We start from the raw sequence: 137,500 nt of genomic DNA on the forward strand, positions 1-137,500 counted from the left end.
GGTAGAGGTAGAAGAGGAGAGGTAGAAGAGGAGAGGTAGAGGAGGAGAGGTAGAGGTAGAGGTAGAAGAGGAGAGGTAGAGGTAGAGGAGGAGATATAGAGGTAGAGGTAGAGGGGGAGATATAGAGGTAGAGGATGAGATATAGAGGTAGAGGATGAGATATAGAGGTAGAGGAGGAGATGTAGAGGTAGAGGAGGGGATGTAGAGGTAGATGAGGAGATGTAGAGGTAGATGAGGATATATAGAGGTAGAGGAGGAGAGGTAGAGGTAGATGAGGAGAGGTAGAGGTAGATGAGGAGATATAGAGGTAGAGGAGGAGAGGTAGAGGTAGATGAGGAGAGGTAGATGAGGAGATATAGAGGTAGAGGAGGAGAGGTAGAGGAGGAGAGGTAGAGGAGGAGAGGTAGAGGTAGATTAGGAGAGGTAGAGGTAGATGAGGAGAGGTAGAGGAGGAGAGGTAGAGGTAGATGAGGAGAGGTAGAGGTAGATGAGGAGATATAGAGGTAGAGGGGGAGATGTAGAGGTAGATGAGGAGATGTAGAGGTAGATGAGGAGATATAGAGGTAGAGGAGGAGATATAGAGGTAGAGGAGGAGATGTAGAGGTAGAGGAGGAGATGTAGAGGTAGAGGAGGAGATGTAGAGGAGAAGATATAGAGGAGAAGATATAGAGGAGGAGATGTAGAGGAGAAGATATAGAGGGAGAGCAGGTGATATAGAGGGAGAGGAGGGGATATAGAGGAGGAGATGTAGAGGTAAAGGATGAGATATAGAGGTAGAGGAGGAGATATAGAGGAGGAGGAGATGTAGAGGTAGATGAGGAGAGGTAGAGGTAGAGGAGGAGATATAGAGGTAGAGGAGGAGATATAGAGGTAGAGGAGGAGATATAGAGGTAGAGGAGGAGATGTAAAGGAGGAGAGGTAGAGGTAGAGGAGTAGAGGTAGAGGAGGAGAGGTAGAGGAGGAGAGGTAGAGGTAGAGGAGGAGATATAGAGGAGGATGAGATGTAGAGGAGGAGAGGTAGAGGAGGAGAGGTAGAGGTAGAGGTAGAAGAGGAGAGGTAGAGGTAGAGGAGGAGATATAGAGGTAGAGGTAGAAGAGGAGAGGTAGAGGAGGAGAGGTAGAGGTAGAGGTAGAAGAGGAGAGGTAGAGGTAGAGGAGGAGATATAGAGGTAGAGGTAGAGGGGGAGATATAGAGGTAGATGAGGAGGTGTAGAGGAGTAGAGGAGGAGAGGTAGAGGTAGATGAGGAGATATAGAGGTAGAGGAGGAGATATAGAGGTAGAGGAGGAGATGTAGAGGTAGAGGAGGAGATGTAGAGGTAGAGGAGGAGATGTAGAGGAGGATGAGATGTAGAGTAGGAGATATATAGGTAGAGGAGGAGATATAGAGGTAGAGGAGGAGAGGTAGAGGTAGAGGAGGAGATGTAGAGGAGGAGATGTAGAGGAGAAGATATAGAGGAGAAGATATAGAGGAGAAGATATAGAGGAGGAGATGTAGAGGAGGAGATATAGAGGGAGAGCAGGTGATATAGAGGGAGAGGAGGGGATATAGAGGAGGAGATGTAGAGGAGGAGAGGTAGAGGTAGAGGAGGAGATAAAGAGGTAGAGGAGGAGATATAGAGGTAGAGGATGAGATATAGAGGTAGAGGAGGAGATGTAGAGGTAGAGGAGGGGATGTAGAGGTAGATGAGGAGATGTAGAGGTAGATGAGGATATATAGAGGTAGAGGAGGAGAGGTAGAGGTAGATGAGGAGAGGTAGAGGTAGATGAGGAGATATAGAGGTAGAGGAGGAGAGGTAGAGGTAGATGAGGAGAGGTAGAGGAGGAGAGGTAGAGGTAGATTAGGAGAGGTAGAGGTAGATGAGGAGAGGTAGAGGAGGAGAGGTAGAGGTAGATGAGGAGAGGTAGAGGTAGATGAGGAGATATAGAGGTAGAGGGGGAGATGTAGAGGTAGATGAGGAGATGTAGAGGTAGATGAGGAGATATAGAGGTAGAGGAGGAGATATAGAGGTAGAGGAGGAGATGTAGAGGTAGAGGAGGAGATGTAGAGGAGAAGATATAGAGGAGAAGATATAGAGGAGGAGATGTAGAGGAGAAGATATAGAGGGAGAGCAGGTGATATAGAGGGAGAGGAGGGGATATAGAGGAGGAGATGTAGAGGTAAAGGATGAGATATAGAGGTAGAGGAGGAGATATAGAGGTAGAGGAGGCGATATAGAGGTAGCGGAGGAGATATAGAGGTAGAGGAGGAGATATAGAGGTAGAGGAGGGGATGTAGAGGGGGAGATGTAGAGGTAGAGGAGGAGATATAGAGGTAGAGGAGGAGATATAGAGCTAGAGGAGGAGATATAGAGGTAGAGGAGGGGATGTAGAGGTAGAGGAGGAGATATAGAGGTAGAGGAGGAGATATAGAGGTAGAGGAGGGGATGTAGAGGTAGAGGAGGAGATGTAGAGGTAGAGGAGGAGATGTAGAGGTAGAGGAGGAGATGTAGAGGTAGAGGAGGAGATGTAGAGGTAGAGGAGGAGATGTAGAGGTAGAGGAGGAGATGTAGAGGTAGAGGAGGAGATATAGAGGTAGAGGAGGAGATATATAGGTAGAGGAGGAGATGTAGAGGTAGAGGAGGAGAGGTAGAGGAGGAGATGTAGAGGTAGAAGAGGAGAGGTAGAGGTAGATGAGGAGAGGTAGAGGTAGAGGAGGAGGTGTAGAGGAGGAGAGGTAGAGGAGGAGAGGTAGAGGAGTAGAGGTAGAGGAGGAGAGGTAGAGGTAGAGGAGGAGGAGGAGATATAGAGGTAGAGGAGGAGAGGTAGAGGTAGAGGAGGAGATATAGAGGTAGAGGAGGAGAGGTAGAGGTAGAGGAGGAGATATATAGGTAGAGGAGGAGAGGTAGAGGTAGAGGAGGAGATATAGAGGTAGAGGAGGAGAGGTAGAGGAAGAGATGTAGAGGTCGATATGGAGGTAGAGGAGGAGATGTAGAGGAGGAGATGTAGAGGTAGAGGAGGAGAGGTAGACGAGGAGATGTAGAGGTAGAAGAGTAGAGGTAGAGGTAGATGAGGAGAGGTAGAGGTAGAGGAGGAGGTGTAGAGGAGGAGAGGTAGAGGAGGAGAGGTAGAGGAGTAGAGGTAGAGGAGGAGATGTAAAGGAGGAGAGGTAGAGGTAGAGGAGTAGAGGTAGAGGAGGAGAGGTAGAGGTAGAGGAGGAGAGGTAGAGGTAGAGGAGGAGATATAGAGGAGGATGAGATGTAGAGGAGGAGAGGTAGAGGAGGAGAGGTAGAGGTAGAGGTAGAAGAGGAGAGGTAGAGGTAGAGGAGGTGATATAGAGGTAGAGGTAGAAGAGGAGAGGTAGAAGAGGAGAGGTAGAGGAGGAGAGGTAGAGGTAGAGGTAGAAGAGGAGAGGTAGAGGTAGAAGAGGAGAGGTAGAGGTAGAGGAGGAGATATAGAGGTAGAGGTAGATGGGGAGATATAGAGGTAGAGGATGAGATATAGAGGTAGAGGAGGAGATGTAGAGGTAGAGGAGGGGATGTAGAGGTAGATGAGGAGATGTAGAGGTAGATGAGGATATATAGAGGTAGAGGAGGAGAGGTAGAGGTAGATGAGGAGAGGTAGAGGTAGATGAGGAGATATAGAGGTAGAGGAGGAGAGGTAGAGGTAGATGAGGAGAGGTAGATGAGGAGATATAGAGGTAGAGGAGGAGAGGTAGAGGAGGAGAGGTAGAGGAGGAGAGGTAGAGGTAGATTAGGAGAGGTAGAGGTAGATGAGGAGAGGTAGAGGAGGAGAGGTAGAGGTAGATGAGGAGAGGTAGAGGTAGATGAGGAGATATAGAGGTAGAGGGGGAGATGTAGAGGTAGATGAGGAGATATAGAGGTAGAGGAGGAGATATAGAGGTAGAGGAGGAGATGTAGAGGTAGAGGAGGAGATGTAGAGGAGAAGATATAGAGGAGAAGATATAGAGGAGGAGATGTAGAGGAGAAGATATAGAGGGAGAGCAGGTGATATAGAGGGAGAGGAGGGGATATAGAGGAGGAGATGTAGAGGTAAAGGATGAGATATAGAGGTAGAGGAGGAGATATAGAGGAGGAGGAGATGTAGAGGTAGATGAGGAGAGGTAGAGGTAGAGGAGGAGATATAGAGGTAGAGGAGGAGATATAGAGGTAGAGGAGGAGATATAGAGGTAGAGGAGGAGATGTAAAGGAGGAGAGGTAGAGGTAGAGGAGTAGAGGTAGAGGAGGAGAGGTAGAGGAGGAGAGGTAGAGGTAGAGGAGGAGATATAGAGGAGGATGAGATGTAGAGGAGGAGAGGTAGAGGAGGAGAGGTAGAGGTAGAGGTAGAAGAGGAGAGGTAGAGGTAGAGGAGGAGATATAGAGGTAGAGGTAGAAGAGGAGAGGTAGAGGAGGAGAGGTAGAGGTAGAGGTAGAAGAGGAGAGGTAGAGGTAGAGGAGGAGATATAGAGGTAGAGGTAGAGGGGGAGATATAGAGGTAGATGAGGAGGTGTAGAGGAGTAGAGGAGGAGAGGTAGAGGTAGATGAGGAGATATAGAGGTAGAGGAGGAGATATAGAGGTAGAGGAGGAGATGTAGAGGTAGAGGAGGAGATGTAGAGGAGGATGAGATGTAGAGTAGGAGATATATAGGTAGAGGAGGAGATATAGAGGTAGAGGAGGAGAGGTAGAGGTAGAGGAGGAGATGTAGAGGAGGAGATGTAGAGGAGAAGATATAGAGGAGAAGATATAGAGGAGAAGATATAGAGGAGGAGATGTAGAGGAGGAGATATAGAGGGAGAGCAGGTGATATAGAGGGAGAGGAGGGGATATAGAGGAGGAGATGTAGAGGAGGAGAGGTAGAGGTAGAGGAGGAGATATAGAGGTAGAGGAGGAGATATAGAGGTAGAGGATGAGATATAGAGGTAGAGGAGGAGATGTAGAGGTAGAGGAGGGGATGTAGAGGTAGATGAGGAGATGTAGAGGTAGATGAGGATATATAGAGGTAGAGGAGGAGAGGTAGAGGTAGATGAGGAGAGGTAGAGGTAGATGAGGAGATATAGAGGTAGAGGAGGAGAGGTAGAGGTAGATGAGGAGAGGTAGAGGAGGAGAGGTAGAGGTAGATTAGGAGAGGTAGAGGTAGATGAGGAGAGGTAGAGGAGGAGAGGTAGAGGTAGATGAGGAGAGGTAGAGGTAGATGAGGAGATATAGAGGTAGAGGGGGAGATGTAGAGGTAGATGAGGAGATGTAGAGGTAGATGAGGAGATATAGAGGTAGAGGAGGAGATATAGAGGTAGAGGAGGAGATGTAGAGGTAGAGGAGGAGATGTAGAGGAGAAGATATAGAGGAGAAGATATAGAGGAGGAGATGTAGAGGAGAAGATATAGAGGGAGAGCAGGTGATATAGAGGGAGAGGAGGGGATATAGAGGAGGAGATGTAGAGGTAAAGGATGAGATATAGAGGTAGAGGAGGAGATATAGAGGTAGAGGAGGCGATATAGAGGTAGCGGAGGAGATATAGAGGTAGAGGAGGAGATATAGAGGTAGAGGAGGGGATGTAGAGGGGGAGATGTAGAGGTAGAGGAGGAGATATAGAGGTAGAGGAGGAGATATAGAGCTAGAGGAGGAGATATAGAGCTAGAGGAGGGGATGTAGAGGTAGAGGAGGAGATATAGAGGTAGAGGAGGAGATATAGAGGTAGAGGAGGGGATGTAGAGGTAGAGGAGGAGATGTAGAGGTAGAGGAGGAGATGTAGAGGTAGAGAAGGAGATATAGAGGTAGAGGAGGAGATATAGAGGTAGAGGAGGAGATATAGAGGTAGAGGAGGAGATATAGAGGTAGAGGAGGAGATATAGAGGTAGAGGAGGGGATGTAGAGGTAGAGGAGGAGATATAGAGGTAGAGGAGGAGATATAGAGGTAGAGGAGGAGATATAGAGGTAGAGGAGGAGATGTAGAGATAGAGGAGGAGATATAGAGGTAGAGGAAGAGATATAGAGGTAGAGGAGGAGATATAGAGGCAGAGGAGGAGATGTAGAGGTAGATGAGGAGATATAGAGGTAGAGGAGGGGATGTAGAGGAGGAGATATAGAGGTAGAGGAGGAGATATAGAGGTAGAGGAGGGGATGTAGAGGTAGCTGAGGAGAGGTAGAGGTAGAGGAGGAGATATAGAGGTAGAGGAGGGGATGTAGAGGTAGAGGAGGGGATGTAGAGGTAGAGGAGGAGATATAGAGGTAGAGGAGGGGATGTAGAGGAGGAGATATAGAGGTAGAGGAGGAGATATAGAGGTAGAGGAGGAGATATAGAGGTAGAGGAGGAGAGATAGAGGTAGATGAGGAGATGTAGAGGAGGATGAGATGTAGAGGTAGAGGAGGAGATGTAGAGGAGGAGGAGGAGAAGATATAGAGGCAGAGGCGGAGATATAGAGGAGGAGGAGATATAGAGGAGGAGATATAGAAGAGGATGAGATGTAGAGGAGGAGATATAGAGGTAGAGGAGGAGAGGTAGATGAGGAGGAGGAGAAGATATAGAGGTAGAGGAGGAGATATAGAGGAGGATGAGATGTAGAGGAGGAGATATAGAGGTGGAGGAGGAGATGTAGAGGAGGGGATATAGAGTTAGAGGAGGGGATATAGAGTTAGAGGAGGGGATGCAGAGGAGGAGATGTAGAGGAGGAGATGTAGAGGAGGAGATGTAGAGGTAGAGGAGGAGAGGTAGATTTAGAGGAGGAGATGTAGAGGAGGAGAGGTAGAGGAGGAGGAGGAGATGTAGAGGAGGAGATGTAGAGGAGGAGGAGGAGATGTAGAGGAGGAGATGTAGAGGTAGAGGAGGAGATGTAGAGGTATATGTAGAGGTAGAGGAGGGGGTGGGGAGGTTAGGAGGAGGAGTGTAGGGGGGTGGAACTGGGACATTTTCAGCTTCCAGGAATTGTGTCCAGATCATTGCGACATGGGGCCGTGCATTATCATACTGAAACACGAGGGGATGGCGGGGGATGAATGGCACGACAACGGGCCTCAGGATCTCAGCACCGTATCTCTGTGAATTCAAATTGCCATCGATCAAATGCAATTGCGTTTGTTGTCTGTAGCTTATGCCTGCCATTAACATAACCCCACCGCCACCATGGGCCACTCTGTTCACAACGTTGACATCAGCAAACCGCTCGCCCACACTACATCATACACGCTGTCTGCCATCTGCCCGGTACAGTTGAAACCGGGATTCATCCGTGAAGTGTACACTTCTCCAGCGTGCCAGTGGCCATCGAAGGTGAACATTTGACCACTGAAATCTGTTACGACCCTGAACTGCAGCCAGGTCATTACCGTGGTGAGAACGACGAGCACGCAGATGATCTTACCTGAGACTGTTTCTGGGAGTTTTGTGCAGAAATGATTCGGTTGTACAAACCCACAGTTTCATCAGCTGTCCAGGTGGCTGGTCCCAAGGGAGACTTACTGCTGTGTCATCTCAGAGCTTCCAGGGGAGACTTACTGCTGTGTCATCTCAGAGTTCCAGGGGAGACTTACTGCTGTGTCTTCTCAGAGCTTCCAGGGGAGACTTACTGCTGTGTCTTCTCAGAGCTTCCAGGGGAGACTTACTGCTGTGTCTTCTCAGAGCTTCCAGGGGAGACTTACTGCTGTGTCATCTCAGAGTTCCAGGGGAGACTTACTGCTGTGTCTTCTCAGAGTTTCAGGGGAGACTTACTGCTGTGTCTTCTCAGAGTTTCCAGGGGAGACTTACTGCTGTGTCTTCTCAGAGTTTCAGGGGAGACTTACTGCTGTGTCATCTCAGAGCTTCCAGGGGAGACTTACTGCTGTGTCATCTCAGAGCTTCAGGGGAGATTTACTGCTGTGTCATCTCAGAGCTTCCAGGGGAGACTTACTGCTGTGTCATCTCAGAGCTTCCAGGGGAGACTTACTGCTGTGTCATCTCAGAGCTTCAGGGGAGATTTACTGCTGTGTCATCTCAGAGCTTCCAGGGGAGACTTACTGCTGTGTCATCTCAGAGCTTCCAGGGGAGACTTACTGCTGTGTCATCTCAGAGTTCCAGGGGAGACTTACTGCTGTGTCTTCTCAGAGTTTCAGGGGAGACTTACTGCTGTGTCTTCTCAGAGTTTCCAGGGGAGACTTACTGCTGTGTCTTCTCAGAGTTTCAGGGGAGACTTACTGCTGTGTCATCTCAGAGCTTCCAGGGGAGACTTACTGCTGTGTCATCTCAGAGCTTCAGGGGAGATTTACTGCTGTGTCATCTCAGAGCTTCCAGGGGAGACTTACTGCTGTGTCATCTCAGAGCTTCCAGGGGAGACTTACTGCTGTGTCATCTCAGAGCTTCAGGGGAGATTTACTGCTGTGTCATCGCAGAGCTTCCAGGGGAGACTTACTGCTGTGTCATCTCAGAGCTTCAGGGGAGACTTACTGCTGTGTCATCTCAGAGCTTCAGGGGAGACTTACTGCTGTGTCATCTCAGAGCTTCCAGGGGAGACTTACTGCTGTGTCATCTCAGAGTTTCCAGGGGAGACTTACTGCTGTGTCATCTCAGAGCTTCAGGGGAGACTTACTGCTGTGTCATCTCAGAGCTTCTTAGTCTATTACAAAGTCCTAAAAATAACCAACATGTCTCTCTCTCATCCTCTCTATCTGTCTCTTCTCTCTCTGTATCTCTCTTTCCTCTCTCTCTCTCTCTCTCTCTGTTTCTCCTCTCTTTCTGTCTCTCTCTTTCTCCCTCTTAGTCACTGTCCGCTGCTCGTGGCGTGGGGGGGCGTGGTCTGGACGCCACAGGAGGCGGGGTCAGGCATTTCCGCCGAGATCTCCGTGATTCACTGCCGTACGAGGCCGGGATGATGTCCTATCCTGGCGAGTCGGCTGACGTCCTGACCCGGCGGGGGGGCAACGAGCTGCTCTATCAACCAGAGGAGTGGAGGGGGCAGGGCTTAAGCCATGCTGTGCAGCAATTGGTGGAGAACGACGAGAGGCATGAACAGGAAACGGCGTACCTGGCCGGGTTGCTCCGCCTCCTCAGTGAAGCTGAAGGAGCTGCCGGAGAGGAGGGAGGTGAGGAGGACCAGGGGCCAGGGGACTTCCAAGGGCCCTATACCCGTGACTACGACGAGACAGAGCAGGGCATGAGAATGGGAAAGCCCCAGGCTGCAGCTCCATGGCAGGGCCTACTGGACCCCCAGCTCACCCAGGCTCTGCTCAACAGATACAGGCAGGAGAGGTTGCAGCAGCAGCCCGGGTTACCAGGTCTACCAGCCACCATCAACAGGCTTACAGATGACAGGCTGGAAACAGGCAGCCAGGACCGAGACCAGGAGGCTCTGAGGTATGGAGAGGGAGGGAGAGAGGGAGGGGAGAGAGAGAAAGAGAGGAGTGGGGATGGAGAGAGAAAGAGAGACAGAGACAGAGGGAAGAGAGCACAGAGAGATATGAATCTATACAGAGTGTACAAAACATTAGGAACACCTTCTCATTCCATGACAGAAACTGACCAGGTGAATCCATTTTCTACACTCAGTTATGTAGCTATTGAATGTACAGTAGCTAGCCGTGTATACTGTTTTGTTTGTAAAATGTAAACATAATTCATGTTATTATCCCTGTGTCTCTAGATACCTCGTGACCAAGATCCTGTCCAACATTAGTCCCAACAACCCCCAGGGTTCGTCAAGCCGCCGGGCGAGGAGGGACCTGGTGTCTGTATCTGGTGGTGGGGGTGGAGGGGTCAGAGCAGCCTCAGAACCAGTCTTCCACAGGTCCCGTCGCTCCCTGGTCTCCCCTCCTACTCCTTCCCCCAGCCGGGAGCCCTCTCCGGGGCTTCTGAGGGTCAAGAGGCTGGGGTACATGGAAGAGGGCCCTGTATGGCTTGGGGGAGAGAGGGAGGGCCACAAGACCCCAAACCATGCTGTGGGGTTACAGAGGATGAAGAGGATCGACGCCGAACTACAGGCCCAGCCTGGTGGGAGGCCCAGCCGCAGGAGAAGAGCCCTGAACTACGACCCCCAAGCCCTAACCCACGACCCCGAGCTGCTGGTCCAACACATCCTACACTACCTGCCACAGTAGAGAGGGAGAGATAGAGAGACAGTGAGAGAGACGGAGAGAGAGAAACAGAGAGATGGAGAGAGAGACGGAGAGAGAGATCGAGATAGAGAAGCAGAGAGATGGAGATAGAGAAACAGAGAGATGGAGAGAAACAGAGAGAGATATGGAGAGAGAGAAACAGAGAGAGATAGAGAGATGGAGATAGAGAGAGAAACAGAGAGAGATAGAGAGAGATATGGAGAGACAGAGGGAGAGAGAGCGAGATAGAGAGATGGAGATATGGAGAGAGATATAGAGGGAGAAAGAGAGAGATAGAGAGATAGAGAGAGATAGATGGAGATATGTAGAGGGAGAAAGAGAGAGAGAGAGAGAGAGATAGAGAGAGATAGCCTCATGCTTATTACCAGTATAGTAACACCTTCTAACACTCTATATATTATAATATTCATAAACGTCTTTGAAATAAAGCTTCAATCAAAATATTCTGATAGATTTATTTGTTTATTTGTTTGACTTCAGACCTTATTCATTTTATTTCTTTGGGAAGTTAAGAATAAGGGGAGACAGGTAGCCTAGTGGTTAGAGTGTAGGGGGGGGCAGGTAACCTAGTGGTTAGAGTGTAGGGGGGGGGGGGGGGGGCAGGTAACCTAGTGGTTAGAGTGTTGGACTAGTAACCGAAAGGTTGCAAGATCAAATCCCCTGAGCTGACAAGGTAACAATCTGTCCTTTTGCCCCTGAACAAGGCAGTTAACCCACCGTTCCTAGGCCGTCATTGAAAATAAGAATTTGTTCTGAAAGGACTTGCCTAGTTAAATAAATAAAATAAAAATTTAAATAGGGAAGACAGAAACACAAGTAGTCTTCATCCTTCCCCCCCATGTTTTAATAGTCTTCATCCTTCCCCCCCATGTTTTAATAGTCTTCATCCTTCCCCCCATGTTTTAATAGTCTTCATCATTCTCCCCCATGTTTTAATAGTCTTCATCCTTCCCCATGTTTTAATAGTCTTCATCTTTCTCCCCCATGTTTTAATAGTCTTCATCTTTCTCCCCCATGTTTTAATAGTCTTCATCTTTCTCCCCCATGTTTTAATAGTCTTCATCCTTCCCCCCCATGTTTTAATAGTCTTCATCTTTCTCCCCCATGTTTTAATAGTCTTCATCTTTCTCCCCATGTTTTAATAGTCTTCATCCTTCCCCATGTTTTAATAGTCTTCATCCTTCCCCCCCATGTTTTAATAGTCTTCATCTTTCTCCCCCATGTTTTAATAGTCTTCATCTTTCTCCCCATGTTTTAATAGTCTTCATCCTTCCCCCCATGTTTTAATAGTCTTCATCATTCTCCCCCATGTTTTAATAGTCTTCATCTTTCTCCCCCATGTTTTAATAGTCTTCATCCTTCCCCCCCATGTTTTAATAGTCTTCATCTTTCTCCCCCATGTTTTAATAGTCTTCATCTTTCTCCCCCATGTTTTAATAGTCTTCATCCTTCCCCCCCATGTTTTAATAGTCTTCATCTTTCTCCCCCATGTTTTAATAGTCTTCATCCTTCCCCCCCATGTTTTAATAGTCTTCATCTTTCTCCCCCATGTTTTAATAGTCTTCATCCTTCCCCCCCATGTTTTAATAGTCTTCATCTTTCTCCCCCATGTTTTAATAGTCTTCATCCTTCCCCCCCATGTTTTAATAGTCTTCATCTTTCCCCCCCATGTTTTAATAGTCTTCATCTTTCCCCCCATGTTTTAATAGTCTTCATCCTTCTTCCAATGTATTCAAATGAACATGACTATTCTTCAACGACAACAAGAGTGGCTCAGAGTAAATACCACAATCCGTGTATTTAAATGGTTAATTATTATAGTTGTTACAGCTCAGTAACAGGTCCTGTAATATAGCAGTATAGTTCAGTATCATTACAAGTAATATCTCAGTATAGTTTACATTTAAGTCATTTCTCTTATCCGCTCTTATCCAGAGCGACTAACAAATTGGAAAGTTCATACATATTCATCCTGGTCCCCCTGTGGGAATTGAACCCTGGTCCCCCCGTGGGAATTGAACCCACAACCCTGGCGTTGCAAGCGCCATGCTCTACCAACTGAGCCACACGGGACCACATAGTTCAGTATCAGTAATATCCCAGTATAGTTGTTACGTGCCTCCTTGAAGGAGGGAGGTGCAGAAATCAGGAGCAGGAGAGCAAGGAAGTCCCAGTGGCACAATCGTTTATTCAGAAGTCCCAACTCAACAACAACATGGGGGGTGAACACGCCCCAACGAGGTCGCCACACACAGGGAAATAAACCCATCACACAGAGGAGAAACCTCTACTCCAAAACGGTACAACTACCGTGAGAAAGAAAACCCCATGTTGCAGACACGCACCCCTAACAAAGTAACCACAGCAAACAATCCCCCACAAAGACTAGCAGGCAGCAGAGGTTAATAAACCCACCCAAATCAACTAATAGGACACAGGTGTAAACAAAACAGACAGACACAAACGAAAAGGAAAAAATGGATCGGTGGCAGCTAGTAGGCCGGCGACGACGACCGCCGAGCGCCACCCGAACAGGAAGAGGAACCACCTTCGATGGAAGTCGTGACAACAGATCAGTATCACTAACAGTAATATCTCAGTACAGATCAGTATCACTAACAGTAATATCCCAGTACAGATCAGTATCACTAACAGTAATATCTCAGTACAGATCAGTATCACTAACAGTAATATCTCAGTACAGATCAGTATCACTAACAGTAATATCCCAGTACAGATCAGTATCACTAACAGTAATATCTCAGTACAGATCAGTATCACTAACAGTAATATCTCAGTACAGATCAGTATCACTAACAGTAATATCTCAGTACAGATCAGTATCACTAACAGTAATATCTCAGTACAGATCAGTATCACTAACAGTAATATCTCAGTACAGATCAGTATCACTAACAGTAATATCTCAGTACAGATCAGTATCACTAACAGTAATATCTCAGTACAGATCAGTATCACTAACAGTAATATCTCAGTACAGATCAGTATCACTAACAGTAATATCTCAGTACAGATCAGTATCACTAACAGTAATATCTCAGTACAGATCAGTATCACTAACAGTAATATCTCAGTACAGATCAGTATCACTAACAGTAATATCTCAGTACAGATCAGTATCACTAACAGTAATATCCCAGTACAGATCAGTATCATTAACAGTAATATCCCAGTACAGATCAGTATCACTAACAGTAATATCTCAGTACAGATCAGTATCACTAACAGTAATATCTCAGTACAGATCAGTATCACTAACAGTAATATCTCAGTACAGATCAGTATCACTAACAGTAATATCCCAGTACAGATCAGTATCACTAACAGTAATATCCCAGTACAGATCAGTATCACTAACAGTAATATCTCAGTACAGATCAGTATCATTAACAGTAATATCCCAGTACAGATCAGTATCACTAACAGTAATATCCCAGTACAGATCAGTATCACTAACAGTAATATCTCAGTACAGATCAGTATCACTAACAGTAATATCCCAGTACAGATCAGTATCACTAACAGTAATATCCCAGTACAGATCAGTATCACTAACAGTAATATCCCAGTACAGATCAGTATCACTAACAGTAATATCTCAGTACAGATCAGTATCACTAACAGTAATATCTCAGTACAGATCAGTATCACTAACAGTAATATCTCAGTACAGATCAGTATCACTAACAGTAATATCTCAGTACAGATCAGTATCACTAACAGTAATATCTCAGTACAGATCAGTATCACTAACAGTAATATCTCAGTACAGATCAGTATCACTAACAGTAATATCTCAGTACAGATCAGTATCACTAACAGTAATATCTCAGTACAGATCAGTATCACTAACAGTAATATCTCAGTACAGATCAGTATCACTAACAGTAATATCTCAGTACAGATCAGTATCACTAACAGTAATATCTCAGTACAGATCAGTATCACTAACAGTAATATCTCAGTACAGATCAGTATCACTAACAGTAATATCTCAGTACAGATCAGTATCACTAACAGTAATATCTCAGTACAGATCAGTATCACTAACAGTAATATCTCAGTACAGATCAGTATCACTAACAGTAATATCCCAGTACAGATCAGTATCACTAACAGTAATATCTCAGTACAGATCAGTATCACTAACAGTAATATCTCAGTACAGATCAGTAATATCCCAGTACAGATCAGTATCATTAACAGTAATATCTCAGTACAGATCAGTATCACTAACAGTAATATCCCAGTACAGATCAGTATCACTAACAGTAATATCTCAGTACAGATCAGTATCACTAACAGTAATATCTCAGTACAGATCAGTATCACTAACAGTAATATCTCAGTACAGATCAGTATCACTAACAGTAATATCTCAGTACAGATCAGTATCACTAACAGTAATATCCCAGTACAGATCAGTATCATTAACAGTAATATCTCAGTACAGATCAGTATCATTAACAGTAATATCTCAGTACAGATCAGTATCATTAACAGTAATATCTCAGTACAGATCAGTATCACTAACAGTAATATCTCAGTACAGATCAGTATCATTAACAGTAATATCTCAGTACAGATCAGTATCATTAACAGTAATATCTCAGTACAGATCAGTATCATTAACAGTAATATCTCAGTACAGATCAGTATCATTAACAGTAATATCTCAGTACAGATCAGTATCACTAACAGTAATATCTCAGTACAGATCAGTATCACTAACAGTAATATCTCAGTACAGATCAGTATCACTAACAGTAATATCTCAGTACAGATCAGTAACACTAACAGTAATATCTCAGTACAGATCAGTATCACTAACAGTAATATCCCAGTACAGATCAGTATCACTAACAGTAATATCTCAGTACAGATCAGTATCACTAACAGTAATATCTCAGTACAGATCAGTATCACTAACAGTAATATCCCAGTACAGATCAGTATCATTAACAGTAATATCCCAGTACAGATCAGTATCACTAACAGTAATATCCCAGTACAGATCAGTATCACTAACAGTAATATCTCAGTACAGATCAGTATCACTAACAGTAATATCTCAGTACAGATCAGTATCACTAACAGTAATATCCCAGTACAGATCAGTATCACTAACAGTAATATCCCAGGATAGATAAGTAATATCCCAGTACAGATCAGTAATATCCCAGGATAGATAAGTAATATCCCAGTACAGATCAGTAATATCTCAGTACAGATCAGTATCATTAACAGTAATATCTCAGTACAGATCAGTATCACTAACAGTAATATCTCAGTACAGATCAGTATCACTAACAGTAATATCTCAGTACAGTTCAGTATCACTAACAGTAATATCTCAGTACAGATCAGTATCACTAACAGTAATATCTCAGTACAGATCAGTATCACTAACAGTAATATCTCAGTACAGTTCAGTAATATCTCAGTACAGATCAGTATCACTAACAGTAATATCTCAGTACAGATCAGTATCACTAACAGTAATATCTCAGTACAGTTCAGTATCACTAACAGTAATATCCCAGGATAGATAAGTAATATCCCAGTACAGATCAGTAATATCTCAGTACAGATCAGTATCATTAACAGTAATATCTCAGTACAGATCAGTATCACTAACAGTAATATCCCAGGATAGATCAGTAATATCTCAGTATAGATCAGTAATATCTCAGTACAGATCAGTAATATCTCAGTACAGATCAGTATCACTAACAGTAATATCTCAGTACAGATCAGTATCACTAACAGGAATATCTCAGTACAGATCAGTAACATTAACAGTAATATCCCAGTACAGATCAGTAATATCTCAGTACAGATCAGTATCATTAACAGTAATATCTCAGTACAGATCAGTAATATCTCAGTACAGATCAGTATCATTAACAGTAATATCTCAGTACAGATCAGTAACACTAACAGTAATATCTCAGTACAGATCAGTATCACTAACAGTAATATCTCAGTACAGTTCAGTATCACTAACAGTAATATCCCAGGATAGATAAGTAATATCTCAGTACAGATCAGTAATATCCCAGGATAGATAAGTAATATCCCAGTACAGATCAGTAATATCTCAGTACAGATCAGTATCACTAACAGTAATATCCCAGTACAGATCAGTATCATTAACAGTAATATCTCAGTACAGATCAGTATCACTAACAGTAATATCCCAGTACAGATCAGTATCACTAACAGTAATATCTCAGTACAGATCAGTATCACTAACAGTAATATCTCAGTACAGTTCAGTATCACTAACAGTAATATCCCAGGATAGATCAGTAATATCTCAGTATAGATCAGTAATATCTCAGTACAGATCAGTATCACTAACAGTAATATCTCAGTACAGATCAGTATCATTAACAGTAATATCTCAGTACAGATCAGTATCATTAACAGTAATATCTCAGTACAGATCAGTAATATCTCAGTACAGATCAGTATCATTAACAGTAATATCTCAGTACAGATCAGTAACACTAACAGTAATATCTCAGTACAGATCAGTATCACTAACAGTAATATCTCAGTACAGATCAGTATCACTAACAGTAATATCTCAGTACAGTTCAGTAATATCTCAGTACAGATCAGTATCATTAACAGTAATATCTCAGTACAGATCAGTATCACTAACAGTAATATCTCACTACACTACCAACCATTTGCAGAGGATATCTGGTGTTAAATGCTATAGTAACAAGCTACAAATCACTGTTCACACACACACACACACACACACACACACACACACACACACACACACACACACACACACACACACACACACACACACACACACACACACACACACACACACACACACACACACACACACACACACACACACACTATAAATAAACAGTGTGTTGATCAGTCCACAGCACTCAGCTAACAGATTCATTATTGATCTCCTTCCAGACCCATCAGAATACACTGAACAGACAGATCCCTGTATTATGATATATCTCTATGGTAACATCACAGACAGATCCCTGTATTATAATATATCTCTATGGTAACATCACAGACAGATCCCTGTATTATAATATATCTCTATGGTAACATCACAGACAGATCCCTGTATTATAATATATCTCTATGGTAACATCACAGACAGATCCCTGTATTATAATATATCTCCATGGTAACATCCCAGACAGATCCCTGCATTATAATATATCTCTATGGTAACATCCCAGACAGATCCCTGCATTATAATATATCTCTATGGTAACATCAAAGACAGATCCCTGCATTATAATATATCTCTATGGTAACATCCCAAACAGATCCCTGCATTATAATATATCTCTATGGTAACATCCCAGACAGATCCCTGCATTATAATATATCTCTATGGTAACATCCCAAACAGATCCCTGCATTATAATATATCTCTATGGTAACATCCCAGACAGATCCCTGCATTATAATATATCTCTATGGTAACATCCCAGACAGATCCCTGCATTATAATATATCTCTATGGTAACATCCCAGACAGATCCCTGTATTATAATATATCTCTATGGTAACATCCCAGACAGATCCCTGTATTATAATATATCTCTATGGTAACATCACAGACAGATCCCTGTATTATAATATATCTCTATGGTAACATCACAGACAGATCCCTGCATTATAATATATCTCTATGGTAACATCCCAGACAGATCCCTGCATTATAATATATCTCTATGGTAACATCAAAGACAGATCCCTGCATTATAATATATCTCTATGGTAACATCCCAAACAGATCCCTGCATTATAATATATCTCTATGGTAACATCCCAGACAGATCCCTGTATTATAATATATCTCTATGGTAACATCCCAGACAGATCCCTGCATTATAATATATCTCTATGGTAACATCCCAGACAGATCCCTGCATTATAATATATCTCTATGGTAACATCCCAAACAGATCCCTGCATTATAATATATCTCTATGGTAACATCCCAGACAGATCCCTGCATTATAATATATCTCTATGGTAACATCCCAGACAGATCCCTGCATTATAATATATCTCTATGGTAACATCACAGACAGATCCCTGTATTATAATATATCTCCATGGTAACATCCCAGACAGATCCCTGCATTATAATATATCTCTATGGTAACATCCCAGACAGATCCCTGTATTATAATATATCTCTATGGTAACATCCCAGACAGATCCCTGTATTATAATATATCTCTATGGTAACATCACAGACAGATCCCTGCATTATAATATATCTCTATGGTAACATCCCAGACAGATCCCTGCATTATAATATATCTCTATGGTAACATCAAAGACAGATCCCTGCATTATAATATATCTCTATGGTAACATCCCAAACAGATCCCTGCATTATAATATATCTCTATGGTAACATCCCAGACAGATCCCTGTATTATAATATATCTCTATGGTAACATCCCAGACAGATCCCTGTATTATAATATATCTCTATGGTAACATCACAGACAGATCCCTGTATTATAATATATCTCTATGGTAACATCCCAGACAGATCCCTGTATTATAATATATCTCTATGGTAACATCACAGACAGATCCCTGCATTATAATATATCTCTATGGTAACATCCCAAACAGATCCCTGCATTATAATATATCTCTATGGTAACATCCCAGACAGATCCCTGTATTATAATATATCTCTATGGTAACATCCCAAACAGATCCCTGTATTATAATATATCTCTATGGTAACATCCCAAACAGATCCCTGTATTATAATATATCTCTATGGTAACATCCCAGACAGATCCCTGTATTATAATATATCTCTATGGTAACATCACAGACAACTCCCTGTATTATAATATATCTCTATGGTAACATCCCAGACAGATCCCTGTATTATAATATATCTCTATGGTAACATCACAGACAGATCCCTGTATTATAATATATCTCTATGGTAACATCCCAGACGGATCCCTGTATTATAATATATCTCTATGGTAACATCACAGACAGATCCCTGTATTATAATATATCTCTATGGTAACATCACAGACAGATCCCTGTATTATAATATATCTCCATGGTAACATCCCAGACAGATCCCTGTATTATAATATATCTCCATGGTAACATCACAGACAGATCCCTGCATTATAATATATCTCTATGGTAACATCACAGACAGATCCCTGCATTATAATATATCTCTATGGTAACATCAAAGACAGATCCCTGCATTATAATATATCTCTATTAGTATTCTATTATTATAGTATACTAGTATACTAGTATATCTAGTATTCTATCAACCCCTAGTCCATTAGTATATGGTCAAATCAACCCCTAGTCCATTAGTATATGGTCAAATCAACCCCAAGCCCATTAGTATATGGTCAAATCAACCCCTAGCCCATTAGTATATGGTCAAATCAACCCCTAGCCCCATTAGTATATGGTCAAATCAACCCCTAACCCATTAGTATATGGTCAAATCAACCCCTAGCCCATTAGTATATGGTCAAATCAACCCCTAGCCCATTAGTATATGGTCAAATCAACCCCTAGTCCATTAGTATATGGTCAAATCAACCCCTAGCCCATTAGTATATGGTCAAATCAACCCCTAACCCATTAGTATATGGTCAAATCAACCCCTAGCCCATTAGTATATGGTCAAATCAACCCCTAGCCCATTAGTATATGGTCAAATCAACCCCTAGCCCATTAGTATATGGTCAAATCAACCCCTAGCCCATTAGTATATGGTCAAATCAACCCCTAGCCCCTAGCCCATTAGTATATGGTCAAATCAACCCCTAGCCCATTAGTATATGGTCAAATCAACCCCTAGCCCCTAGCCCATTAGTATAAGGTCAAATCAACCCCTAGTCCATTAGTATATGGTCAAATCAACCCCTAGTCCATTAGTATATGGTCAAATCAACCCCTAGCCCATTAGTATATGGTCAAATCAACCCCTAGTCCATTAGTATATGGTCAAATCAACCCCTAGTCCATTAGTATATGGTCAAATCAACCCCTAGTCCATTAGTATATGGTCAAATCATCCCCTAGTCCATTAGTATATGTTCAAATCAACCCCTAGCCCATTAGTATATGGTCAAATCAACCCCTAGCCCATTAGTATATGGTCAAATCAACCCCTAGCCCATTAGTATATGGTCAAATCAACCCCTAGCCCATTAGTATATGGTCAAATCAACCCCTAGCCCCTAGCCCATTAGTATATGGTCAAATCAACCCCTAGCCCCTAGCCCATTAGTATATGGTCAAATCAACCCCTAGCCCATTAGTATATGGTCAAATCAACCCCTAGTCCATTAGTATATGGTCAAATCAACCCCTAGTCCATTAGTATATGGTCAAATCAACCCCTAGTCCATTAGTATATGGTCAAATCATCCCCTAGTCCATTAGTATATGGTCAAATCAACCCCTAGCCCATTAGTATATGGTCAAATCAGCCCCTAGTCCATTAGTATATGGTCAAATCAACCCCTAGTCCATTAGTATATGGTCAAATCAACCCCTAGCCCATTAGTATATGGTAAAATCAACCCCTAGTCCATTAGTATATGGTCAAATCAGCCCCTAGTCCATTAGTATATGGTCAAATCAACCCCTAGCCCATTAGTATATGGTCAAATCAACCCCTAGTCCATTAGTATATGGTCAAATCAACCCCTAGTCCATTAGTATATGGTCAAATCAACCCATAGCCCATTAGTGTATGGTCAAATCAACCCCTAGTCCATTAGTATATGGTCAAATCAGCCCCTAGTCCATTAGTATATGGTCAAATCAACCCCTAACCCCATTAGTATATGGTCAAATCAACCACTAGCCCATTAGTATATGGTCAAATCAGCCCCTTGTCCATTAGTATATGGTCAAATCAACCCCTAACCCCATTAGTATATGGTCAAATCAACCCCTAGTCCATTAGTATATGGTCAAATCAGCCCCTTGTCCATTAGTATATGGTCAAATCAACCCCTAACCCATTAGTATATGGTCAAATCAACCCCTAGCCCATTAGTATATGGTCAAATCAACCCCTAGCCCATTAGTATATGGTCAAATCAACCCCTAGTCCATTAGTATATGGTCAAATCAACCCCTAGTCCATTAGTATATGGTCAAATCAACCCCTAGCCCATTAGTATATGGTCAAATCAATCCCTACCCCATTAGTATATGGTCAAATCAACCCCTAGCCCATTAGTATATGGTCAAATCAACCCCTAGTCCATTAGTATATGGTCAAATCAACCCCTAGCCCATTAGTATATGGTCAAATCAACCCCTAGCCCATTAGTATATGGTCAAATCAATCCCTAGCCCATTAGTATATGGTCAAATCAGCCCCTAGTCCATTAGTATATGGTCAAATCAACCCCTAGCCCATTAGTATATGGTAAAATCAACCCCTAGCCCATTAGTATATGGTCAAATCAACCCCTAGCCCCTAGCCCATTAGTATATGGTCAAATCAACCCCTAGTCCATTAGTATATGGTAAAATCAACCCCTAGTCCATTAGTATATGGTAAAATCAACCCCTAGTCCATTAGTATATGGTCAAATCAACCCCTAGCCCATTAGTATATGGTCAAATCAACCCCTAGCCCATTAGTATATGGTCAAATCAACCCCTAGTCCATTAGTATATGGTCAAATCAACCCCTAGTCCATTAGTATATGGTCAAATCAGCCCCTAGTCCATTAGTATATGGTCAAATCAACCCCTAGTCCATTAGTATATGGTCAAATCAGCCCCCTTGTCCATTAGTATATGGTCAAATCAGCCCCTAGTCCATTAGTATATGGTCAAATCAACCCCTAGTCCATTAGTATATGGTCAAATCAGCCCCTAGTCCATTAGTATATGGTCAAATCAACCCCTAGCCCATTAGTATATGGTCAAATCAACCCCTAGCCCATTAGTATATAGTCAAATCAACCCCTAGCCCATTAGTATATGGTCAAATCAACCCCTAGTCCATTAGTATATGGTCAAATCAGCCACTAGTCCATTAGTATATGGTCAAATCAACCCCTAGCCCCTAGCCCATTAGTATGTGGTCAAATCAACCCCTAGCCCATTAGTATATGGTCAAATCAACCTCTAGTCCATTAGTATATGGTCAAATCAACCCCTAGCCCATTAGTATATGGTCAAATCAACCTCTAGTCCATTAGTATATGGTCAAATCAACCCCTAGTCCATTAGTATATGGTCAAATCAACCCCTAGCCCATTAGTATATGGTCAAATCAACCCCTAGCCCATTAGTATATGGTCAAATCAACCCCTAGCCCATTAGTATATGGTCAAATCAACCCCTAGCCCATTAGTATATGGTCAAATCAACCCCTAGCCCATTAGTATATGGTCAAATCAACCCCTAGCCCATTAGTATATGGTCAAATCAACCCCTAGCCCCATTAGTATATGGTCAAATCAACCCCTAACCCATTAGTATATGGTCAAATCAACCCCTAGCCCATTAGTATATGGTCATATCAACCCCTAGTCCATTAGTATATGGTCAAATCAACCCCTAGCCCATCAGTATATGGTCAAATCAACCCCTAGTCCATTAGTATATGGTCAAATCAACCCCTAGTCCATTAGTATATGGTCAAATCAACCCCTAGTCCATTAGTATATGGTCAAATCAGCCCCTAGTCCATTAGTATATGGTCAAATCAACCCCTAGCCCATTAGTATATGGTCAAATCAACCCCTAGCCCATTAGTATATGGTCAAATCAACCCCTAGCCCATTAGTATATGGTCAAATCAACCCCTAGTCCATTAGTATATGGTCAAGTCAGCCCCTAGTCCATTAGTATATGGTCAAATCAACCCCTAGCCCCTAGTCCATTAGTATATGGTCAAATCAACCCCTAGCCCATTAGTATATGGTCAAATCAACCTCTAGTCCATTAGTATATGGTCAAATCAACCCCTAGCCCATTAGTATATGGTCAAATCAACCTCTAGTCCATTAGTATATGGTCAAATCAACCCCTAGCCCATTAGTATATGGTCAAATCAACCCCTAGCCTATTAGTATATGGTGAAAAATCAACCCCTAGCCCATTAGTATATGGTCAAATCAACCCCTAGCCCATTAGTATATGGTCAAATCAACCCCTAGCCCATTAGTATATGGTCAAATCAACCCCTAGCCCATTAGTATATGGTCAAATCAACCCCTAGCCCATTAGTATATGGTCAAATCAACCCCTAGCCCATTAGTATATGGTCAAATCAACCCCTAGCCCCATTAGTATATGGTCAAATCAACCCCTAACCCATTAGTATATGGTCAAATCAACCCCTAGCCCATTAGTATATGGTCAAATCAACCCCTAGCCCATTAGTATATGGTCAAATCAACCCCTAGCCCATTAGTATATGGTCAAATCAACCCTTAACCCATTAGTATATGGTCAAATCAACCCTTAACCCATTAGTATATGGTCAAATCAACCCCTAGCCCATTAGTATATGGTCAAATCAACCCCTAGCCCATTAGTATATGGTCAAATCAACCCCTAGTCCATTAGTATATGGTCAAATCAACCCCTAGCCCATTAGTATATGGTCAAATCAACCTCTAGTCCATTAGTATATGGTCAAATCAACCCCTAGTCCATTAGTATATGGTCAAATCAACCCCTAGTCCATTAGTATATGGTCAAATCAACCCCTAGTCCATTAGTATATGGTCAAATCAACCCCTAGCCCATTAGTATATGGTAAAATCAACCCCTAGTCCATTAGTATATGGTCAAATCAGCCCCTAGTCCATTAGTATATGGTCAAATTTAACCCCTAGCCCATTAGTATATGGTCAAATCAGCCCCTAGTCCATTAGTATATGGTCAAATCAACCCCTAGCCCATTAGTATATGGTCAAATCAACCCCTAGCCCATTAGTATATGGTCAAATCAACCCCTAGCCCATTAGTATATGGTCAAATCAACCCCTAGTCCATTAGTATATGGTCAAGTCAGCCCCTAGTCCATTAGTATATGGTCAAATCAACCCCTAGCCCCTAGTCCATTAGTATATGGTCAAATCAACCCCTAGCCCATTAGTATATGGTCAAATCAACCCCTAGCCCATTAGTATATGGTCAAATCAACCCTTAACCCATTAGTATATGGTCAAATCAACCCTTAACCCATTAGTATATGGTCAAATCAACCCCTAGCCCATTAGTATATGGTCAAATCAACCCCTAGCCCATTAGTATATGGTCAAATCAACCCCTAGTCCATTAGTATATGGTCAAATCAACCCCTAGCCCATTAGTATATGGTCAAATCAACCTCTAGTCCATTAGTATATGGTCAAATCAACCCCTAGTCCATTAGTATATGGTCAAATCAACCCCTAGTCCATTAGTATATGGTCAAATCAACCCCTAGTCCATTAGTATATGGTCAAATCAACCCCTAGCCCATTAGTATATGGTAAAATCAACCCCTAGTCCATTAGTATATGGTCAAATCAGCCCCTAGTCCATTAGTATATGGTCAAATTTAACCCCTAGCCCATTAGTATATGGTCAAATCAGCCCCTAGTCCATTAGTATATGGTCAAATCAACCCCTAGCCCATTAGTATATGGTCAAATCAACCCCTAGCCCATTAGTATATGGTCAAATCAACCCCTAGCCCATTAGTATATGGTCAAATCAACCCCTAGTCCATTAGTATATGGTCAAGTCAGCCCCTAGTCCATTAGTATATGGTCAAATCAACCCCTAGCCCCTAGTCCATTAGTATATGGTCAAATCAACCCCTAGCCCATTAGTATATGGTCAAATCAACCTCTAGTCCATTAGTATATGGTCAAATCAACCCCTAGCCCATTAGTATATGGTCAAATCAACCTCTAGTCCATTAGTATATGGTCAAATCAACCCCTAGCCCATTAGTATATGGTCAAATCAACCCCTAGCCTATTAGTATATGGTGAAAAATCAACCCCTAGCCCATTAGTATATGGTCAAATCAACCCCTAGCCCATTAGTATATGGTCAAATCAACCCCTAGCCCATTAGTATATGGTCAAATCAACCCCTAGCCCATTAGTATATGGTCAAATCAACCCCTAGCCCATTAGTATATGGTCAAATCAACCCCTAGCCCATTAGTATATGGTCAAATCAACCCCTAGCCCCATTAGTATATGGTCAAATCAACCCCTAACCCATTAGTATATGGTCAAATCAACCCCTAGCCCATTAGTATATGGTCAAATCAACCCCTAGCCCATTAGTATATGGTCAAATCAACCCCTAGCCCATTAGTATATGGTCAAATCAACCCTTAACCCATTAGTATATGGTCAAATCAACCCTTAACCCATTAGTATATGGTCAAATCAACCCCTAGCCCATTAGTATATGGTCAAATCAACCCCTAGCCCATTAGTATATGGTCAAATCAACCCCTAGCCCATTAGTATATGGTCAAATCAACCCCTAGCCCATTAGTATATGGTCAAATCAACCCCTAGCCCATTAGTATATGGTCAAATCAACCCCTAGCCCATTAGTATATGGTCAAATCAACCCCTAGCCCATTAGTATATGGTCAAATCAACCCCTAGCCCCATTAGTATATGGTCAAATCAACCCCTAACCCATTAGTATATGGTCAAATCAACCCCTAGCCCATTAGTATATGGTCAAATCAACCCCTAGCCCATTAGTATATGGTCAAATCAACCCCTAGCCCATTAGTATATGGTCAAATCAACCCTTAACCCATTAGTATATGGTCAAATCAACCCTTAACCCATTAGTATATGGTCAAATCAACCCCTAGCCCATTAGTATATGGTCAAATCAACCCCTAGCCCATTAGTATATGGTCAAATCAACCCCTAGTCCATTAGTATATGGTCAAATCAACCCCTAGCCCATTAGTATATGGTCAAATCAACCTCTAGTCCATTAGTATATGGTCAAATCAACCCCTAGTCCATTAGTATATGGTCAAATCAACCCCTAGTCCATTAGTATATGGTCAAATCAACCCCTAGTCCATTAGTATATGGTCAAATCAACCCCTAGCCCATTAGTATATGGTAAAATCAACCCCTAGTCCATTAGTATATGGTCAAATCAGCCCCTAGTCCATTAGTATATGGTCAAATTTAACCCCTAGCCCATTAGTATATGGTCAAATCAGCCCCTAGTCCATTAGTATATGGTCAAATCAACCCCTAGCCCATTAGTATATGGTCAAATCAACCCCTAGCCCATTAGTATATGGTCAAATCAACCCCTAGCCCATTAGTATATGGTCAAATCAACCCCTAGTCCATTAGTATATGGTCAAGTCAGCCCCTAGTCCATTAGTATATGGTCAAATCAACCCCTAGCCCCTAGTCCATTAGTATATGGTCAAATCAACCCCTAGCCCATTAGTATATGGTCAAATCAACCTCTAGTCCATTAGTATATGGTCAAATCAACCCCTAGCCCATTAGTATATGGTCAAATCAACCTCTAGTCCATTAGTATATGGTCAAATCAACCCCTAGCCCATTAGTATATGGTCAAATCAACCCCTAGCCTATTAGTATATGGTGAAAAATCAACCCCTAGCCCATTAGTATATGGTCAAATCAACCCCTAGCCCATTAGTATATGGTCAAATCAACCCCTAGCCCATTAGTATATGGTCAAATCAACCCCTAGCCCATTAGTATATGGTCAAATCAACCCCTAGCCCATTAGTATATGGTCAAATCAACCCCTAGCCCATTAGTATATGGTCAAATCAACCCCTAGCCCCATTAGTATATGGTCAAATCAACCCCTAACCCATTAGTATATGGTCAAATCAACCCCTAGCCCATTAGTATATGGTCAAATCAACCCCTAGCCCATTAGTATATGGTCAAATCAACCCCTAGCCCATTAGTATATGGTCAAATCAACCCTTAACCCATTAGTATATGGTCAAATCAACCCTTAACCCATTAGTATATGGTCAAATCAACCCCTAGCCCATTAGTATATGGTCAAATCAACCCCTAGCCCATTAGTATATGGTCAAATCAACCCCTAGCCCATTAGTATATGGTCAAATCAACCCCTAGCCCATTAGTATATGGTCAAATCAACCCCTAGCCCATTAGTATATGGTCAAATCAACCCCTAGTCCATTAGTATATGGTCAAATCAACCCCTAGTCCATTAGTATATGGTCAAATCAACCCCTAGTCCATTAGTATATGGTCAAATCAACCCCTAGCCCATTAGTATATGGTAAAATCAACCCCTAGTCCATTAGTATATGGTCAAATCAGCCCCTAGTCCATTAGTATATGGTCAAATCAACCCCTAGCCCATTAGTATATGGTCAAATCAACCCCTAGTCCATTAGTATATGGTCAAATCAACCCCTAGTCCATTAGTATATGGTCAAATCAACCCATAGCCCATTAGTGTATGGTCAAATCAACCCCTAGTCCATTAGTATATGGTCAAATCAGCCCCTAGTCCATTAGTATATGGTCAAATCAACCCCTAACCCCATTAGTATATGGTCAAATCAACCCCTAGCCCATTAGTATATGGTCAAATCAACCCCTAGTCCATTAGTATATGGTCAAATCAGCCCCTATTCCATTAGTATATGGTCAAATCAACCCCTAGCCCATTAGTATATGGTCAAATCAACCCCTAGCCCATTAGTATATGGTCAAATCAACCCCTAGCCCATTAGTATATGGTCAAATCAACCCCTAGTCCATTAGTATATGGTCAAATCAACCCCCAGTCCATTAGTATATGGTCAAATCAACCCCTAGCCCATTAGTATATGGTCAAATCAATCCCTACCCCATTAGTATATGGTCAAATCAACCCCTAGCCCATTAGTATATGGTCAAATCAACCCCTAGCCCATTAGTATATGGTCAAATCAACCCCTAGCCCATTAGTATATGGTCAAATCAATCCCTAGCCCATTAGTATATGGTCAAATCAGCCCCTAGTCCATTAGTATATGGTCAAATCAACCCCTAGCCCATTAGTATATGGTAAAATCAACCCCTAGCCCATTAGTATATGGTCAAATCAACCCCTAGCCCCTAGCCCATTAGTATATGGTCAAATCAACCCCTAGTCCATTAGTATATGGTAAAATCAACCCCTAGTCCATTAGTATATGGTCAAATCAACCCCTAGTCCATTAGTATATGGTCAAATCAACCCCTAGCCCATTAGTATATGGTCAAATCAACCCCTAGCCCATTAGTATATGGTCAAATCAACCCCTAGTCCATTAGTATATGGTCAAATCAACCCCTAGTCCATTAGTATATGGTCAAATCAGCCCCTAGTCCATTAGTATATGGTCAAATCAACCCCTAGTCCATTAGTATATGGTCAAATCAGCCCCCTTGTCCATTAGTATATGGTCAAATCAGCCCCTAGTCCATTAGTATATGGTCAAATCAACCCCTAGTCCATTAGTATATGGTCAAATCAGCCCCTAGTCCATTAGTATATGGTCAAATCAACCCCTAGCCCATTAGTATATGGTCAAATCAACCCCTAGCCCATTAGTATATGGTCAAATCAACCCCTAGCCCATTAGTATATGGTCAAATCAACCCCTAGTCCATTAGTATATGGTCAAATCAGCCCCTAGTCCATTAGTATATGGTCAAATCAACCCCTAGCCCCTAGTCCATTAGTATATGGTCAAATCAACCCCTAGTCCATTAGTATATGGTCACATCAACCCCTAGTCCATTAGTATATGGTCAAATCAACCCCTAGCCTATTAGTATATGGTCAAATCAACCCCTAGCCCATTAGTATATGGTTAAATCAACCCCTAGCCCATTAGTATATGGTCAAATCAACCCCTAGCCCATTAGTATATGGTCAAATCAACCCCTAGCCCATTAGTATATGGTCAAATCAACCCCTAGCCCATTAGTATATGGTCAAATCAACCCCTAGCCCATTAGTATATGGTCAAATCAACCCCTAGCCCATTAGTATATGGTCAAATCAACCCCTAGCCCATTAGTATATGGTCAAATCAACCCCTAGCCCATTAGTATATGGTCAAATCAACCCCTAGCCCCTAGCCCATTAGTATATGGTCAAATCAACCCCTAGCCCCTAGCCCATTAGTATATGGTCAAATCAACCCCTAACCCCATTAGTATATGGTCAAATCAACCCCTAGCCCCTAGCCCATTAGTATATGGTCAAATCAACCCCTAGCCCATTAGTATATGGTCAAATCAACCCCTAGCCCATTAGTATATGGTCAAATCAACCCCTAGCCCCATTAGTATATGGTCAAATCAACCCCTAGCCCATTAGTATATGGTCAAATCAACCCCTAGCCCCTAGCCCATTAGTATATGGTCAAATCAACCCCTAGTCCATTAGTATATGGTCAAATCAACCCCTAGCCCATTAGTATATGGTCAAATCAACCCCTAGCCCATTAGTATATGGACAAATCAACCCCTAGCCCATTAGTATATGGTCAAATCAACCCCTATCCCATTAGTATATGGTCAAATCAACCCCTAGCCCATTAGTATATGGTCAAATCAACCCCTAGCCCATTAGTATATGGTCAAATCAACCCCTAGCCCATTAGTATATGGTCAAATCAACCCCTAGCCCCTAGCCCATTAGTATATGGTCAAATCAACCCCTAGCCCATTAGTATATGGTCAAATCAACCCCTAGCCCCATTAGTATATGGTCAAATCAACACCTAGCCCCATTAGTATATGGTCAAATCAACACCTAGCCCCTAGCCCATTAGTATATGGTCAAATCAACCCCTAGCCCATTAGTGTATGGTCAAATCAACCCCTAGCCCCATTAGTATATGGTCAAATCAACCCCTAGTCCATTAGTATATGGTCAAATCAACCCCTAGCCCCATTAGTATATGGTCAAATCAACCCTTAGCCCATTAGTATATAGTCAGATCAACCCCTAGCCCCTAGCCCATTAGCATATGGTCAAATCAACCCCTAGCCCATTAGTATATGGTCAGATCAACCCCTAGCCCCTAGCCCATTAGTATATGGTCAGATCAACCCCTAGCCCCTAGCCCATTAGTATATGGTCAAATCAACCCCTAGCCCATTAGTATATGGTCAAATCAACCCCTAGCCCATTAGTATATGGTCAAATCAACACCTAGCTCAATACTATATGGTTGCAATGAGATGGCTGTTTTCTGTGATGTCCTCTGCTATCTATATTAAGAGTCCACTCCAGGTTTGAACAGTTCAAGGCTCTAGTGTTTCCAAACACCAACCTGGTCATGGATATATTGTTACCGCATCCTCAATCTGCTGCCATGGCAACTTGTCCTGGCTTGCTACCATGGCTACAGCAGAAACATATCCTGACTTTGCCATCTTGCTTTGGAGAGTCATTCTCTGCATAGGAATATAATAATCATTCTAATTCCATGGTTCTCTTCCCCTTCTGCTTTTCCAGTGGCTTTACACACACAGTACTGTGCTGCCCATGCAAAACACACTGTACACTGATAACACAGTACTGTACTGCCCATGAAAAACACACTGTATTCTAGATAACACTGTACTGCCCATGAAAAACACACTGTATACTGGATAACACAGTACTGTACTGCCCATGCAAAACACACTGTATACTGGATAACACAGTACTGTACTGCCCATGCAAAACACACTGTATACTGGATAACACAGTACTGTACTGCCCATGCAAAACACACTATATTCTAGATAACACTCTACTGCCCATGAAAAACACACTGTATACTGGATAACACAGTACTGTACTGCCCATGCAAAACACACTGTATTCTAGATAACACTGTACTGCCCATGAAAAACACACTGTATACTGGATAACACAGTACTGTACTGCCCATGAAAAACACACTGTATTCTAGATAACACTGTACTGCCCATGAAAAACACACTGTATACTGGATAACACAGTACTGTACTGCCCATGCAAAACACACTGTATTCTAGATAACACTGTACTGCCCATGAAAAACACACTGTGTACTGGATAACACAGTACTGTACTGCCCATGAAAAACACACTGTATTCTAGATAACACTGTACTGCCCATGAAGAACACACTGTATACTGGATAACACAGTACTGCCCATGCAAAACACACTGTATACTGGATAACACAGTACTGCCCATGAAGAACACACTGTATACTGGATAACACAGTACTGTGCTGCCTATGCAAAACACACTGTATACTGGATAACACAGTACTGTACTGCCCATGCAAAACACACTGTATACTGGATAACACAGTACTGTACTGCCCATGCAAAACACACTGTATACTGGATAACACAGTACTGTACTGCCCATGCAAAACACACTGTATACTGGATAACACTGTACTGCCCATGAAGAACACACTGTATACTGGATAACACAGTACTGCCCATGCAAAACACACTGTATACTGGATAACACAGTACTGTACTGCCCATGCAAAACACACTGTATTCTAGATAACACTGTACTGCCCACGAAGGACACACTGTATACTGGATAACACAGTACAGTACTGCCCATGAAAAACACACTGTATACTAGATGTGCAACTTACAGCTCCACACCCCGCCTACCCCCAGCCGTTCACTCCTTTGTATATTTGTTTTTCTCATGATTTAGTATCTTTGTGGAGACAAACTGTGATTACCGTGTGTTGTTGTCACATAGTCAGTTAAAAATATTGTACAAAAATACATACCTGGTGCACTATATTTTCACAAAAGTGGATCACAGTAATAAAATCTGATGTGAAAACGTGATTTCTCTGTCTGTTGCGTTTTCGAGAGATGGGATAAGTTTGAATGTTGTGTTGTAGAGGAAGTGTTGCCTTCTTATCCCAGGCAGTACAGGCGAAACACAATACACAAACAAAGAAATACAGTATCTCACATATTTACTGGAAATGGCACTACATTAGAACATGCACACAATAACAGAATTTGACAAATTACTCAATATCAGGCTCAGTATAAACAAAAAGGCATTTAATACAAAAAAATATATATTTACACCGATTAAAAAAAAAAAGGATATACTATTCTATAAATAAAGTAAATGGAATTTTTCTAGGACAAAAAAAAACTCTACAAGAAACCTTTTCTCAAGCATCCTCGTCCTGTCTAGCCTCCCTCAGGCGGGGATATGGAAATAAGGCAAAAATATTCTCTCATATTCAAGGGGACAAACAACATTAAAAACATGATTCCTACATGCCTACAAGACACTGTCCCTCAAACACTGAACATTGAGAAATATATCTGTATATAAATCAGTCCTAAATGAACTGTAACATCACTAATGTCCTATATGTCGACGTGTCACCATCTTCCCTCCTCCGTAGTCAAGCACCAGTAGCCTCTCAAGGGTTTAAAACATCCGGGGACATCGTTGTCCCCAGTCTCACGGAGTAGAACACTGCTGCAGGTCTACTGTTGCCAGGTGACCGTTTCCATGCAGGGACATTATGTAACCAGGATATGCATGGTGATGTAATACCAAGGGGGAGGAGTCAGGGGGTTCTTCCTCTAGCAGTGTTTATTGGCCCAATGAAGATGGAGAGAGGAGGACATCATGGGAGGAAAGAGAGAAAATGAAGACAGGAGGAAACAAGGGGAAGGTTCCAGAAGAGAACAGGAAAAATCACACAGGGTAGTAAGGACCCAAAGAGTGAGGGACATGGAAATAATGAGAGAGAGGAAAGAGTGAGGGGCATGGAAATAATGAGAGAGAGAGAGAGAGTGAGGGGCATGAAAATAATGAGAGAGAGAGAGAGAGTGAGGGGCATGAAAATAATGAGAGAGAGAGAAAAGAGTGAGGGGCATGAAAATAATGAGAGAGAGAGGAAAGAGTGAGGGGCATGGAAATAATGAGAGAGAGAGTGAGGGGCATGAAAATAATGAGAGAGAGAGAAAAGAGTGAGGGGCATGAAAATAACGAGAGAGAGAGGAAAGAGTGAGGGGCATGAAAATAATGAGAGAGAGAGGAAAGAGTGAGGGGCATGAAAATAATGAGAGAGAGAGGAAAGAGTGAGGGACATGAAAATAATGAGAGAGATAGAGGAAAGAGTGAGGGACATGAAAATAATGAGAGAGAGAGGAAAGAGTGAGGGACATGAAAATAATGAGAGAGAGAGGAAAGAGTGAGGGACATGAAAATAATGAGAGAGATAGAGGAAAGAGTGAGGGACATGAAAATAATGAGAGAGAGAGGAAAGAGTGAGGGACATGAAAATAATGAGAGAGATAGAGGAAAGAGTGAGGGACATGAAAATAATGAGAGAGAGAGGAAAGAGTGAGGGACATGAAAATAATGAGAGAGAGAGGAAAGAGTGAGGGACATGAAAATAATGAGAGAGATAGAGGAAAGAGTGAGGGACATGAAAATAATGAGAGAGAGAGGAAAGAGTGAGGGACATGAAAATAATGAGAGAGAGAGGAAAGAGTGAGGGACATGAAAATAATGAGAGAGAGAGAGGAAAGAGTGAGGGACATGAAAATAATGAGGGGATAGATAGAAAAATGGGGGGAGAGAGAGGAAAGAGTGAGTCAAGTAATTACATTTTCATTAATGTCCCCCAAATTCAATATCCAAACAACTTCAAATGTAGAAAGCCAAATAAAAATCTGAACAGACTGGAGGGCTATCATATAGGTGACAGATAGTAAGTGACTGAGAAGCCTCACCTATATATATATATAACACAGAATGGGGACCAGCCAGTCTATGCAGACAGCAGAAACCCAGTCACTGTAGAGGGAAGACAAGAAACACAAGGCTTGTTACAGTCTGAAATGACAGATGTTCATTATCATTAGTAACCAACTGTAACGATTCTCCTCTTCCGCTTCATCCGAAGAGGAGGAGCATGGATTGAACCAAGACGCAGCGTGATACTTAGACATGATGTTTAATAACCAAAACAGAAAACACGAACGAACACTTGAAGTTACAAAACAAATAAACGATGTAGACAGACCTGAACGACGAACTCACATGAAACACGAAGAACGCATGAACACGAAAACTGCCTACATAAAACGAACGAACAAACAAAACCGAAACAGTCCCATGTGGCGCAGACATACACAGACACAGGAGACAACCACCCACAACAAACAATGTGAAACAACCTACCTTAATATGACTCTCAATCAGAGGAAATGAAATCCACCTGCCTCTAATTGAGAGCCATATTAGGTCACCCCTTAAACAAACATAGAAACAGAAAACATAGACTGCCCACCCAAACTCACGTCCTGACCAACTAACACATACAAAAACTAACAGAAACAGGTCAGGAACGTGACACCAACATTAGATACGAGGCTTATTACAGTCTGAAATGACAGATGTTCATTATCATTAGTAACCAACATTAGATACGAGGCTTGTTACAGTCTGAAGGGCCAGATGTTCATTATCATTAGTAACCAACATTAGATACGAGGCTTATTACAGTCTGAAATGACAGATGTTCATTATCATTAGTAACCAACATTAGATACGAGGCTTGTTACAGTCTGAAGGGACAGATGTTCATTATCATTAGTAACCAACATTAGATACGAGGCTTGTTACAGTCTGAAATGACAGATGTTCATTATCATTAGTAACCAACATTAGATACGAGGCTTGTTACAGTCTGAAGGGACAGATGTTCATTATCATTAGTAACCAACATTAGATACGAGGCTTGTTACAGTCTGAAGGGACAGATGTCTGTTCATTATCATTAGTAACCAACATTAGATAAGAGGCTTGTTACAGTCTGAAGGGACAGGTGTTCATTATCATTAGTAACCAACATTAGATACGAGGCTTGTTACAGTCTGAAGGGACAGATGTTCATTATCATTAGTAACCAACATTAGATACGAGGCTTGTTACAGTCTGAAGGGACAGATGTTCATTATCATTAGTAACCAACATTAGATACGAGGCTTGTTACAGTCTGAAGGGACAGATGTTCATTATCATTAGTAACCAACATTAGATACGAGGCTTGTTACAGTCTGAAGGGAGCAACATTCGGAGTAGCCTAGGCTACTACGCGAGTGAAGAGCAAAATAATTAGTTATTAGTCTACATAACACGCTAGAATGTTCTGATCAGTTTGGTGGACGAAGCTCCACGGTGAAGGAAGTTTCTGATGAACGTCATTGACGTCGTTGAACCGAGGCATTGTGGAATCTCGCTCCGACTACATCGATTCGCCAAAGGTCAATACGCCAAAAAAATGTCATTTATGAAACGCCCACCTTGTACCTGTTTTGGCCTCTGTCGTTGGGTGCCTTTCTTTGTTGGCTGAAATCCATACTTTTGCAATAAACGTTAATCAAATACAACCTCGCTATGGAAAGGGGAGACTTTCACGAACATCCCGGTGTTCTCTAATTTGCTCTACGTCCCCCACAAGTGTTACGGGACTCATCTGAAGGTAACCCATACAAATGAATGGAAGTATGGAGATATATATAGATATTAACCCTTCATCTGAAGGTAACCCATTCAAATGAATGAACGTATGGAACCATATATAGATATTAAACCATCTGAAGGTAACCCATACAAATGAATGGACGTATGGAGATATATATAGATATTAACTCATCTGAAGGTAACCCATACAAATGAATGGTAGTATGGAGATATATATAGATATTAAACCATCTGGAGGTAACCCATACAAATGAATGGTAGTATGGAGATATATATAGATATTAAACCATCTGGAGGTAACCCATACAAATGAATGGTAGTATGGAGGTAGTTTAGTGTCAACAAAAATAAGCGATTAAATATGTAAAAAAATATATATATATATTTCCTGAGCTTTCTTTATATCTCCTAGATATATGTCAGACGCTTCAACCCCCCCCCCCCCCCCCCCAAAGCTGTCCACTCGAGAAAAAGCGGTAAACATCAACAAAGGATCATAGCTTTCTCATGGATTCACCTGGTCAGTCTATGTCATGGGAATAGTAGGTATCCTTAATGTTTTCTACACTCGGTGTATATTGTTTGTATAAATGGCCTCAACGGGAATCGAACCCACGATCCAGGCATTGCAAGCAGAATGCTGAACCAACTGAGCCACAATAAGATTCTATTTGTTTCTTTCCAAGGTACCCAACAATACTTACAGATTACTTTTCTGTCCCTTTGCAGTTAAAAAAAAAGGTACGTGTTTGAGAATTTACAATAATTTTCTGGCCTAGCACCCCATGAAAATGGATGTCTATTTTGGTTACATACAATATGTTAATTCCATTTTAATTATTCCACGTTTTGTTGTCTTACAGCTTGAATTCAAAATGGATTAAATCGTTTTTTTTATCTCAACCATCTACACACAATACCCCATAATAACAAAGTGAAAACATGTTTTAAGAAATGTTTGCAAATGTATTGAAAATGAAATACAGAACTACCAAATTTACAAAAGTATTCAAACCCCTGAAGTCAATAAATGTTAGTCACCTTCGGCAGCAATTACAGCTGTGAGTCTGTCTGGGAAAGTCTCAAAGAGCTTTGTACACCTGGATGGTAAAATATTTACCCATAGGTCTTTCAAAAATTCTTCAAGCTTTGTCAAATTGCTTGTTGATCCTTGCTATACAGCCATTTTCAAGTCTTACCGTAGATTTTCAAGCCGATTTAAGTCAAAACTGTAACTAGGCCACTCAGGAACATTTAGCGTAGTCTTGGGTAGAAACTCCAGTGTGTATTCAGTGGTGTAAAATACTTAAGTAAAAATACTTTAAAGTACTACTTCAGTCATTATTGGGGGGTATCTATACTTTACTGTTAATATTTTTGACAACTTTTACTTTTAACTTCCATATCTTCCTAAATAAAATTATGTACTCCATACATTTTCCCTGACACCCAAAAGTACTTATAATACTTTGAATGCTTAGCAGGACAGGAAAATAGTCAAATTCACGCACTTATCAAGAGAATATCTCTGTTCATCTCTGCTGACTCTGATCTGGTGGACTCACTAAACACATATGCTTTGTTTGTAAATGATGTCTAAGTGTTGGAGTGTTCCCCTGGCTAGCCGTAAATTATGTCTGAGTGTTGGAGTGTTCCCCTGGCTATCTGTAAATGATGTCTGAGTGTTGGAGTGTTCCCCTGGCTATCTGTAAATGATGTCTGGGTGTTGGAGTGTTCCCCTGGCTATCTGTAAATGATGTCTGAGTGTTGGAGTGTTCCCCTGGCTATCTGTAATGATGTCTGAGTGTTGGAGTGTTCCCCTGTCTATCTGTAAATGATGTCTGAGTGTTGGAGTGTGACCCTGTCTATCTGTAAATTATGTCTGAGTGTTGGAGTGTTCCCCTGGCTATCTGTAAATGATGTCTGAGTGTTGGAGTGTTCCCCTGGCTATCTGTAAATGATGTCTGAGTGTTGGAGTGTACCCCTGGCTATCTGTAAATTATGTCTGAGTGTTGGAGTGTTCCCCTGGCTATCTGTAAATGGTGTTGGAGTGTTCCCCTGGCTATCTGTAAATGATGTCAGAGTGTTGGAGTGTTCCCCTGGCTATCTGTAAATTATGTCTGAGTGTTGGAGTGTTCCCCTGGCTATCTGTAAATGATGTCTGAGTTTTGGAGTGTTCCACTGGCTATCTGTAAATGATGTCGGAGTGTTGGAGTGTTCCCCTGGCTATCTGTAAATGATGTCTGAGTGTTGGAGTGTTCCCCTGGCTATCTGTAAATGATGTCTGAGTGTTGGAGTGTTCCCCTGGCTATCTGTAATGGATGTCGGAGTGTTGGAGTGTGCCCCTGGCTATCTGTAAATGATGTCTGAGTTTTGGAGTGTGCCCCTGGCTATCTGTAATGATGTCTGAGTGTTGGAGTGTTCCCCTGGCTATCTGTAATGGATGTCGGAGTGTTGGAGTGTGCCCCTGGCTATCTGTAAATGATGTCTGAGTTTTGGAGTGTGCCCCTGGCTATCTGTAATGATGTCTGAGTTTTGGAGTGTGCCGTTGGCTATCTGTAAATGATGTCGGAGTGTTGGAGTGTTCCCCTGGCTATCTGTAAATTATGTCTGAGTGTTGGAGTGTTCCCCTGGCTATCTGTAAATGATGTCTGAGTGTTGGAGTGTTCCCCTGGCAATCTGTAAATGATGTCTGAGTTTTGGAGTGTGCCCCTGGCTATCTGTAAATGATGTCTGAGTGTTGGAGTGTTCCCCTGGCTATCTGTAAATTATGTCTGAGTGTTGGAGTGTTCCCCTGGCTATCTGTAAATTATGTCTGAGTGTTGGAGTGTTCCCCTGGCAATCTGTAAATGATGTCTGAGTTTTGGAGTGTGCCCCTGGCTATCTGTAAATGATGTCTGAGTGTTGGAGTGTTCCCCTGGCTATCTGTAAATGATGTCTGAGTTTTGGAGTGTGCCCCTGGCTATCTGTAAATGATGTCTGAGTGTTGGAGTGTTCCCCTGGCTATCTGTAAATGATGTCTGAGTGTTGGAGTGTTCCCCTGGCTATCTGTAAATGATGTCTGAGTGTTGGAGTGTGCCCCTGGCTATCTGTAAATGATGTCTGAGTTTTGGAGTGTGCCCCTGGCTATCTGTAAATGATGTCTGAGTTTTGGAGTGTTCCCCTGACTATCTGTAAATGATGTCTGAGTGTTGGAGTGTTCCCCTGGCTATCTGTAAATGATGTCTGAGTGTTGGAGTGTTCCCCTGGCCATCTGTTAATGATGTCTGAGTGTTGGAATGTTCCCCTGGCTATCTGTAAATGATGTCTGAGTGTTGGAGTGATGCTGTCTGGTTTGCTTAATATAAGGAATTAGAAATTATTTGTACTTTTACTTTTGATACTTAAGTATTTTTAAAAACAAATACTTTTAGACTTTTACTCAAGTAGTATTTTACTGGGTGACTTTTACTTTTTCTTGAGTCATTTTCTATTAAGGAATCTTTACTTTTACTACAGTATGATATTTGAGTACTTTTCCACCACTGTGTGTATTTGGCCTTGTGTTTTAGGTTATTGTCCTGCTGAAATGTGTATTTGTCTCCCTGTGTCTGTTGTTAAGCCAACTGAACCAGGTTTTCCTCTAGGACTCCCCCAGTCCTTAATACAAGCATACCCATAACATGATGCAGCCACCACTATGAAAATATGGAGAGTGGTACTCAGTAATGTGTTGTATGGAATTTGCCCCAAACATAGCAATTTCTATTCTGGACAAAAAGTTAATTGCTTTGCCACATTTTTTTGAAGTATTACTTTAGTGTCTTGTTGCAAACAGGATGCATGTTTTGGAATATTTTTATTCTGTACAGGCTTCCTTCTTTTCACTCTGTCAATTAGGTTAGTATTGTGGAGTAACTACAATGTTGTTGATCCATCCTCAGTTTTCTCCTTTCACAGCCATTAAACTCTTTTCAAGTCAACATTGGCCTCATGGTGAAATCCCAGAGCGGTTTCCTTCCTCTCCGGCAACTGAGTTAGGAAGGTCGCCTGTATCTTTGTAGTCACTGGGTGTATTGATACACCACCCAAATTGTAAATAATAACTTCACCATGCTCAAAGGGATATTCAATGTGTGCTTTTTTTATTTGTACCCATCTACCAAGAGGTGCCTTTCTTTGTGAGGCATTGGAAAACCTCCCTGGTCTTTGTGGTTGAATCTGTGTTTGAAATTCACTGCTCGACTGAGAGACCTTACAGATAAAAAAATTTGTGTTAAACACTATTATTACCCACAGAGTTCATGCAACATATTGGTAAACACATTTTTACTCCTGAACTTATTTATGCTCGGCAAAACTTATTGACTCAAGACATTTCAGCTTTTCATTTCAATAAATTTGTAAAAATGTCTTAAAACATAATTCCACTTTTACATTATGTGGTATTGTGTTGAGACCAGTGACACAACATCTCAATGTAATCCATTTTAAATTCAGGCTGTAACACAACAACATGTGGAGAAAGTCAAAGGGTGTGAAAACTTACTGAAGGCACAGTATACTATTATCACCATCTCTGAAATGTGATGTGTTTGACTACTAATGCTATGCTCACCGTCCTTGCTATCGGGACATGTGAGTAGGACCTTTATTTAACCAGGTCGGCCAGTTGAGAACAAGTTCTCATTTACAACTGCGACCTGGCCAAGAATAAAGCAAAGCAGTGCGACACATACAACAACACAGAGTTACACATGGAGTAAACAAACATACAGTCAATAACAGAATAACAGGATATGTTACACAAGGCATTGTGGGTGCTGTAGTATATGGTGCTATTCTCACCGTCCTTGGTGTCCTCTGGCAGCAGAGCGTCCTGTCGGTTGCCCAGTACAAAGGCCAGAGTGGCCAGGATGGCAGCATCCAGGACGCCCAACAAGGCCAGGACAAAGGCCCAGTGCACAGAGCAGTTTCCGGAGGAGAAACTGGTCACCCCGTCACCACACAGGTCCCGCATGTCCGCACAATCCCACGAGTCAGGGAACAGCACGCAGGCGAGAGCCAGGCAGAACCCTTAGAGAGGACGAAAAACACAGTGTAGTCAGGATCCAGGCTATAGCCAGGCAGAACCCTTAGAGGACGAAAACACAGTGTAGTCAGGATCCAGGCTATAGCCAGGCAGAACCCTTAGAGGACGAAAACACAGTGTAGTCAGGATCCAGGCTAGAGCCAGGCAGAACCCTTAGAGAGGACGAAAACACAGTGTAGTCAGGATCCAGGCTATAGCCAGGCAGAACCCTTAGAGGACAAAAACACAGTGTAGTCAGGATCCAGGCTATAGCCAGACAGAACCCTTAGAGAGGACGAAAACACAGTGTAGTCAGGATCCAGGCTATAGCCAGACAGAACCCTTAGAGAGGACGAAAACACAGTGTAGTCAGGATCCAGGCTAGAGCCAGGCAGAACCCTTAGAGAGGACGAAAACACAGTGTAGTCAGGATCCAGGCTATAGCCAGACAGAACCCTTAGAGAGGACGAAAACACATTGTAGTCAGGATCCAGGCTAGAGCCAGGCAGAACCCTTAGAGAGGACGAAAACACAGTGTAGTCAGGATCCAGGCTATAGCCAGGCAGAACCCTTAGAGGACGAAAACACAGTGTAGTCAGGATCCAGGCTATAGCCAGGCAGAACCCTTAGAGGACGAAAACACAGTGTAGTCAGGATCCAGGCTATAGCCAGGCAGAACCCTTAGAGAGGATGAAAAACACAGTGTAGTCAGGATCCAGGCTATAGCCAGGCAGAACCCTTAGAGGACGAAAAACACAGTGTAGTCAGGATCCAGGGTAGAGCCAGACAGAACCCTTAGAGAGGACGAAAACACAGTGTAGTCAGGATCCAGGCTAGAGCCAGGCAGAACCCTTAGAGGACGAAAACACAGTGTAGTCAGGATCCAGGCTATAGCCAGTCAGAACCCTTAGAGGACGAAAAACACAGTGTAGTCAGGATCCAGGCTATAGCCAGGCAGAACCCTTAGAGAGGACGAAAAACACAGTGTAGTCAGGATCCAGGCTAGAGCCAGGCAGAAGCCTTAGAGAGGACGAAAAACACAGTGTAGTCAGGATCCAGGCTATAGCCAGGCAGAACCCTTAGAGGACGAAAACACAGTGTAGTCAGGATCCAGGCTATAGCCAGGCAAAACCCTTAGAGGACGAAAACACAGTGTAGTCAGGATCCAGGCTATAGCCAGGCAGAACCCTTAGAGGACGAAAAACACAGTGTAGTCATTATCCAGGCTATAGCCAGGCAGAACCCTTAGAGAGGACGAAAACACAGTGTAGTCAGGATCCAGGCTATAGCCAGGCAGAACCCTTAGAGAGGACGAAAACACAGTGTAGTCAGGATCCAGGCTATAGCCAGGCAGAACCCTTAGAGGACGAAAAACACAGTGTAGTCAGGATCCAGGCTAGAGCCAGGCAGAACCCTTAGAGAGGACGAAAACACAGTGTAGCCAGGATCCAGGCTATAGCCAGGCAGAACCCTTAGAGGACGAAAACACAGTGTAGTCAGGATCCAGGCTAGAGCCAGGCAGAACCCTTAGAGGACGAAAACACAGTGTAGTCAGGATCCAGGCTAGAGCCAGGCAGAACCCTTAGAGGACGAAAACACAGTGTAGTCAGGATCCAGGCTATAGCCAGGCAGAACCCTTAGAGAGGACGAAAAACACAGTGTAGTCAGGATCCAGGCTATAGCCAGGCAGAACCCTTAGAGAGGACGAAAACACAGTGTAGTCAGGATCCAGGCTATAGCCAGGCAGAACCCTTAGAGAGGACGAAAACACAGTGTAGTCAGGATCCAGGCTAGAGCCGGGCAGAACCCTTAGAGAGGACGAAAACACAGTGTAGTCAGGATCCAGGCTATAGCCAGGCAGAACCCTTAGAGGACGAAAACACAGTGTAGTCAGGATCCAGGCTATAGCCAGGCAGAACCCTTAGAGGACGAAAAACACAGTGTAGTCAGGATCCAGGCTATAGCCAGGCAGAACCCTTAGAGAGGACGAAAAACACAGTGTAGTCAGGATCCAGGCTATAGCCAGGCAGAACCCTTAGAGAGGACGAAAAACACAGTGTAGTCAGGATCCAGGCTATAGCCAGGCAGAACCCTTAGAGGACGAAAACACAGTGTAGTCAGGATCCAGGCTATAGCCAGGCAAAACCCTTAGAGGACGAAAACACAGTGTAGTCAGGATCCAGGCTATAGCCAGGCAGAACCCTTAGAGGACGAAAAACACAGTGTAGTCAGGATCCAGGCTATAGCCAGGCAGAACCCTTAGAGAGGACGAAAACACAGTGTAGTCAGGATCCAGGCTATAGCCAGGCAGAACCCTTAGAGAGGACGAAAACACAGTGTAGTCAGGATCCAGGCTATAGCCAGGCAGAACCCTTAGAGGACGAAAAACACAGTGTAGTCAGGATCCAGGCTATAGCCAGGCAGAACCCTTAGAGAGGACGAAAACACAGTGTAGTCAGGATCCAGGCTATAGCCAGGCAGAACCCTTAGAGAGGACGAAAAACACAGTGTAGTCAGGATCCAGGCTATAGCCAGGCAGAACCCTTAGAGAGGACGAAAAACACAGTGTAGTCAGGATCCAGGCTATAGCCAGGCAGAACCCTTAGAGAGGACGAAAAACACAGTGTAGTCAGGATCCAGGCTATAGCCAGGCAGAACCCTTAGAGAGGACGAAAACACAGTGTAGTCAGGATCCAGGCTATAGCCAGGCAGAACCCTTAGAGAGGACGAAAACACAGTGTAGTCAGGATCCAGGCTATAGCCAGGCAGAACCCTTAGAGAGGACGAAAAACACAGTGTAGTCAGGATCCAGGCTATAGCCAGGCAGAACCCTTAGAGAGGACGAAAAACACAGTGTAGTCAGGATCCAGGCTATAGCCAGGCAGAACCCTTAGAGAGGACGAAAACACAGTGTAGTCAGGATCCAGGCTATAGCCAGGCAGAACCCTTAGAGAGGACGAAAACACAGTGTAGTCAGGATCCAGGCTATAGCCAGGCAGAACCCTTAGAGAGGACGAAAACACAGTGTAGTCAGGATCCAGGCTATAGCCAGGCAGAAACATGCACAGAAATATAATATAATAGTATTATTTAGTTGCAGTCAAAACACCTTTTATAAAAGTCTGTCAGTGGTATGAATACCTGGTAGAACTGTAATACAGAAACCAGCTATTCTCTGAATGTACAATCAGAGAATAGCTGGTTTCTGTATTACAGTTCTACCAGGTATTCATACCACTGACAGACTTTTATAAAAGGTGTTTTGACTGCAACTAAATCAACTGTAATTTGGATTTTGTATACGCTATAGTATTATCCATTTCCAGAAAGGAAATATGTATTCAAAATGGCCATTTAATAATTACACACCATAATACAACACATGGTAGTCAAAATCAGGATTTGTTCAGCTGTTTAAAGGTCGAATCTCAAGGTCGAATCTCAAGGTCAATGTCTTTACAGAGATATAATGTTGTGTACCTGCAGTAAGCTGCAGCCAAGCGCAGATCTTGTAGACGGTGGCGGCGTTGCAGAACCTGAAGAGGGAGAGGCAGCCGACGCTGCTCCAGACCATGGTCAGGGACATGCAAACCAGCACGGCGGGAGACTGGAAGGCTGGGAGAGGGGTCAGAGTGCTCAGGGAGCCACGACACTCTGGGACCGGCCAGTCAGACTCCACACACACCTACAAAACACAGTGGCAAACATCAGGGTTGGGTGGGGAGGAGGGGGGGGGGGGGGTCATCAGGGTTGGGTGGGGAGGAGGTGGGGGGGGGGGTCATCAGGGTTGGGTGGGGAGGAGGGGGGGGGGGGGTCATCAGGGTTGGGTGGGGAGGGGGGGGGGGTCATCAGGGTTGGGTGGGGACGGGGGACGGGGGGGGGGGTCATCAGGGTTGGGTGGGGACGGGGGGGTGGGGACGGGGGTCATCAGGGTTGGGTGGGGACGGGACGGGGACGGGACGGGACGGGGGGGTTGATGCCGTTTTCAGTTTAATAAACATGTGCTACTGTAAGTATGCTTTATTACCTGTTAAACGCAGACATAAGTGTCTTAAAGGGATAGCGCGACATTTACAGTTAAAAGCAGACGTAAGAGTCTTAAAGGGATAGCGCGACATTTACAGTTAAAAGCAGATGTAAGTGTCTTAAAGGGATAGCGCAACATTTACAGTTAAAAGCAGACGTAAGTGTCTTAAAGGGATAGCGCGACATTTACAGTTAAAAGCAGACGTAAGTGTCTTAAAGGGATAGCGCAACATTTACAGTTAAAAGCAGACGTAAGAGTCTTAAAGGGATAGCGCGGCATTTACAGTTAAAAGCAGACGTAAGAGTCTTAAAGGGATAGCGCGGCATTTACAGTTAAAAGCAGACGTAAGAGTCTTAAAGGGATAGCGCGGCATTTACAGTTAAAGGCAGACATAAGAGTCTTAAAGGGATAGCGCGACATTTACAGTTAAAAGCAGACGTAAGAGTCTTAAAGGGATAGCGCGGCATTTACAGTTAAAGGCAGACATAAGAGTCTTAAAGGGATAGCTCGACATTTACAGTTAAAAGCAGACGTATTAGTCTTAAAGGGATAGCGCAACATTTACAGTTAAAAGCAGACATATGAGTCTTAAAGGGATAGCGCAACATTTACAGTTAAAAGCAGACATATGAGTCTTAAAGGGATAGCGCAACATTTACAGTTAAAAGCAGACATATGAGTCTTAAAGGGATAGCGCAACATTTACAGTTAAAAGCAGACATATGAGTCTTAAAGGGATAGCTCGACATTTACAGTTAAAAGCAGACGTAAGAGTCTTAAAGGGATAGCGCGACATTTACAGTTAAAGGCAGACGTAAGAGTCTTAAAGGGATAGCTCGACATTTACAGTTAAAAGCAGACGTAAGAGTCTTAAAGGGATAGCGCGGCATTTACAGTTAAATGCAGACATAAGAGTCTTAAAGGGATAGCTCGACATTTACAGTTAAAAGCAGACGTATTAGTCTTAAAGGGATAGCGCAACATTTACAGTTAAAAGCAGACATATGAGTCTTAAAGGGATAGCGCAACATTTACAGTTAAAAGCAGACGTATTAGTCTTAAAGGGATAGCGCGACATTTACAGTTAAAAGCAGACGTAAGAGTCTTAAAGGGATAGCGCGGCATTTACAGTTAAAGGCAGACATAAGAGTCTTAAAGGGATAGCTCGACATTTACAGTTAAAAGCAGACGTATTAGTCTTAAAGGGATAGCGCAACATTTACAGTTAAAAGCAGACATATGAGTCTTAAAGGGATAGCGCAACATTTACAGTTAAAAGCAGACATATGAGTCTTAAAGGGATAGCGCAACATTTACAGTTAAAAGCAGACATATGAGTCTTAAAGGGATAGCGCAACATTTACAGTTAAAAGCAGACATATGAGTCTTAAAGGGATAGCTCGACATTTACAGTTAAAAGCAGACGTAAGAGTCTTAAAGGGATAGCGCAACATTTACAGTTAAAGGCAGACGTAAGAGTCTTAAAGGGATAGCTCGACATTTACAGTTAAAAGCAGACGTAAGAGTCTTAAAGGGATAGCGCGGCATTTACAGTTAAATGCAGACATAAGAGTCTTAAAGGGATAGCTCGACATTTACAGTTAAAAGCAGACGTATTAGTCTTAAAGGGATAGCGCAACATTTACAGTTAAAAGCAGACATATGAGTCTTAAAGGGATAGCGCAACATTTACAGTTAAAAGCAGACGTATTAGTCTTAAAGGGATAGCGCGACATTTACACCAATGGCACGCATTCACATCACGGACGAATCACTGACCGCGGATGTATCTCAATTGCCATGGGGCTCTTGTCGAAAGTAGTACCTATACAGGAATACGGTGCCATTTTGGTACACTATCTGACTTCTGCTCCTGAGGTCTGTGTGTCAGTACAACCTTCCACCGGATCATTTTGTAAACAATTAACGTTGTCTTTCTTAGCTGTGATGTCTTACTGTAGTCTAATGGATGAGCAACCTCCTAGAGACACTATCCTATCAGCATCACCTATCAGCATCACCTATCAGCATCACCTATCAGCATCACCTATCAGCATCACCCCTCAGCATAACCTATCAGCATAACCTATCAGCATCACCTATCAGCATCACCTATCAGCATCACCTATCAGCATCACCTATCAGCATCACCTATCAGCCTCACCTATCAGCATCACCTATCAGCATCACCTATCAGCATCGCCGATCAGCAACACCTATCAGCATCACCTATCAGCATCACCTATCAGCATCACCTATCAGCATCACCTATCAGCATCACCTATCAGCATCACCTATCAGCATCAATAGGTTTACAGCCTGTAAAAAAACAGAGGCTTCCTCAGAAAATGACACTCTACGCTCTTAAATAAAATAAAAAAAATGAAAAGTGCTTTCTTGATCCTAAAAGGGTTCTTCGGCTGTCCCGATAGGACAGGGATCATCGACTAGATTCAGCCGCGGGAAGATTTTTTCTTGAGCGGATGGTCAGGGGGCCGGAACATAATTACAAATCATTTGTAGACAGTAAAATTGATCGATGCCCAATCCAGATATAACATTTGACTAAAACATAACCATTACAATTGTATACAATCACATACGTTGAGTGTACAAAACATTGAGTTGCACCTCCCCCTTTTGCCCTCAGAACAGACTCAATTATTCAAGGCATGGACTCTACAAGGTGTCGAAAGAGTTCCACAGGGATGCTGACCCATGTTGACTCCAATGCTTCCCCCAGTTGTGTCAAGTTGGCTGGATGTCCTTTGGGTGGTGGACCATTCTTGATAGACAAGGGAAACTGTTGAGTGTGAAAAACTCAGCAGCATTGCAGTTCTTGACACAAACCGGTGCCTCTGACACCAACTACCATACCCCGCTCAAATGCACTTACATATTTTGTCTTGCCCATTCACCCTCTGAATGGCACACATACACAATCCATTTCTCAATTGTCTCAAGGATTAAAAATCCTTATTTAACCTGTCTCCTCCCCTTCATCTACACTGATTGAAGTGAATTTAACAAGTGACATCAATAAGGGATCATGGCTTCTCCTGGTTTCACCTGGTCAGTCTATGTCATGGAAAGAGAGTGTTTTGTACACTCAGTTTCACCTGGTCAGTCTATGTTATAGAAAGAGAGTGTTCGTACACTCAGTTTCACCTGGTCAGTCTATGTTATAGAAAGAGAGTGTTTTGTAGACTCAGTTTCTATCTCTCTATTATGTGTGGGAGTACATTGAACAGGTCTCCTAAATTGAAATCACTTGCTGGTGTTTTTACAATCTTTTATGTCCAACACATACACACCCACACCCACACACACACGCACGCACACACACACACACACAACCTACCTCGAACAGTCCCAAGGTGCCAGACTTTGGCACGGGGCCTCCTCCCTGGTAGTGAACCTCTCTGGTGCCCACCCAGGAGGGCTGTATTAGGATGACAACCTCGATGATGGCGAAGCAGAGGGTACACACAGCCCAGAGGACGCCCACCGCCCGGGCGCTACGGATAAACTCTGTCTGGTAGAGACGAGCTACCTCAGCGGTGTGGGGGGTCATCGCCATAAGTACTGAGGGGGAGAACGGGATAAGGGGGAGGTGGTCAGGTAGGAGATAACAATATCAACAACAGTAATAACAACAACAACAACAACAACAATATCAACAACAATAACAACAACAACAATAGCAACAACAACAATAACAACAACAGTAATAATAACAACAATAACAACAATAGCAACAAAAACAACAACAATAACAACAACAACAATATCAACAACAGTAATAACAACAACAATAGCAACAACAACAATATCAACAACAGTAATAACAACAACAATAGCAACAACAACAATATCAACAACAGTAATAACAACAACAATAGCAACAACAACAATATCAACAACAGTAATAACAACAACAATAACAACAACAATATCAACAACAGTGATAACAACAACAACAATAGCAACAACAACAATATCAAGAACAGTGATAACAACAACAATAACAACAACAACAATATCAACAACAGTAATAACAACAACAATAGCAACAACAACAATATCAACAACAGTAATAACAACAACAATAGCAACAACAACAATATCAACAACAGTAATAACAACAACAATAACAACAATAGCAACAAAAACAACAACAATAACAACAACAACAATATCAACAACAGTAATAACAACAACAATAGCAACAACAACAATAACAACAACAACAATAGCAACAACAACAACATCAACAATATCAACAACAGTAATAGCAACAACAACAACAACAACAATATCAAGAACAGTAATAACAACAACAACAACAACAATAGCAACAACAACAACAACAATAGCAACAACAGTAATAACAACAACAACAACAACAACAATATCAAGAACAGTAATAACAACAACAATAACAACAATAGCAACAACAACATCAACAATATGGCAGGGAAATTTAAATTAGTTCATTCCATAGTGTCTTCAGATAGTTTTCACACCCCTTGACTTATTCCAGATCTTGTTGTGTTACAGCCTGAATTCTAAATGGATTAAATATATATCCATATTTTTTTAGCCATCTACACACCTCCTAATGACAATGTGAAAACATGTCTTTGTAGAACTTTGTAGAATCCCTTCGGCAGTGATTACAGCTGTCTTTATGGGTAAGTCTCTAATAGTTTTTCACACCTGGATTGCGTAACATTTGCCCATTATTCTTTTCTAAATTCTTAAATCTCTGTCAAATTGGTTGTTGATCATTGCTAGACAACCATTTTCACGTCTTGCTATGGATTTAAGTCAATAAAAGTCAAAACATTCACTGTCTTCTTGGTAAGCAACTCCAGTGTAGATTTGGCCTTGTGTTTTAGGTTATTGTCCTGCTGAAAGGTGAATTCATCTCCCACAGTCTGGTGGAAAGCAGACTGAACCAGGTTTTACTCTAGGATTTTGCCTGTGTTTAGCTCCATTCCATTTCACTTTTATCCTGAAAAACTCCCCAGTCCTTAACGTTTACAAGAATACCCATAACATGATGCAGCCACCACAATGCTCGAAAATAAAGAGAGTGGTATTCAGTAATGTGTTGTAATGGATTTGCCCCAAACATAACTCTGTATTCTGGACAAAAAGTGAATTGCTTTGCCACATTATTTTGCAGTATTACTTTAGAGTCTTGTTGCAAACAGGATGCATGTTTTGGAATATTTTTATTTTGTACAGGCTTCCTTCTTTTGTCAATTAGGTTAGTATTGTGGATTAACTATGATGTTGTTGATCCATCCTCAGTTTTCTCATATAACAGCCATTCAACAAAACATCTCTGAAGCTAGAGACTCTTACCTCCCTCACTAGCTTTAAGCACCAGCTGTCAGAGCAGCTCACAAAATAAATAGCCCATCCAACTACCTCATCCCCATATTGTATTTATTTATTTATTTATCGTGCTCCTTTGCACCCCAGTATCTCAACTTGCACATCATCTTCTGCACATCCTACCATTCCAGTGTTTAATTGCTATATTGTAATTACTTCGCCACCATGGCCTATTTATTGCCTTACCTCTCTCTTATCCTATCTCATTTGCACATGCTGTATATAGATTTTTCTACTGTATTATTGATTGTATGTTTGTTTATTCCATGTGTAACTCTGTGTTGTTGTATGTGTCGAACTGCTTTGCTTTATCTTGGCCAGGTCGCAGTTGTAAATGAGAATTTGTTCTCAACTGGCCGACCTGGTTAAATAAAGGTGAAAAAAAAACCACAAAAAAACAGCCATTCAACTCCATAACTGTTTTAAAGTCACCATTGGCCTCATGGTGAAATCTCTGAGGGGTTTCCTTCCTCTCCGGCAACTGAGTTAGGAAGGACGCCTGTATCTTTGTAGTGACTGTGTGTAGTGATACACCATCCAAAGTGTAATGAATATCTTCACCGTGCTCAAAGTGATATTCAATGTCTGCTTCTTCTTTATTTTCATCTACCAATAGGTGCCCTTTGAGAGGCATTGGAAAATCTCCTTTTGTGGTTGAATCTGTGTTTGAAATTCACTGCTCGACTGAGGGACCTGACAGATAATTGTACGTGTGGCGTACAGAGATGAGGTAGACATAACAAAATTATATCAAACCACTGTTTTTGAACACAGAGTGAGTCCATGACACTTATTATGTGACTTGTTAAGCACATTTTTACTTATTTAGACTTATTTACTTTAAGTATGTTCCCCTAACCCTACCACCCCTCCCCTAATTAGAGTAGACTAACAGACAGGCTTCTACTTCCTGGTTATACAGTGCATTCTGAAAGTATTCAGACCCCTTGCCTTTTCCCATATTTTATTACAGCCTTATTCTAAAATGTATTACAAAAACAGTTTCTAAATCAATCTACACACAATACCCCATAATGACAAAGCAAAAACTGTTTTTTTGAAATGTTTGCAAAAATGAATTAAATATAAATATTTTTGCTGCAATTATTATTATATTATTGATTGACTATGACTTTTCAAGTCACCAAGCAGTGTTATTTGCAGAGTTAGCTCTGTAAATGTTGCATTAACAAAGCAGCAGAATACTTATTGACAAGACATTTCAGTTTTTAATTCATTTGTAAACATTTCGAAAAAACCCAATTCCAATTTCACATTATGGGGTATTGTTAGAGAGACAGACAGACAGTAATGAATCAGTTAGAGAGACAGACCGACAGTAATGAATCAGTTAGAGAGACAGACAGACAGTAATGAATCAGTTAGAGAGACAGACAGACAGTAATGAATCAGTTAGAGAGACAGACAGACAGTAATGAATCAGTTAGAGAGACAGACAGACAGTAATGAATCATTTAGAGAGACAGACAGACAGACAGTAATGAATCAGTTAGAGAGACAGACAGACAGTAATGAAACATTTAGAGAGACAGACAGACAGTAATGAATCAGTTAGAGAGACAGACAGACAGTAATGAATCATTTAGAGAGACAGACAGACAGTAATGAATCAGTTAGAGAGACAGACCGACAGTAATGAATCAGTTAGAGAGACAGACAGACAGTAATGAATCAGTTAGAGAGACAGACAGACAGTAATGAATCAGTTAGAGAGACAGACAGACAGTAATGAATCAGTTAGAGAGACAGACAGACAGTAATGAATCAGTTAGAGAGACAGACAGACAGTAATGAATCAGTTAGAGAGACAGACAGACAGTCATGAATCAGTTAGAGAGACAGACAGACAGTAATGAATCATTTAGAGAGACAGACAGACAGTAATGAATCAGTTAGAGAGACAGACAGACAGTAATGAATCAGTTAGAGAGACAGACAGATGAACCACAGTGGTGTATGAAGGGTTTCTACACAAAGATACACTGAGGATTATGACCGCATAATCTCATGCTCAAACAATTACTTCTATCTAACGAAAAATAAAATATTAAAAGCATCTATCAATGGATTGAAAAGGCTATGCAACGCAACCATGTTACAGCATGAATGCAATGCAAACAAAATGTAAGAATATATAGACGGTTCACCTTCCCACTGCTAGCAGCCGACTGCTGTGGTTCTGTCCCCTTAATGTAGATCGACACACCAGAAATCAGAACAGATTTAGATTAGAAATGCCGAGAGGATCCGGTTCCGAATGAACGAGGGAGTGATGGAGAAATAGACCATTTCAAAAAGAGAGACTCTCTGTTTCTCTCCGTGGCCTGGATGAACAACAACACGTACAGGCCCAAACCATCAGCATCAGGGGGAGATTCTCTCCGTCACAAACGGAAAGAGGAGAGCAGGGAGGGAGGGGGGAGGGGGGGAGGGTTAGATACAGACTGGAAAGGAGGGAGAGCAAGAGAGGCTGAGAGAGGGCAGGACAGGATGGAGGGAGGGGGGAGGGGGAGGGTTAGATACAGACTGGAAAGGAGGGAGAGCAAGAGAGGCTGAGAGAGGGCAGGACAGGATGGAGGGAGGGGGGAGGGGGAGGGTTAGATACAGACTGGAAAGGAGGGAGAGCAAGAGAGGCTGAGAGAGGGCAGGACAGGATGGAGGGAGGGGGGAGGGGGAGGGTTAGATACAGACTGGAAAGGAGGGAGAGCAAGAGAGGCTGAGAGAGGGCAGGACAGGATGGAGGGAGGGGGGAGGGGGAGGGTTAGATACAGACTGGAAAGGAGGGAGAGCAAGAGAGGCTGAGAGAGGGCAGGACAGGATGGAGGGAGGGGGGAGGGGGAGGGTTAGATACAGACTGGAAAGGAGGGAGAGCAAGAGAGGCTGAGAGAGGGCAGGACAGGATGGAGGGAGGGGGGAGGGGGAGGGTTAGATACAGACTGGAAAGGAGGGAGAGCAAGAGAGGCTGAGAGAGGGCAGGACAGGATGGAGGGTTGGGGGGGAGGGGGAGGGTTAGATACAGACTGGAAAGGAGGGAGAGCAAGAGAGGCTGAGAGAGGGCAGGACAGGATGGAGGGAGGGGGGAGGGGGAGGGTTAGATACAGACTGGAAAGGAGGGAGAGCAAGAGAGGCTGAGAGAGGGCAGGACAGGATGGAGGGTTGGGGGGGAGGGGGAGGGTTAGATACAGACTGGAAAGGAGGGAGAGCAAGAGAGGCTGAGAGAGGGCAGGACAGGATGGAGGGTTGGGGGGGAGGGGGAGGGTTAGATACAGACTGGAAAGGAGGGAGAGCAAGAGAGGCTGAGAGAGGGCAGGACAGGATGGAGGGAGGGGGGAGGGGGAGGGTTAGATACAGACTGGAAAGGAGGGAGAGCAAGAGAGGCTGAGAGAGGGCAGGACAGGATGGAGGGTTGGGGGGGAGGGGGAGGGTTAGATACAGACTGGAAAGGAGGGAGAGCAAGAGAGGCTGAGAGAGGGCAGGACAGGATGGAGGGTTGGGGGGGAGTTGGAGGGTTAGATACAGACTGGAAAGGAGGGAGAGCAAGAGAGGCTGAGAGAGGGCAGGACAGGATGGAGGGTTGAGAAGGGAGGGGGAGGGTTAGATACAGACTGGAAAGGAGGGAGAGCAAGAGAGGCTGAGAGAGGGCAGGACAGGATGGAGGGTTGAGAAGGGAGGGGGAGTGGGTAAAAGTGAGTGGGAAGGAGAGGCATTGAGAGTGTGTCATAGTGGATCTGTTGGGGGATGGGTTTCCTCTATTACAGAATGCTGCAGCAATAAGCACTGAAGCAGAATGACCACAGAGAGACAGAGGAGAGAGACAGAGGAGAGACAGAGGAGAGAGACAGAGGAGAGAGACAGAGGAGAGAGACAGAGGAGAGACAGAGGAGAGAGACAGAGGAGAGACAGAGGAGAGACAGAGGAGAGAGACAGAGGAGAGAGACAGAGGAGAGACAGAGGAGAGAGACAGAGGAGAGAGACAGAGGAGAGACAGAGGAGAGACAGAGGAGAGAGACAGAGGAGAGGCAGAGACAGAGGAGAGACAGAGGAGAGACAGAGGAGAGAGACAGAGGAGAGGCAGAGAGAGAGATAGACAGAGGAGAGAGTCGGAGGAGAGGCAGAGGAGAGGCAGAGAGAGAGATAGACAGAGGAGAGAGACAGAGGAGAGGCAGAGGAGAGGCAGAGAGAGAGATAGACAGAGGAGAGAGACAGAGAGACAGATAGACAGAGGAGAGAGACAGAGGAGAGGCAGAGAGACAGATAGACAGAGGAGAGAGACAGAGGAGAGACAGAGGAGAGAGACAGAGAGACAGAGGAGAGACAGAGGAGAGACAGAGGAGAGACAGAGGAGAGACAGAGGAGAGACAGAGGAGAGGCAGAGAGACAGATAGACAGAGGAGAGAGACAGAGGAGAGAGACAGAGGAGAGAGACAGAGGAGATACAGAGGAGAGAGACAGAGAGACAGAGGAGAGACAGAGGAGAGACAGAGGAGAGACAGAGGAGAGACAGAGGAGAGGCAGAGAGACAGATAGACAGAGGAGAGAGACAGAGGAGAGAGACAGAGGAGATACAGAGGAGAGAGACAGAGGAGAGAGACAGAGGAGAGACAGAGGAGAGAGACAGAGGAGAGACAGAGGAGAGACAGAGGAGAGACAGAGGAGAGACAGAGAGACAGAGGAGAGACAGAGGAGAGACAGAGGAGAGACAGAGGAGAGGCAGAGAGACAGATAGACAGAGGAGAGAGACAGAGGAGATACAGAGGAGAGAGACAGAGGAGAGAGACAGAGGAGAGACAGAGGAGAGAGACAGAGGAGAGACAGAGGGAGCTAGAAGTAGAACATTTTATTTTTTTCTAGAACATTTTATTGGATTTGAAAATAAAGATGAGCGATTTATGTGTGTAAATCACTGTGTTGAGAGGATAAAACACTCCTTAATTTCTTCATTATTCTGTCCATCTTTTGGCTGCAGAGCGAGAGTGGTTAACTGTCCTGTGATGGGATCATCGATCACACATTGTGATGACACACACGCACTGCTGTGACCTCGGATGAGCCGGCCCTGAGGACAGAATTCTGATTAGGATTCAGGTCTGTCCCTGATTACCACACAAGGAGAAGGAGCACAGACTGTGCTGTCTCCTCTTTATCTCGATATATGTTGTCAACCTTGAACCAGCACAGTGAGTGGGGGTATGTGAGACAAGAGGGGGGGGGGGGGGAATGAGAGAGAGGGAGTGTGTGTGTGTGTGACGAGCGATGAGGAGTGTGTGTATGTTAGAGACTTCTACACAACCAGAGCTGGTCTCCAGTAGAACCTCAGTTTTGTTACCTGATGAGATGGAGGAAGGAGAGATGAGATGGAGGGAGGAGGGGAGAGATGAGATGGAGGAAGGAGAGGAGATGGAGGGAGGAGGAAGCAGAGATCAGATGGAGGAAGCAGAGATGAGGTGGAGGAAGGAGGAAGCAGAGATGAGATGGAGGGAGGAGAGATGAGATGGAGGATGGAGGAAGGAGAGATGAGATGGAGGAAGGAGAGATGAGATGGAGGGAGAAGGAAGCAGAGATGAGATGGAGGGAGGAGAGATGAGATGGAGGGAGGAGAGATGAGATGGAGGGAGAAGAGATGAGATGGAGGATGGAGGAAGGAGAGATGAGATGGAGGAAGGAGAGATGAGATGGAGGGAGAAGGAAGCAGAGATGAGATGGAGGGAGGAGAGATGAGATGGAGGGAGGAGAGATGAGATGGAGGGAGAAGGAAGCAGAGATGAGATGGAGGGAGGAGAGATGAGATGGAGGGAGAAGGAAGCAGAGATGAGATGGAGGGAGGAGAGGAGATGGAGGGAGGAGAGAGGAGATGGAGGGAGAAGGAAGCAAAGATGAGATGGAGGGAGGAGAGATGAGATGGAGGGAGGAGGTAGGAGAGATGAGATGGAGGGAGGAGAGATGAGATGGAGGGAGGAGGTAGGAGAGATGAGATGGAGGGAGGAGAGATGAGATGGAGGGAGGAGAGATGAGATGGAGGGAGAAGGAAGCAGAGATGAGATGGAGGGAGGAGGTAGGAGAGATGAGATGGAGGGAGGAGAGATGAGATGGAGGGATGAGAGATGAGATGGAGGGAGGAGGAAGGAGAGATGAGATGGAGGAAGGAGAGATGAGATGGAGGAAGGAGAGATGAGATGGAGGGAAGAGGAAGCAGAGATGAGATGGAGGGAGGAGGAAGCAGAGATCAGATGGAGGGAGGAGAGATGAGATGGAGGAAGGAGGAAGGAGAGATGAGATGGAGGAAGGAGAGATGAGATGGAGGGAGAAGGAAGCAGAGATGAGATGGAGGGAGGAGAGATGAGATGGAGGATGGAGGAAGGAGAGATGAGATGGAGGGAGGAGAGATGAGATGGAGGATGGAGGAAGGAGAGATGAGATGGAGGGAGGAGAGAGGAGATGGAGGGAGGAGGAAGCAGAGATCAGATGGAGGAAGGAGAGATGAGATGGAGGAAGGAGAGATGAGATGGAGGAAGGAGAGATGAGATGGAGGAAGGAGAGATGAGATGGAGGAAGGAGAGATGAGATGGAGGAAGGAGAGATGAGATGAGGAAGGAGAGATGAGATGAAGGGAGGAGAGATGAGATGAGATGGAGGGAGGAGAGATGAGATGGAGGGAGGAGAGATGAGATGGAGGGAGGAGGAAGCAGAGATGAGATGGAGGGAGGAGAGATGAGATGGAGGAAGAGGAAGCAGAGATGAGATGATTGGAGGAGGAAGGAGAGATGAGATGGAGGGAGGAGAGATGAGATGGAGGGAGGAGAGATGAGATGGAGGATGGAGGAAGCAAAGATGAGATGATAGGAGGAGGAAGGAGAGATGAGATGGAGGAAGGAGGAAGGAAAGGGGGATACCTAGTCAGTTGTACAGCTGAATGTATTCAACCAAAATGTGTACTCCACATTTAACCCAACCCTCTGAATCAGAGAGGTGGATGCAGGATTAGCCTGATTGCTGGAGGGCACAGAGTTACATAACCACATTGAGATCTAAGGAGGGAGATGCATCAATGGTCAGTTTGTGTCACGAGGGAGGCGAGTAATTAGAATGTTCCCACCTTTCCTCTAATAATACTCTCCACATCCTCTAATAATACTCTCCTTCTCCTCGAATAATACTCTCCGCCTCCTCTAATACTATCCACCTCCTCTAACAATGCTCTCCTTCTCCTCCAATGATACTCTCCACCTCCTCTAATAATACTCTCCACCTCTAATACTCTACACCTCCTGTAATAATACTCTCCACCTCCTCTAATAATACTCTCCACCTCTAATACTCTACACCTCCTGTAATAATACTCTCCACATCCTCTAATAATGCTCTCCTTCTCCTCCAATAATACTCTCCATCTCCTCTAATACTCCCCACCTCCTCTAATAATACTCCCCACCTCCTCTAATACTCTCCATCTCCTCTAATACTCCCCACCTCCTCTAATACTCTCCATCTCCTCTAATACTCCCCACCTTCACTAATACTCTCCACCTCCTCTAATACTCCCCACCTTCACTAATACTCTCCACCTCCTCTAATACTCCCCACCTTCACTAATACTCTCCACCTCCTCTAATACTCTCCACCTTCACTAATACGCTCCACCTCCTCTAATACTCTCCACCTTCACTAATACTCTCCACCTCCTCTAATACTCCCCACCTTCACTAATCCTCTCAGCCTCCCCTAATACTCTCCACCTCCACTAATACTCTCCACCTCCACTATTAATACTCTCCATCTCCTCTAACAAAACTCTCCATCTCCTTTAAAGAAGCAATACAACTGTCTTTCTTTAGACTAGTTGAGTATCTGGAGTATCAGCATTTGTGGGTTCAATTACAGGCTCAAAATGGCCAGAAACAAAGAACTTTCTTCTGAAACTCGTCAGTCTATTCTTGTTCTGAGAAATGAAGGCTATTCCATGCGAGAAATTGCCAAGAAACTGAAGATCTCGTACAACGCTGTGCACTAATCCCTTCACAGAACAGCGCAAACTGGCTCTAACCAGAATAGAAAGAGGCCAAGTACCTTAAAGTGTCTAGTTTGAGAAACAGATGCCTCACAAGTCCTCAACTGTCAGCATCCCGGAGTCGCCTCTTCGCTGTTGATGTTGAGACTGGTGTTTTGTGGGTACTATTTAATGAAGCTGACAGTTGAGGACTTGTGAGGCATCTGTTTCTCAAACTATACACTCTAATGTACTTGTCCTCTTGCTCAGTAGTGCACCAGGGGCCTCCCACTCCTCTTAATTCTGGTTAGGGCCAGTTTGCGCTGTTCTGTGAATCCGGCCGGCCAAACCCTCCCCTAACCCGGACTACGCTGGAACATTTGTGCACCGCCTCATGGGTCTTCTGGTCACGGCCGGCTGTGACATAGCCTTGGATTGAACCCGAGTCTGTAGTGACACCTCAAGCACTGCGATGCAGTGTCTTCGACCGCTGCCCCACTCGGGAGGCCCCCACCATGTTTCACTTTAATATCCGTTGTTGTAAATTGGAGATGTAATCAATTATATACTTCTGTGTTGCACGCCCACCATAAAAATATGAAATAGAACATTGTTCAGGCTTGACTTAGATTCAGGTGAATACTTTCGGAAAGCTGAGCCATTGGACTGCCTGGCTGAACCAGATGGGTTTCTTTTGACGATGAAGCAGCGGACTACAGCCACGTCGTCCCAGATTGTCGTTGATATCGTTTTGAACCTAGAAGAAGACCCTATAGACGGGAATAGGCAAGAAGGAGTCGTCCGAGATTGGCTAAAGTAATGTCTAGTTGGTCAGAAAAGTATGGCAAGTTACCGAGGGAGTGTCTTTTCAAAACTGCCTAGTTGGTTAGCTAGCAGCGTTTTACACAGCCGCTAAACTGCAATTATCATAAACCATCATTATCTAGCTAGCTAATGGCATTTAAAAAAAATCTACTTTATCGATCAGATGGATAGTTTACCAAATATAGCCTACTTTATTCATGTTCAACTTTCATCTAAAACAGCCAGTTGCTAGTAAAGTAAGATGAATAAGTCAGAAGTAAATCTGTCACATAATACTGACCTGCTATGGCAGTAAATCTGTCACATAATACTGACCTGCTATGACAGTAAATCTGTCACATAATACTGACCTGCTATGACAGTAAATCTGTCACATAATACTGACCTGCTATGACAGTAAATCTGTCACATAATACTGACCTGCTATGACAGTAAATCTGTCACATAATACTGACCTGCTATGACAGTAAATCTGTCACATAATACTGACCTGCTATGACAGTAAATCTGTCACATAATACTGACCTGCTATGACAGTAAATCTGTCACATAATACTGACCTGCTATGACAGTAAATCTGTCACATAATACTGGGGGGGGGGGGGGGGGTCACGTTAAGCCACGCCTCACCGTTAAGCCACGCCTCACCGTTAAGCCACGCCTCACCGTTAAGCCACGCCTCACCGTTAAGCCACGCCTCACCGTTAAGCCACGCCTCACCGTGTGTATCTATGGTGAGCAGGAGAGCAACGTTCATCTGGCTCCTTTTTGTGACTCCAATGGCGGACATGTACAGCAACACTATTTTTTTTTAAACGCTGCTGAATTGTTTTCCAATTTGCGTCCAAACTCAAAGTCTATGGTGGCTTGATAACATCCATTGCACTTCCACTTCCTGGTACCATGCTTTACTTTGTTGGTTACAGCGAACCGAGACGAACATGATCACGAATCATACGTTTTAAATGTTGTTCCATCATTGCCCGCACATACAATCGTGGCCAAAAGTTTTGAGAATGACACAAATATTAATTCATTTTCACAAAGTCTGCTGCTTCAGTGTCTTTAGATATTTTTGTCTAATGTTACTATGGAATACTGAAGTATAATTACAAGCATTTCATTCGTGTCGAAGGCTTTTATTGACAATTACATGAAGTTGATGCAAGAGAGTCAATATTTGCAGTGTTGACCCTTCTTTTTCAAGACCTCTGCAATCCGCCCTGGCATGCTGTCAATTAACTTCTGGGCCACATCCTGACTGATGGCAGCCCATTCTTGCATAATCAATGCTTGGAGTTTGTCAGAATTTGTGAGTTTTTGTTTGTCCACCCGACTCTTGAGGATTGACCACAAGTTCTCAATGGGATAAAGGTCTGGGGAGTTTCCTGGCCATGGACCAAAAATATCGATGTTTTGTTCCCCGAACCACTTAGTTATCACTTTTGCCTTATGGCAAGGTGCTCCATCATACTGGAAAAGGCATTGTTCGTCGCCAAACTGTTCCTGGATGGTTGGGAGAAGTTGCTCTCGGAGGATGTGTTGGTACCATTCTTTATTCATGGCTGTGTTCTTAGGCAAAATTGTGAGTGAACCCACTCCCTTGGCTGAGAAGCAACCCCACACATGAATGGTCTCAGGATGCTGTCACAATCGTCACAGGGAGAGAGAGGACCAAGGCGCAGCGTGTGCAAAGTACATCTTCTTTTATTCAGAAGAGGGAAAAAACACGAAACGAACACTATACAACTAAACAAACAAAATAACAAACAGACGACCGTGAAGCTATAAATACAAAATGGTGCTGACACTGACCATTACACACTGACATAGACAATTACCCACAAACAGCTAAAGCCTATGGCTGCCTTAAATATGGCTCCCAATCAGAGACAACAATAACCAGCTGTCTCTAATTGAGACCCAATTCAGGCAACCATAGACTTTCCTAGACACCTACACTGAACACTAAACCATCTCCTCTACTAAACTCCCTAAAACATACAACACCCTAGACAATACAAAAAACACACAAACTTCCCCATGTCACACCCTGACCTAACTAAAATAATAAAGAAAACAAAGAATACTAAGGCCAGGGTGTGACAGATGCTTTACTGTTGGCATGACACAGGACTGATGGTAGCACTCACCTTGTCTTCTCCGGACAAGCTTTTTTCCGGATGCCCCCAAAGAATCGGAAAGGGGATTCATCAGAGAAAATGACTTTACCCCAGTCCTCAGCAGTCCAATCCCTGTACCTTTTGCAGAATATCAGTCTGTCCCTGCTGTTTTTCCCGGAGAGAAGTGGCTTCTTTGCTGCCCTTCATGACACCAGGCCATCCTCCAAAAATCTTTGCCTCACTGTGCGTGCAGATGCACTCACACCTGCCTGCTGCCAGTCCTGAGCAAGCTCTGTACTGGTGGTGCCCCGATCCCGCAGCTGAATAAACTTCATGAGACGGTTCTGGCGCTTGCTGGACTTTCTTGGGCGCCCTGAAGCCTTCTTCACAACAATTGAACCGCTCTCCTTGAAGTTCTTGATGATCCGATAAATGGTTGATTTAGGTGCAATCTTACTGGCAGCAATATCCTTGCCTGTGAAGCCCTTTTTGTGCAAAGCAATGATGACGGCACGTGTTTCCTTGCAGGTAACCATGGTTGACAGAGGAAGAACAATGATTCCAAGCACCACCCTCCTTTTGAAGCTTCCAGTCTGTTATTCAAACTCAATCAGCATGACAGAGTGATCCCCAGCCTTGTCCTCGTCAACACTCACACCTGTATTAACGAAAGAATCACTGACATGATGTCAGCTGGTCCTTTTGTGGCAGGGCTGAAATGCAGTGGAAATGTTTTTTGGGGGATTCAGTTAATTTGCATGGCAAAAAGAGGGACTTTGCAATTAATTGCAATTCATCTGATCACTCTTCATAACATTCTGGAGTATATGCAAATTGCCATCATACAAACTGAGTCAGCAGACTTTGTGAAAATGATTGTGTCATTCTCAAAAGTTTTGGCCACGACTGTACACCACAGTTGTTGTAAAAGGGTGCCGTAAAACATTGCTCAAAACCACATCGATACAATGTTTACTAAATATTCTGGAGAATTTGGCTACGATAGCAGTAGAAAAGTATTCATTTAATTGCGGTAGATTTTGAGTACCTGCCGCGCACGGTGCGGGCCACGGTCCTGCCGAGGAGGCTCAGAAGAGGAAGTGAAATTAGAAAACCGTGACAACCGTGCCCATGACAACATCCTCTTTATTGACAGTTCCCCCCCACATGGATTCCATAGAAGAAGACAACAGATTTCAGGGTCATTTTGGTCAACCTGTTGTTTAGCCATAAGTAACCATTGTTGTCAACAACATCATCATCAATGCTAAATATATATATCATACACAATAAATACAGCACAACCCAGGCATTGAGACAAGACACATCAAACACCACCAACAACAGAGTATCTGAATAGCATATTTATAAAAGAGAAACTTAACATAGTACGTGGTGCAGTGTGTGTGAGAGAGAGAGAAAGAGAGAAAGGTGGGAGAGAGGGAGAGAAAGGGGGGAGAGAGAGGTGTGTGTTTTGGAATGTTTTGTTTCTATATCAGAGTAAAACTTTGAAACAAAATGAAACGTAAGGTCTGCGTTAGTAAATGTTCTAGCATGGTGTCGCGATGCAGTTTCAGCGCGCTGGAGGCTTCAGGACATCTAGACATGCAGTCTGATATATAAAGGATCATCACATCTGCCTCTCTCTACTGGGAAGGGATAACTACTACAGTAGATCATTACATGGGTTATAACAGAGTCAGTACAGGAAGTCAATACAGGAAGCGAGTTTGAAATACAAGATGCAAAATTTTTGTCCAATCAGGAACTGAATATCAAATCACTTCCTGAATTGACCCTTAGCCCCTCTAAGAGATCCAAGGAGGGCAGAATGCTGCTAGAGGTATAATAGTATGTGGAATGTAAACCCCCCCCCCCCCAACGTGTGTCATAGACTGAACATAGAGCAGAACTGAGGAACTGAAAACCTGTCGGGATGGTGATCGTACAGAATATTCTCTGGTACCAAAGGCACGCTCAATCCCTTTTTCATAGAATGTTAACGAAAAGAATTATAGCAGCAGCAAAAAAAAAAAAAAAAAAAAACGTTTGAAAATCTACTGTTAAAATGTCAAATGCATTTTGGATTTATTTGAAATGTCTATTGGCTTGGGAATGTTTCACTGTTTCAGTAATCAATATGCGTCAAAACACGTTTTTTTTTAACTCAAAGTAAACTCACAAATGATTAACCCTTTTCAATTGTTCATGACCCCAAAACGTTTAACTGTAAACTCTATTCTAAATGGTTTCTACTGTAAATGTGTGAGAGAGGGAGATAAAGAGAGAGAGATAGAGAGAGAGAGACAGAGAGAGACAGAGAGAGAGAGACAGACAGAGAGACAGAGAGAGAGACAGACAGAGAGACAGACAGAGAGAGAGAGAGAGAGAGAGAGAGAGAGGGGTAAGTAAGAGACATATAGAGGGAGGGTGAAATACTGTACTTACTACAGGATAGAATCCAACACAGCTTTCTACACCAACACCATCTCAACACGCAGCTGATTATCTGTGTCTGGGTCCCAGTCTACACAAAACTCCTAACCAAAATATAACCAACTTGCATGAAACACCAATTAAACATGAACAGTAAAGGAAGGGCATTGTACTAGATGGAATATTCAACGGTACCATGCTCCTCTAGCAGTTCATAATGTATTTCTACTGTAATGTATGGACTTTACTGTATTCCTACTGTAATGCATGGAGCATGGACTTTACTGTATTCCTACTGTAATGCATGGAGCATGGACTTTACTGTATTCCTACTGTAATGCATGGACGTTACTGTATTCCCACTGTAATGCATGTTCTTTACTGTATTCCTACTGTAATGCATGTTCTTTACTGTATTCCTACTGTAATGCATGGACGTTACTGTATTCCTACTGTAATGCATGGACGTTACTGTATTCCTACTGTAATGCATGGGCGTTACTGTATTCCTACTGTAATGCATGGGCGTTACTGTATTCCTACTGTAATGCATGGACGTTACTGTATTCCAACTGTAATGCATGGACGTTACTGTATTCCTACTGTAATGCATGGACGTTACTGTATTCCTACTGTAATGCATGGACGTTACTGTATTCCTACTGTAATGCATGGGCGTTACTGTATTCCTACTGTAATGCATGGGCGTTACTGTATTCCTACTGTAATGCATGGACGTTACTGTATTCCTACTGTAATGCATGGACGTTACTGTATTCCTACTGTAATGCATGGACGTTACTGTATTCCTACTGTAATGCATGGACGTTACTGTATTCCTACTGTAATGCATGGACGTTACTGTATTCCTACTGTAATGCATGGACGTTACTGTATTCCTACTGTAATGCATGTTCTTTACTGTATTCCTACTGTAATGCATGGACGTTACTGTAAGCCCTAGACTGAGGCAAGAAAAATATCAATAAACCAATGATTCCTTAATAACTCTTTTGGTTTGATTTGTTTCATGGCCAGTGAGTATATATAATGAGACTGGTTTTAGTCCATCAACCTCTTCTCTATACCTCTGTAATATATCTCACCGATGTAGAAACACAACAAAACTAGCAGATGAATCAAAGCAAATTTGATCAAATTACAAAGAAGAATTTGTACCAAAATTAAAAAATTAAAAAATGTGTAAACTGTTGCACGGAGGAGCAATCAGTGTTTGGCAGAATTATTGTTACGATTATTTATTTACTAAACTCAAAAACAAACATTTTATTAGTTCCATACATAGCATTACCAAATATTTGTCTATATATTTGTTCATAGTGACATCTATAAAGCACAGACAAATACATTCTATTTTAATATTAAGAGTATCAATATTGTAATCAATTTTTTTCTTCACATTTTGGTACTGTGTTCAAGTTTTTCTTCATGTACTGTCTTTTTTCCCCCAGTTACAATAACTAACATCTAGTCCCCCCCCCCTCCCTGTTCCCTTCCGTTTTTGTGTTTAGGTAACTCTCTATCCCCCCCCCCTCCCCCCTCATTTACTCAGCACACGGACATACGCACAAACAAACACACAGGAAGGAGTGTGGCATCGTAGGTACTGTAGTTTTCAGGCACCACAATCTCTAGTCTCGCCGCTGACTCTCTGTGGAGAGAAAGAGAAGACAGGAAACGTTTAATGAGTGGACGGTAGCTGCACCGACCACCGCCATCAAAAAACCAATTCTGTTACTTCTATTTTTATCCAGTTGCTGAGTAGAAAGTGGAGGCGGTGAACCAAAACGGAGAATCCTAATTGGGTTCATCGTGTATAATTATCATGTGATATCAAAATCAAATCAAATTGTATTTTTGTCAACGAATACAACGGGTTTAGACCTTACCGTGAAATTCTTACTTACAAGCCCTTTAACCCACAATGCAGTTCAAGAAATAGAGGTAAGAAAAGATTGACTAAATAAACTCAAGTAAAAAGTCAAATAAAAAGTAACACAATAAAATAACTATATCGAGGCTATATACAGGGGGTAGCGAGTCAATGGGTGGGGGTACACGTTAGAGGTAATTTGTACATGTAGGTAGGGGTAAAGAGACTATGTATAGATAATAAACAGAGAGTAGCAGCAGTGGACATGTAGGTAGGGGTAAAGTGACTATGTATAGATAATAAACAGAGAGTAGCAGCAGTGGACATGTAGGTAGGGGTAAAGTGACTATGTATAGATAATAAACAGAGAGTAGCAGCAGTGTACATGTAGGTAGGGGTAAAATGACTATGTATAGATAATAAACAGAGAGTAGCAGCAGTGTACATGTAGGTAGGGGTAAAGTGACTATGTATAGATAATAAACAGAGTAACAGCAGTGTACATGTAGGTAGGGGTAAAATGACTATGTATAGATAATAAACAGAGAGTAGCAGCAGTGTACATGTAGGTAGGGGTAAAGTGACTATGTATAGATAATAAACAGTAGTAGCAGTGTACATGTAGGTAGGGGTAAAGTGACTATGTATAGATAATAAACAGAGAGTAGCAGCAGTGTAAAAAACAAAGGGGGGAGGGGGGTGTCAATATAAATAGTCCAGGTGGCCATTTGATTAGTTGTTCAGCAGTCTTATGGTTTGGGAGTAGAAGCTGTTATGGAGCCTTTTGGACCCAGACTTGGTGCTCCGGTACCGCTTGCCGTGCGGTAACTGAGAGAACAGTCTATAACTTGGGTGACTGGAGTCTCTTACAATTCTTTGGAGGCCTTCCTGTCACCGCCTGGTATAGAGGTCCTGGATGGCAGGAAGCTTGGCCCCAGTGATGTACTGGGGTTGTACGCACTACCCTCTGTAGCGCCTTACGGTCAGATGCCCGAGCAGTTGCCATACCAGGCGGTGATGCAACCGGTTAGGATGCTCTCGATGGTGCAGCTGTATAACTTTTTTTTTGTTGTTGTTGAGGATCTGGGAACCCATGGCTAATCTTTTCATTCTCCTGAGGGGGAATAGGTTTTGTCGTGCCCTCTTCACGACTGTCTTGGTGTGTTTGGACCATGATAGTTTGTTGGTGATGTGGACACCAAGGGACTTGAAGCTCTCAACCTGCTCCACTGCAGCCCCGTCGATGAGAATGGGGGCGTGCTCTGCCCTCCTTTTCCTGTAGTCCACAATCATCTCCTTTGTCTTGATCACATTGAGGGAGAGGTTGTTGTCCTGGCACCACACGGCCAGGTCTCTGACCTACTTCCTATAGGCTGTCTCATCGTTGTCGGTGATCAGTTGTGTCATCAGCAAACTTAATGATGGCGTTGGAGTCACGTTTGGCCACGCAGTCGTGGGTTGAACTGGGAGTACAGGAGCGGACTAAGCACACGCCTGAGGGGCACCAGTGTTGAGGATCCGCGTTGCAGATGTGTTGTTACCTACCCTGACCACCTGGGTGGCGGCCCGTCAGGAAGTCCAGGATCCAGTTGCAGAGGGAGGTGTTTAGTCCCAGGGTCCTTAGCTTAGTGATGAGCTTTGAGGGCACTATGGTGTTGAACGCTGATCTGTAGTCAATGTGGGTCTTTTTGTATGTTTGATTAATAAAGCTTAATTTAAAACACAGAGTTTAAAGATTTTTTTTAATAGAAATGGAAATAATATCATATTAAAATCATTAAAATATGATTCATAACACCTCAAAATCAACACCTCATAATAACCATTCATAAGCTCAATAATGCATTGTCACTGTCTAATAACCAAAGTATAATGTGACTCACCAGTCGCCAGCTGCCTCCACACTTCCTCTTTCCTCCTCCCCCTCACATCTGATTGGCGAAGGAGGTGGGGGCCTGTCCGTACTCTCCGCCCTCCTGGTTGTAGCCTTGCTGCTGGTTGTATTCTGGCTGGTAGCCCCCCTGGGAACCGGCGTACGGGTCCTGCTCGTACCCCGCCTGCTGGCCGTACGCGTCTGGGGCGGGCTGCTTCTCCTGGGGAGGAGGGGCGCGCATAAAGGGGGCGATGATGCCGGTCTCCTTAAAGACGAACCACAGGTTTCCTCCCCACAGCACCAGGTTCATGAAGCCAAAACACTGGGAAGAAGAGAGAGGGAGAAATGGTGAGATTACTATGAAGTACTGTAGATACTGGGAGGGAAGGGAGGGGGGAGAGAGAGAGAAGAGTGATATTTCTATAAGATACCCTATAGTGTACAGTGCATTCTGAAAGTATTCAGACCCCTTGACTGTTTCCACATTTTGTTGTGTTACAGCTTTATACTAAATGGGGGAAACAAAATCATTAACTCATTAATCTACACACAATACCTCATAATTACAAAGCGAAAACAGGTTTTTAGAAATGTTTGCAAATTTAAACAAAAATAAAAAACAGAAATACCATATTTACATAAGTATTCAGACGCTTTTCTATGAGACTCGAAATTGAGCTCAGGTGCATCCTGTTTCCATTGATCATCCTTGAGATGTTTCTACAACTTGATTGCAGTCCACCTGTGGTAAATATAATTGATTGGACATGATTTGGAAAGGCACACACCTGTCTATATAAGGTCCCACAGTTGACAGTGCATGTCAGAGCAAAAACCAAGCCTTGAGGTCGAAGGAATTGTCCGTAGAGCTCAGAGGCAGGATTGTGTCGAGGCACAGATCTGGGGAAGGGTACCAAAACATTTCTGCAGCATTGAAGGTACCCAAGAACACAGTGGCCTCCATCATTCTTAGATGGAAGAAGTTTAGAAATACAGACTCTACCTAGAGCTGGCCGCCCGGCCAAACTGAGCAATCGGGGGAGAAGGGTCTTGGTCAGGGAGGTGACCAAGAATCCGATAGTCACTCTGACAGAGCTCCAGAGTTCCTCTGTGGAGATGGGAGAACCTTCTAGAAGGACAATCATTTCTGCAGCACTCCACAAATCAGGCCTTTATGGTAGAGTGGCCAGACAGAAGCCATTCCTCAGTAGAAGGCAAATGACAGCCCGCTTGGCGTTTGTCAAAAGGCACCTAAAGGACTCTCACACCATAAGAAACAAGATTCTCTGGTCTGATGAAACCAAGATTGAACTCTTTGGCCTGAAAGACAAGCGCCACGTCTGGAGGAAACCTGGCAACATCCTTCCGGTGAAGCATGGTGGTGGAAGCATCACGCTGTGGGGATGTTTTTCAGCGGCAGGGACTGGGAGAGTCAGGATCGAGGGAAAGAGGAACGGAGCAAAGTACAGAGATCCTTGATAAAAGCTGCTCCAGAGCGCTCAGGACCTCAGACTGGGGCGAAGGTTCACCTTCCAACAGGACAACAACCCTAACCACAAAGTCAAGACAACACAGGAGTGGCTTCAGGACAAGTCTCTGAATGTCCTTGAGTGGCCCAGCCAGAGCCCAAACTCGATAAAACATCTCTGGAGACCTGAAAATAGCTGTGCACTAACGCTCCCCATCTAACCCGACAGAGCTTGAGAGGATCTGCAGAGAAAAATGGGAGAAACTCCCCAAATACAGGTGTGCCAAGCTTGTAGCGCCATACCCAAGAAGATGCTTGGCTGTAATCGCTGTCAAAGGTGCGTCAACAAAGTACTGAGGAAAGGAATTGAATACTAAATATACTGTAAATGTAATGTTCCCAGGGGGTTTTATAAAAAATAATTATAATAATCTAATATTGGGTAGTCAATAGTCAATATGGGGTATTGTGATGTCATTACGGGGTATTGTGATGTCCTTATGGGGTATTGTCATGTCATTATGGGGTATTGTGATGTCATTATGGGGTATTGTGATGTCCTTATGGGGTATTGTGATGTCCTTATGGGGTATTGTGATGTCATTATGGGGTATTGTGATATCCTTATGGGGTATTGTGATGTCATTATGGGGTATTGTCATGTCATTATGGGGTATTGTCATGTCATTATGGGGTATTGTGATGTCCTTATGGGGTATTGTGATGTCATTATGGGGTATTGTGATGTCCTTATGGGGTATTGTGATGTCATTATGGGGTATTGTGATGTCATTATGGGGTATTGTGATGTCATTATGGGGTATTGTGATGTCATTATGGGGTATTGTGTGTAGATTTATGAGGTGAAATAAACACAATTTGATCCATTGTAGAATAAGGCTGTAACGTAACAAAATGTGGAAAAAGTCAAGGGGTCTGAATACCTTCCGAATGAACTGTATATACACAAGTATGTGGACAGCCCCAGAACATTATTCCTCCTCCACCAAACTTTACAGTTGCCACTATGCATTCGGGAAGGTAGTGTTCTCCTTGCATCTACCTGTTGTATTCAGCGCATGTGACAAATACAATTTGATTTGAATACAGACCTAGGGGGCCTATATACACTACATTGCATAGCTATGTCATAGCTACAGTATACAATGGTTCCAAAATTGAGAACAAGCTGACTTGTGACATTAACAAGGATCCAGGGAGATCTCTCGTGATATTAACAAGGATCCAGGGAGATCTCTCATGATATTAACACAGATCCAGGATCTCTCAGGACATTAACAAGGATCCAGGGAGATCTATCATGATATTAACAAGGATCCAGGGAGATCTCTCATGATATTAACACGGATCCAGGGAGATCTCTCATGATATTAACACGGATCCAGGGAGATCTCTCAGGACATTAACAGGGATCCAGGGAGATCTCTCATGATATTAACAGGGATCCAGGGAGATCTCTCATGATATTAACAAGGATCCAGGGAGATCTCTCATGATATTAACAAGGATCCAGGGAGATCTCTCATGATATTAACAAGGATCCAGCCAGATCTCTCATGACATTAACAAGGATCCAGGGAGATCTCTCATGATATTAACAAGGATCCAGGGAGATCTCTCATGATATTAACAAGGATCCAGGGAGATCTCTCATGATATTAACAAGGATCCAGGCAGATCTCTCATGATATTAACAAGGATCCAGGGAGATCTCTCATGATATTAACAGGGATCCAGGGAGATCTCTCATGATATTAACAGGGATACAGGGAGATCTATCATGATATTAACAGGGATCCAGGGAGATCTCTCATGATATTAACACGGATCCAGGGAGATCTCTCATGATATTAACAGGGATACAAGATCTCTCATGATATTAACACGGATCCAGGGAGATCTCTCATGATATTAACAAGGATACAGGATCTCTCATGATATTAACACGGATCCAGGGAGATCTCTCAGGACATTAACAAGGATCCAGGGAGATCTCTCATGATATTAACAAGGATCCAGGGAGATCTCTCATGATATTAACAGGGATCCAGGGAGATCTATCATGATATTAACAAGGATCCAGGATCTATCATGATATTAACAAGGATCCAGGGAGATCTCTCATGATATTAACAAGGATCCAGGGAGATCTCTCATGATATTAACACAGATCCAGGATCTCTCAGGACATTAACAATGATCCAGGGAGATCTATCATGATATTAACAAGGATCCAGGGAGATCTCTCATGATATTAACACGGATCCAGGGAGATCTCTCATGATATTAACACGGATCCAGGGAGATCTCTCAGGACATTAACAGGGATCCAGGGAGATCTCTCATGATATTAACAAGGATCCAGGGAGATCTCTCATGATATTAACAGGGATCCAGGGAGATCTCTCATGATATTAACAAGGATCCAGGGAGATCTCTCATGATATTAACAAGGATCCAGGGAGATCTCTCATGATATTAACAAGGATCCAGCCAGATCTCTCATGACATTAACAAGGATCCAGGGAGATCTCTCATGATATTAACAAGGATCCAGGGAGATCTCTCATGATATTAACAAGGATCCAGGGAGATCTCTCATGATATTAACAAGGATCCAGGGAGATCTCTCATGATATTAACAAGGATCCAGGGAGATCTCTCATGATATTAACAGGGATCCAGGGAGATCTCTCATGATATTAACAGGGATACAGGGAGATCTATCATGATATTAACAGGGATCCAGGGAGATCTCTCATGATGTTAACACGGATCCAGGGAGATCTCTCATGATATTAACAGGGATACAGGATCTCTCATGATATTAACACGGATCCAGGGAGATCTCTCATGATATTAACAAGGATCCAGGGAGATCTCTCAGGACATTAACAAGGATCCAGGGAGATCTCTCATGATATTAACAAGGATCCAGGGAGATCTCTCATGATATTAACAGGGATCCAGGGAGATCTATCATGATATTAACAAGGATCCAGGATCTATCATGATATTAACAAGGATCCAGGGAGATCTCTCATGATATTAACAAGGATCCAGGGAGATCTCTCATGACATTAACAAGGATCCAGGATCTCTCATGATATTAACAAGGATCCAGGGAGATCTCTCATGATATTAACAAGGATCCAGGGAGATCTCTCATGATATTAACAAGGATCCAGGGAGATCTCTCATGATATTAACAAGGATCCAGGGAGATCTATCATGATATTAACAAGGATCCAGGGAGATCAACAAGATGTGGGAGATGTCAACAATCCCACATGAGAGGGTTATATTTAAAAGCATGGATTCTGCTGAATAATCATTCATGTCTAATTCTCTTTTCAATGTTTTAATGATCATTTTCAAAGATTTGAAAGGTATTGTTTCTCATTTCAATGAATGTAATGTAACATCTCTGTTACAATGAATGTAATGTAACATCTCTGTTACAATGAATGTAATGTAACATCTCTGTTACAATGAATGTAATGTAACATCTCTGTTACAATGTAACATCTCTGTTACAATGAATGTAATGTAACATCTCTGTTACAATGAATGTAATGTAAGATCTCTGTTACAATGAATGTAATGTAACATCTCTGTTACAATGAATGTAATGTAACATCTCTGTTACAATGAATGTAATGTAACATCTCTGTTACAATGTAACATCTCTGTTACAATGAATGTAATGTAACATCTCTGTTACAATGAATGTAATGTAAGATCTCTGTTACAATGATAGTAATGTAACATCTCTGTTACAATGAATGTAATGTAACATCTCTGTTACAATGAATGTAATGTAACATCTCTGTTACAATGTAAGAGAGAATATTATCGTACTGCAACCGAACAAGGTAAGATCCCCGCTACAATATACTGTTAAAGCGTTGAAGCTAAACCTAGCTGTTAAAAGCAGACACTCACGACGGAGGTGTTGAGTCCAGACATGACGGGGTCGTGAACTTCACGACAGCGGTTCCCTTCCTCGTCGCAGGCTGAGATCAGATCCACCACTTTCTCAGGGTCCGTGGACGCCTTGACGTCCGACAGGCCCTTAGCCCACGCCGCTGAACTGACCAACCACATGAAGGTGAACACACACGTCACGCCAAAGTCCTGCAGCGGAAGGTAGACACACACACACACACAGGAAACGAGGTCAAACTCATACAATGACATATAGAACACTTGATCAAGATGGCCGCCATGATCAGCACGTTCTAAAGCTATACAGGTCTGTGACATCGGACGCTAGCGAAGTATAGGATCTCTACGGTAAATACACACAGGAAGACGGGATGAAGTCAAATGTTCAAAATCGACTGCTACAAACGGTGAACATAAATGTGAGGAAATTAAAAAGGGATTAAAGTGCAAATATATTTGTATTTACCCTTCAACTGTAAATGCAACACGCACGCACACACACACACACACACACACACACACACACACACACACGCACATTCAACCCCCCCCCTCCACCCCACATCCAACCCCTCCACCCCACATCCAGCCCCCCCCTCCACCCCACATCCACCCCCCCCTCCACCCCACATCCAGCCCCCTCCACCCCACATCCACCCCCCCCCTCCACCCCACATCCAGCCCCCTCCCCCCCACATCCCCCCCCCCCTCCCCCTCCACCCCACACCCACCCCCCCCCCCCCCCACATCCACCCCCCCACCCCTCCACCCCACATCCAGCCCGCCCCCTCCAACCCCCCTCCCCCTCCACCCCACATCCACCCCCCCCCCCCCCACATCCACCCCCCCCCTCCAGCCCACATCCAGCCCGCCCCCTCCAGCCCCCCCCCCCCTCCCCCCCCACATCCACCCCCCCCCTCCCCCCCCACATCCACCCCCCCCTCCACCCCACATCCAGCCCGCCCCCTCCAGCCCCCCCCCCCCCCTCCACCCCACACATCCAGCCCGCCCCCTCCAGCCCCCCCCCCCCCCCCTCGACCCCACATCCAGCCCCCCCCCCCCCCCCCCCCACCCCAGCCCCCCCCCCCCCCCCCCTCCACCCACTCACGATGAGTGGTCCTTTGTTGTTCTCCCGGTACTTCTCCAGGGCGAAGACGTAGACGCTGAGGGCAGCCATGGAGTAGAGGAAGGCAAACACACCGATGGTGACGAAGAACTCAGCCGAGGATGAGTAGTTACCAACCAGGAAGAGACGCTCGGGGGGACCCCCTTTACAGGTTGGGGCGTCAAAGTATACTTGGTGAAGCCTGAAGATGGAGACAGAGGAGCAGGCGATTCTCAATCAATCTATCAAACACATATACACTACTTGACCAAAAGTATGTGGACACCTCTTCAAATTAGTGGATTTGGCTATTTCAGTCACACCCGTTGCTGACAGCTGTATAAAATCGAGCACACCGCCATGCAATCTCCATAGACAAACATTGGCAGTAGTTTGAAGAGCTCAGTGACTTTCAACGTGGCGTCCGTCATAGGATGCAACCTTTCCTATCGGTCAGTTGGTAGCGTGTAGCGCGTAAAAAACGTCTGTCCTCCACTCACTACCGAGTTCCAAATTGTCTCTGGAAGCAACGTCAGCACCATAATTGTTCATCGGGAGATTCATGAAATGGGTTTCCATGGCCGAGCAGCAGCACACTAGGTTCACCAAAGCCCTTTTCAGCAGCTGTCACAAAGTGCGTCCATTCTGACATTCTGTATCACGACATTCTGACATTCTGTATCATGAGATTCTGACATTCTGTATCATGACATTCTGACATTCTGTATCATGACATTCTGACATTCTGTATCATGACATTCTGTATCATGACATTCTGACATTCTGTATCATGACATTCTGTATCATGACATTCTGTATCATGACATTCTGACATTCTGTGTCATGACATTCTGTGTCATGACATTCTGTGTCATGACATTCTGACATTCTGTATCATGACATTCTGTATCATGACATTCTGTGTCATGACATTCTGACATTCTGTATCATGCCATTCTGACATTCTGTATCATGACATTCTGACATTCTGTATCATGACATTCTGACATTCTGTATCATGACATTCTGACATTCTGTATCATGACATTCTGACATTCTGTATCATGACATTCTGACATAGTACAGTGAAGGTAGTTTGGTGAACAACACTCACTGAGATCTGAAGACTTGCGTTCACTTCCTGACTTACTGCCTATGCTTTAGATCAGTGGGCTAACACAGTCTTGACGGTAAGCAGACAACCAGTCTGTCACATTAGCATCAAAACACAGGATGTGTCTCAAATGGCACCCTATTCCCTAGGGTGCCACCCTAGCACTACTTTTGACCAGGGTCGGTAGGACTGTGGCACCCTATTCCCTACATAGTGCACTGCTTTTGAACAGGTCCCTATGGGGAATAGGGTGCCATTACGGACGTAGAACATAAGACACATTTAATGCTAGTCAACACTAAAACTCAAGAGAGCTTGACTGACCTGAAAGGATACTCGAATTCCACTTCTATACTCAGGTCGCTCTCGGTCCTGTTTTTACACTCCACACTCATCTTGAACATCCCGGAGTAACTCCCGCATGTTGAGAATGCAAAGATGGCAAAGATCTGCAGGGCGGGATAAAAACAGAGATCAAATGATGGTCTTAGGGCAGACATATGTCTGCAGGGCAGACAGTAGAGGGATAAAATGATGGTCTTAGGGCAGACATATGTCTGCAGGGCAAACAGTAGAGGGATAAAATGATGGTCTTAGGGCAGACATATGTCTGCAGGGCAGACAGTAGAGGGATAAAATGATGGTCTTAGGGCAGACATATGTCTGCAGGGCAAACAGTAGAGGGATAAAATGATGGTCTTAGGGCAGACATATGTCTGCAGGGCAGACAGTAGAGGGATAAAATGATGGTCTTAGGGCAGACATATGTCTGAAGGGCAGACAGTAGAGGGATAAAATGATGGTCTTAGGGCAGACATATGTCTGCAGGGCAGACAGTAGAGGGATAAAATGATGGTCTATAATTGTTTCACTTTCACTAGTCTGTGAATTTCAGTTGCGTGATTAAGGGTCAATAACAATAAAGTAATACGCAGTTTATGGTAATAAGAGAAACACGTATTCATAAAAAATAATAAATGTAGTAAAATACTTATCCTATTTCCCTACATAGTGCACTACTTTGAACCAGGGCCCTGGTATAAAGTAGTGCACTATAAAAGGGAATAGTGTCCCATTTGAGAGAACACCCGAGGCCTATAGCCAAGCAACCCCCATCATTTCCCAACCCCCCAGTAGATGTATTAAATCCATCAGATCCCCCCCCCCCCCACACACTAAGAGATGAGGTTAGTGTAGCATGTGATGTAGTAGGGCAGGCCAGATCGGATTGAATGGAGGAGAATCTAGCTGTTTTTACATTTCACTGCCATCTGTCGCATCCTCCCACTGGTGTGTGTGTGTGTGTGTGTGTGTGTGTGTGTGTGTGTGTGTGTGTGTGTGTGTGTGTGTGTGTGTGTGTGTGTGTGTGTGTGTGTGAATGGGAGGGGGCAACAGCGTGGCGTCAACTCACTCACGACTCCCAAGTGACAATGTTCAGATCATCTCACCCCACTATCCTCCTGAAGGACACAGGGCTCTGGTTAACAAGACTAGTGTACTAACAAGGGAACACGGAGCCATTTCAGAAGCAGACACTGTGCCGACTGGTCTAGGGTGTCGTGACTGCCCGCGGCCACCAGATGGCGCTATTACTCTCTTCGTCGTGTAGTTGTCATGGTTACCGAGCATAGGCCTGATACTATCTGTATCCACTACCTTAGTATTTCCAGGATGTGTTCAGCTTTTAGACTGCTATTCCCGAAAATACATCTCAGATCATTTATTTAACCTTTATTTAACTAGGCAAGTCAGTTATGAACCAACGTTTATTTAACCTTTATTCAACCTTTATTCAACCTTTATTCAACCTTTATTCAACCTTTATTTAACCTTTATTTAACCTTTATTCAACCTGTATTTAACCTTTATTGAACCTGTATTTAACCTTTATTCAACCTGTATTTAACCTTTATTCAACCTGTATTTAACCTTTATTCAACCTGTATTTAACCTTTATTCAACCTGTATTTAACCTTTATTCAACCTGTATTTAACCTTTATTCAACCTGTATTCAACCTTTATTTAACCTGTATTTAACCTTTATTCAACCTGTATTTAACCTTTATTTAACCTTTATTCAAAATGTATTTAACCTTTATTCAAAATGTATTTAACCTTTATTTAACCTGTATTTAACCTTTATTGAACCTGTATTTAACCTTTATTCAACCTGTATTTAACCTTTATTGAACCTGTATTTAACCTTTATTCAACCTGTATTCAACCTTTATTCAACCTTTATTCAACCTTTATTTAAATTTTATTCAACCTGTATTTAATTAGGGAAGTCAGTTATGAACCAATTCTTATTTACAATGACGGCCTACGCCGGCCAAACCCAAACCCGGACGACGTTGGGCCAATTGTGATACAGCCTGGGGAATCGAACCAGGGTCTGTAGTGACGCCTCTAGCACCGAGACGCAATGCCTTAGACCGCTGCGCCAATCGGGAGACAGATATGAATCTTATATAAAATGTACTGATGTCGCCTTATAGGAGGAGAGGTCCCACAAACAGAAGTGGAATGGTACTGATTTTCAAAATTTGTTCCATTATTGATTTTCAAAAAGTCTCAGATTATGGACCTAGTGTTGCTCCTGGTTAGAGACTAACTCTGGGCCTAGTGTTGTTCCTGGTTAGAGACTAACTCTGGACCTATTGTTGTTCCTGGTCAGAGACTAACTCTGGGCCTAGTGTTGTTCCTGGTAAGAGACTAACTTTGGATTGAGTATTGTTCCTGGTTAGAGACTAAATCTGGGCCTAGTGTTGTTCCTGGTCAGAGACTAACTCTGGGCCTAGTGTTGTTCCTGGTTAGAGACTAACTCTGGGCCTAGTGTTGTTCCTGGTCAGAGACTAACTCTGGACCTAGTCCTGTTCCTGGTCAGAGACTAACTCTGGGCCTAGTGTTGTTCCTGGTTAGAGACTAACTATGGGCCTAGTGTTGTTCCTGGTTAGAGACTAACTCTGGACCTGGTGTTGTTTCTTAGAGACTAACTCTGGACCTAGTGTTGTTCCTGGTTAGAGACTAACTCTGGACCTAGTGTTGTTCCTGGTCAGAGACTAACTCTGGGCCTAGTGTTGTTCCTGGTCAGAGACTAACTCTGGGCCTAGTGTTGTTCCTGGTCAGAGACTAACTCTGGACCTAGTCCTGTTCCTGGTTAGAGACTAACTCTGGGCCTAGTGTTGTTCCTGGTCAGAGACTAACTCTGGACCTGGTGTTGTTTCTTAGAGACTAACTCTGGACCTAGTGTTGTTCCTGGTCAGAGACTAACTCTGGACCTAGTGTTGTTCCTGGTCAGAGACTAACTATGGGCCTAGTGTTGTTCCTGGTAAGAGACTAACTCTGGACCTGGTGTTGTTTCTTAGAGACTAACTCTGGACCTTGTGTTGTTCCTGGTTAGAGACTAACTCTGGACCTGGTGTTGTTCCTGGTCAGAGACTAACTCTGGGCCTAGTGTTGTTCCTGGTCAGAGACTAACTCTGGACCTAGTGTTGTTCCTGGTCAGAGACTAACTCTGGACCTAGTGTTGTTTCTTAGAGACTAACTCTGGACCTTGTGTTGTTTCTTAGAGACTAACTCTGGACCTTGTGTTGTTCCTGGTTAGAGACTAACTCTGGGCCTAGTGTTGTTCCTGGTGAGAGACTAACTCTGGACCTGGTGTTGTTCCTGGTCTGAGACTAACTCTGGGCCTAGTGTTGTTCCTGGTCAGAGACTAACTCTGGACCTAGTGTTGTTCCTGGTCAGAGACTAACTCTGGGCCTAGTGTTGTTCCTGGTCAGAGACTAACTCTGGACCTAGTGTTGTTCCTGGTTAGAGACTAACTCTGGGCCTAGTGTTGTTCCTGGTTAGAGACTAACTCTGGACCTAGTGTTGTTCCTGGTTAGAGACTAACTCTGGACCTGGTGTTGTTCCTGGTTAGAGACTAACTCTGGGCCTAGTGTTGTTCCTGGTCAGAGACTAACTCTGGGCCTAGTGTTGTTCCTGGTTAGAGACTAACTCTGGGCCTAGTGTTGTTCCTGGTCAGAGACTAACTCTGGACCTAGTCCTGTTCCTGGTCAGAGACTAACTCTGGGCCTAGTGTTGTTCCTGGTTAGAGACTAACTATGGGCCTAGTGTTGTTCCTGGTTAGAGACTAACTCTGGACCTGGTGTTGTTTCTTAGAGACTAACTCTGGACCTAGTGTTGTTCCTGGTTAGAGACTAACTCTGGACCTAGTGTTGTTCCTGGTCAGAGACTAACTCTGGGCCTAGTGTTGTTCCTGGTCAGAGACTAACTCTGGGCCTAGTGTTGTTCCTGGTCAGAGACTAACTCTGGACCTAGTCCTGTTCCTGGTTAGAGACTAACTCTGGGCCTAGTGTTGTTCCTGGTCAGAGACTAACTCTGGACCTGGTGTTGTTTCTTAGAGACTAACTCTGGACCTAGTGTTGTTCCTGGTCAGAGACTAACTCTGGACCTAGTGTTGTTCCTGGTCAGAGACTAACTATGGGCCTAGTGTTGTTCCTGGTAAGAGACTAACTCTGGACCTGGTGTTGTTTCTTAGAGACTAACTCTGGACCTTGTGTTGTTCCTGGTTAGAGACTAACTCTGGACCTGGTGTTGTTCCTGGTCAGAGACTAACTCTGGGCCTAGTGTTGTTCCTGGTCAGAGACTAACTCTGGACCTAGTGTTGTTCCTGGTCAGAGACTAACTCTGGACCTAGTGTTGTTTCTTAGAGACTAACTCTGGACCTTGTGTTGTTTCTTAGAGACTAACTCTGGACCTTGTGTTGTTCCTGGTTAGAGACTAACTCTGGGCCTAGTGTTGTTCCTGGTGAGAGACTAACTCTGGACCTGGTGTTGTTCCTGGTCTGAGACTAACTCTGGGCCTAGTGTTGTTCCTGGTCAGAGACTAACTCTGGACCTAGTGTTGTTCCTGGTCAGAGACTAACTCTGGGCCTAGTGTTGTTCCTGGTCAGAGACTAACTCTGGACCTAGTGTTGTTCCTGGTTAGAGACTAACTCTGGGCCTAGTGTTGTTCCTGGTTAGAGACTAACTCTGGACCTAGTGTTGTTCCTGGTTAGAGACTAACTCTGGACCTGGTGTTGTTCCTGGTTAGAGACTAACTCTGGGCCTAGTGATGTTCCTGGTCAGAGACTAACTCTGGACCTAGTGTTGTTCCTGGTCAGAGACTAACTCTGGACCTGGTGTTGTTTCTTAGAGACTAACTCTGGACCTTGTGTTGTTCCTGGTTAGAGACTAACTCTGGACCTAGTGTTGTTCCTGGTCAGACACTAACTCTGGGCCTAGTGTTGTTCCTGGTTAGAGACTAACTCTGGGCCTAGTGTTGTTCCTGGTCAGAGACTAACTCTGGGCCTAGTGTTGTTCCTGGTTAGAGACTAACTCTGGGCCTAGTGTTGTTCCTGGTCAGAGACTAACTCTGGGCCTAGTGTTGTTCCTGGTCAGAGACTAACTCTGGGCCTAGTGTTGTTCCTGGTTAGAGACTAACTCTGGGCCTAGTGTTGTTCCTGGTCAGAGACTAACTCTGGACCTAGTGTTGTTCCTGGTCAGAGACTAACTCTGGGCCTAGTGTTGTTCCTGGTTAGAGACTAACTCTGGACTTGGTGTTGTTTCGTAGAGACTAACTCTGGGCCTAGTGTTGTTCCTGGTCAGAGACTAACTCTGGGCCTAGTGTTGTTCCTGGTTAGAGACTAACTCTGGGCCTAGTGTTGTTCCTGGTTACAGACTAACTCTGGGCCTAGTCCTGTTCCTGGTTAGAGACTAACTCTGGGCCTAGTCCTGTTCCTGGTTAGAGACTAACTCTGGGCCTAGTCCTGTTCCTGGTTAGAGACTAACTCTGGACCTAGTGATGTTGAGAGAGAGAGGGGAGAGAGACGGGCAACCAGTGAAGAACAAACACCATTGTAAATACAACCTATATTTATGTTTATTTATTTTCCCTTTTGTAAACTGACTATTTGCACATCTTCACAACACTGTATATAGACATAATATGACATTTGTAATGTCTTTATTATTATGGAACTTTTGCGAGTGTAATGTCTACTCTAAATTTTTTATTGTTTATTTCACTTTTGTTTATTATCTTGCTTTGGCAATGTAAACACATGCTTCCCATGTTAATAAAGCCCCTTAAATTGAAATGGAATGTAATTGACGGACCAGAGAGAAGGAGAGTGGGAGGACAAGAGAGAGGGGGAGATTAGAGTTAGAGGGGGGTCAGAGAGAGGAGAACAACAGAGAGAGAGGAGGAGAGAGAGACAGAGAGAGACAGAGAGAGAGGGGGGAGAGCGGGAGAAAGAGAGAGAGAGAGAGAGAGAGAGAGGGGGGAGAGAGAGAGAAAGAGAGAGAGATGACCTATCCATTCTAGAGCTTTGATAAAACCCAGGGGAACACTGACTTACCCATTCTAGAGCTTTGATGAAGCCCAGGGGAACTTTGATTTAACCATTCTAGAGCTTTGATGAAGCCCAGGGGAACTTTGATTTAACCATTCTAGAGCTTTGATGAAGCCCAGGGGAACTTTGATTTAACCATTCTAGAGCTTTGATGAAGCCCAGGGGAACTTTGATTTAACCATTCTAGAGCTTTGATGAAGCCCAGGGGAACACTGACTTACCCATTCTAGAGCTTTGATGAAGCCCAGGGGAACACTGACTTACCCATTCTAGAGCTTTGATGAAGCCCAGGGGAACTTTGACTTACCCATTCTAGAGCTTTGATGAAGCCCAGGGGAACTTTGACTTACCCATTCTAGAGCTTTGATGAAGCCCAGGGGAACACTGACTTACCCATTCTAGAGCTTTGATGAAGCCCAGGGGAACTTTGATTTAACCATTCTAGAGCTTTGATGAAGCCCAGGGGAACTTTGATTTAACCATTCTAGAGCTTTGATGAAGCCCAGGGGAACTTTGATTTAACCATTCTAGAGCTTTGATGAAGCCCAGGGGAACTTTGACTTACTCATTCTAGAGCTTTGATGAAGCCCAGGGGAACTTTGATTTAACCATTCTAGAGCTTTGATGAAGCCCAGGGGAACTTCGACTTACCCATTCTAGAGCTTTGATGAAGCCCAGGGGAACTTTGAGGACTCGGAACTGTCCGCCTGCAACCAACTGGAGAAGAAGAAAAAAAATAACGATGATTCCAAATCATAACAAAACAGCCATTCATCATTGATCGGTGTAATATGATAAGGAAGCACCACACAGAGAGCAGAAGTAGAGAACAACTGTATTAATGTAGGCCTACTGAAATGATACAGATATAAGTGGGTCTAATCAAATGTCTATTAACATTGCTACCTGTTAATCGGGAAATGCCACTATATTCATCATCATCAGCACCACACCAACATCAACATACAGTTGAAGTCGGAAGTTTACATACACCTTCGCCAAATACATTTAAACTCAGTTTTTCACAATTCCTGACATTTCATCCCAGTAAAAATGCCCTGTCTAAGGTCAGTTAGGATCACCACTTTATTTTAAGAATGTGAAATGTCAGAATAATAGTAGAGAGAATGATTTATTTCAATTTTAATTTCTTTCATCACATTCCTAGTGGGTCAGAAGTTTACATACACTCAATTAATATTTGGTAGGATTGCCTTTAAATTGTTTAACTTGAGTCAAATGTTTCAGGTAGCCTTCCACAAGCTTCCCACAATAAGTTGGGTGAATTTTGGCCCAATCCTCCTGACAGAGCTGGTGTAACTGAGTCAGATTTGTAGGTCTCCTTGCTCGCACACGCTTTTTCAGTTCTGCCCACACATTTTCTATGGGATTGAGGTCAGGGCTTTGTGATGGCCACTCCAATACCTTGACTTTGTTCTCCTTAAGCCATTTTGCCACAACTTTGGAAATATGCTTGGGGTCATTGTTCATTTGGAAGACCCATTTGCGACCAAGCTTTAACTTCCTGACTGATGTCTTGAGATGTTGCTTCAATATATCCACATAATTTTCCTGCCTCATGATGCCATCTATTTTGTGAAGTGCACCAGTCCCTCCTGCAGCAAAGCACCCCCACAACATGATGCTGCCACCCCCGTGCTTCACGGTTGGGATGGTGTTCTTCGGCTTGCAAGCGACAACTTTTTCCTCCAAACGTAACGATGGTCATTATGGCCAAACAGTTCTATTTTTGTTTCATCAGACCAGAGAACATTTCTACAAAATGTACAATCTTTGTCCCCGTGTACAGTTGCAAATCGTAGTCTGGCTTTTTTTATGGTGGTTTTGGAGCAGTGGCTTCCTTCTTGCTGAGTGGCCTTTCAGGTTCTGTCGATATTGAACTCGTTTTACTGTGGATATAGACACTTTTGTACCTGTTTCCTCCAGCATCATCACAAGGTCCTTCGCTGTTGTTTTGGGATTGATTTGCACTTTTCACACCAAAGTACGTTCATCTCTAGGAGACAGAACACATCTCCTTCGTGAGTGGTATGATGGCTGCGTGGTCCCATGGTGTTTATACTTGCGTACTATTGTTTGTACAGATGAATGTGGTACCTTCAGGCATTTGGAAATTGATCCCAAGGATGAACCAGACTTGTGGAGGTCTACAATTTTCTTCTGATGTCTTGGCGGATTTCTTTTGATTTTCCCATGATGTCAAGTAAAGAGGCACTGAGTTTGAAGGTAGGCCTTGAAATACATCCACAGGTACACCTCCAATTGACTCAAATTATGTAAATTAGCCTATCAGAAGCTTCTAAAGCTGTGACATCATTTTCTGGAATTTTCTAAGCTGTTTAAAGGCACAGTCAACTTAGTGTATGTAAACTTCTGACCCACTGGAATTGTGATACAGTGAATTATAAGTGAAATAATCTGTCTGTAAAGAATTGTTGGAAAAATTACTTGTGTCATGCACAAAGTAGCTGTCGTAACCGACTTGCCAAAACTATAGTTTGTTAACAAGAAATGTGTGGAGTGGTTGAAAAACGAGTTTGTAAGTGTATGTAAACTTCCCGACTTCAACTGGATGTGAAAATGGCGTGTTTCTATGTTTTGTAGTAAAATAAATAGAGGAACATACATGTTTCTAATGACATTATCAACCAATTAGAGGACAACTAGTAGGCAGTTACTAGGCAATGCCTATTCACGATTGGTTAAAAATCACACGATGCGCACTGATGACGTCATTGGAGACACTTATCGTCCTCGTTTTTTTTAAACATATGTGGATGTTGGTGCTGGAGATGATCATTACGAAGCTGATGGTTTAAATGTCCCTTTAAGAAGTGATCATAGAAGACACGCAGTAAACTAATCATTTTTTTGGGGGGGGGTCACCATTATCTCTATAGGCCTACAGCAGTAATATATGATTCTCAACAGAGAGTCTGTATAACGATAGAGAGAACACAATGACTGATTATTAACACGTATGATGTTTCTCAGGGCTATCTACTTTTGATAAAGTCGATGAAGATGGCAGTTTTTATATATTAGTTGATGATTATGCAAGTTTCCCCATTTCAGGAATTTCCAGTCAATGACATGCCATGTAGCCTAATACCAACAACCAGACTGGTATGTTTAATGCAGTCGTCAGCAGCAGGAAAGGCTGTGGTGGCAGACAAAATGGAGGCCATGAAACAACTCTATCAATTGTGACCGCCTCATTCTGCCCTGTGACCGCCTCATTCTGCCCTGTGACCGCCTCATTCTGCCCTGTGACCGCCTCATTCTGCCCTGTGACTGCCTCATTCTGCCCTGTGACCGCCTCATTCTGCCCTGTGACTGCCTCATTCTGCCCTGCGACCGCCTCATTCTGCCCTGCGACCGCCTCATTCTGCCCTGCGACCGCCTCATTCTGCCCTGCGACCGCCTCATTCTGCCCTGCGACCGCCTCATTCTGCCCTGTGACCGCCTCATTCTGCCCTGTGACCGCCTCATTCTGCCCTGTGACCGCCTCATTCTGCCCTGTGACCGCCTCATTCTGCCCTGTGACCGTCTCATTCTGCCCTGTGACCGCCTCATTCTGCCCTGTGACCGCCTCATTCTGCCCTGTGACCGCCTCATTCTGCCCTGTGACCGTCTCATTCTGCCCTGTGACCGTCTCATTCTGCCCTGTGACCGCCTCATTCTGCCCTGTGACCGCCTCATTCTGCCCTGTGACTGCCTCATTCTGCCCTGTGACCGCCTCATTCTGCCCTGTGACCGTCTCATTCTGCCCTGTGACCGCCTCATTCTGCCCTGTGACCGCCTCATTCTGCCCTGTGACCGCCTCATTCTGCCCTGTGACCGCCTCATTCTGCCCTGTGACCGCCTCATTCTGCCCTGTGACCGCCTCATTCTGCCCTGACACCTTTTTTTTCAAGTTGCCTAACTCCGTTGGTTAAATATAAGGACTACTTTATGTTGCAGAGGTAGAACCATTTGTAGCATTACAGGGCAACACATTAGCTCTGTGTATGTCACGCCTCTCTAAATGCCAGCCTGGTCGTGGCACAGTGAGTGTGTACTTTTAGCTCAGCATTTCTTGGTTTTGATGGCAAGAGTGTTTGACAGATGAGCTTCCTCTGCTCTCCTCAGTCCTCTCACTCACTCACACACGCACCATCTCATGCCGACTGCATTCCCAGAAAGGTGGCTCATGCCCACTATAGCGTCCTTGGCAGAGCCAAGAATTCTGCCCTGACAATACCCTCTGTGTTGATGAGAGCTGTAGAGTGGGTGGTGGTGGGTACTAAGTAGCTAGTAGCTTAGGCTAGCTATGTAGCTATTCAAGTAGTTCGAATAGTTTTCACTCCTACACACCTCCCCACCGAAACACAATCTTCTTGAGTGTGCTGTACTGAATACTGCAGTTAAACTCTGTAGCTACTTAGCATTTCGATTATGAGTGTGGGATACAACCAGGATATTAACAATAAAGTAGCCTATACACCTGAATGTACAAACCATTAGGAACACCCCCTTTTGCCCTCAGAACTGCCTCAATTCATCAGGGCAGGGACTCAACAAGGTGTCGAAAGCATTCCACAGGGATGTTGGCCCATGTTGACCCCATGTTGACCCCAATGCTTCCCACCGTTGACCAGTTGGCTGGATGTCTATTGGGTGGTGGACCATTCTTGATACACACACACACAAGACAAGGATTGTGTATGTGTGCCATTCTGAGGGTGAATGAGTAAGAAAATATTTAATTGCCTTTGAACGGGGTATGATAGTAGTGGCCAGGCGCACTGGTTTGAGTGTGTCAAGAACTGCAATGTTGTCGGATTTTCCACGTTCCAACAGTTTCCCATGTTTATCAAGAATGTTCCGCCACCCAAAGGACATCCATCCAATTTGACATGAACTGTGGGTAAGCATTGGAGTCAACATGGGCCAGCATCTCTGCGGAAACGCTTTCAACTCAATATCAGGAAGGTGTTCTTAATGTTTATTGTATATTATATGTTCATGTGTAACCGATGTGAAATGGCTAGCTAGTTAGCGGTGGTGCGCGCTAATATCAAATCAAATCAAATGTATTTATATAGCCTTTCGTACATCAGCTGATATCTCAAAGTGCTGTACAGAAACCCCTAGCCTAAAACCCCAAACAGCAAGCAATGCAGGTGTAGAAGCACGGTGGCTAGGAAAAAACTCCCTAGAAAGGCCAAAACCTAGGAAGAAACCTAGAGAGGAACCAGGCTATGAGGGTGGGCCAGTCCTCTTCTGGCTGTGCCGGGTGGAGATTATAACAGAACATGGCCAAGATGTTCAAATGTTCATAGATGACCAGCATGGTCAAATAATAATAATCACAGTAGTTGTTGAGGGTGCAGCAAGTCAGAACCTCAGGAGTAAATGTCAGTTGGCTTTTCATAGCCGATCATTAAGAGTATCTCTACCGCTCCTGCGTTTCAATCGGTGACGTCACTCGCTTTGAGACCTTGAAGTAGTTGTTCCCCTTGCTCTGCAAGGGTCGCAGCTTTTGTGGAGCGATGGGTAACGATGCTTCGTGGGTGACTGTTGTTGATGTGTGCAGAGGGTGCCCGGGTCGGGGTGAGGGGACGGACTAAAGTTAAACTGTTACACATGCATCATTTATTTTCACCATCATCTGCATATGTTTACAGCCTTTACATTAATTGTATGTTATTCTCAATAGTAGGCCTATTCCTTCTCATCATGTGTTCAGATTACAATAAGATATACCGTATATTTGGTGAGGAGGCTGTGGTATGTATGACAATGCACCTTTAATGAAATAGACAACATGATGATTGGATAATTGTTTTGCGTCTGTGGATTTTAATATTTTATAAAAATGTCCACATATCGGCTTATTAATTAAACATGGTATATAGCCTAAATATTTGAGCACAGATGGACCAACTTTATCGAAATATTTGAGTACAGAGAGTGAGGTGTGAATACGCGAAGTCATGGCCTGCCGTTAACGTCGACCCGGGGAGAATGGGCCTGGTAAAAGGTGCGGTTTGGATTGGACATGACACCATTACGTTTTAAAGCTCCTGTGGTATAGCTAGTGATGCTCAGTCAGAAACCACGAGCATTATCATGCGAACAATTACCGATAATAACTACCGTTTGTTAGCCACTCATTGAATTGCTTCGTTCGTTTTAATTATGATAGAATCCAACTAGTAGCAAATATACGGTGTTAATATGACGAAAAGGCAGACACCATTTCATGTTTTTAACACCTGAGGGCATTGGACAGTCATTTTATTAAAACGACTTTATTCCGTTCTTATATTCACCCAACGAATATCGAGATAAATAGCGCTGCTATCGGCCTAGGTGACGTATCAGATAGCGTTCCAAAAGAAGAGTCACTAGTCTATACAGCCATGTAGGGAATAAAGGTGAACTGCCATTTTACAACGCAATCTGAAATGAAATGACAGCTGCACATAGCCTTTACCAGGCCCGCTTTATAAGCAGATAATATAATGCCACGATTGCAGAAAAAAAAATAATGTATATTTCACTCATATGAACAAATATATATTTGGACGATAGATAGACGAAGATATTTCGTTCCATAATTTATCTGTGCGTACATTTATATGATGGGGATACCGTCATATCACCATCCATAGTCCACCAATGGCTGTATTTGACATAATATTAAACAATAACATTACATTCTTATAATTTTACCCGGCATAGCCACAAGATAGTATGTTTAATTTGACACATAAACGCATAAACACCCACTCCCTCAGTAATTATAAGGATGTGCTGTATTTCAGTCAACAAACGTCGTCTGCATCATAGGGGGGGGGGGCTTTCCGCCGATTTACCTGATAAATCTAATATCCCAGATATCTACATAGCAACGCTCATAACCGGTTCGTACGTGCAAGTTACAGTTGATATTTAAACAGCAGTAAATGTCCGTTATGTTTCTAGATGTTCAGAGCCCTACCTGATTCACAATATCCATCCTGGCCGCCTTGCTCGTTGAGAAGAGAAATTGCGGAGCAGGGGGAGGGAGCCGTCACAACCGGAAAAGCCCTCGGTAGGTGGAAGGAGACTGGAACAGCGCTATGCGTCACTGTGTAAGGTGTAGTAGATGGCGTGTGATACGAAAAAGACAGAAGAAGCGCATAACACAAACTGCCACGACGGTCAAACAGGACAAGACACCCACTGGTAGAGAAATACTTAGATATAGGATCAAATAAATGTATTGTTTTTGATATTGGATGTAAAGGGGAGCCAGACCATCCAATGAAATAGACCTATTTTTTTTTTGGAAGCCTGCCTTTATAATGCTGGTATTTTGCCGCCATTTATTTCCCCAAAAATGTTGAATAGCACCATTCACTTTCCACGCAGTAAACCGCAGTGCTTAACTAACTGTCTATGTGTGTGTGCCAATAGTGAGACGTCATCTTACTGCTATTTAGCCACGGCTGTCTCAACTGGGATGTGAACAACTGGGCCTGAACCCAAGTCTATTTTCTTCCACAGTGTGTCACACGACTGCGTTAGACTATAGGTATTCACTCGAAAAGCTCATCTTCAGGTCTCAGGCAATGTTACTTATCAAACCAGCAAGTGAGCGTACACGTGTAACAGTTTTAGCTTCCGTCCCTCTCCTCGCCCCCAACCTGGGCTCGAACCAGGGACCCTCTGCACACATCAACACCTGACATCCACGAAAGCATCGTTACCCATCGCTCCACAAGTGAGCGTACACACTTAGAAAAAAAAGTGCTATCTATAACGCAAAATGGTTATTTGGCTGAGCCAATAGGAGAACCCTTTTAAATAATACTTTTTGGGTTCCAGGTAGAACCCTTTTGGGTTCCAGGTAGAACCCTTTTGGGTTCCAGGTAGAACCCTTTTGGGTTACAGGTAGAACCCTTTTGGGTTACATGTATGGCCCTTTCCACAGAGGGTTCTACATGGAACCCAAAATAATTATACATGGAACCCAAAATGATTCTCCTGGGAACCAAAAAGGGTTCTCTTATAGGGACATCAGATGTATCTTCATCTGATGTACACACAAGCTAATACAATACAATAGGTCTTTAACGATAACTTTATTGTCTATTTACGTGGAAATTCATTTTTTTGTGAGGGTTAGACCAACCCTCCTAGCTTGGTAGGAGTTGTCACCACAGCTCAAACAGATCTGGGACACCAGGCTACAGCCATGGTTATCTCTACATCAGGGGTATTCAACTCTGACCCTACGAGGTCCAGAGCCTGTTGGTTATATCTTCTACTTGATCATTAATAGGGTTCCCCAGTGGCGCAGCGGTCCAAGACACTGCATCGCAGTGCTAGAGGCGTCACTACAGACACACTGATTTGAATCCAGGCTGAATCACATCCGGCCGTGATTAGGAGCCCATTCAGTGCATTTGGAAAGTATTCAGACCCCTTGACGTTTTCCACATTTTGATACGTTACAGCCTTATTCTAAAATGTATTTTCCTCATCAATCTACACACAGCAAAATTACAAAACAAAAACCTTTTTTTTTTGTTGCAAATTTATTACAACTTTTAAAAAAGTAATACCTTATTTACATACAGTACCAGTCAAATGTTTGGACACACCAAGGTTTTTCTTTATTTTTACTATTTTCTACATGAGAGAATGCCAAGAATGTGTAAAGCTGTGATCAAGGCAAAGGGTGGCTTTTCTTATTTTTTTTTTATTTAACCTTTATTTAACTAGGCAATTCAGTTAAGAACAAATTCTTATTTACAATAACGGCCTACCATGACAATGACAGTGGGTACTTTGAAGAATCTAAAATCAAAAATATATTTTGATTTGTTTAACACTTTTTTTGGTTACTACATGATTCCATCTGTGTTATTTCATAGTTTTGGTGTCTTCACTATTATTCTACAATGTAGAAAATAGTAAAAATAAAGAACAACCCTTTAATGAGTAGGTGTCCAAACTTGTGACTGGTAGTGTACGTACTCAGATCTTTTTGCTATGAGACTCGAAATTGAGCTCAGGTGCATCCTGTTTCCATTGATCATCCTTGAGATGTTTTCTACAACTTGATTGGAGAAACATCATGTTTAGCAGACAATAGTTTGCATCAAGCCTGTCTTGAGCATATGGCCATAGATTATCATCGAAATGGCTGTAAATATCCTCATTGTTCTGGGGAAACCCCTTGTGGCAAATCCAAGCCTGACATAGGTCTGAATTGAAATCATTGTATGCCTCATCCATGGCCTGAAGAAGGAGGGTGGGACGCTCACACATCTGTCATACATCTTCCACCTGTATTGTAATCGTGTTTTACAGTATTGTATTGTACTCCTGTATTGTAGTGGTCCTGTACGTGGCTCCATTTATAAGAGAATTGCGCTGGCAACACCAGAGTTATGGGTTTGATTCCTGCTGGGGTCTCAAACCAAAATGTGTGGATTGTTGTCACTTTGGATTTTTTTATTTAACCAGGCATGTCAATTAAGAACAATTTCTTAATTACAATGTCAGCCTACCCCGGCCAAACCCGGGCCAAACCCCGGCCAAACTCCGGCCAAACTCCGGCCAATTGTGTGCCTCCCTATGGGACTCCCAATCACGGCCGGATGTGATTCAGCCTGGATTCGAACCAGGGACTGTAGTGTCACCTCTTGCACTGAGATGCAGTGCCTTAGACCGCTGAGTGCTAAAGCGTGTAACGCATAAAAATCGTCTGTCCTCGGTTGCAACACTCACTACCGCGTTCCAAACGGCCTCTAGAAGCTACGTCAGCACAAGAACTGTTTGTCGGGAGCTTCATGATATGGGTTTCCATGGCCTAGAGTTGGAGTGGTGCTAAGCTTGCCGCCATTGGACTCTGAATCGCGCTTCACCATCTGGCAGTCCGACAGACGAATCTGGGTTTGGCGAATGTATAGTGCCAACTGTAAAGTTTGGTGAAGGAGGAATAATGGTCTGGGGCTGTTTTTCATGGTTCGGGCTTAGGCCCCTTAGTTCCAGTGAAAGAAAATCTTAACACTACCACATACAATGACATTGTAGACGATTCTGTGCTTCCAACTTTGTGGCAACAGTTTGGGGAAGGCCCTTTCCTGTTTCAGCATGACAATGCCACTGTGCACAAAGTGAGGTCTATACAGAAATGGTTTGTCGAGATCGGTGTAGAAGAACTTGACTGACCTGCACAGAGCCCTGACCTCAACCCCATCGAACAGCTTTGTAATAAATTGGAACTCCGACTGCGAGCCGGGCCTAACCGCCCAACAACACTAGACACTCACTAATGCTCTTGTGGCTGAATGGAAGCAAGTCTCTGCAGCAATGTTCCAACATCTAGTGGAAAGCCTTCCCAGAAGAGTGGAGGCTGTTATAGCAGGAAAGGGGGGAACCAACTCCATATTAATGTTTCAACATCGATGCTGTATCACAAACTGTATTTTTATTTATTTTATTTAACATTTATTTAACAAGGGAAGTCATTTAAGAACAAATTCTTACTTACAATGACGGCCTACCAAAAGGCAAAACGCCTCCTGCGGGGACGGGGGCTGGGATTTAAAAAAAAGAATATATATAAAAATATAAATATAGGACAAAACACACATCATGACAAGAGAGACAACACTACATAAAGAGAGACCTAAGACAACAACATAGCAAGGCAGTAACACATGACAACACAGCATGGTAGCAACACAACATGACAACAGCATGGTAGCAACACAACATGGCAGCAACACAACATAAAGAGAGACCTAAGATGACAACATAGCAAGGCAGCAACACATGACAACACAGCATGATAGCAACACAACATGACAACAGCATGGTAGCAACACAACATGGTAGCAGCACAAAACATGGTACAAACAGTATTGGGCACAGACAACAGCACAAAGGGCAAGAAGGTAGAGACAACAATAAATCACGTGAAGCAGCCACAACTGTCAGTAAGAGTGTCCATGATTGAGTCTTTGAATGAAGAGGTGGAGATAAAACTGTCCAGTTTGAGTGTTTGTTGCAGCTCGTTCCAGTCGCTAGCTACAGCGGACTGAAAAGAGGAGAGACCCAGGGATGTGTATGCTTAGGGACATTTAACAGAATGTGACTGGCAGAACGGGTGTTGTATGTGGAGAATGAGGGCTGCAGTAGATATCTCAGATAGGGGGAATGAGGCCTAAGAGGGGTTTATAAATAAGCATCAACCAGTGGGTCTTGTATACAGAGATGACCAGTTTAGGGAGTAGTATAGAGTACAGTGATGTGTCCTATAAGGAGCATTGGTGGCAAATCTGATGGCCGAATGGTAAAGAACATCTAGCCGCTCGTGAGCACCATTACCTGCCGATCTATAAATGACCTCTCCGTAATCTAGCACGGGTAGGATGGTCATCTGAATCAGGGTTAGTTTGGCAGCTGGGGTGAAAGAGGAGCGATTTACGATAGAGGAAACCAAGTCTAAGATTTAACCTTAGCCTGCAGCTTTGATATGTGCTGAGAGAAGGACAGTACACCATCTAGTCATACTCCCAAGTACTTGTATGAGGTGACTACCTCAAGCTCTAAACCCTCAGAGGTAGTAATCACACCGGTGGGGAGATGGGGTATATAGCGGCGTACAATTGGCCCAGCGTCGTCCGGGTTTGGCCGGGGGAGGCCGTCATTGTAAATAAGAACTTGTTCTTACCTGACTTGCCTAGTTAAATAAAAGTTAAATCAAAAATAATAAATAAAAAAATATAGTGAAAGCCTTCCCAGAAGAGTGGAGGCTGTTATTGCAGCAAAGGGGGGGACCAACTCCATATTAATGCCTTCCCAGAAGAGTGGAGGCTGTTATAGCAGCAAGGGGGGGTCCAACTCCATATTAATGACTTCCCTGAAGAGTGGAGGCTGTTATAGCAGCAAAGGGGGGACCAACTCCATTTTAATGCCTTCCCAGAAGAGTGGAGGCTGTTATAGCAGCAAAGGGGGGACCAACTCCATATTAATGACTTCCCTGAAGAGTGGAGGCTGTTATAGCAGCAAAGGGGGGGACCAACTCCATATTAATGACTTCCCAGAAGAGTGGAGGCTGTTATAGCAGCAAAGGGGGGGACCAACTCCATATTAATGACTTCCCTGAAGAGTGGAGGCTGTTATAGCAGCAAAGGGGGGACCAACTCCATTTTAATGCCTTCCCAGAAGAGTGGAGGCTGTTATAGCAGCAAAGGGGGGACCAACTCCATATTAATGCCTTCCCAGAAGAGTGGAGGCTGTTATAGCAGCAAAGGGGGGACCAACTCCATATTAATGACTTCCCTGAAGAGTGGAGGCTGTTATAGAAGCAAAGGGGGGGGCCAACTCCATATTAATGTCCACCATTTTGGAATGAGATGTTTGACAAATAGAGTTGAAGACAGAAGTTTACATACACCTTAGCCAAATACATTTAAACTCAGTTTTTCACAAATCCTGACATTTCATCCCAGTAAAAATTCCCCGTCTTAGGTCAGTTAGGATCACCACTTTATTTTAAGAATGTGAAATGTCAGAATAATAGTAGAGAGAATGATTTCTTTCAGCTTTTATTTATTTCATCACATTCCCAGTGGATCAGAAGTTTACATACACTCAATTAGTATTTGGTAGCGTTGCCTTTAAATTGATTAACTTGGGTCAAACGTTTCGGGTAGCCTTCCACAAGCTTCCCGGAATAAGTTGGGTGAATTTTGGCCCATTCCTCATGACAGAGCTGGTGTAACTGAGTCAGGTTTGTAGGCTTCCTTGCTCGCACAAGCTTTTTCAGTTCTGCCCACAAATGTTTTATAGGATTGAGGTCAGGGCTTTGTGATGGCCACTCCAATACCTTGACTTTGTTGTCCTTAAGCCATTTTGCCACAACTTTGTAAGTATGCTTGGGGTCATTGTCCATTTGGAAGACCCATTTGCGACCAAGCTTTAACTTCCCGACTGATGTCTTGAGATGTTGCTTCAGTATATCCACATAATTTTCCTGCCTCATGATGCCATCTATTTTGTATCTCATGATGCCATCTACCTCCTGCAGCAAAGCCCCCCCCACAACATGATGCTGCCACCCCCGTGCTTCACAGTTGGGATGGTGTTCTTCGGCTTGCAAGCCTCCCCCTTTTTCCTCCAAACATAATGATGGTCATTATGGCCAAACAGTTATATTTTGTTTCATCAGACCTGAGGACATTTCTCCAAAAAGTATGATCTTCGGATTGGCAAACCGTAGTCTGGCTTTTTTATGTCGGTTTTGGAGCAGTGGCTTCTTTCTTGCTGAGCGGCCTTTCAGGTTATGTCGATATAGGACTTGTTTTACTGTGGATTTGGATACTTTTGTACCTGTTTCCTCCAGCATCTTCACAAGGTCCTTTGCTGTTGTTCTGGGATTGATTTGCACTTTTCGCACCAAAGTACGTTCATCTCTAGGAGACAGAACGTGTCTCCTTCCTGAGCGGTATGACGGCTGCGTGGTCCCATGGTGTTTATACTTGCGTACTATTGCTTGTCCAGATGAACGAGGTACCTTCAGGTGTTTGGAAATTGCTCCCAAGGATGAACCAGATTTATAAGTGAAATATTCTATCTGTAAACAATTGTTGGAAAAATGACTTGTGTCATGCACAAAGTAGATGTCCTAAACGACTTGCCAAAACTATAGTTTGTTAACAAGACATTTGTGGAGTGATTGAAAAAACGAGTTTTCATGACTCCATCCTATGTGTATGTAAACTTCCGACTTCAACTGTACGTGGTTATTTTTGTTTATTTTTGTTTATGGTTCTCTTTGGTTATGGTATTTGGTTCTATATGGTTCTTTATGGTATTTGGTTCTATATGGTTCTTTATGGTATTTGGTTCTATATGGTTCTCTTTGGTTATGGTATTTGGTTCTCTTTGGTTATGGTATTTGGTTCTATATGGTTCTCTTTGGTTATGGTATTTGGTTCCTAATGGTTCTTTATGGTATTTGGTTCTATATGGTTCTCTTTGGTTATGATATTTGGTTCTTTATGGTTCTCTTTGGTTATGGTATTTGGTTCTATATGGTTCTTTATGGTATTTGGTTCTATACGGTTCTTTAATATATATATATATATATATTTTTTTTTTGTTCTTAAGTGTATATAAACTTCTGACTTCAACTGTAGGTGTCCACATACTTTTGGTCATGTAGTGATCAGTTTCATTATGTAGTTCTCAAAACCAGTTTACATGTCAAATCTACAGGTTTACCAAAAGTTTAAGTGTCATCAATTAAAAGCGGTCAGATTAAGAAATAGTCAAACGTATTTTAACAAAAAAAAAGAAGAGAATCATATCAAAAGTAATGTGAGCATTTCATTGCGAAAGGCAATTACTTCATTTGAACACGAGTTGCAATGTGAAACATGTATTTCTAGATGAAACACTGATGAAGTTTGGTGAAAAACTAACTGTATGATTCTGTGTGTTGTATTTACTCAGTTGAAAATGTGCTAAAGTCTTTTGAAACAACATTGAGTTGTGAGTTTTGCACTAAGAGTTGTGTAAAATGTAGTGATCAAGAAAAAACTAACTAGGCACTACATCATTTTTGTTCGGTAGTTTGTCCGTTTTGAGCAGTTTGATTAAGGGATAGTTAATTGATTAAGTATTTTAATTTATATTTTAACCAAAAAAAACAAGAAAATCATATGAAAAGTAAAGTGATTATTGATTTTTTTGTTGTTGTTGAAAAGCAGATACTTAGACTGAATATGTATCCAAATTGAAAGAGTGATTTGATGCAGTGAACACGTGACTTGGTGAATTCTTTGTTTTATTCTCAAAAATGAGTTTTCAAACATGAGCTATTTTGATCATCTTTTTTTGTGTGCTTAGAATTGAGAAACTTTACTTAAACTACTACAGGTTTTTTTCGTTAAACATACGTTTACTGAAACTACATCGCAGTTACTCAAAACTCTAAACACAAAAGACAAAACAGACAATTTCCACAAAACCACACAGACATCTTGCAAAAAATGAAACACAGCAATCAAAATCATGTTCTCCCTGCTCAAAATGAATCTCTGCTTACACATGAGCACACACACACACACACACACACACGCACACATCAAATGAATCTCTGCTTACACATGAGCACGCACGCGCACGCACGCACGCACGCACACACAAACACACACACATCAAATGAATCTCTGCTTACACATGAGCACGTACGCACGCACGCACACATCAAATGAATCCAACTTAGTAAGATCACACTAATGTGACATATTCAAAACACTACTATCAGAACCTATTTCAGTGTAAAGACTAAGAGTTGGTTGTTATACTGTATTGTTTGTGTTTACTCAAACAAGAAAAGGAAAACAACTGTGAACATTTAAGTTTTATATTTCAACACGATTCAATACATGTCAAACACCATTACTGTAAGCACACATAAAGTCACAATGCAAACATACAGGTAAATATATTTTGCATATGCAAAGGAAGAGAAATAGTCCTATTTGTACTACTGCACTGTATGTTAGATCAATTGTTCGGAATAGATAAAGAAACTTGTCACGACCGTGTTGACATGAATGAGAGGACCAAGGCGCAACATGATATGAATACATCTTCTTTATTTACAACGACGAAGATGAACACAAAACACTTATTCAAACTAACAAAACAACAAACGATCGTGAAACTTCAAACGCAAGTGCACACACAAACTACTTACGTCGACATATACATATACAATGACCCACAAACAGCTAAAGCCTATGGCAGCCTTAAATATGGCTCCCAACTAGAGGCAACAGAAACCAGCTGTCTCTAATTGAGAACCCATTCAGGCCACCATAGACTTTCCTAGAAAACTACACACCCATAGACACAGCTAGATACATACACAACACAAAACCATACACTACAACCAACACCCCCTCTACCATATAATACCCCAAACACACACATACCCCATGTCACACCCTGACCTAACTAAAATAATAAATAAAACAAATAAGACTAAGGCCAGGGCGTGACATAACCCCCCCCTTAAGGTGCGAACTCCGGGCGCACCAGCACATAGTCTAGGGGGGGGTCTGGGTGGGCTTCCTTCCACGGCGGTGGCTCCGGCACTGGTCGTGGTCCCCACCCCACCATAGTCATAAGGGGCAGCACCGGGATAAGGGGCAGCACCGGGATAAGGGGCAGCACCAGGATAAGGGGCAGCACCAGGATAAGGGGCAGCACCAGGATAATGGGCAGATCCTGGCTGGATGACGGCTCCGGCGGATCCTGGTTGGACGGCTCATGGCTGGCTGACAGATCTGGCTGCTCATGGCTAGCTGACGGATCCGGCTTCTCATGGCTGGCAGACGGATCTGGACGCTCATGGCTGGCTGACGGATCTGGACGCTCATGGCTGGCTGACGGATCTGGACGCTCATGGCTGGCTGACGGATCTGGCAGATCCTGTCTGGTTGGCGGCTCTGGCAGATCCTGTCTGGTTGGCGGCTCTGGCAGATCCTGTCTGGTTGGCGGCTCTGGCAGATCCTGTCTGGTTGGCGGCTCTGGCAGATCCTGTCTGGTTGGCGGCTCTGGCAGATCCTGACTGACGAATGGCTCTAGCGGCTCCTGACTGACTAATGGCTCTGACGGCTCGGGACAGACGGGCGGCTCTAATGGCTCTGGACAGACGGATGGCTCAGACGGCACTGGGCAGACGGATGGCTCAGATGGCGCTGGGGAGACGGATGGCTCAGACGGCGCTGGGGAGACGGATGGCTCAGACGGCGCTGGGGAGACGGATGGCTCAGACGGCGCTGGGGAGACGGATGGCTCTGGCCGGATGAGGCGCACTGTAGGCCTGGTGCGTGGTGCCGGAACTGGAGGCACCGGGCTAAAGGCACGCACTTTCAGGCTAGTGCGGGGAGAAGGAACAGGGCATATTGGACCCTGGGGACGCACATTAGGCCTAGTGCGTGGGGCCGGAACTGGTGGTACCGGACTGGGGACACGCATCTCAGGGCTAGTGCGGGGAGCAGCAACAGGATGCACAGGACTCTGGAGACGCACAGGAGGCTTGGTGCGTGGTTTAGGCACTGGTGGTAAAGGGCTGGAGACACGCACCATAGGGCTAGTGCGTGGAGGAGGCACTGGTGGTACTGGGTAGGGGCGGGGAGGTGGCGCCGGAAATACCGGACCGTGCATGCGTACTGGCTCCCTTGAGCACTGAGCCTGCCCAACCTTACCTGGTTGTATGCTCCCCGTCGCCTGACCAGTGCGGGGAGGTGGAATAACCCGCACCGGGCTATGTAGGCGAACCGGGGACACCATGCGTAAGGCTGGTGCCATGTAAGCCGGCCCGAGGAGACGCACTGGTGACCAGATGCGTTGGGCCGGCTTCATGACATACGGCTCAACGCTCAATCTAGCCCGGCCGATACGTGGAGCTGGAATGTACCGAACCGGGCTATGCACTCGTACAGGAGACACCCTGCGCTCTACTGCGTAACACGGTGTCTGCCCGTACTCTCGCTCTCCACGGTAAGTACAGGGAGTAGGCGCAGGTTTCCTACCTGACTTCGCCACACTCCCTTTAAGGCCCCCCCCAAGAAATTTTTGGGTTGTACTCACGGGCTTCCAGCCTTGTTTCCGTGCTGCCTCCTCATATCGCCTCCTCTCGGCTTTAGCTGCCTCCAGCTCTTCACGAGGAAGGCGATATTCTCCCGGTTGTGCCCAAGGCCCCTTACCATCCAGTATCTCCTCCCATGTCCAAGAATCCTGTGTAGGTGGGTCCTGTTGCCGCTTTACATGCCGCTTGGTCCTGTATTGGTGGGTAATTCTGTCACGATCGTGTTGACATGAATGAGAGGACCAAGGCGCAACATGATATGAATACATCTTCTTTATTTACAACGACGAAGATGAACACGAAACACTTATTCAAACTAACAAAACAACAAACGATCGTGAAACTTCAAACGCAAGTGCACACACAAACTACTTACGTCGACATATACATATACAATGACCCACAAACAGCTAAAGCCTATGGCAGCCTTAAATATGGCTCCCAACTAGAGGCAACAGAAACCAGCTGTCTCTAATTGAGAACCCATTCAGGCCACCATAGACTTTCCTAGAAAACTACACACCCATAGACACAGCTAGATACATACACTCAACACAAAACCATACACTACAACCAACACCCCCTCTACCATATAATACCCCAAACACACACATACCCCATGTCACACCCTGACCTAACTAAAATAATAAATAAAACAAATAATACCAAGGCCAGGGCGTGACAAACTGTTAAAATACAATCAAATCAAAATCATAAGTCAAGAAAGAAATACTATCATCGCGAGAAAAAAAATCTGTCATGTCTTGTGTTTTGGTCCGGCTACAGATTTTCATCAACATCACAGGCGATATTCTCCTTGGCCCGACAGCAGGGGGAAAATATCTTCTGGCAGGACTCATCCACTCCTGACAGGACTCATCCACTCCTGACAGGACTCACCCACCCCTGACAGTACTCATCCACTCCTGACAGGACTCATCCACCCCTGACAGTACTCATCCACTCCTGACAGGACTCATCCACCCCTGACAGGACTCATCCACTCCTGACAGGACTCATCCACCCCTGACAGGACTCATCCACCCCTGACAGGACTCATCCACTCCTGACAGGACTCATCCACTCCTGACAGGACTCATACACTCCTGACAGGACTCATCCACCCCTGACAGGACTCATCCACTCCTGACAGGACTCATCCACTTCTGACAGGACTCATCCACTCCTGACAGGACTCATCCACCCCTGACAGGACTCATCCACTCCTGACAGGACTCATCCACTCCTGATAGGACTCATCCACCCCTGACAGGACTCATCCACCCCTGACAGGACTCATCCACCCCTGACAGGACTCATCCACCCCTGACAGGACTCATCCACTCCTGACAGGACTCATCCACTCTTGACAGGACTCTGCTGGAACGTCACCACAGGCCTCCTCCACTCCTGACAGGACTCATCCGCTCCTGACAGGACTCATCCGCTCCTGACAGGACTCATCCGCTCCTGACAGGACTCATCCGCTCCTGACAGGACTCATCCACCCCTGACAGGACTCATCCACCCCTGACAGGACTCATCCACCCCTGACAGGACTCTGCTGGAACGTCACCACAGGCCTCCTCCATGGCCTGGAGAAGGACCATACGTTCATGGGGTTTGAGATCATACACCTTCCTTGAGAAATAGAGAATATGGTGGGAGATAGAGAATTGTAAACCTGGGATGGTTACGGAACCAGTTGTGGACCTGAGCAGCCCGATGGAAACTCACGTTGTCCCACATTAGAACATACATTTGCTGTTCAGGATCACCTGTCGTCTCTCTACTCTGGTTGAAAAAGATTGTCATGTAAGATGTTCAGGAAATGAAGGCGATAGGCAGAGTTCTATGGTCCAAGAGTGGCATGGCGGTGGAGGACCCCGTTGTGGCTCATAGCTGCGCATATGGTGACATTTTGTGTGTGTGTGTGTGTGTGTGTGTGTGTGTGAGAGACAGTGTGTGTGTGAGAGAGAGTGTGTGTGCGTGTGTGTGTGTGTGTGTGAGAGAGAGAGAGAGACAGTGTGTGTGTGAGAGAGAGAGAGACAGTGTGTGTGTGTGTGTGTGAGAGACAGTGTGTGTGTGTGAGAGAGACTGTGTATGTGTGTGAGAGACAGTGTGTGTGTGTGTGAGAGAGACAGTGTGTGTGTGTGTGTGTGTGTGTGTGTGTGTGTGTGTGTGTGTGTGTGTGTGAGAGAGACAGTGTGTGTGTGTGAGAGAGACAGTGTGTGTGTGTGTGTGAGACAGTGTGTGTGTGTGAGAGAGACAGTGTGTGTGTGTGTGTGAGACAGTGTGTGTCTGTCATCAGAACCAAATTAGACACAGGGTACTAAATGTTTGATATTTGTATTTGAGTTAACAAGGATATTAGTTTAATAAATCAATCTTTAATCAACCAATAAAACCTTACATAATGGTAATATGATGTTATGACATTAGCTCCTGTTACAATGCTCTTCAGAAAGTATTCACACCCCTTGACTTTCTCCACATTTTGTTGTGTAACAGCTTGAATTGAAAATATTTACAAGTTAATAAAAAATGAAACCTGAAATATTTTGAGTCAATAAGTATTCAACCCCTTTGTTATGGCAAGTCTAAATAAGTTCAGGTGTAAAAATTTGCTTAACAACTCACACAATAAGGTGCATGGATTCATTTTGTGCGCAATAATAGTGTTTAAAAATATTTTTTATGACTACTTCTCTGTACCCCACACATACAATTATCTGTAAGGTCCTTCAGTCAAGCAGGGAATTTTAAACACAGATTCAACCACAAAGTCCAGGGAGGTTTTCCAATGCCTCACAAAGAAGGGCACCGATTGGTAGATGGGTAAACATAAAAAGAAGCCATTGAATATCCCTTTGAGCCTGGTGAAGATATTAATTACACTACAGTCACTACAAAGATACAGGCGTCCTCCCTAACTCGGTTGCCGGAGAGGAAGGAAACCGCTCAGGGATTTCACCATGAGGCGAAAGGTGACTTTAAAACAGTTACAGAGTTTAATGGCTGTGATAGGAGAAAACTGAGGATGGATCAACAACATTGTAGTTATTCCACAATACTAACCTAAATGACAGAGTGAAAAGAAGGAAGTCTGTACAGAATACAAATATTCCAAAACATGAATCCCGTTTACAACAAGACACTAAAGTAATACTGCAAAAAATTTGGAAAAGCAATTAACTTTTTGTTCTGAATACAAAGCAGTGGGGAACCTTCAGAGAAGGCCTAAGGATTTATAAAGATGTATATTTAGTTTAATGAATTATTATTTATTTTTTTACCATAATTGTAATCATTTTCTCCTTTAGTCTCTTCAGTTTGTGTTGGAAAGAGAAGTCTTAATACTGAATTGAAAAAATGATCCTATCAGAATTCCAAACACAGACTGTCCTTCTCTCAGCATATATCAAAGCTGTAGGCTATCGTTAAATCTAGACTTGGTTTCCTCTATCGTAATCACTCCTTTTTCACCCCAGCTGCCAAACTAAGCCTGATTCAGATGACCATCCTACCCACGCTAGATTACAGAGACATCATTTATAGATCGGCAGGTAAGGGTGCTTTCGAGTGGCTAGATGTTCTTTACCATTCGGCCATCAGATTTGCCCCCAATGCTCCTTATAGGGCACATCACTGGACTCGATAATCCTCCGTAAACTGGTCATCTTTGTATACCTGTCGCAAGACCCACTGGTTGATGCTTATTTATAAAAAACTCTTAGGCCTCACTCCCCCCTATCTGAGATATCTACTGCAGCCCTCATCCTCCACATACTTCACCAGTTCTGCCAGTCACGTTCTGTTAAAGGTCCCCAAAGCACACACATCCCGGGGTCACTCGTCTTTTCAGTTCGCTGCAGCTAGCGACTGGAACGAGCTGCAACAAACACTCCAACTGGACAGTTTTATCTCCACCTCTTCATTCAAAGACTCAATCATGGACACTCTTACTGACAGTTGTGGCTGCTTTGTGTGATGTATTGTTGTCTCTACCTTCTTGCCCTTTGTGCTGTTGTCTGTGCCCAATAATGTTTGTACCATGTTTTGTGCTGCTACCATGTTGTGTTGCTACCATGTTGTTTGTCATGTTGTGTTGCTACCATGTTGTTGTCATGTTGTGTTGCTACCATGTTGTTGTCATGTGTTGCTACCATGTTGTTGTCATGTTGTGTTGCTACCATGTTGTTGCCATGCTGCTGTGTTGTGTTGCTACCATGTTGTTGTCATGTTGTGTTGCTACCATGTTGTTGTCATGTTGTGTTTCTACCATGTTGTTGTCATGTTGTGTTTCTACCATGTTGTTGTCATGTTGTGTTGCTGCCATGTTGTTGTCATGTTGTGTTCCTACCATGTTGTGTTTCTACCATGTTGTCATGTTGTGTTGCTACCATGTTGTTGTCATGTTGTGTTTCTACCATGTTGTTGTCATGTTGTGTTTCTACCATGTTGTTGTCATGTTGTGTTGCTGCCATGTTGTTGTCATGTTGTGTTCCTACCATGTTGTGTTTCTACCATGTTGTCATGTTGTGTTGCTACCATGTTGTTGTCATGTTGCGTTGCTACCATGTTGTTGTCATGTTGTGTTTCTACCATGTTGTTGTCATGTTGTCTTGCTGCCATGTTGTTGTCATGTTGTGTTGCTACCATGTTGTCATGTTGTGTTGCTACCATGTTGTTGTCATGTTGTGTTGCTACCATGTTGTTGTAATGTTGTGTTGCTGCCATGTTGTGTTGCTACCATGTTGTTGTCATGTTGTGTTGCTACCATGCTGTGTTGTCATGTGTTGCTTCCTTGCTATGTTGTTGTCTTAGGTCTCTCTTTATGTAGTGTTGTCTCTCTTGTCATGATGTGTGTCTTGTCCTATATTTATATATATATATATATATATATATATATATATATATATATATATATATATATATATATATATATATATATATATATATATATATTCTATATATATATTTTGTCCCAGCCCAAGTCCACGCAGGAGGCCTTTTGCCTTTTGGTAAGCCTTCATTCTATATAAGAATTTGTTCTTAACTGACTTGCCTGGTTAAATAAAATGTTTTATTTTGGGGTCTCTTTGTAGAAAACGCTAGATAGCTCAGCCAGCCATTGGCTAGGCCTGCAGAAGTGGAGCAGGATTTTGGAGTGACAGTGGAACGATCCAATCATATTTTGACTTGCAATTGGCGGGACCGTAAAAAAACAAAGTGAGGTGTCTATGGCTGCAGTCCAAACTCAAAGTAGACAGCCCTCAGCCCTAAACCCTCAGCCCTTGAATGATGTTTTACATCGTCACATCCGAGTATACCTTAAATGTCCTTTGCCCAAGTGAGGGAGAGTGATGATCGGAGAGGCAACATCCTTAGTGGAAATCTTGAAGTTGAGTTTAAAACCAACCAACCTAAAGCTATTAATGTACCTAGCAAGCTAACGTAGCTAACTAGCTACAGTTACTCATACTAGCTGGCTTTCTAGTTTTATAGTTTGGTCATTTATTCCAATACATTTAAGAATTCCCCCGAAATATGTTGATGAAGCTACGTTTTATAAGCTCCTCACTCCGAGACTAAGCCAATTTGCCAACTCTAAAAATCAATGTCATATATATATATTTTTTTTTTAGCAAGCTAGCATCATCATAATAGGTTGTAGTCTGCCTTTTTTTTTAAAGAAGAAGAAGACAGAGCGCAAGATAAAATAATCATTGTTGCAAGCAGTGGTTTTGTGACAATGTTAGCTAGCTTGTGTTGTAGTAGTGTGATGTTAGCTAGCTTGTGTTGTAGTAGTGTGATGTTAGCTAGCTTGTGTTGTAGTAGTGTGATGTTAGCTAGCTTGTGTTGTAGTAGTGTGATGTTATCTAGCTTGTGTTGTAGTAGTGTGATGTTAGCTAGCTTGTGTTGAAGTAGTGTGATGTTAGCTAGCTTGTGTTGTAGTAGTGTGATGTTAGCTAGCTTGTGTTGTAGTAGTGTGATGTTAGCTAGCTTGTGTTGTAGTAGTGTGATGTTAGCTAGCTTGTGTTGTAGTAGTGTGATGTTAGCTAGCATGTGTTGTAGTAGTGTCACAATGTTAGCTAGCTTGTGTTGTATTAGTGTGATGTTAGCTAGCTTGTGTTGTAGTAGTGTGATGTTAGCTAGCATGTGTTGTAGTAGTGTAACAATGTTAGCTAGCTTGTGTTGTAGTAGTCTGACAACGTTAGTTAGCTTGTGTTGTAGTAGTGTGATGTTAGCTAGCTTGTGTTGTAGTAGTGTGATGTTAGCTAGCTTGTGTTGTAGTAGTGTGATGTTAGCTAGCTTGTGTTGTAGTAGTGTGATGTTAGCTAGCTTGTGTTGTAGTAGTGTGATGTTAGTTAGCTTGTGTTGTAGTAGTGTGATGTTAGCTAGCATGTGTTGTAGAAGTGTGATGTTAGCTAGCATGTGTTGTAGTAGTCTGACAACGTTAGTTAGCTTGTGTTGTAGTAGTGTGATGTTAGCTAGCATGTGTTGTAGTAGTGTCACAATGTTAGCTAGCTTGTGTTGTATTAGTGTGATGTTAGCTAGCTTGTGTTGTAGTAGTGTGATGTTAGCTAGCATGTGTTGTAGTAGTGTAACAATGTTAGCTAGCTTGTGTTGTAGTAGTCTGACAACGTTAGTTAGCTTGTGTTGTAGTAGTGTGATGTTAGCTAGCTTGTGTTGTAGTAGTGTGATGTTAGCTAGCTTGTGTTGTAGTAGTGTGATGTTAGCTAGCTTGTGTTGTAGTAGTGTGATGTTAGCTAGCTTGTGTTGTAGTAGTGTGATGTTAGCTAGCTTGTGTTGTAGTAGTGTGATGTTAGTTAGCTTGTGTTGTAGTAGTGTGATGTTAGCTAGCATGTGTTGTAGTAGTGTCACAATGTTAGCTAGCTTGTGTTGTATTAGTGTGATGTTAGCTAGCTTGTGTTGTAGTAGTGTGATGTTAGCTAGCATGTGTTGTAGTAGTGTAACAATGTTAGCTAGCTTGTGTTGTAGTAGTCTGACAACGTTAGTTAGCTTGTGTTGTAGTAGTGTGATGTTAGCTAGCTTGTGTTGTAGTAGTGTGATGTTAGCTAGCTTGTGTTGTAGTAGTGTGATGTTAGCTAGCTTGTGTTGTAGTAGTGTGATGTTAGTTAGCTTGTGTTGTAGTAGTGTGATGTTAGCTAGCATGTGTTGTAGAAGTGTGATGTTAGCTAGCATGTGTTGTAGTAGTCTGACAACGTTAGTTAGCTTGTGTTGTAGTAGTGTGATGTTAGTTAGCTTGTGTTGTAGTAGTGTGATGTTAGCTAGCATGTGTTGTAGAAGTGTGATGTTAGCTAGCTTGTGTTGTAGTAGTGTCACAACGTTAGCTAGCTTGTGTTGTAGTAGTGTGATGTTAGCTAGCATGTGTTGTAGTAGTCTGACAACGTTAGCTAGCTTGTGTTGTAGTAGTGTCACAACGTTAGTTAGCTTGTGTTGTAGTAGTCTGACAACGTTAGCTAGCTTGTGTTGTAGTAGTCTGACAACGTTAGTTAGCTTGTGTTGTAGTAGTCTGACAACGTTAGTTAGCTTGTGTTGTAGTAGTGTCACAACGTTAGTTAGCTTGTGTTGTAGTAGTGTCACAACGTTAGCTAGCTTGTGTTGTAGTAGTGTCACAACGTTAGCTAGCTTGTGTTGTAGTAGTGTGATGTTAGTTAGCTTGTGTTGTAGTAGTCTGACAACGTTAGCTAGCTTGTGTTGTAGTAGTGTCACAACGTTAGCTAGCTTGTGTTGTAGTAGTGTGATGTTAGCTAGCATGTGTTGTGGTAGTCTGACAACGTTAGTTAGCTTGTGTTGTAGTAGTGTGATGTTAGCTAGCATGTGTTGTAGTAGTCTGACAACGTTAGCTAGCTTGTGTTGTAGTAGTGTGATGTTAGTTAGCTTGTGTTGTAGTAGTCTGACAACGTTAGTTAGCTTGTGTTGTAGTAGTGTGATGTTAGTTAGCTTGTGTTGTAGTAGTCTGACAACGTTAGCTAGCTTGTGTTGTAGTAGTCTGACAACGTTAGTTAGCTTGTGTTGTAGTAGTCTGACAACGTTAGTTAGCTTGTGTTGTAGTAGTCTGACAACGTTAGTTAGCTTGTGTTGTAGTAGTCTGACAACGTTAGTTAGCTTGTGTTGTAGTAGTGTCACAACGTTAGTTAGCTTGTGTTGTAGTAGTGTCACAACGTTAGCTAGCTTGTGTTGTAGTAGTGTCACAACGTTAGCTAGCTTGTGTTGTAGTAGTGTCACAACGTTAGCTAGCATGTGTTGTAGTAGTGTCACAACGTTAGCTAGCTTGTGTTGTAGTAGTGTGATGTTAGTTAGCTTGTGTTGTAGTAGTGTGATGTTAGTTAGCTTGTGTTGTAGTAGTGTGATGTTAGTTAGCTTGTGTTGTAGTAGTGTCACAACGTTAGTTAGCTTGTGTTGTAGTAGTGTACTGCATCAGCTGTTATTAACTTCAAGGTGGATGTTGTTGCTAATTTGTTTGCATCACCTTTTTCAAGATTAACTTTCAAACGATGTTTCTAATTGATCATCTGGTGAGTGGCAATGTTTTTTATTGCAGCTCGCTTGCTGTTTGCGATCTGTTTGAAAACGGCTGTGAAACATAGTTGCATTTAAACTTTAGATCAACGGTTAGTGTGATGAACGTGATAAAATATATTTTTTAATGGGGAAGTAGCAGCTGGTTTGTTCATATCATTTTGGAAATAAAATGGTTGTGCTTTTGTATAGGTATGATTTCATGTGGGCTACTGCAGTGAATGGGATGCTTATTCTGTAACATTATCTGATGCTGTGTGTGACTCCTGTCTATCAGCTTTGTCTGTGTTTGACCAAAACGGGCTCTTCTTCATCGACCATTGAGTGCCCAGGTATTACGGCCGCGGTCCTTTCAGCACCATGCGCCTGTCACCTTGGTGACAATACTGTTGTCGCTATTGGTGCTAGTGGTGTTCTTCGGCTACCATGTTATGCTGTGTGTCACGTGTCCATGACTGTAGTGTTTCCATGTGCTACAGCATGAAACACAGCCAGGCCTGTTTTGATTCATTCATGTCATCAAAAAGTTTTGCTCTTCCACTAGAACCTGAACGGTCCGACTACAGAAGAGAAAATCTCTGCACATTAAGTGATGCTGTGTGTTCTGTTATTTTCTAGATTTATTTTTTAATACAAAGTATTGGAAGAATTTTTGGTCCCTCTGAAGGCCTAGGCTCTATAGTCACGGTGATATGAGTCTCTATGTAGGCACAGCAGCCTCTCTGAGTTAGTTCAGTTTTGCACAAATGCCGCCATCCATCCACGATTTCTGGTTAGGGTAGGTTTGAATAGTCCACTGATACAAATTGTTATGTTTGGGGCAAATCCAATACAACACAATACTGAGTACCACTCTCCATCTTTTCAAGCATGGTGGTAGCTGCATCATGTTATGGGTATGCTTGTAATCATTAAGGACTGGGGATTTTTTCAGAATTAAAAAAAAAATGGAATTGGAACTAAGCACAGGAAAAATCCTAGAGGAAAACCTGGTTCAGTCTGCTTTTCACCAGACACTAGTAGATGAATTCACCTTTCAGAAGGACAATAACCTAAAACGCAAGGCCAAATCTACACTGGAGTTGCTTACCAAGAAGACAGTGAATGTTCCTGAGTGGCCGAATTACAATTTTGACTTAAATATGCTTGAAAATCTATCCTACTCCTCCTCTGTTCCTCTGGTGATGTAGAGGTGAATCCAGGCCCTGCAGTACCTAGCTCCACTCCTATTCCCCAGGCGCTCTCTTTTGATGACTTCTGTAACCGTAATAGCCTTGGTTTCATGCATGTTAACATTAGAAGCCTCCTCCCTAAGTTTGTTTTGTTCACTGCTTTAGCTCACTCTGCCAACCCGGATGTTTTAGCCGTGTCTGAATCCTGGCTTAGAAAGACCACCAAAAATTCTGACATTTTCATCCCCAACTACAAGATTTTCAGACAAGATAGAACGGCCAAAGGGGGCGGTGTTGCAATCTACTGCAAAGATTGCCTGCAGAGTTCTGTTTTACTATCCAGGTCTGTTCCCAAACAATTTGAACTTCTACTTTTAAAAATCCACCTCTCTAAAAACAAGTCTCTCACCGTTGCCGCCTGCTATAGACCACCCTCTGCCCCCAGCTGTGCTCTGGACACCATATGTGAACTGATTGCCCCCCATCTATCTTCAGAGCTCGTGCTGCTAGGCAACCTAAATTGGAACATGCTTAACACCCCAGCCATCCTACAATCTAAGCTTGATGCCCTCAATCTCACACAAATGATCAATGAACCTACCAGGTACCACCCCAATTCCGTAAACACGGGCACCCTCATAGATATCATCCCAGCTTGCCCTCCAAATACACCTCTGCTGTTTTCAACCAAGATCTCAGCGATCACTGCCTCATTGCCTGCATCCGTAATGGGTCAGCGGTCAAACGACCTCCACTCATCACTGTCAAACGCTCCCTGAAACACTTCAGCGAGCAGGCCTTTCTGATCGACCTGGCCGAGGTATCCTGGAAGGATATTGATCTCATCCCGTCAGTAGAGGATGCCTGGATATTTTTTTTAAATGCCTTCCTCACCATCTTGAATAAGCATGCCCCATTCAAGAAATTTAGAACCAGAAACAGATATAGCCCTTGGTTCTCTCCTGACCTGACTGCCCTTAACCAACAGAAAAACATCCTATGGCGTTCTGCATTAGCATCGAACAGCCCCCGTGATATGCAACTTTTCAGGGAAGCTAGAAACCAATATACACAGGCAGTTAGAAAAGCCAAGGCTAGCTTTTTCAAGCAGAAATTTGCTTCCTGCAACACAAATTCAAAAAAGTTCTGGGACACTGTAAAGTCCATGGAGAATAAGAACACCTCCTCCCAGCTTCCATCTGCACTGAAGATAGGAAACACTGTCACCACCGAAAAATCCACTATAATTGAGAATTTCAATAAGCATTTTTCTACGGCTGGCCATGCTTTCCACCTGGCTACCCCTACCCCGGTCAACAGCACTGCCCTCCCCTCTGCTACTCGCCCAAGCCTTCCCCATTTCTCTTTCTCCCAAATACAGTCAGCTGATGTTCTGAAAGAGCTGCAAAATCTGGACCCTTACAAATCAGCCGGGCTAGATAATCTGGACCCTTTCTTTCTAAAACTATCTGCTGAAATTGTTGCCACCCCTATTACTAGCCTTTTCAACCTCTCTTTCGTGTCGTCTGAGATTCCCAAAGATTGGAAAGCAGCTGCGGTTATCCCCCTCTTCAAAGGGGGGGACACTCTTGACCCTAACAGCTACAGACCTATATCTATCCTACCCTGCCTTTCTAAGGTCTTCGAAAGCCAAGTCAACAAACAGATTACCGACCATTTCGAATCCCACCATACCTTCTCCACTATGCAATCTGGTTTCAGAGCTGGTCATGGGTGCACCTCAGCCACGCTCAAGGTCATAAACGATATCTTAACCGCCATCGATAGGAAACAATACTGTGCAGCCGTATTCATTGACCTGGCCAAGGCTTTTGACTCTGTCAATCACCACATCCTAATCGGCAGACTCGACAGCCTTGGTTTCTCTAATGATTGCCTCGCCTGGTTCACCAACTACTTCTCTGATCGAGTTCAGTGTGTCAAATCGGAGGGTCTGTTGTCCGGGCCTCTGGCAGTCTCTATGGGGGTGCCACAGGGTTCAATTCTTGGACCGACTCTCTTCTCTGTATACATCAATGATGTCGCTCTTGCTGCTGGTGATTCTCTGATCCATCTCTACGCAGACGACACTATTCTGTATACTTCTGGCCCTTCTTTTGACACTGTGTTAACAACCCTCCAGGCGAGCTTCAATGCCATACAACTCTCCTTCCGTGGCCTCCATTTGCTCTTAAATACAAGTAAAACTAAATGCATGCTCTTCAACCGATCGCTGCCTGCACCTGCCCGCCTGTCCAACATCACTACTCTGGACGGCTCGGACTTAGAATATGTGGACAACTACAAATACCTAGGTGTCTGGTTAGACTGTAAACTCTCCTTCCAGACTCACATCAAACATCTCCAATCCAAAGTTAAATCTAGAATTGGCTTCCTATTCCGCAACAAAGCATCCTTCACTCATGCTGCCAAACATACCCTTGTAAAACTGACCATCCTACCAATCCTCGACTTCGGTGATGTCATTTACAAAATAGCCTCCAAAACGCTACTCAATAAATTGGATGCAGTCTATCACAGTGCCATCCGTTTTGTCACCAAAGCCACATATACTACCCACCCCTGCGACCTGTACACTCTCGTTGGCTGGCCCTCGCTTCATACTCGTCGTCAAACCCACTGGCTCCAGGTCATCTACAAGACCCTGCTAGGTAAAGTCCCCCCTTATCTCAGCTCGCTGGTCACCATAGCAGCACCTACCTGTAGCACGCGCTCCAGCAGGTATATCTCTCTGGTCACCCCCAAAACCAATTCTTCCTTTGGCCGCCTCTCCTTCCAGTTCTCTGCTGCCAATGACTGGAACGAACTACAAAAATCTCTGAAACTGGAAACACTTATCTCCCTCACTAGCTTTAAGCACCAGCTGTCAGAGCAGCTCATAGATTACTGCACCTGTACATAGCCCATCTATAATTTAGCCCAAACAACTACCTCTTTACCTACTGTATTTATTTATTTTGCTCCTTTGCACCCCATTATTTCTATCTCTACTATCTCTACTTTTTTTCTTTTTTTATACTTGCTATATTGTATTTACTTCGCCAGCATGGCCTTTTTATATTTTTATTTATATATATATATATTTTGTTTGCCTTCACCTCCCTTATCTCACCTCACTTGCTCATATTGTATATAGACTTATTTTTCACTGTATTATTGACTGTATGTTTGTTTTACTCCATGTGTAACTATGTGTTGTTGTATGTGTCGAACTGCTTTGCTTTATCTTGGCCAGGTCGCAATTGTTAATGAGAACGTGTTCTCAATTTGCCTACCTGGTTAAATAAAGGTGAAATAAATAAAAAAAATAAAAAAAATATGGCAAGACTCAAAATGGTTGTGTAGCGATGATCAACAACCAATTTGACAGAGCTTGAAGACCTTTGAAAATAATAATGGGCAAATATTGTACAATCCAGGTGTGCAAAGCTCTTAGAGACTTACCCAGGAAGACTCACAGCTGTAATCACTCTTAGAGACTTACCCAGGAAGACTCACAGCTGTAATCACTCTTAGACTTACCCAGAAAGACTCACAGCTGTAATCACTCTTAGAGACTTACCCAGGAAGACTCACAGCTGTAATCACTCTTAGAGACTTACCCAGAAAGACTCACAGCTGTAATCACTCTTAGAGACTTACCCAGAAAGACTCACAGCTGTAATCACTCTTAGAGACTTACCCAGAAAGACTCACAGCTGTAATCACTCTTAGAGACTTACCCAGAAAGACTCACAGCTGTAATCACTCTTAGAGACTTACCCAGAAAGACTCACAGCTGTAATCACTCTTAGAGACTTACCCAGAAAGACTCACAGCTGTAATCACTCTTAGAGACTTACCCAGGAAGACTCACAGCTGTAATCACTCTTAGAGTGACCCAGGAAGACGGTTGAGATGGTTGAGAAAAAAAAGTCAAGGGGCTATGAATACTTTCTGAAGGCACTGTATGATAATGATCACTCACTGTAGGGTTTATGAAGACATAAAAGGACTGGGGCCAAAACCGGTCTGGGAGTTTCTAACACACCGGCCCATTTTGTTCTTCAGATAATAATAGTAATACTATACATTTACAGTCATTTAGCAGACGCTCTTATCCAGAGCGACTTAAAAATTGGAAAGTTCATACATATCCATCCTGGTCCCCCCGTGGGAATTGAACCCACAACCCTGGCGTTGCAAGCGCCATGCCCTACCAACTGAGCCACACGGGAACCTATACTACGCTATACTATTATACTAATTTACTACTACTAGTTACTACTGTTCTGCTAGTCTGCTTTCTTTCAATCATCTTAACTAGCATCTCTACTGTTGCTGCTGTGAGGAATGGATTAGTTAGTGCTGTGATAGACAGAACATTTCCACCTCCCATCCCCTAGGGAGCAGCAGAACAGAGCAGTCCACATTGACCAGGTGTCTGTAGCAAGACGACACTATAACGACTGTCGGGAGCCATCATAACCTGAGTAACACCGGTTAGCATCAACTCAAGAAGAACTGACGTGATAAACTGCTAAATAACAAACTACACGGATTACCATTTTATTCACCATGTTGTGTTTATCGATATGACATAAGAATTAATTGTATTAGATTCATATAGAATTATAGAAATCTGAATATAAACAATGATGCTTTGACAATAACATTTCAACTGAACGTTTGTTTTAGAGCTGATAAAACATGCAATTAAGTTTAATGCCAGAATAAAATGAGCACTTTGTATTTTCAGCAATTTCATGCTGCTTATGAACCCAGCATGTCCAGGATATAAATAAAAAATAACTTTTAAAAAGAAGAAGAAAAAAAATTAGCTTGAAATGAAATGACTATAATTATTAAAAACAGCAATCACAGTGCATTTAGACAGAGACGGTGTCCTAAATGGGACACTATTTCCCTCATTGATACTACATTGGACCAGAGCCCTGGTCAGAAGTAGTGCATTATTTAGGGAACGGGGTGTAATTTGGGGCACAGCACAGCGACATCATGGGAAACTCAAAAACAAAAATAAAACGACAGACGTGATGTGATCTGTTTTCAAACGGAAAGCAACATAGACGTGATATCTAACACAAAGAGAAGAAGAACAGAGGTGGTGGTTCAATTCAGGTTTTAATTCAGCCAATTCAGGTTTTAATTCTGCCAATTCAGGTTTTAATTCAGCCAATTCAGGTTTTAATTCAGCCAATTCAGGTTTTAATTCAGCCAATTCAGGTTTTAATTCAGCCAATTCAGGTTTTAATTCATCCAAATTCGGGCTAGTTAATTCTAATTCAGGAATTTAAAAATTCTCATAGTAAACAATGCAGACAATTTTCAATTCATGAATTGAATTTAAATGGACTGAATTGAAAACTGAATTGACTCCAACCGACCCTGGTAGTAGACGCATCACGACGACAAGACAACACTTACAACTTGGTTTTTTTAAAAGTATTTCACAATTTCAGTTCTTTCATAAAATCAAAATAATCTAAAACTGAAAAATGAAAAACATTGTACAGTATATCCAACAAGATAATGTGCATGTACAAGATAATGTGCATGTACAAGATAATGTACATGTACAAGATAATGTGCATGTACAAGATAATGTGCATGTACAAGATAATGTGCATGTACAACATGATGCGCAGTACAACTATCTTAAAGGAGTCCGTTATTAGAGACCAACACAATTTGATGCAAATGTGTTCACGATCTGAGAGTGCTACTCACTGACTCACCCAGCAGACACACTGTGAGTCACACTCTCCACCATCTCTCTCTCCCCCATCTCTCTCTACTCTCTCTCTCTCTCTCTCTCTATTTCCTACTCTCTTTCTCTCTCTCCACCCCATATCTCTCTACTCTCTCTCTCTCTACTCTCTCTCTCCACCCCATCTCTCTCTTCTCTCTCTCCCCCATCTCTCTCTACTCTCTCCTACTCTCTCTCTCTCCCCCATCTCTCTCTACTCTCTCTCTCCTACTCTCTCTTTCTCTCCACCCCATCTCTTTCTCTCCATCTCTCATTTTCTATTCTTCCATTAATGTGATCTTCTTCACACACACATACAACTCATCTTTAAGATCATCCACCTTCCTGAATCGGTTCCTCACCTCACCCACATATTTGTTTGCTTCACAAATGGCCCCCTATTCCCTACATAGTCCATAGTCCCTATGGACCCTGGTCAAAAGCAGTGCACTATATAGCGTGCCTTTGGGGAGGTCATCTCTCACGTCTTTCTGTCTCTTTTTTTTCATCTTTCTCTTCTTTCACTTTTTTCTCTGTCTCTCCATCTAGTCCATTTGGTCCATCCTCTGTCTCTCCATCTAGTCCCTTTGGTCCATCCTCTGTCTCTCCATCTAGTCCATTTGGTCCATCCTCTGTCTCTCCATCTAGTCCATTTGGTCCATCCTCTGTCTCTCCATCTAGTCCATTTGGTCCATCCTCTGTCTCTTCATCTAGTCCATTTGGTCCATCCTCTGTCTCTCCATCTAGTCCATTTGGTCCATCCTCTGTCTCTCCATCTAGTCCATTTGGTCCATCCTCTGTCTCTCCATCTAGTCCCTTTGGTCCATCCTCTGTCTCTCCATCTAGTCCATTTGGTCCATCCTCTGTCTCTCCATCTAGTCCATTTGGTCCATCCTCTGTCTCTCCATCTAGTCCATTTGGTCCATCCTCTGTCTCTTCATCTAGTCCATTTGGTCCATCCTCTGTCTCTCCATCTAGTCCATTTGGTCCATCCTCTGTCTCTCCATCTAGTCCATTTGGTCCATCCTCTGTCTCTCCATCTAGTCCATTTGGTCCATCCTCTGTCTCTCCATCTAGTCCATTTGGTCCATCCTCTGTCTCTCCATCTAGTCCCTTTGGTCCATCCTCTGTCTCTCCATCTAGTCCATTTGGTCCATCCTCTGTCTCTCCATCTAGTCCCTTTGGTCCATCCTCTGTCTCTCCATCTAGTCCATTTGGTCCATCCTCTGTCTCTCCATCTAGTCCCTTTGGTCCATCCTCTGTCTCTCAATCTAGTCCATTTGGTCCATCCTCTGTCTCTCCATCTAGTCCATTTGGTCCATCCTCTGTCTCTCCATCTAGTCCCTTTGGCCCATTATCTGTAAAGCCTAGAGGCCTATAATATATATCTGTCTATAGTCAAGATGGAGGGACTAAGGACACTGGACTAGACAACCTTTTGTCTGTCTGTCCAGCTCCATATCTGTCCTCCATTTGTCTGTCCCTCAGTTGTCCTCTGTCTCTCTCGTGCCCAGTAAGTCTGGTCTGCTCCTGATCACAATAAACTCAATCAATCACGATCGATCGATTGATTAATTGATCGACCGTCATCCAGATCAGAAAGAAGTGACGCAGGTCATCTCGTCCGCCAGGTCTTCCTCGTCGCGGCCCGTTCTGATTGGCTCCTCGTCGCTGTACAGGGTTCCAAGGTCGGGATTGTTCAGGAAACCGCCACCTCCTCCGCCCCTGCTTCCCCGACTCAGCAGGTCGCTGGCCGCACTTTCCATCTCGTCAATTGTCATGTGACACGCGTCAGCAATCTCCCGTTTGGCGAAGGCCACAAACTTGGGGTCCTTGGCATACAGACCCAGCCCCTCTGAGATCAGCACCTACATGGGGAGAGACAGTGATTGGTTGATTGGTTCGTTGATATTTTTTTTTACTTAACACATTCATTTCTCATCAATAACCTGAATATAATGAATGCATTAGTCCAGACTCTATGGATGTTTATATCAATATCGATCTTTAAATATGTCTGAATGTGTAGTAATACTCACCGCTTCCACCAGGCTATCAGCGCTGCCTCTCTTGTCGCTGTAGTGAGGGCTGAGCTGTGTGGGGACCCTTAGTGTGGTATAGGCCCTGTATGGTGCCTGGGACCCTCCTGAGGGACAAGGGGGCCCCGTGTACCACCCCGCAGGGCCAGGTCGGGAGGTGGCCGCCGTCACGTTGGCCCCTCCACCCGTCTTGTCCCCCCAGATCCCGGAGCCTCCGCCGCCGCTGCCACCCGCCCCTTCCTCTTCGACCAGGATGAGAGGGGCGTAGAGGAGGCGACCTCGGCGAGGGCAAGGGTTGGCCCAGGAGGCAGAGGAACCTGTTGAGGAACGGCTGCTGCTGCGACGAGACTCGTAACTGCCGTACGTCTGGAGGGAAGGGAGAGAGAAATACAGAGGTTGAGAAATGATACAGCCGATGCTACACAAAGTTTCAAATATTCCTTGTGTGTGTGTGTGTGTGTGTGTGTGTTTTAAGAGGGTGTGAGTATGTTACCTGTGCTGATGTGGTTATCTGTGTGTGTGTATGTGTGACGGTGCTGATGTGTTACCTGTGTAGTGACCTGTGTGCATGTGTGTGTGTGTGACGGTGCTGATGTGTTACCTGTGTAGTGACCTGTGTGCGTGCCCGGCAGGGGGGAGAGTTCTGGTGGTAGGTTCCTGGGATGGGGAGGTCATCATTGCTGTCCTGCCTCCTCAGACATTGGATATTAAAGGATGGCTTACGACCTGGGAGGAACCAGGAAGTAAACAAGGAGTCACATGGAGGAACCAGGAAGTCACATGGTGGAACCAGGAAGTAAACAGGAAGTCACATGGAGGAAGCAAGAAATACAAATGAAGTCACATGGTGGAACCAGGAAGTAAGTAGGAAATCACGCGGTGGAACCAGCAAGTAGACAGGAAGGCACATGCAGGAACCAGGAAGTAAACAGGAAGTCACATGGATGAACCAGGATGGTGGAACCAGGAAGTAAACAGGATGTCACATGCAGGAACCAAGAAGGAAACAGGAAGTCACATGGAGGATGTTTCTCAAATGGAACCCTATTTACTATAGTGAAATACTGTACTTTTTGACGACGGCCCATAGGGACACAGCCTCAGATAGACATATTTTACCACTGAATGAGGACAACCAAAATGAAGACACAGCGTCGAGGCCAAGAGCGTAAAACGTTCGGAACATTGCAGATAGAAATGTCATGAATAGAGATGACATGATTCCTTACTCTACATGAGTGAGAGGCATATTTATTTTACATCATATAATTCTACCTGATTGTTCCCCACCGTCATGCCCCATGTAAAGCAGCCCTGGTGTTGTGATGTTACCGGTAGGTGTGGCGGGGAGGAGGCGTCTCCTCGCAGTCCTACGTCCATCTCCATAGCCATTCCCGTTCCCGTTGCCATAGTTATTACCGTAGGCTGCGTTGCTGGGGGCGTGGGCGTCGTACGTGTGGTCATGCTGACCAGGGTACAGAGGAGGGTCGTCAGGGTAACGAAGTCTGAGTGGGAGGAATGGGATCGAGATTAAGATTAAGATCAAGATTAAGATTAAGATCAAGATTAGGATCAAGATTAGGATCAAGATCAAAACAAAGATATAGTGATCACACGCACGCACGCACGCACGCACACACGCACACACACACACACACACACACACACACACACACACTACCTGTCACGAGGATCAAGGCTCTCGTTATCCTCATCGTAGTAACCCTCCTCTCCTCCGTAACTCTCCTCTCCTCCATCCATCCCTCCGTTACGACCTCGGACAGGAGAATACCTATCTCCTCTGCTGTCTCTTCTACTGGAGAGAAGGAAGGGATTGATTGACTGATAGACGGGCTGACTGGCTGACTACCTGACTGACTGGCTGACTGGTTGACTGACTGACTGGCTGACTGGCTGACTGATTAATGGAATGACTGACTACCTGACTGGCAGGCTGACTACCTGACTGGCTGACTGACTGGCTGACTGGTTGACTGAATAATGGAATGACTGACTACCTGACTGGCAGGCTGACTACCTGATTGGCCGACTGGCTGACTGACTGACTGGCTGACTGACTGACTGGCTGACTGGCTGACTGATTAATGGAATGACTGACTACCTGACTGGCTGACTAGCTGACTGGCTGACTGACTGACTGGCTGACTGGCTGACTGGCTGACTGACTGACTGGCTGACTGGCTGACTGGCTGACTGGCTGACTAGCTGTCTGGCTGACTAGCTGACTGGCTGACTAGCTGACTGGCTGACTGGCTGACTGACTGACTGGCTGACTAGCTGGCTGATTAATGGAATGACTGACTACCTGATTGGCTGACTGGCTGACTGGTTGACTGACTGACTGGCTGACTGGCTGACTGATTAATGGAATGACTGACTACCTGACTGGCAGGCTGACTACCTGATTGGCCGACTGGCTGACTGGCCGACTAGCTGACTAGCTGACTGGCTGACTGACTGACTGGCTGACTGATTGACTGAATAAGGGAATGACTGACTACCTGACTGGCAGGCTGACTACCTGATTGGCCGACTGGCTGACTGGCTGACTGACTGACTGGCTGACTAACTGACTGGCTGACTGATTGACTGAATAATGGAATGACTGACTACCTGACTGGCAGGCTGACTACCTGACTGGCTGACTGGCCGACTGACTGACGGGCTGACTGGTTGACTGACTGACTAGCTGACTGGCTGACTAGCTGACTGGCTGACTACTGATAGGTGAAAATGATCTGTTAATTGAATGATTAGAATATTCCTCCCTGAACATATAATTGTATGGAATTGATTAGAATGTATGACATCATAATCAGTAAATGTGTAGTCCTAGTCAGAATGAGGGTAAAGACAATATGTCTTTATGGTATTATAAAAACAGACTGTCTGAGCTTGGTGCCGACCTGACTAGAGATTAGGAGAGAACGGGGAGTACGGCTCAAGGACAAGGTCACTAATATCTGGCGGCTGGGTAGCAGGACATGTGTGTGCGTATGGTTGTGTGTATGTGTGTGTGTGTGTGTGCGTATGGTTGTGTGAATGTGTGGACGTGAGAAGTCAGTATAAAATGTATTGTTTTGTATTCTTGACTTTAGAACATTCCCGTGAATAAACCTTTTTGACTATTTCAGCTGGGCCTCCGTCTGTTTCATTCGACCAGGATCTGACCAATTCTGGTTTGAAGACTGAGGAATATAATTAAATTGGGTTATATACCTTGAGAACAACATTCTCTTATCACTACCTGACTGGCTGACGGGTTGACTGGCTGACGGGCTGACTGGCTGACGGATTAATGGACTGACTGACGGACTGACTGGCAGGCTGACTACCTGACTGGCTGACTGATTAATGGACTGGCTGACTAGCTGACTGGCTGACTGATTAATGGACTGACTGACGGACTGACTGGCTGGCTGATTAATGGAGTGACTGACGGACTGACTGGCAGGCTGACTAGCTGACTGGCTGACTGGCTGACTAGCTGACTGGCTGACTGATTAATGGACTGACTGACGGACTGACTGGCTGGCTGATTAATGGAGTGACAAACTGATTGACGGACTGACTGACTACCTGACTAGCTGACTGATTGACGGACTGACAGACAGACTGACTGGCTGGCTGATTAATGGAGTGACAAACTGATTGACGGACTGACAGACTGACTGACTACCTGACTAGCTGACTGATTGACGGACTGACAGACTGACGGGCTGACTGACTACCTGACTAGCTGACTGATTGACGGATTGACTGACTGACGGGCTGACTGACTACCTGACTAGCTGACTGATTGACGGACTGACAGACTGACGGGCTGACTGACTACCTGACTAGCTGACTGACTGACTGATTGACAGACTGACGGGCTGACTGGGAGCTATGAAAACAGGAGAAACATGCGTTAACAGAACGAGATAAAGGATCTGTGAGAAGGGTCCGGTCTGGTCGTCAGTCAGAAACACGGAACATCGGATTTTATCGTAGCGTCTGCGACAACTAAGGAACATTGTTCTCATACGCAGATTTCTTTTTCACTGATCATTTGGACAAATCACGTGTTTCAAATTTCGGATGGGGAGGGGACATTTGGCCCATTGGCTGAAAGTTTCCGTTTAAGGGGGTGGAGACTGTGGGGGTGGAGACTCTATCCAAAACCTAATGGAAAATCGTATTCATTTACCTGAGATTTTTTTTGGGGGGGGGGTTTCTGAGATTAGTCAAGTGCCTACCTTGAATACTTGTTAGAATTCCTTCTGCTCATGGCCGGTTGGTCCACCAGTCCGTTCTTAATGGAAGAATGACGATGGTGATGGTTGAGCGAAGACCTCATGTTGTCTCCTCGTCTCAGCTCATCCTGCTCCAGGCCTCCTCCGTTGGGGGTCTTGGAGAAGGAGGTGGAACCTCGGTGGGCCAGACCCCCGTTGGAGAGACTCTCCCTGGGCATACCTCCTCCTCCAGTAAGGGTGGTGACCATGGAGCCACGCCTGTCCTTACCCTCAGGGGCATAGCCATTATCAGTCTGTGGGGAGAATGTTAAAGAGGATAAGTTGATCAAGGCAATGCTGAGAATCACTAATCTTGATCACATAATGGCTAGTCATTTGTGTGATTTCACGATCAGTGAAATGATCGTGAACTCTAGCTTGTCTCTCTCACCTGCTCTCTCTCTCACCTTCTCTCTCTCTCTCTGTCTCTCTCTCTGTCTCTCTCTCTCTGTCTCTCTCTCTCAAAATACATGTGTGGTGCATTGACACTGCAGAGCAATCTCTTCTCCATCGGAAGTTTACATACACTTAGGTTGGAGTCATTAAAACTAGTTTTTTAACCACTCCACAAATTTCTTGTTAACAAACTATATATTTGGCAAGTCGGTTAGGACATCTACTTTGTGCATGACACAAGTAATTCTTCCAACAATTGTTTACAGACAGATTATTTCACCTATAATTCACTGTATCACAAATCCAGTGGGTAAGAAGTTTACATACACTAAGTTGACTGTGCCTTTAAACAGCTTGGAAAATTCCAGAAAATGATGTCATGGCTTTAGAAGCTTCTGATAGGCTAATTGACATAATTTGAGTCAATTGGAGTTGTACCTGTGGATGTATTTCAAGACCTACCTTCAAACTCAGTGCCTTTTTGCTTGACATCATGGGGAAATCAAAAGAAATCAGCCAAGACATCAGAAACAAATTGCAGACCTCCACAAGTCTGGTTCATTCTTGGGATCAATTTCCAAATGCCTGAAGGTACCACGTTTATCTTTACAAACAATAGTACGCAAGTATAAACACCATGAGACCACGCAACCGTCACGTACTTTGGTGCGAGAAGTGCAAATCAATCCCAGAACAACAGCAAGGGACCTTGTGAAGATGCTGGAGGAGACAGGTACAAAAGTATCTATATCCACAGTAAAACGAGTCCTATATCGACATAACCTGAAAGGCCACTCAGCAAGGTAGAAGCCACTGCTCCAAAACCACCATAAAAAAGCCAGACTATGGTTTGAAACTGCACATGGGGACAAAGATTGTACTTTTGGAGAAATGTCCTCTGGTCTGATGAAACAAAAATAGAACTGTTTGGCCATAATGATTATTTATGTTTGGAGGAAAAAGGGGGAGGCTTGCAAGCCAAAGAACACCATCCCAACTGTGAAGCACGGGGGTGGCAGCATCATGTTGTGGGGGTGCTTTGCTGCAGGAGGGACTGGTGCACTTCACAAAATAGATGGCATCATTTTGATGTGGATGATGTGGATATACTGAAGCAACATCTCAAGACATCAGTCAGGAAGTTAAAGCTTGGTCGCAAATGGGTCTTCTAAATGGACAATGACCCAAGCATATTTCCAAAGTTGTGGCAAAATGGCTTAAAAAGTCAAGGTATTGGAGTGGCCATCACAAAGCCCTGACCTCAATCGTATAGAACATTTGTGGGTAGAACTGAAAAAGCGTGTGCGAGCAAGGAGGCCAACAAACCTGACTCACTTACACCAGCTCTGTCAGGAGGAATGGGCCAAAATTCACCCAACTTATTGTGAGAAGCTTGTGGAAGGCTACCCAAAACATTTAACAATGCTACCAAGTACTAATTGAGTGTATGTAAACTTCTGACTCACTGGGAATGTGATGAAAGAAATTAAAGCTGAAATAAATCATTCTCTCTACTTGCACATCATCATCTGCTCATCTATCACTCCAGTGTTAATCTGCTAAATTGTAATTACTTTGCTACTACGGTCTATTTATTGCCTTACCTCCTCACGCTATTTGCACACACTGTATATAGACTTTCTTTTTTTCTATTGTGTTATTGACTACGCTTGTTTATTCTATGTCTAACTCTGTGTTTGTGTCGGACTGCTTTGCTTTATCTTGGCCAGGTTGCAGTTGTAAATGACAACTTGTTCTCAACTAGCTTACCTGGATAAATAAAGGTGAAATTAAAAAGAATTATAATAAAAAACAACAACAATTCTAACATTTCACATTCTTAAAATAAAGTGGTGATCCTAACTGACCTAAGACAGGAAATTTTTACTAGGATTAAATGTCAGGAATTGTGGAAAACAGAGTTTAAATGTATTTGGCTAAGGTGTATGTAAACTTCCGACTTCAACTATACATATTTAAAGGAGCTCTCTGCTTAGGCTGCTACTAGGGCACCATGGTAACTACAGAACAATTATGCCCTCTTCCAACTGTATATATATACACAGTGACCTTATAGGGAGAATCATCTTCCTCTGGCTCTTCCTCCATGCCCTCTTCCTCCTCCAGGTCAGCTGACATGGCCATCCTCATCTCCGGCCCCAGGTCCTGCAGCGTACGCAGACCCGCCTGACACAGCTGCACACGAAGAGAGAGAAGGTGAGAACGTGTGTATATATATATTTATAAATATCTATACAGACCAATATATAATATATATATATATATATATATATATATATACACTGCTCAAAAAAAATAAAGGGAACACTTAAACAACACAATGTAATTCCAAGTCAATCACACTTCTGTGAAATTAAACTGTCCACTTAGGAAGCAACACTGATTGACAATACATTTCACATGCTGTTGTGCAAATGGAATAGACAACAGGTGGAAATTATAGGCAATTAGTAAGACACCCCCAATAAAGGAGTGGTTCTGCAGTTGGTGACCACAGACCACTTCTCAGTTCCTATGCTTCCTGGCTGATGTTTTGGTCACTTTTGAATACTGGCGGTGCTTTCACTCTAGTGGTAGCATGAGACGGAGTCTACAACCCACACAAGTGGCTCAGGTAGTGCAGCTCATCCAGGATGGCACATCAATGTGAGCTGTGGCAAGAAGGTTTGCTGTGTCTGTCAGCGTAGTGTCCAGAGCATGGAGGCGCTACCAGGAGACAGGCCAGTACATTAGGAGACGTGGAGGAGGCCGTAGGAGGGCAACAACCCAGCAGCAGGACCGCTACCTCCGCCTTTGTGCAAGGAGGAGCACTGCCAGAGCCCTGCAAAATGACCTCCAGCAGGCCACAAATGTGCATGTCTGCTCAAACGGTCAGAAACAGACTCCATGAGGGTGGTATGAGGGTCCGACGTCCACAGGTGGGGGTTGTGCTTATAGCCCAACACCGTGCAGGACGTTTGGAATTTGCCAGAGAACACCAAGATTGGCAAATTCGCCACTGGCGCCCTGTGCTCTTCACAGATGAAAGCAGGTTCACACTGAGCACATGAGCACATGTGAAAGACGTGACAGAGTCTGGAGACGCCGTGGAGAACGTTCTGCTGCCTGCAACATCCTCCAGCATGACCGGTTTGGCGATGGGTCAGTCATGGTGTGGGGTGGCATTTCTTTGGGGGGCCGCACAGCCCTCCATGTGCTCGCCAGAGGTAGCCTGACTGCCATTAGGTACCGAGATGAGATCCTCAGACCCCTTGTGAGACCATATGCTGGTGCGGTTGGCCCTGGGTTCCTCCTAATGCAAGACAATGCTAGACCTCATGTGGCTGGAGTGTGTCAGCAGTTCCTGCAAGAGGAAGGCATTGATGCTATGGACTGGCCTGCCCGTTCCCCAGACCTGAATCCAATTGAGCACATCTGGGACATCATGTCTCGCTCCATCCACCAACGCCACGTTGCACCACAGACTGTCCAGGAGTTGGCGGATGCTTTAGTCCAGGTCTGGGAGGAGATCCCTCAGGAGACCATCCGCCACCTCATCAGGAGCATGCCCAGGCGTTGTAGGGAGGTCATACAGGCACGTGGAGGCCACACACACTACTGAGCCTCATTTTGACTTGTTTTAAGGACATTACATCAAAGTTGGATCAGCCTGTAGTGTGGTTTTCCACTTTAATTTTGAGTGTGACTCCAAATCCAGACCTCCATGGGTTGATAAATTTGATTTCCATTGATAATTTTTGTGTGATTTTGTTGTCAGCACATTCAACTATGTAAAGAAAAAAGTATTTAATAAGAATATTTCATTCATTCAGATCTAGGATGTGTTATTTTAGTGTTCCCTTTATTTTTTTGAGCAGTGTATATATATACACACACCATGACACATCTACTAAACTAGTACTCTACCGTATAGTTAGTACTCTACCGCATAGCTAGTACTCTACCGTATAGTTAGTACTCTACCGTGTAGTTAGTACTCTACCGTGTAGTTAGTACTCTACCGCGTAGCTAGTACTCTACCGCATAGCTAGTACTCTACCGTATAGCTAGTACTCTACCGTATAGTTAGTACTCTGCCGTATAGTTACTACTATACCGTGTAGTTAGGACTCTACCATATAGTTAGTACTCTACCGCATAGTTACTACTCTACTGTGTAGTTAGTACTCTACCGCATAGCTAGTACTCTACCGTATAGCTAGTACTCTACTGTGTAGTTAGTACTCTACCGCATAGCTAGTACTCTACCGTATAGCTAGTACTCTACCGTGTAGTTAGTACTCTACCGTATAGCTAGTACTCTACTGTGTAGTTAGTACTCTACCGTATAGCTAGTACTCTACTGTGTAGTTAGTACTCTACCGTATAGTTACTACTCTACTGTGTAGTTAGTACTCTACCGTATAGTTACTACTCTACTGTGTAGTTAGTACTCTACCGTATAGTTACTACTCTACTGTGTAGTTAGTACTCTACCGCATAGCTAGTACTCTACCGCATAGCTAGTACTCTACTGTATAGCTAGTACTCTACCGTATAGTTAGTACTCTGCCGTATAGTTACTACTATACCGTGTAGTTAGGACTCTACCATATAGTTAGTACTCTACCGCATAGCTAGTACTCTGCCGTATTGTTACTACTATACCGTATAGTTACTACTCTACCTTATAGCTAGTACTCTACCGTCTAGCTAGTACTCTACCATGTAGCTAGTACTCTACCATGTAGCTAGTACTCTGCCGTATTGTTACTACTCTACCTTATAGCTAGTACTCTACCGTATAGCTAGTTCTCTACCATTTAGCTAGTACTCTACCGCATAGTTCGAACTCCACCGTATAGTTAGTACTCTCATAGTGTTAGTACTCTACCATGTAGCTAGTACTCTACCGTGTAGTTAGTACTCTACCGTGTAGTTAGTACTCTACCGTGTAGTTAGTACTCTACCGTGTAGTTAGTACTCTACCGTGTAGTTAGTACTCTACCGTGTAGTTAGTACTCTACCGTATAGTTAGTACTCTACCGTATAGTCAGTACTCTACCGTATAGCTAGTACTCTACCGTGTAGTTAGTACTCTACCGTATAGTTACTACTCTACCGTATAGTTAGTACTCTACCGTATAGCTAGTACTCTACCGTGTAGTTAGTACTCTACCGTGTAGTTAGTACTCTACCGTGTAGTTAGTACTCTACCGTGTAGTTAGTACTCTACCGTGTAGTTAGTACTCTACCATTTAGTTACTACTATACAGTGTAGTTAGTACTCTACCGTATAGCTAGTACTCTACCGTATAGTTAGTACTCTACCGTATAGTTAGTACTCTACCGTATAGTTAGTACTCTACCGCATAGCTAGTACTCTACCGCATAGCTAGTACTCTACCGTTTAGTTACTACTATACAGTGTAGTTAGTACTCTATAGTATAACTAGTACTCTACCGTATAGCTAGTACTCTACCTTATAGCTAGTACTCTACCATATAGCTAGTACTCTACCATGTAGCTAGTACTCTACCGTATGGCTCGAACTCTACCGTATAGTTCGAACTCTACCGTATAGTTCGTACTCTACCGTATAGTTAGTACTCTCATAGTGTTAGTACTCTACCGTATAGCTAGTATTCTACTGCATAGTCAGTACTCTACCGTATAGCTAGTACTCTACCGTATAGCTAGTACTCTACCATATAGCTAGTACTCTACCATATAGCTAGTACTCTACCGTATAGCTAGTACTCTACCGTATAGTTAGTACTCTACCGCATAGCTAGTACTCTACCGCATAGCTAGTACTCTACCGTATAGCTAGTACTCTACCATGTAGCTAGTACTCTACCGTATAGTTAGTACTCTACCGCATAGCTAGTACTCTACCGCATAGCTAGTACTCTACCGCATAGCTAGTACTCTACCGCATAGTCAGTACTCTACCGTATAGCTAGTGCTCTACCGTATAGCTAGTACTATACCGTATAGTTACTACTCTACTGCATAGTCAGTACTCTACCGTGTAGTTAGTACTCTACCGTATAGTTACTACTCTACTGCATAGTCAGTACTCTACCGTATAGCTACTACTCTACCGCATAGCTAGTACTCTACCGTATAGTCAGTACTCTACCGCATAGTTAGTACTCCACCGTATAGCTAGTACTCTACCATATAGTTAGTACTCTACCATATAGCTAGTACTCTACCATATAGCTAGTACTCTACCGTATAGTTAGTACTCTACCGCATAGCTAGTACTCTACCATATAGCTAGTACTATACCGTATAGTTAGTACTCTACCGTATAGCTAGTACTCTACCATATAGCTAGTACTCTACCATATAGCTAGTACTCTACCGTATAGTCAGTACTCTACCGCATAGTTAGTACTCCACCGTATACTGTAGCTAGTACTCTACCATATAGCTAGTACTCTACCATATAGCTAGTACTCTACCATATAGCTAGTACTCTACCGTATAGTTAGTACTCTACCGTATAGTTAGTACTCTACCGTATAGCTAGTACTCTACCAAATGGCTAGTACTCTACTGTATAGTTAGTACTCTATTGTACAGCTAGTACTCTATTGTAGAGCTAGTACTCTGTTGTATAGCTAGTACTCTGTGGTATAGCTAGTACTCTACCGCAAAGTTAGTACTCCACCGTATACTGTAGATAGTACTCTACCATATAACTAGTACTCTACCGCATAGCTAGTACTCTACCATATAGCTAGTATTCTATCGCATAGTTATTACTCCACCGTATACTGTAGCTAGTACTCTACCATATAGCTAGTACTCTACCGTATAGCTAGTACTCTACCGTGTAGCTAGTACTCTATTGTATAGTTAGTACTCTACCGTATAGCTAGTACTCTACCGCATATCTAGTACTCTCGTATAGCTAGTACTCTAGCATATAGTTAGTACTCTACCGTATAGCTAGTACTCTACCGTATAGTTAGTACTCTACCGTGTAGTTAGTACTCTACCGTGTAGTTAGTACTCTACCGCGTAGCTAGTACTCTACCGCATAGCTAGTACTCTACCGTATAGTTAGTACTCTACCGTATAGTTACTACTCTACTGTGTAGTTAGTACTCTACCGCATAGCTAGTACTCTACCGTATAGTTAGTACTCTACCGTGTAGTTAGTACTCTACCGTGTAGTTAGTACTCTACCGCGTAGCTAGTACTCTACCGCATAGCTAGTACTCTACCGTATAGTTAGTACTCTACCGTATAGTTACTACTCTACTGTGTAGTTAGTACTCTACCGCATAGCTAGTACTCTACCGTATAGCTAGTACTCTACCGTGTAGTTAGTACTCTACCGTATAGCTAGTACTCTACCGTGTAGTTAGTACTCTACCGTGTAGTTAGTACTCTACCGTGTAGTTATTACTCTACCGTGTAGTTAGTACTCTACCGCATAGCTAGTACTCTACCGTATAGTTAGTACTCTACCGTGTAGTTAGTACTCTACCGTATAGTTACTACTCTACTGTGTAGTTAGTACTCTACCGTATAGTTACTACTCTACTGTGTAGTTAGTACTCTACCGCATAGCTAGTACTCTACCGCATAGCTAGTACTCTACCGTATAGCTAGTACTCTACCGTATAGTTAGTACTCTGCCGTATAGTTACTACTATACCGTGTAGTTAGGACTCTACCATATAGTTAGTACTCTACCGCATAGCTAGTACTCTGCCGTATTGTTACTACTATACCGTATAGTTACTACTCTACCTTATAGCTAGTACTCTACCGTCTAGCTAGTACTCTACCATGTAGCTAGTACTCTACCATGTAGCTAGTACTCTGCCGTATTGTTACTACTCTACCGTGTAGTTAGTACTCTACCGTGTAGTTAGTACTCTACCGTGTAGTTAGTACTCTACCGTGTAGTTAGTACTCTACCGTGTAGTTAGTACTCTACCGTATAGTTAGTACTCTACCGTATAGTCAGTACTCTACTGTATAGCTAGTACTCTACCGTGTAGTTAGTACTCTACCGTATAGTTACTACTCTACCGTATAGTTAGTACTCTACCGTATAGCTAGTACTCTACCGTGTAGTTAGTACTCTACCGTGTAGTTAGTACTCTACCGTGTAGTTAGTACTCTACCGTGTAGTTAGTACTCTACCGTGTAGTTAGTACTCTACCATTTAGTTACTACTATACAGTGTAGTTAGTACTCTACCGTATAGCTAGTACTCTACCGTATAGTTAGTACTCTACCGTATAGTTAGTACTCTACCGTATAGTTAGTACTCTACCGCATAGCTAGTACTCTACCGCATAGCTAGTACTCTACCGTTTAGTTACTACTATACAGTGTAGTTAGTACTCTATAGTATAACTAGTACTCTACCGTATAGCTAGTACTCTACCTTATAGCTAGTACTCTACCATATAGCTAGTACTCTACCATGTAGCTAGTACTCTACCGTATGGCTCGAACTCTACCGTATAGTTCGAACTCTACCGTATAGTTCGTACTCTACCGTATAGTTAGTACTCTCATAGTGTTAGTACTCTACCGTATAGCTAGTATTCTACTGCATAGTCAGTACTCTACCGTATAGCTAGTACTCTACCGTATAGCTAGTACTCTACCATATAGCTAGTACTCTACCATATAGTTAGTACTCTACCGTATAGCTAGTACTCTACCGTATAGTTAGTACTCTACCGCATAGCTAGTACTCTACCGCATAGCTAGTACTCTACCGTATAGCTAGTACTCTACCATGTAGCTAGTACTCTACCGTATAGTTAGTACTCTACCGCATAGCTAGTACTCTACCGCATAGCTAGTACTCTACCGCATAGCTAGTACTCTACCGCATAGTCAGTACTCTACCGTATAGCTAGTGCTCTACCGTATAGCTAGTACTATACCGTATAGTTACTACTCTACTGCATAGTCAGTACTCTACCGTGTAGTTAGTACTCTACCGTATAGTTACTACTCTACTGCATAGTCAGTACTCTACCGTATAGCTACTACTCTACCGCATAGCTAGTACTCTACCGTATAGTCAGTACTCTACCGCATAGTTAGTACTCCACCGTATAGCTAGTACTCTACCATATAGTTAGTACTCTACCATATAGCTAGTACTCTACCATATAGCTAGTACTCTACCGTATAGTTGGTACTCTACCGCATAGCTAGTACTCTACCATATAGCTAGTACTATACCGTATAGTTAGTACTCTACCGTATAGCTAGTACTCTACCATATAGCTAGTACTCTACCATATAGCTAGTACTCTACCGTATAGTCAGTACTCTACCGCATAGTTAGTACTCCACCGTATACTGTAGCTAGTACTCTACCATATAGCTAGTACTCTACCATATAGCTAGTACTCTACCATATAGCTAGTACTCTACCGTATAGTTAGTACTCTACCGTATAGTTAGTACTCTACCGTATAGCTAGTACTCTACCAAATGGCTAGTACTCTACTGTATAGTTAGTACTCTATTGTACAGCTAGTACTCTATTGTAGAGCTAGTACTCTGTTGTATAGCTAGTACTCTGTGGTATAGCTAGTACTCTACCGCAAAGTTAGTACTCCACCGTATACTGTAGATAGTACTCTACCATATAACTAGTACTCTACCGCATAGCTAGTACTCTACCATATAGCTAGTATTCTATCGCATAGTTATTACTCCACCGTATACTGTAGCTAGTACTCTACCATATAGCTAGTACTCTACCGTATAGCTAGTACTCTACCGTGTAGCTAGTACTCTATTGTATAGTTAGTACTCTACCGTATAGCTAGTACTCTACCGCATATCTAGTACTCTCGTATAGCTAGTACTCTAGCATATAGTTAGTACTCTACTGCATAGCTAGTACTCTCGTATAACTAGTACTCTAGCGTATAGTTAGTACTCTACTGTACAGCTAGTGTTGTACCGTATAGTTAGTACTCTACCGTATACTGTAGCTAGTACTCTACCGTATAGTTAGTACTCTACCATATAGTTAGTACTCTACCATATAGTTAGTGCTCTACCGTACAGCTAGTACTCTACCGTATACTGTAGCTAGTACTTTACCGTATAGTTAATACTCTACCGTACAGTTAGTACTCTACCGTATAGTTAGTACTCTACCGTACAGCTAGTACTCTACCGTATACTGTAGCTAGTACTCTACCATATAGTTAGTACTCTACCGTGCAGCTAGTACTCTACCGTATAGTTAGTGGTCTACCATGTAGTTAGTACTCTATCGTATAGCTAGTACTCTATCGTATAGCTAGTACTCTACCGTATAGCTAGTACTCTATTGTATAGCTAGAACTCTACCATTGAACTAGCACTTTACCGTATAGTTAGTACTCCACCGTATATACAGTATATAAAGAGCAACTACTGACCGTATACAGAGGAGACAGTATGCAGAGGAGACAGTAGGCAGAGGAGATAGTATGCAGCAGCGGAGACAGTATGCAGCAGAGGAGACGGTATGCAGCAGAGGAGACAATATGCAGCAGAGGAGACAGTATGCAGCAGAGGAGACAGTATGCAGAGGAGACAGTAGCCAGAGGAGACGGTATGCAGCAGAGGAGACGGTATGCAGCAGAGGAGACAGTATGCAACAGAGGAGACAGTATGCAACAGAGACAGTATGCAGAGGAGACAGTATGCAGAGGAGACAGTAGGCAGAGGAGATAGTATGCAGCAGCGGAGACAGTATGCAGCAGAGGAGACAGTATGCAGCAGAGGAGACAGTATGCAGAGGAGACAGTAGCCAGAGGAGACGGTATGCAGCAGAGGAGACGGTATGCAGCAGAGGAGACAGTATGCAGCAGAGGAGACAGTATGCAGCAGCGGAGACAGTATGCAGCAGAGGAGACAGTATGCAGCAGCGGAGACAGTATGCAGCAGAGGAGACAATATGCAGCAGAGGAGACAGTATGCAGCAGAGGAGACAATATGCAGCAGAGGAGACAGTATGCAGCAGAGGAGACATTATGCCGCAGAGGAGACGGTATGCAACAGAGGAGACAGTATGCAACAGAGGAGACAGTATGCAACAGAGGAGACAATATGCAACAGAGGAGACAATATGCAGCAGAGGAGACGGTATGCAGCAGAGGAGACGGTATGCAGCAGAGGAGACGGTATGCAGCAGAAGAGACGGTATGCAGCAGAAGAGACGGTATCCAGCAGAGGAGACAGTATGCAGCAGAGGAGACAGTATGCAACAGAGGAGACAGTATGCAACAGAGACAGTATGCAACAGAGGAGTCAGTATGCAGCAGAGGAGTCAGTATGCAGCAGAGGAGACAGTATGCAGCAGAGGAGAAATTATGCAGAGGAGATAGTATGGAGCAGTGGAGACGGTATGCAGCAGAGGAGACAGCATGTAGCAGCGGAGACAGTATGCAGCCAGAGGAGATGGTATGCAGCAGAGGAGACAGCAGCAGAGGAGCCAGTATGCAGCAGAGGAGCCAGTATGCAACAGAGGAGACAGTATGCAGCAGAGGAGATGGTATGCAGCAGAGGAGACGGTATGCAGCCAGAGGAGACGGTATGCAGCCAGAGGAGACGGTATGCAGCAGAGGAGATGGTATGCAGCAGAGGAGACAGTATGCAGCAGAGGAGACAGTATGCAGCAGAGGAGACAGTATGCAGCAGAGGAGACATTATGCAGCAGAGGAGACAGTATGCAGCAGAGGAGACAGTATGCAGAGGAGACAGTATGCAGCAGAGGAGACAGTATGCAGCAGAGGAGACAGTATGCAGCAGAGGAGACAGTATGCAGAGGAGACAGTATGCAGCAGAGGAGACAGTATGCAGCAGAGGAGACAGTATGCAGCAGAGGAGACAGTATGCAGCCAGAGGAGACGGTATGCAGCAGAGGAGCCAGTATGTAGCAGAGGAGACAGTATGCAGAGGAGACAGTATGCAGCAGAGGAGACAGTATGCAGAGGAGACATTATACAGCCATAGGAGACAGTATGCAGCCAGAGGAGACAGTATGCAGCCAGAGGAGACGGTATGCAGCTAGATGAGAAAGTATGCAGCAGAGGAGACAGTATGCAGCAGAGGAGACAGTATGCAGCAGAGGAGACGGTATGCAGCAGAGGAGACGGTATGCAGCAGAGGAGACGGTATGCAGCAGAGGAGACAGTGTGCAGCAGAGGAGACAGTATGCAGCAGAGGAGACAGTATGCAGAGGAGACAGTATGCAGCGCAACACAAATATACAGCACCGACCAATCCTCGGTTGAGTCATACCAAAGACACTAAAAATGGAACCCGATGCTTCGCTGCTTGGCACTCAGCATTAAAGAGCTGGATTGAGGGTATGGCCCTGTGACAGAATAGTGTCCTGTCCAGGGGGTGTCCTGTACATCAAGCTGTCTCACTACAGGAACAGGAGACAGACTAGTGTCCTGTCCAGGTAGTGTACTGTACATCAAGCTGTCTCACTACAGAAACAGGAGATAGACTAGTGTCCTGTCCAGGGGGTGTCCTGGTACATCAAGCTGTCTCACTACAGAAACAGGAGATAGACTAGTGTCCTGTCCAGGGGGTGTCCTGGTACATCAAGCTGTCTCACTACAGAAACAGGAGACAGACTAGTGTCCTGTCCAGGGGGTGTCCTGGTACATCAAGCTGCCTCACTAGAGAAACAGGAGATAGACTATTTTACTGTCCAGGGGGTGTCCTGTACATCAAGCTGTCTCACTACAGGAACAGGAGATCGACTAGTGTCCTGTTCATCAAGCTGCCTCACTACAGAAACAGGAGACAGACTAGTGTCCTGTCTAGGGGGTGTCCTGTATATCAAGCTGTCTCACTACAGAAACAAGATATAGACTAGCCTCCTGCCCGGGGTTAGAACTTAAGGATTTGGGGTACTGGCCAGCCAGGCTAGTAGACCGCCACAATCTGTGCCAAAGTAACATTTCACTGGCTTGCTGGGCATCTTTGGCACATTGTCTACTACTATCCCAGTCTGAATAGTACTAGCCTCGATCTAGCGGGCTAGCTTCATTTCCATCCTTGAAGCAGCCTCGAACACGACAGAGACAAGAGATAGGCTGCCCATTCTGGCTGCGACGAGAATACCAACCTGTAGGGCAGCAGAGGTGTTGTTTGGGTCACCCTCTTCCAGATCTCCTTGCTCTTTTCTCTTCCTGAACTTCCTGAAGTAGTCCTGAATCAGGAAGGTCGCGTAGAACTTACCAACCGTCACATCCTCTTCTGTGGAGGGGAGGGGAGAGGGGAGGAGAGAGGAAGAGAGATGACAGAAAGAGGAGAGAAGAGAGAGGAAGAGAGATGACAGAAAGAGGAGAGAAGAGAGAGGAGAAGAGAGGAAGAGAGATGACAGAAAGAGGAGAGAAGAGAGAGGAAGAGAGATGACAGAAAGAGGAGAGAAGAGAGAGGACAGAAGAGCGAGAGAGAGAGAGAGACAGAAGAGAACACACTGTGTTTACTTCCAGAATTAACTGAATTGAAATGGAATGGACCCCAACCACGGAGAATATACACTGTGAGGAAGATGCATATACCTTACTGTATGTACTATTTAAATACTTGAGGTACTTTTGATTTATACTGAGCAAAAATATAAATGCAACATGTGAAGTGTTGGTCCCATGTTTTATGAGCTGAAATAAAAGCTTATTTCTCTTAGTTTTTGTGCACACATTTTTGTTTAGATCCCTGTTGGTGATCAGCTCTCCTTTGCCAAGATAATCGATCCACCTGACAGATATGGCATATCAAGAAGCTGATTAAACAGTGTGATCATTACACAGGTGCACTTTGTGCTGGGGACAGTAAAATGCCACTCTCAAATGTGCAGTTTTGTCACACAACACAATGCCACAGATGTCTCAAGTTTTGAGGTAGCGTACAATTGGCAAGCTGACTGCAGGAATGCCCACCAGAGTTGTTGCCTGAGAATTGAATGTTAATTTCTCTACCATAAGCCGCCTCCAACATCGTTTTAGAGAATTTGGCAGTATGTCCAACCGGCCTCACAACCGCAGACCATGTGTAACCTCACCCACCCTGGACCCAACACATCCGGCTTCTTCACCTGTGGGATCGTCTGAGACCAGCCACCAGGACAGCTGATGAAACGGAGGAGTATTTCTGTCTGTAATTAAGCCCTTTTGTGCGGGAAAACTAATTCCGATTCGCTGAGCCTGGCTACCGAGTGGATGAGCCCCTACCCAGTCATTTAAAATCCATAAATTAGGACTTAATGAATTTATTTCAATTGACAGATTTTTCTTATATAAACTGTAACTCAGCAAAATCTTTGAAATTGTTGAAATGTTGCGTTTATATTTCTGTTCAGTATAGATACATGGGCTCTGATACTATACAGGAACCATACGTTTATATTTCTGTTCAGTATAGATACATGGGCTCTGATACTACACAGGAACCATACGTTTATATTTCTGTTCAGTATAGATACATGGGCTCTGATACTATACAGGAACCATACGTTTATATTTCTGTTCAGTATAGATACATGGGCTCTGATACTATACAGGAACCATACGTTTTAGTTTTAAACGATTCAGTGTGATTTGATTTGATTAGAGGAACGGTTCAATGTGATTTGATTAGAGGAACGGCTCAATGTCATTTGATTAGAGGAACGGTTCAATGTGATTTGATTAGAGGAACGGTTCAATGTGGTTTGATTAGAGGAACGGTTCAATGTGATTTGATTAGAGGAACGGTTCAATGTGATTTGATTAGAGGAACGGTTCAATGTGATTTGATTAGAGGAACGGTTCAATGTGATTTGATTAGAGGAACGGTTCAATACGGTTTGATTAGAGGAACGGTTCAATGTGATGTGATTTGATTAGAGGAACGGTTCAATGTGATTTGATTAGAGGAACGGTTCAATGTGATTTGATTAGAGGAACGGTTCAATGTGATTTGATTAGAGGAACGGTTCAATGTTATTTGATTAGAGGAACGGTTCAATGTGATTTGATTAGAGGAACGGTTCAATGTGATGTGGTTTGATTAGAGGAGCGGTTCAATGTGATTTGATTAGAGGAACGGTTCAATGTTATTTGATTAGAGGAACGGTTCAATGTGATTTGATTAGAGGAACGGTTCAATGTGATGTGGTTTGATTAGAGGAACGGTTCAATGTGATTTGATTAGAGGAACGGTTCAATGTGATGTGGTTTGATTAGAGGAGCGGTTCAATGTGATTTGATTAGAGGAACGGTTCAATGTGATGTGGTTTGATTAGAGGAACGGTTCAATGTGATACGATGCAATGCACTAATGGAGGATATCGCTTGACTGGTGTGCAGGGTAGGAAAAGGTAGGAATAGGTTGGCAGAGGTTGGCACTATTCCATTGATCCCATTGTACCGGTCAAGCTAAATGAAAGGTAGGAATAGGTTGGCAGAGGTTGGCACTATTCCATTGATCCCATTGTACCGGTCAAGCTAAATGAAAGGTAGGAATAGGTTGGCAGAGGTTGGCACTATTCCATTGATCCCATTGTACCGGTCAAACGAAGTGATACACAGAATATATAAGAGTTGAATCAACAACTAAAAGACTGAAACAAACCACTGTTGAACCACTCTGTTGTGATCCTGAACAAGTGGTCATCTGGGGTGGGGTACAATAACCCCGTCCACATCCAAAATGGCACACTATTCCCTAGGTAGTGCACTAGGCTTGTTCCCTATTATCTAGGTAGTGGATATTTGACCGGCTGATCCAAAAAAGAATGATGGGGTGGGTTGGGATTAGGTTAGGGTTAGGGTTAGGGTTGGGATTAGGGTTGGGATTAGGATTAGGGTTAGGGTTGGGATTAGGATTAGGGTTAGGGTTGGGATTAGGATTAGGGTTAGGGTTGGGATTAGGATTAGGGTTAGGGTTGGGATTAGGATTAGGGTTAGGGTTGGGATTAGGATTAGGGTTAGGGTTAGGGTTAGGGTTGGGATTAGGGTTGGGATTAGGGTTAGGGTTAGGGTTGGGATTAGGGTTGGGATTAGGATTAGGGTTAGGGTTGGGATTAGGATTAGGGTTAGGGTTGGGATTAGGATTAGGGTTAGGGTTGGGATTAGGATTAGGGTTAGGGTTGGGATTAGGATTAGGGTTAAGGTTAGGATTATTTTAAATCTGCCGGCTGTATACACTCCATGTAAATGCACTAGGCTCTGGCCA

General features: G+C 43.6%; 4 protein-coding genes across 9 annotated transcripts in view; 1 reads left to right on the plus strand and 3 right to left on the minus strand.

Annotated features, from left to right (window-relative positions):
* LOC129829442 (uncharacterized) overlaps window positions 1-10,497 on the plus strand; it is a 25,575-nt gene extending 15,078 nt beyond the window's left edge. The window contains exons 2-3 of the mRNA XM_055891136.1: window positions 8,704-9,296; window positions 9,583-10,497. Of these exons, the coding sequence (XP_055747111.1) occupies window positions 8,704-9,296; window positions 9,583-10,036 (1,047 nt within the window). The 3' untranslated portion in view covers window positions 10,037-10,497. The remainder of the gene's footprint in view (window positions 1-8,703; window positions 9,297-9,582) is intronic.
* Window positions 10,498-32,112: 21,615 nt separating this feature from the next.
* On the minus strand, window positions 32,113-52,714 carry lhfpl4b (LHFPL tetraspan subfamily member 4b). Of its 2 annotated transcripts, XM_055891140.1 has the most exons (6): window positions 52,326-52,613; window positions 48,113-48,336; window positions 44,205-44,409; window positions 40,502-40,729; window positions 33,919-33,982; window positions 32,113-32,760 (listed from the first exon to the last, which is right to left on the minus strand). In XM_055891140.1, the coding sequence occupies exons 2-5, from the start codon at window positions 48,329-48,331 to the stop codon at window positions 33,957-33,959; spliced, it is 678 nt and encodes a 225-aa protein (XP_055747115.1). In that variant the 5' UTR covers window positions 48,332-48,336; window positions 52,326-52,613; the 3' UTR covers window positions 32,113-32,760; window positions 33,919-33,956. The 2 variants fall into 2 exon arrangements, with proteins under 2 accessions (XP_055747115.1, XP_055747114.1); XM_055891139.1 differs by lacking the exons at window positions 32,113-32,760; window positions 33,919-33,982 and having other exon boundaries at window positions 39,778-40,729; window positions 52,326-52,714.
* A 9,524-nt stretch (window positions 52,715-62,238) lies between these two features.
* LOC129829443 (synaptophysin-like) lies at window positions 62,239-88,496 on the minus strand. Of its 2 annotated transcripts, XM_055891137.1 has the most exons (7): window positions 88,377-88,496; window positions 82,019-82,084; window positions 75,294-75,418; window positions 73,859-74,057; window positions 72,748-72,939; window positions 67,324-67,635; window positions 62,239-65,218 (listed from the first exon to the last, which is right to left on the minus strand). In XM_055891137.1, the coding sequence occupies exons 1-6, from the start codon at window positions 88,392-88,394 to the stop codon at window positions 67,366-67,368; spliced, it is 870 nt and encodes a 289-aa protein (XP_055747112.1). In that variant the 5' UTR covers window positions 88,395-88,496; the 3' UTR covers window positions 62,239-65,218; window positions 67,324-67,365. The 2 variants fall into 2 exon arrangements, with proteins under 2 accessions (XP_055747112.1, XP_055747113.1); XM_055891138.1 differs by lacking the exons at window positions 82,019-82,084; window positions 88,377-88,496 and adding an exon at window positions 81,374-81,426.
* Window positions 88,497-113,322: 24,826 nt separating this feature from the next.
* Window positions 113,323-137,500, minus strand: part of cacna1fb (calcium channel, voltage-dependent, L type, alpha 1F subunit) — a 197,851-nt gene continuing 173,673 nt past the window's right edge. The window contains exons 41-48 of one of the 4 annotated variants that reach the window (XM_055891144.1): window positions 134,409-134,539; window positions 123,337-123,462; window positions 120,835-121,124; window positions 118,257-118,388; window positions 117,908-118,080; window positions 117,177-117,301; window positions 116,576-116,941; window positions 113,323-116,404 (exon numbers count right to left, since the gene is read on the minus strand). In XM_055891144.1, the coding sequence (XP_055747119.1) occupies window positions 116,132-116,404; window positions 116,576-116,941; window positions 117,177-117,301; window positions 117,908-118,080; window positions 118,257-118,388; window positions 120,835-121,124; window positions 123,337-123,462; window positions 134,409-134,539 (1,616 nt within the window). In that variant the 3' untranslated portion in view covers window positions 113,323-116,131. Of the gene's footprint in view, window positions 116,405-116,575; window positions 116,942-117,176; window positions 117,302-117,850; window positions 118,081-118,256; window positions 118,392-120,834; window positions 121,125-123,336; window positions 123,463-134,408; window positions 134,540-137,500 lie in introns of all 4 variants that reach the window. The other 3 variants (XM_055891142.1, XM_055891143.1, XM_055891141.1) reach the window with 3 other exon arrangements.

Source organism: Salvelinus fontinalis, chromosome 31 (assembly GCF_029448725.1).
Source record: "Salvelinus fontinalis isolate EN_2023a chromosome 31, ASM2944872v1, whole genome shotgun sequence".
In the NCBI taxonomy this organism is placed as follows: Eukaryota; Metazoa; Chordata; class Actinopteri; order Salmoniformes; family Salmonidae; genus Salvelinus; species Salvelinus fontinalis.

Excerpts from the sequence above, each read along its gene's own strand:
- LOC129829443 (XM_055891137.1), bottom strand. Across the intron at positions 72,940-73,858 it reads ACAACAAAGGACCACTCATC|GACTTTGGCGTGACGTGTGT; the intron begins GTGAGTGGGTGG and ends CTTCCGCTGCAG. Across the intron at positions 67,636-72,747 it reads CTGGACTCAACACCTCCGTC|TGTTTTGGCTTCATGAACCT; the intron begins GTGAGTGTCTGC and ends TCTTCTTCCCAG.
- lhfpl4b (XM_055891139.1), bottom strand. The coding sequence starts at position 48,331 with ATGGCGATGACCCCCCACACCGCTGAGGTAGCTCGTCTCTACCAGACA. Across the intron at positions 44,410-48,112 it reads GCACCTTGGGACTGTTCGAG|GTGTGTGTGGAGTCTGACTG; the intron begins GTAGGTTGTGTG and ends TGTGTTTTGTAG. Across the intron at positions 40,730-44,204 it reads TTGGCTGCAGCTTACTGCAG|GGTTCTGCCTGGCTCTCGCC; the intron begins GTACACAACATT and ends GTCCTCTCTAAG.